The 144,179-nt window shown below is 45.6% G+C and overlaps 1 long non-coding RNA gene across 1 annotated transcript; it reads right to left on the reverse strand.

Moving 5' to 3' along the window:
- Positions 1 to 32,183: 32,183 nt before the first annotated feature.
- On the reverse strand, positions 32,184 to 112,852 carry LOC120980549. Its single transcript, XR_005774544.1, has 3 exons — positions 112,728 to 112,852; positions 44,405 to 44,492; positions 32,184 to 32,918 (listed from the first exon to the last, which is right to left on the reverse strand). It is a non-coding gene; the product is annotated as an uncharacterized LOC120980549 (long non-coding RNA).
- Positions 112,853 to 144,179: the final 31,327 nt, after the last annotated feature.

Consider the following 144,179-nt stretch of genomic DNA (forward strand, 5'->3'; position numbering starts at 1 on the left):
CCCAGTCTTGCCAGAATCTCACCCTTTACTGTCGTGTAATTGGCCGCTTGATCATCTGGTAAATCAAAAAACACCTGCTGGGGTCCGGATGCCAGGAACGGAGCGACGACCTCAGCCCACTGATCTCGGGGTAGTTTCTCCCTCATGGCCACCTTTTTGAACACCGCCAGATAGGTCTCCCACTGCCGCTTGTAAAGCCATCACATGTTGCAATAGCAGCTGGTTGGTTTCCTGCTGCTGCTTATTAGCCTCCCACTGTTGCAAATTAGCCTCCACGAGGGCTTTCACAACAGCTTCCATCTTGTCAAGATGTTTTTTAGAAAGGTACTTTCAAGAAGGCCTGGTCCCTAGGGGCCTCTGTTTACGTTTTAATAATTCATTTAATGATGATTTTGAATTCTGTAAGAATGAGCAGATTAATGAGCAGATTACTTAAAAAACTAAAAAATATCTGTTTAGAACTTGGGGTTAGGATTAATGAGTGTTATGAAAATTTAATCAACCATAGGGAACATGATGCTTACACAAGATTTGACCGTATGGTTATGTCTCGTGTCACTTGTTATAAAAAAGATGTGTTGAATAAAAAAGCTAACAAAGTTTTGGCTCAGGGAAGCTCCTCCCCAAACGAATAAACCAATATTAACACACATGACCTCAGACCATAGGGTGCCCCCAACAAGCACCACTCCCACAGAAACAAAAAAGGGGTACAAAAAAAAGATTTCCACACCACACCCGCACTAGGGGCTCTACCTTTTACAACAGCCATAAACAAAATACAAATTATAATAGACAACAACAGAAGTCCACTCGTCCTCGAGAACCACACTCAGCACATAGGATCACTGGGAATTCTCTTACACAAAACAAACCAATACAGATGGCTCATACATCAAAACCCCCTCTTTGCCCAGTACCCCCAATATGCAGTTTTTTGCCCCACCTGCTTCTTCACAGTACAGTAGACGACTCCCCCTGGCCACCCCCTCTTTCCAATTTGGAAAGGCCGAACAAACATCATCCATTCTTCCTGATCTCTTTGACATCGAGACATTATCAAAATGTGGCCGTTTGGACCTTCCGCCCACCACGTTTTTTCCTTTTTTCCTTCAACATCTAAATCTCCTCCAACCTCACCAGTGCACCCTGAACCATTTGCCCAGCCGGGCACATCGTCTCCATCAACATCAATCGACTTAGACGTAGATTCGCTTATCACCATTCATGCTATTTCACCTACTCAACCATCAGCATTCGTTTTAAAAAATAACATGGATCTCCGGGATCCTCCCACTAGATCGCAGGCGGACACATTGAACAATACCCTTTTGTCCACTACTGGTCCGATTTCTTTTTTATCCATTCCGCCAATTATAACTCCCACCACGGTATATCCAATATTAAAGAGTCCGAACACAGTGACAATGACCAACTATTTCCACCCTCTAGGCCAAAGGCAGACAAAAAGAAATAATCATTCAGAAATAAATGTTATTTGAGCAGCTCTCACCTGCCTGGGATTCCAATTCTGAGGCACGAAACAGCTCCTTCACCTGGATTGAGAGCAAATGAAGATAATTGCGAAAAGGAGAGAAGTTTGTTCAGCCTGTCTTTGTGGTAATCCAAAAGCACTTTATTGAATATTCAATGTTAAAAACATCCAGGTACAAATTGCAAGGTCTACGCGTTTCGGGCAAAAAACAATTCAGCCCTTACTCATGACTGCTCAAAACACACTAAGAAATTTACCTTTATAGGGGGAAGGGGGAACCACACCTGAGGTGATCAAGCATGAAGAGGCCCCTCCCTCCTATAGCGGTGCACAGAGGTAAAAACAAACAAAAAAATACATGTAAAAATCATTCTAGGTAACTTAAAGAAGTAGGGAAATAGATGTTAATATTGCAGGATTAGGTCCAATCTTTTGTTTAGACCTTGAGGCTGGCGGCTTTCCAACTGGAATATCCAATAGGATTCTCTGTTTAAAAGTTTCCTTTTTCTGTCGTCACCTCTCACAGGTTTGTTAACCTTTTCAATGCCTTGCACAGACATATCAGAGGTATCACCACCATGAATAATCGCAAAATGAAGACTTGCCGCAGAAATATTGCGGCTTTCATGGTGTGGCACATCTGATATGTGTTTTCTTATTCGTGTTTTTATGGCATTGGTGGTACATCCTACGTATTGCAACATACATTTAGTGCAAGTTATCAAATAAATAGCATAAGTTGTATTGCAATTCAAAAAGGATTTTATTACAAAACTCTGACCATTAGCACTAGACTCAAAAGTTCGGGAAATTTCCATATATCTGCAGCAGGTGCATATAGAGTGCCCACATCTATAATTTCCCTTTGTTGACAGCCAAGTACCTTGTGATGTCAGAGACTTCCTACTTTGAAAAAGGCTCGGACTCACAATATTGGCTATAGTGGGAGCTTTTCGTGCTGCACATTTGACACCATTTTGTGCTACTGTTGACATAGCATGTAATAATGTATTGCCCGCTGTAGGTTTTCTGTAAATACTTGTGTATATGGAGGCTGTGGCGGAGTCCCCCCCGAGGCGGAGATCCAAGAACTCGATGTTCGAGGTATCATGCTGAACAGTGAATTGGATATTGTTCACGCATGAATTCAGATAGTGAGCAAAGGACGGTATGGCCGCCACATCCCCCGACCAGACAAAGATCAGGTCGTCGATGTAACTACCATACCACCTTATGCTATCTGCGTATGGGTTGGTGTCGATGAGGAGGAAGCTTCTCTCCCACCATGCCATAAAAATGTTGGCTATGGGGGGAGAGAATGATGGGGGCTAAGTTCTCTCCCTCCATAGCCAACATTTTTGGCATGTTTTGAGCAGTCATGAGTAAGGGCTGAATTGTTTTTGCCCGAAACACGTAGACCTTGCAATTTGTACCTGGATGTTTTTGACATTGAATATTCAATAAAGTGCTTTTGGATTACCATAAAGACAGGCTGAACAAACTTCTCTCCTTTTCTCAAAAATAAATAATGTAGAAGAGGATGCAGGGGGGGGGGGGGGGTCAAAGCAAAAACAATAAGAAAAAAATAGACCAACCAAGCAATATTCAATCTATCATCCTACAAACTCACCCCTGAGGAACTCTCTCTCCTTTCTAAGGGCCTATCCTTCTGCCCCTCCAGAGACATTGGAGGTTTTGATCTATTTCTGGATCTCCATAATTTTACTAGAAAATTAACCCTGAGAAGGCATTTCGGTATATTGGAAAAATCTAAAATAAAAGACAGAACATCGGATCCAGCTGGCACTATTGAAAATTTCCATCCCCCATATAAACATGCGGACTTAAAACCACCCTCCAATTAATACCCTGTCCAGCATAAAGGGAATTTTATCGATACCTTTTATAATGTAGTGATGGATGAGTTCCATAAAATACATCAAAAACCCACTCAATTACTCAATACAAGTCAGAGTTCAGAGCCTTAATTGAATCTGCATCCCATATATTGGACAAAAAGGAAAAAGACTTTATCCCTTATAACCCACAATAGCTCTATTTTATCATTTGCCAAAGATACATAAGAACGATAAAAATCCACCAGGCCGACCGATTATCTCGGGCATCTTTTCCCTGACCTGTAATTCATCACAATATGTGGATGTCCTCTTGCAAAAATATGTGGTGACCCTACCATCCTATTTGAGAGACTCTACATCTTTAATACAATCCCTGAAAGAAATAGAGTGGAGAGAGACGTACCGCTGGATCACATTGGACGTCACGGCCTTGTATTCTAACATCCCGCATGAATGGGGTATCGAGTGTATAAAATGGTATCTTGAAAATGATCTTGAGATACCAGATGAACAAATGCTCTTTGTGCTGAACAGCATCAGATTTATCCTTACACACAATGTGTTCACATTCGAGGACACACTGTATATACAGAAGAAGGGCACCGCTATGGGGACGAAATTTGCGCTGAGCCTGGCGAATCTGTTTATGGGGGGTTTCAAGGAGGAATTTATCTATGGATCAAAGTGTTGGACAGAAAATATTATCTTTTACCGAAGATACATCGATGAACTGATATTTATATGGAAGGGCGATGATACGTCCATCACTTCCTTTATTGAAGAGATAAATAAAATGAATTGGGGCATCAAACTATCTAGTACTTATAATACACAAGCAATAGAATATCTTGATCTAGAATTGAGTTCAGTGGGCCAGGAAATAACAACACGGACCTTTTTTTTAAAAGTAGACAGCAACAGCTACTTGGACTATTCTAGAACACACTACAAGAAATGGAAGATAAATATTCTGTTTAGTCAGTTTAAAAGGATTAGGTGTAAATTGCACTTCAGATAGGGACTTTGTATCCCAAAGCAAAATTATTCATAGTAGGTTTCTTTAAAAGGGATACCCCCCGATGGTTATAGAGGCTGCATGTAAGAGAGCCGGCTTCCTATCCCAGTAAGAGTGTTTAAAAAAAAAGAGCAAAAAAAACAACAAAATACCAACAAAGAAAGTTTCAGCACTAATTTTATAACAACATATGGTGATAATCATAATATGATCAGAAATATACTGACCAAACACAGGGGACTTCTTTCCGATCAAAGACCACCTAGACTGCGGATCCCAAAACATCTTTTATTTATTGGAATGCCCCTGTGAATTACAATATGTTGGTCATACCATACAGACACTTAGAAATAGGCTCAACAAACATAGGTCCAATATAAAGAAAAGATACAGTGTCTCTCGTCATGCGGCTGAACACCACGAGGGGAGCTTTGCAGGTTTTAAAGCAATGCCCATTGAAAAAATATCAAACGACTGTCGAAATATTGGCCAAGCCTTAAAAAGACAGGAAATGGGAACACATAATCTATATTTCAAATATAATTGTTGATGCATGTATCAGAATAAATTGCAGTAAAATAAAATAAACAGAAATGTTCTGGATTTTCAAGCTAAACTGCTTGAATCCAAATGGTCTGAATGAAGCCTTCGAAATAAACCTATGAAAATTAAAGCTGGGGCTCCGAAAAAGCCCTATATTACAAATATTGATTCTAGGCTGATGATCTAATTAAAGCCCATAAACGATAAGATCCCCATTTTTTCTATAGCCATATCAAAAGACCTTTCTGGCATAGTGAAAATGGAGATAAGGGCCCATTCTGGGCTCCCTTAAAAAGCACCAGCACTTTATATCCTATAGTTTAGACCAGCGTGCCTCCAGCTCCAAACTCCAAACTGAATGTCAGAATGGGAAAGAAAGGTGATTTAAGCAATTTTGAGCGTGGCATGGTTGTTGGTGCCAGACGGGCCGGTCTGAGTATTTCACAATCTGCTCAGTTACTGGGATTTTCACGCACAATCATTTCTAGGGTTTACAAAGAATGGTGTGAAAAGGTAAAAACATCCAGTATGCGGCAGTCCTGTGGGCAAAAATGCCTTGTGGATGCTAGAGGTCAGAGGAGAATGGGCCGACTGATTCAAGCTGATAGAAGAGCAACGTTGACTGAAATAACCACTCGTTACAACCGAGGTATGCAGCAAAGCATTTGTGAAGCCACAACACGCACAACCTTGAGGCGGATGGGCTACAACAGCAAAAGACCCCACCGGGTACCACTCATCTCCACTACAAATAGGAAAAAGAGGCTACAATTTGCACGAGCTCACCAAAATTGGACTGTTGAAGATTGGAAAAATGTTGCCTGGTCTGATGAGTCTCGATTTCTGTTGAGACATTCAAATGGTAGAGTCCAAATTTGGCGTAAACAGAATGAGAACATGCATCCATCCTCTGATGGCTACTTCCAGCAGGATAATGCACCATGTCACAAAGCTCGAATCATTTCAAATTGGTTTCTTGAACATGACAATGAGTTCACTGTACTAAAATGGCCCCCACAGTCACCAGATCTCAACCCAATAGAGCATCTTTGGGATGTGGTGGAACGGGAGCTTCGTGCCCTGGATGTGCATCCCTCAAATCTCCATCAACTGCAAGATGCTATCCTATCAATATGGGCCAACATTTCTAAAGAATGCTATCAGCACCTTGTTGAATCAATGCCACGTAGAATTAAGGCAGTTCTGAAGGCAAAAGGGGGTCCAACACCGTATTAGTATGGTGTTCCTAATAATTCTTTAGGTGAGTGTATTTACAGTCCCTAAGGAGGTACCGTGAAGCAGACTATTTTATAATAAGGCCCGCACCTCTGGTCCTGATGCCCCTCTATATAATTGGTCTAACTAATAAAAGGAAAAATTCTTATGTATTGTAATATTGGGTTCGAAAATGAAACCCATATTCTGTGCACAATGTTCTTTTATATATGGTAAGATTATACAATCGATAGTTTTGCATAACTATAGATTTATTGCTGTTTACACCTTTTAAAACATTCCATTTTAGTAATGTTATATTTTAGTACTTTTAATTCCCCTAACATTCCCATCCCAATTAGCCTGTAGCGTTCTCATTATGAATTACAATCGTCATCCGCCTGTCCCTGACATCACTGTTGCCCAGCATCTTCCAATCCATGTCTCTGACATGTGATCGGCACACGTGACCGACGCTGCTGGCCATGTGATTCTCCCCCGCCCAGATGCCGAAGAACTCGCTCCTTCCGGCGTCTGGTTGCCTAGGCAGCATTGCGGCAGACACGTGGTTTGCTGGGAGCAGGCGCTCAGTACCTGGGCGTCTGGCTCCCATGGAAATATGGCACATGACCTGCTAGTTGCGGTCATGTGACCTTTGCAGTTCGATGTAATCATGCTATTTAGCATGATTTTCTTTATAAATAAGCACACTTTTACATTATACAAGAGAAGCCTCTGTTTAAATAAGCTCAAGTATTTTTTACTGAGGACGTTTTTTTATGTATCCTTATAGGGATTTCACTATGATCTCCCCTGAACCCAGGGACCACCCCCTTATCCTTCCCCTTTGACCCTTGTTTTAGACTTTTTTTTAATTTGAAATGTATGTATATATATCTGCCCTTATGATGTTATTTTAAGAAACCTTTTTTCACCTGAAGAAGGGGAGTTGTTTCCCCGAAACGCGTTGTGAAGTGATTTTATAATCAATAAACCTAGAAGATTGCTACTAACTCCAACTGGCCGGTCCGTTTTTGCGCCGAAGGATGATCCTCTCTTCCATCTTGTCAAGAGACACGGCTTGTAATCTCGCTGGTTTGATGTAAGACCTAAAACTGTGCCCAGAAAAACTAAAATATTTCGGCCTTCACGCCAGCCTCACTGCACTTTACCGCATCCTCCACCAATTGTGGGGACTCACCCTGGTAGACAGGATTAGCAGATGCAGTATAGAGGCAACAACAAGTTCTTTGGATCAAACAGTTCAGTTTTAATCACACTTTAGGCAAGTGACAAAACAAACAGTCATATTCAAACAAAAAGTCACCTTGCAGTGTTTCTGGCAAATTAACACAGTGCAGCAATTCTGCCTCAAAGAGTCCTTGCTGATAGCAACACCAACCTGTTTTCACACCAAACAGGTAGCAAGCCTTCATCCAGACACAAGGCTCCCAGATCCCAACACAGAGACCTGGCTTCTGAGCCCAGCTGCCTATTTAAGGACAGCCAGGTGCTGCCAAAACCCGGACTGGCATTTAAAATCCGGTCCGGACCAAACCTCTCACTGTGTCACACCCCACACACACTATAATGTCCCATTGTGCCCCTACATATAGTATTATGTTCCCCTGTGGCCCCCACCCTAGTATGATGTCCCCCTGTGGGCCCCACACAGTATAATGTCCCCCTGTAGCCTCCCCACACACAGTTATAGAGACCCCAGTGGTGCCTTCCCCCTATAGAGTATAATGACCCCCAGTGGCCCCTCACATACATTTCATTGCTGGAGCTCTGGTGAGCTGGTGGTCCTTCTCTCCTTCAGGCCTGGTGCAGCAATGACGCACACATCATGATGAAAAAGTAGAAGGCCACAGCAGCATATCCAAAATCCTTCTTTATTTCAGTCGATCACCGCATACACAGCATAAAAATAGCAGAAACGTTTCGGCTAGAGATAGCCTTTGACAAAGGCTATCTCTAGCCGAAACGTTGCTGCTATTTTTATGCTGTGTTATGCGGTGATCGACTGAAATAAAGAAGGATTTTGGATATGCTGCTGTGGCCTTCTACTTTTTCTACATGCCTTTGGATCGCTTTGGATCTGTGATCCCCTGCCCAGCTGCTGCATGATTTCCATTATCGCTCTACACTAGCCGTTTGCTGTGCTGCTCCTGAACACCTTTTTTTCTGCACACATCATGATGTCACCGCTGTGCAGCGCCTGAAGTAGAGAAGGAGTGTGGGGGGCTGAGCAGTCAGTGAGTGAAAGGACCGACCGATCTCCAGCGTTCTAGCAATGAGTGCTTCCATCTGAATTGATGGAATTACTCATAGTCACCGGTACTCCCCTGACAGCTGGCACCCGGGTCGGACCGCACCCTTAGTATGCCACTGTGGACAGACAGTGAAAATAATGACATGAACTGGTCAATTGACTTTAATGTGCCCTTCATAAGAATGGGAGCTGCCTATAAACTCGGACAGCACCCAGATGGGAAAACTGTTTTTGAGAAATTTGCCTAAAATTCTTATTGAGCAGCATCAGCATGAGGAAAGTGCTAGAGTCCACTCAATACACTGCAAAAGCTTGGGAGTCCTAGCTCTCTTGCCCCCAACTTTAACCCTAGCCCATGCCAAAGCGTAGCAGCTTTCTTCCTATACAACGTAAAAGAAGAGCACTGTCAATCATCCACAGGAGGGCACGGGGTAGTCACAGCTCATGAATATCAGGTCTCCACATTGGCATACACTCACCTCAGCTCACCATTAGGGACTACTGGGCCAAAAAAAGGGGGTTACCTGGCACTTTAATCAGAGTCTCTATCATCAGTTTTTTAATGCCTTCAGATAGGACAGTATAAAGCTGCTGTCAGATTCCCTTCAACCCCTTCCCAACCTACACCATCCATGTACAGCAGATGGTCTTTAACCTCCTCAGGACCGCCGTACGCAGGATTGCATCCTGGCGGCGGCCCTCTAATTCCTCCTGGACGCGCCGGCGCGTCCTCTCGCGAGACGCGAGATTTCGGGCAGAGCCGGCCCGCGCATGCGCAGTGCGGGCCGGGAATCGTTGCATCAGAAGTTCATCACCAGCCTGCCAGCCAATGATCGTCACTGGCAGGTTGGTGACTTTTAAAAAATCGAATCAGAAGCCATTTAACACCTTATATTTATAAATATAAGGTGTTAAATGGCTTCTGTGCTCCGGTTGGTCCCAGCAGAGGAGCACACATAACTGTGAGTACACACCAAACACTATACTTAGCCCCAGATCACCCCCCATCACCCCAATTAACCCCTTGATCACCCCTGTCAATCACTAGTGAAAGGGAAAAAAGTGATCAGTGTAAACTGTCACTTTTCCCCCCCACTAGTATTGACTGTTAGGTTTAGGGATAGTTTAGGCCCCTTTGTTAGGTAGTTAGCGTCAGTTAGCGCCCAGCCCACCGCACCGCAGTCACTGATTCGCTGATTAGCGTATCTCTAATCAGCATTGGTACTTTTATAGTATCTGTAAGTGATCAGAACTGATCACAGTCAGATCTATAATAGTATTAGTGTCACTTTAGTTCGCCCTCCACCCAAAACGCAGTGTTTGCCCGATCAGGCCTGATCGGTCGCCCACACGTGCATTCACCCACGCCCGCCCCGCCGTAGTGACAATTTTTTTTTCTTTTTTTATCACTGCACAATCACTTTACAAGCGCTGCGGCGATAAAAAAAATCAGTTTTGATATTTTTTATCAATCGCAGCGGCTTCCAGTACTTCGCTAGCCTCCCATTTGTAAGACAGGCTTGCTTTTTTTCTTGGATAGTCTCAGGGAATACCCCCTAAATTTAGTTGACCAAATGGCAAATAAGGGGTATTCTTCTGAAGAGGCCTACAGGATTCTGACCCAGTCGGATGAGGAATGGGAACCCTCATCTGACGAATCCAGCGGGTCAGAATACGAACCTGTAGAAAGCAGTGGCAGTGTGACCCAAAGTTCGGACGAGGAGGTTGAGGTCCCTGATACCACCAGGCGTACCCGGCCCCGTGTTGCTAGACCACAGGTTGCGCAGGATCCGCTTCAAGGGCAGCAGAGTGGGGCTGGCGCTGTCGGATTACGTGGTGAGGCATACACCAGCAGCGCAGCCCATCCTGGACCTAGTACCAGCACTGCCGTAGAACATGGTGAAGTGGCGAGCACCAGAAGGGCAGTTGAAGCTGGTACGGTGGCACGTGCAGTAGTTTCCCCGTCGCAGCCACCGCACAGACAGGCCCGTAGAGCCCCTAGAGTCCCTGAGGTGCTGGCAAACCCTGATTGGCAGCTCCCAACTTCAGCCGCACCAGTAGTTCCCCCTTTCACCGCCCAGTCTGGAGTTCGGGTTGAGACAGCTCAGATCGGATCGGCACTGGGGTTTTTGACTGCGGAGCTCTTGGACTTTCCAGTGGAAACCCGTCCAAGTTTCCGAATTTAAAACTTTTCTGGGCCTTCTCCTCAACATGGGCCTGACAAAAAAGCATGAATTGCGGTCATATTGGTCCACAAACCCAATTCATCACATGCCCATGTTCTCTGCTGCCATGTCCAGGACACGATTTGAGACCATCCTGCGTTTCCTGCACTTTAGCGACAACAGCACCTCTCGTCCCAGAGGCCATCCAGCTTTTGACCAGCTCCACAAAATTCGGCCCCTCATAGACCACTTTAACACCAAATTTGCAGATTTGTACACCCCTGAGCAAAATATCTGCATAGACGAGTCCCTTATAAATCCCAAGCAAGCGCGCCCGGTATGGGGTCAAATTGTATAAGCTCTGTGAAAGGGCCACAGGCTATACGCACAAATTTCGAGTCTATGAGGGTAAAGATCAGACCCTGGAGCCGGTCGGTTGCCCTGACTACCTGGGGAGCAGTGGGAAGACAGTCTGGGACTTGGTGTCACCCTTATTTGGCAAGGGGTACCATCTTTATGTAGACAATTTTTACACAAGTGTGCCCCTCTTCAGGCATTTGTTTCTAGAACAGATTGGCTGCTGTGGCACCGCGCGACCTAGTTGCCGGGGCTTCCCCCAACGGCTCGTTACCACCCGTCTTGCAAGGGGGGAGAGGGCTGCCTTGTGTAACGAAGAACTGCTCGCGGTGAAATAGAGAGACAAGCGTGACGTTTACATGCTCTCCTCCATTCACGCAGACACGACAATCCAAATAGAACGAGCAACCCGTGTCATTGAAAAGCCCCTCTCGGTCCACGACTATAATTTGCTCATGGGAGGGGTGGACTTCAATGACCAGATGTTGGCTCCTTATTTAATTTCCCGCAGGACCAGACGCTGGTATAAGAAGGTGTCTGTATATTTAATTCAATTGGCGATGTACAATAGTTTTGTTCTCTACAGTAAGGCTGGGAGAACAAGATCCTTCCTCAAATTTCAGGAAAAGATCATCGAGAACCTCCTGTATCCAGGAGGTTCCGTGGCCCCAACCACCAGTGTGGTGAGCCGTCTACACGAGCGACATTTCCCCAGTGTCTTTTCTGGTACCTCAATCCAACCGCTACCCCGAAAAAAATGTTGTGTCTGTAGCAGGAGTGGAATAAGGCGTGACACCCGCTATTTCTGTCCTGACTGCCCTGACCACCCTGCCCTATGCTTAGGGGAGTGTTTCCTGAAGTACCACACACAGGTACACTTAGCATAGGGATTGCGTTTCACCGGACAGGCACACAGGGCTATTAGGGCCCTTTCACTCATAGCTGCTGCAAACCTCTCCTTTCACCTGGGACAAAGTGCATAATGTACTTCGTCACATCTCTGGGCGATTTGCGCTTTGCACATTGTCCCATAGGGAAGGAGAGGTTTGTCCTATAAAAGGTAAAAAATAAAAATAAAATCACAGGTAAGCAAAAAAGTTAATGTTCCAAAAGTTCAAAAAAGTTTTTAAAAGTTAATGTTCTGTTTCAAATGTTATATAAAGTTAATGTTAATAAATTTATTGCGTTGCGGCCTTTTTTTTTTTTTTACCTTCTAGATGGACCAACCAATGAACCAGCTGCAGCACTGATGTGCATTCTGACAGAAGCATTGCGCTGCTGTCAGATTACACAAAAGTCTGTGTATGTGGCGCTGCAAGACGAGATTTCTCCTCTGCAGTAAAAGATACGTTTGCCGAGGCATATGAGCTGAGGTGTTCATATGCTTTGGCAAACACTTTGTATATAAAAAAAATAAAAAATCCCGGCAATAATTTATTCATCCACATCGATTGATGTGAATGGAGAAATCTGGTTTGCCAGGGCATACAGGCTGAGTGGGTTTGGATGTTGGGCGGAGCTCCTATGTCCTGGCAGACGCCTTTCCCCTCCTTTTTTTTTTTTGGCAGAGATTTTTTCATCCACATTGATCGATGCGAATGAAGAAATCTGTGCCGTTCATTTTTTCTTTCAGCCCAGAGGCTGAACGAAAAAAAAAAAAAATCTCATTACCCGTATGCTTAATATAAGGAGAATAGCAGAAACTCCTAATGCTGGCCATACATGTAATGATTGTGGAGACCCTCAAATGCCAGGGCAGTACAAACACCCCACAAATGACCCCATTTTGGAAAGAAGACACCCCAAGGTATTCGCTGAGGGGCATATTGAGTCCATGAAAGATTGAACTTTTTGTCCCAAGTTAGCGGAAAGGGAGACTTTTTGAGAAAAAACTAAAAAAAATCAATTTGCGCTAACTTGTGCAAAAAAAAAATATCTTCTATGAACTCACCATGCCCCTCATGGAATACCTTGGGGTGTCTTCTTTCCAAAATGGGGTCACATGTGGGGTATTTATACTGCCCTGACATTTTAGGGGCCCCAAAGCGTGAGAAGAAGTCTGGTATCCAAATGTCTAAAAAGGCACACCTAAAAGGAATTTGGGCCCCTTTGCGCACCTAGGCTGCAAATAAGTGTCACACATGTGGTATCGCCGTACTCAGGAGAAGTTGGGCAATGTGTTTTGGGGTGTCTTTTTACATATACCCATGCTGGGTGAGAGAAATATCTCAGTCAAATGACAACTTTGTATAAAAAAATAAGAAAAGTTGTCTTTTAGAGAGATATTTCTCTCACCCAGCATGGGTATATGTAAAAAGACATTGCCCTACTTCTCCTGAGTAGGGCGATACCACATGTGTGACACTTTTTTGCAGCCTAGGTGGGCAAAGGGCCTAAATTCTAACGAGCACCTTTAGGATTTCACAGGGCATTTTTTACACATTTGGATTTCAAACTACTTCTCACGCATTCGGGTCCCTAAAATGCCAGGGCAGTATAAATACCCCACAAGTGACCCCATTTTGGAAAGAAGACACCCCAAGGTATTTCGTGATGGGCATAGTGAGTTCATGGAAGTTTTTATTTTTTGTCACAAGTTAGTGGAATATGAGACTTTGTAAGAAAAAAAAAAATCTACATTTTCCGCTAACTTGTGACAAAAAATAAAAACTTCTATGAACTCACTATGCCCATCAGCATTAGGGTGTCAAATTTACGAAATGGGGTCATTTGTGGGGTGTTTTTACTGTCTGGCCATTGTAGAACCTCAGGAAACATGACAGGTGCTCAGAAAGTCAGAGCTGCTTCAAAATGTGGAAATTCACATTTTTGTACCATAGTTTGTAAATGCTATAACTTTTGCGCAAACCAATAAGTGATAAGCAAATGTATATTTGCTGTGTTTGTATGAGGGGAGGCGGGGTTTAGCGTTTATAAGGCTCTGCCTTCCCCCCTCTATCCTCACCAGCGTCAGCTCGTTTGCGGCTGGTGGTGCACGTCTGCGTCACTTCCTGGTATCGGTACATCGTTTCACAAGCAGCAGCAAGTTCGGCGTTCATTGGCATTTTTCTACCCTACTACTTCTGCAAGATAGCGGTAAGATCGGGGCTGTATGGCCAGCGCACAGGGGAGAGAGAACGGAGGTGTTCAGCATGCGATCATACTAACCTTCTGCTGTTTTCATTGTCGGCATCTCTCTGCTCTATCGTGCTCTGCTGGCTAAACTGTACTTGCACCCCATCTACTGGTCAAAGTCAGTAGTGCTACTATACAAATCCTTATAGCATTAGTATTCATGGTTTACTTAAATTGAATGTGTATTTGTACTGTTAGTTAGAATAATTATTATTAGGCAGTCACATGGGGTCAGGCGTATATGTGTAGGTGTGTCTATATATATATATGAATATATATAAAAAAAAAAAAAAGGGGGATATATTTTAGTACTTATAGCACTACTGTGATTTTCCTAGATATACGGTTTGTTATCTGGCGTATAAGGATTTCTGCGATTAGAAGCAGCTGAGTTTATCTGACGCGCAGGCATCCGGGGCATGTAAGCTACGATTTATCTTAGACTAGGGTAGGTTGAGGTTATAGCCAGTAGTAGCTAACACTCTGTTTGTGTATTCAGTCTTATAGCTGTTTTGGCATCCACAAGCAGACAACTTCAGGTATAGTACTATTGTGGTAGTCTGCCACAACTCATGCGTAAAAAAAAAGAAAAAAAAAAGGACACGTGTATATGTAATGTTTTCAGCATATAGCTTTACATAGGACTTGAATATGTCTGATAGGTCCACAATTATGTTATAGCCTGTCACAACTACAGGCAACGATTCGATACGTCTGTCACGACTACAGACTCATTAAGTCCTGTCACGACTACAGGCAACGATTCGATACGTCTGTCACGACTTTAGACTCATTAAGTCCTGTCACGACTACAGGCAATGATTCGATACGTCTGTCACGACTACAGACTCATTAAGTCCTGTCACGACTACAGGCAACGATTCGATACGTCTGTCACGACTACAGACTCATTAAGTCCTGTCACGACTACAGGCAACGATTCGATACGTCTGTCACGACTTCAGACTCATTAAGTCCTGTCACGACTACAGGCAACGATTCGATACGTCTGTCATGACTACAGACTCATTAAGTCCTGTCACGACTACAGGCAACGATGCGATAAGTCTGTCACGACTACAGACTCATTAAGTCCTGTCACGACTACAGGCAACGATTCGATACGCCTGTGACGACTACAGACAGTTTCAGGTCCTGTCCTCACTACAGTTACGAATTGCATGCCTCACGTTACTATCTGGGTCAGCCGATACTCGCTGGGTGCTTCACAATAAGTTCTATGGTATCCACATTCAGGTTCGGCCATCGGGTGGTTGTAGGGTGAATTGTGTGCTGGGTACGAGTCACGTGTGTGGATACGAGGGTTCTTAGCACGTCTTGGCTCAGGTGAATTCAGGTGGTGGATTTCTGTTCTACATTAACCATGTCATGTTTTAGTTAAAGATGTCTCAAGAATCTGTGGTGGGCGACACGTCATCTTCCCATGCAAGCGTGGCATCAGGTTCAGCGAGAGACTCCAGGCAGTCGTTAAGATCATGGACAGTGCCCAAGTTGATGGCAGAGCTGACCAAAAGAGGCATCCCATTCCCAGCCTCCGCAAGGAAGGTGGAACTTTTTCGATTGCTGTCTTCGGATCCGGCGGGCCAGAGTCAGGAGACGGTTTCCATGGCTACGATCCAGACCTCGCTCACCCAGTTGCACGCGGTCATCAACTCTATGGCATCATCTATGTCGGACTTTCAAAATAGATTAGAGTCGGTCGAAGCTGGCAATACAGCTACTCGGTTGATGGCACAGAGTGCGGCGGGATCTTCTAATTCCCGCAATAGTATAACTGGTGGGTCAGGTCTAACACCCTCTATAGCACCTTCTCATTTTATTCCTGCTAACATTAGGCAGGATATAATTGATGGCAAGGATGTTAATTTAGCATCCTTGCTAATAGCAGCACATGAAGCACCGGACAACAAAACCATAGTCTGTGGTGAGGTTTCGGTTGTGCTCAGGTCCAAAGATGTGCGGTTGAGCAGGAAACTCAGCATCCCAGAGTTTGTTTTAGCTTTCAGCTTATATAGGGATGTTGTTTGTTCAACTAATCCTCAGCGCAGGGAGGAGTTAGACCTGTATATGTACAAGGTGGTGGATTTTGCTTATAAGTATGGTGGGTCAGCCTTTTACGACTATCACCGTTCCTTCTCAGCAAAAGCTGCAGCGGCGTTGGCTCAATTCCAACATACGGTAGATTGGTCTAATATTGATACGGAATTATTCTGTAGACACTTTGCCGGTTTCAAAGCCTCAGCCTGCTCCAAATGCAATTCATACTCGCATATGACGGACTGGTGCTCAGTCGGTGATAACCCAGCTCTGTCACAGGCGAGTAGTACTCCTGGCCCGTCAGTCAGTAAGGCTACTTTGGGGGTAGACAAGTTGGGGCGACCCATCAAGTATTTGGGCAGATCCCAAATCTGTAATAATTTCAATTTCGCGGTCTGTCATTTCAACCAATGTAGGCTATTGCATTTATGTGCCATATGTTTTAGAGCCATCCCGGGCATCTTGCCCACAAAGAAACCAGAAACCGGCATGACTAGGCATGGTGAATGTCAGCCTCCTTCAGTCCTTGTTAGGTTCGCATCCAGATACCAACTGGGTGCGTTTCATCATTAAGGGTTTGTCAGCAGGTTTCCATACAGGTTTACTGGCTCTTCCTCAGACCAACTATGAATGTAGGAACCTACTGTCAGCCTCGAAGGATCCCGAAGCAGTTTCTCAGCTCATTCAGGCCGAGCTCAATAAGGGGTATCTTATTGGGCCATTTGATCAACCTCCCTTTGATTGTTGGAGGATTAACCCAGTTGGTGTAGTGACTGGCAAATTTAGCAATAAAAAGAGGCTAATCTATGACCTGTCAGCTCCACATTCTTTACCGGTACCTAGCCTTAACTCATTAATTCCTTCAGAGGAATTTTCTATGAAATATGCATCCATTGATGAAGCTATCCAGGTTATTCTCAGTCTGGGTAGGGGAGCTTGGCTATCTAAGGCCGACATTACTGATGCCTTTAAGTTGCTCCCTGTCCAACCAGAGTTATGGCAATGGTATGGGATTAAGTGGTCAAATAAGTACTACTTCGCTAACAAATTGACCTTTGGTTCTAAATCTAGCCCCTGGATTTTTAACCAGTTTGCCATAGCCCTGCATTGGATACTTCAAGATTTGTTCCGGGTCAATCACGTAATTCACTATCTGGATGACTTTCTGTTAATAGAATCCCCGAACCATGCTCCTCAGGACCTGCAGGTGCTGCAAGCGATGTTTGCAGATCTCAGGGTCCCCGTTGCCCCACACAAGGTGGAAGGTCCTGATACTACCATCACCTTTCTCTGCATTTGCCTAAACACCGTTAATATGGAAGCTAGTCTCCCGCAGGACAAATTGATTAGAGTTAAGGAAGCAGTTCATAGGTTAGCACGCGTCAGGACTGTCACCAAAGCAGATCTCCAGTCACTGCTTGGTATGCTTAACTTCGCTACACGCATTATTCCACAAGGCAGGTCGTTTATCGCTAGACTGTTGAAGCTCTTGAAACATGCTCATGATCAAGATAGCCTGGTAGTCATAGATCAGAATGCGATGGCAGATTTAGTTATGTGGGATGAGTTCCTGTCACAGTGGAACAGCATATCGTTATTTGTTCCGTCAGTTTCAAGTAAATCTCCAGTAGTCCATACGGATGCCTCCTCCCTAGTAGACTTTGCAGCTATTTTCGGTCATAGGTGGATGGCAGATCAATGGCCAGCGGAGGTGGTCAGGTTGGAGGGCTTCACCAGGTGTTCCTCATTATTCGAGATATACCCGCTGGTGGCGGCAGCTCGGGTGTGGGGTCCACTATGGAGGAATCAGTCAGTGCTCTTCCTGACAGATAATGAGGCCTTAGTAGAGATACTCACTAAGGGTAGATCAGCCTCTGCTCAGATTATGTCATTTGTGAGGAGACTCGTTTGGTTATCACTTCAATATAATTTCCATATTATATGTGATCACATTAAGGGGCAAGCTAACGTAGCAGCGGATGCTTTATCTAGGGGTAACCTGTCGCTCTTCTTTCAGGTCTCTCCACAGGCAGACCACTCACCGGCAACCATTCCCGAGTTCAACCAATTGGTGATGGACTAGCGGCTCACCTTGCCACTGCTAGGTCTCTTATGACTAGATCACTGTCCGATAACACCCTGAGGATGTATAAGAAAGCTTGGGCGTCATTCTGTAACTTTAAGAGAACGCACCCGTCAGGTGGAGCAGGATATATATCTTATCTACTGGCATTTGGTGCATTTTGCCACTCACACCTGAAGCTGTCTTACAGTACTATTAAGTCATATCTGGCCGGTATACAACATCATTTGTATTTGAAGCATCCTCATCTACCATCATTGTTTTCTGCGCATCCTATCAGAATGTTACTGAGGGGTATACAGAAAGGCTCTGCTGTCACCCGTCCTTCCCGGCAGCCATTTACGGGGAAGATGTTCAGGTCCTTATCTGATATGTTGCAAGGATATCCTTTTGGTGAATATACTAGCTTACTGATAAAGACAACCATGTATCTGGCCTTCTATGGTTTCCTCAGACCAAGCGAATTCACCTGCGCCGCGAGCTGTAAAAATTATCTGAGGAAGAGTCAGCTCTCTTGGGACGGGTCTTGTTACATTCTTACGCTAACCTCTACAAAGACGACACGCCCAGGACAGCTGACTAAAGTTAAATACTTTACTACTGGTAATAAATGGTGTCCTGTGAAAACCATTCGAGAGTGGTTACAGTTTATTAAAGAAACCCCGGGTGAGGCACCTCTCCTTAGGTTAGGTTCTGCTCCTTTGAGTTGCACAAATTTCCTCAAGTTTATCCGTATTTTGTTGAGGAACATTGGTGTCGACCCCAGCTCGATTACGGGGCATTCTATGCGCATCGGGGCGGCCTCCGCTGCATCTAAGCACAATGTCCCGGTACATGTAATTAAGAAGCTAGGCAGGTGGAAATCGGCTTGTTATGCCCGGTATATACCAAACCCGCAGGTTGAAATGTCTAGTGCCTTCAGTAATCTAGTTTTGTAATTATAAATAAACATATAACATTTAACCTATGTTTGTGATTTTTGGCCCCTTTAGCCTACCCTCCGTACAGCAGTCTCGGCACACCTCTACTGCTTTAGAAGTAGGTAGGTAGGTCTCACACGCATAGACGACCCGAATACAAGTGATAAGCAAATGTATATTTGCTGTGTTTGTATGAGGGGAGGCGGGGTTTAGCGTTTATAAGGCTCTGCCTTCCCCCCTCTATCCTCACCAGCGTCAGCTCGTTTGCCCCACCCTCCCAATCCCATTATTACAACAACTCTTTGGGGGTGGGCCCCTTTAGCCTACCCTCCGTACAGCAGTCTCGGCACACCTCTACTGCTTTAGAAGTAGGTAGGTAGGTCTCACACGCATAGACGACCCGAATACAAATATACACTTATTGCATTTTTTTTTTATCAAAGACATGTAGAACAATAAATTTAGAGAAAAATTTATATAGAAATGTAGTTTTATTTGAAAAATTTTATAACTGAAAGTGAAAAATGTCATTTTTTTGCAAAAAATTCTGTAAATTTCGATTAATAACAAAAAAAAGTTAAATTTGTCAGCAGCAATGAAATACCACAAAATGAAAGCTCTATTAGTGAGAAGAAAAGGAGGTAAAATTCATTTGGGTGGTAAGTTGCATGACCGAGCAATAAACGGTGAAAGTAGTGTAGTGCAGAATTGTAAAAAGTGGTCTGGTCATTAAGGGTGTTTAATGAGGACCTTTCACCGATTATTACTCTATGAACTAACTATACAGACATGTAGAGCGGCGCTCGGGGATCTCACTGCACTTACTATTATCCCAGGGCGCCGCTCCGTTCTCCTGCTATGCCTTCCGGTATCTCCGTTCCCTAAGTTATGGTAGGCGGAGTCTGCCCTTGTTCTTCTGTATCGCTGGCCAATCGCATTGCAGAGCTCACAGCCTGGGAGAAAATAACCTCCCAGGCTGTGAGCTCTGCGCTGCGATTGGCCAGCGCTAGAGCAGAACAAGGGCAGACTCCGCCTACCATAACTTAGTGACTGGAATCGCCGCCTACTATAACTTAGTGAACGGAGATACCGGAGGGCATAGCAGGAGAACGGAGCGGCGCCCGGGGATAATAATAAGTGCCGTGAGATCCCCGGGCGCCGCTCTACATGTCTGTATAGTTAGTTCATAGAGTAATAATCGGTGAAAGGTCCTCTTTAAAGGGTTTCTATCACTTCGTATCACATATTTAAGTGTCAGACACTAGCGATCCGCTAGTGTCTGCTCTAACAAACCATCCTAATATGATAGGTTTTGGGGCAGCCGTTTCGCTAAAATAAGAACTTATATCTATATGCTAATGAGCCTCTAGGTTCTATGGGGGCGTCATTAGCACCTAGAGGCTCCGTCTACCTTCATAAACTGTCGCCGCCCAGCGCGTCCCTCCAGCCCGCCCATCTCCTGCTTAATGCGATCCTCTCCGTGCGCGTCTCTGTTCGGCGCATGCGCAGTGAATGTCTGACCGCTTCCCTGCTCAGACATCTCCACTGCGCCTGCGCCGATGACATCATAGTGCTCCGAGGAACAGGCGCAGTGGAGATGTCTGTGCAGGGAAGCGGCCAGACATTCACTGCGCATGCGCCGAACAGAGACGCGCACGGAGAGGATCGCATTAAGCAGGAGATGGGCGGGCTGGAGGGACGCGCTGGGCGGCGACAGTTTATGAAGGTAGACGGAGCCTCTAGGTGCTAATGACGCCCCCATAGCACCTAGAGGCTCATTAGCATATAGATATAAGTTCTTATTTTAGCGAAACGGCTGCCCCAAAACCTATCATATTAGGATGGTTTGTTAGAGCAGACACTAGCGGATCGCTAGTGTCTGACACCTAAATATGTGATACGAAGTGATAGAAACCCTTTAAGCTAGGGGGGCTGAGGTGGTTAAAGATGGAGTTGGCTTTATGGTGCCATTAGAAAGTACAACTTGTCCCATGAAAAATAGCCTTCTTACATATATGTGCACAAAAAAGTAAAAAGTTCTGGCTCTTGGAAAACAGGGAGTAAAAAACAAAAATGAAAAAAAAAAGGGACAGTGGCTGCATCAGGAAGAAAAGTGCTGTGGCCATTTCTTGCAGTTTGTGTTTTTGCCGATGACATTTGGTCTTATAGTATAAATATGCAGCTTGGAATCCCATGATAGACATAATTCGTCCTTACACTTCTAGTGCACCATCTGTTGTTGGAGAGACCACTGCCCGTTGTAGTCCTCTAAGCAACTTCTAGAAGGAATCTTTCAAAGCAATTCTTGTCTTCAGCTTATGCCATTGATGGGCTGCAGTACAAGCTTATTTCCAGTTGGGGGCGGTATGTGCTTGTGGTTTACCAAGGTTTCTTAATTTAAATTCTATTATAAAAGAAATATATTTGTACATGTTAGTAAAGTGAGAGACAGCAGTTTTAATAAAATCTACCCTGTTGGTTAACATGGAACTAATTGAGGACATGGGTTTTTACATGATTTCTTTTTAAAGCAGACATACTTGGCTTGTGTTTGTTTTCAGGAACTTTTTTTTAACAAGGCTTGGCATAGTTTACAACAGGGGTAGGCAACCTCTGGCCCTCCAGCTGTTGAGAAACTACCAGCATGCTTACGTCCTCTGCTGTTCTCAGAACTCTCATAGAAATGAATAAGGCATACTGGGAATTGTAGTTTCACAGCAGCTGAAGTGCCGAAGGTTGCCGACCCCTGGTCTACAAGATACGTTAACAACAGGAATATATCTGTTTATTCCCAGGCCCATAGGATTCAGTATATCCAGCATGATATCCAGTGCAGAGGGCACGTACCCTGGTACCCAATGGTTTGTGTTTACCAAAAAGTTTAATTGTGTACCCGTATTAGAGATTTTTTTAACACTCCTATCAGATTACTTATTTGATGCTGTTATTTGGATATATATGCTGGTGTTATTTACCTGTATGATGTTAATTGCTGCATATTATGTGTGTACACAATATTTCACAGTGTGCACCCTATTGTAGGATTAGGATGAAAAGTTGGGCACCTTTTAAACAGTTACTCCTATTCCATGTAACAGCAGGCAAAGCTTACTTAAAGGGTTAATCCCATTTTAGCCTTTCATGGCTGAGATCTGAATTACCGTCTTAAAGGGAACCAGTCATCAAATTTATGCTGACCTCACTGAGGGCAGCATAAAATAGTGACAGAAATGCTGATGTCAGCGGTGTGTCACTCATGAGCTAAAAGTAAGTGGTTGCCGAGAACCAGCATCATAATCATTGCAGCCCAGGCCTTGAGAAGAGTCAAATCTACCTGAGAAGAGTCCTGGTTATTCCTAATCTCCTGCTCTCTCACCCATCTGCTGATGGTTGGCAGTTCTCTCCTAGAGAAAAGGAGACAACTAGGTAGAAGACGGTCAGTCATCAGCAGGAGGGCAGGAGAACGGGAATTCATGAATAACCAGGACTCTTCTCAGGTGGCCGGGACTCTTTTCCAGGCCCAGTCTGCAATGATTGTGAGGTTGGTTCTCAGCAACCACTTACTTTTACCTTTTAAATGACAGACCGCTGAAATCAACTCATCTGTCTCTATGTTATACTGCCGTTAGTATGGGCATCATAAAGTTGATGACAGGTTCCCTTTAAGCATCGTCCTGGGGTTGATTCACAAGGAAGATGGCATACAGCAAGACTTTAAGTCCTGACTATAAATGCCTATGAGGAAGATCAGGCACCAGTGGCGTAGGGATCGCCATAGCAGCCAAAGCAATGGCTATGAGGCCCTACGCCACTGGGGGCCCAGGCTGCCGGCTGAGGATAAAAAAAAATAATTCAAGTGGCGGTGCGATCGGTGCGATAGGCCCCCCCACTCTCATCATTGGTGGCAGCGGCAGTTCCGATCGGAGTCCCAGCAGTGTAATGCTGGGGCTCCGATCGGTTACCATGGCAGCCAGGACGCTACTGATTTCCTGGCTGCCATGGTCAGTTACTCTGCAGAATACTTACATGCGCTGTGGCCACCGGGCGCTCCTCCTTCTTGTAACTAGTCACAGGTCTGTGCGGCGCATTGCTATAAGCAATGCGCTGCACAGACCTGTGACGAGTTACAAGAAGAAGGAGCGCCAGGCGGCCACAGCGCATGTAAGTATTCTGCAGAGTAACTGACCAACTGCCGCTGACACCACTGATGGGGGGGCTGGAGGGCACACTGCCCACCAATGATTTTAATACCGGGGGGCACACTGCCCACCAATGAATGATTGTAATACAGGGGAGGGGGGGCACACTGCCCACCAATGAATGATTTTAATACAGGTGAGGGGGGGGGGGCACACTGCCCACCAATGATATTAATACCGGGGGGGGGAGGACGACACACATACATTTTTTTTGCTATGGGGCCCAGTCATTTCTAGCTACGCCCCTGTCAGGCACAGTATAGATTTTACATACTGGGCTTTGGTTTTTCCTCACAGATAACTGTTCATCCCTGGGGGTCCCAGAATGGGTTCACTTTGATACAAGTAGGCATTGTGTTAAGTGGACAACCCCTAGGCCCCATTAGTAAACTGTTTTTCTGAGGGCTCCAGGAGCAGCACTTGGGATGATGAGCTGACTGCCTTGGCTGTGAAGTTTTGAGATCGTTTATCTCTGATGAGACAACACCTTTTATAATGTATATATCAGTGAATTGACTGAATTAAAACTTTCAGAGGTATACTTTAAGAAGTGGAGGACATTTTTATAGAGAAATAGGCACATAATATCTAATGGGCTTGCAGAGCTGGAACTGTAAAGCTGAAATTACTCGGATGAATCATGTTGTACACTGCCTCAAAGAAAACACTGAGGCGCTCGTAACTTTTCTCTGAAAAATTAGAATCTGTTACCACCCTGGTCACTGTAAGTAGCAGTACTTATATCTTGGATGCAAGATGGGATACAGTTGGGCATGGAAGCATACTGGTTCCATATGGTAGTCTGCAGTATTTGCCCACAGATGTTGTAGTGGGCCTGGACACTCGTATTATGCCAAAGCTGGTTCCATAAATGCCTGATTTTGGCAATAAATCTGGCGACCGGGCAGGCCAAGGAAGTCTTGCAATCTGGCAGAGACATTCCTAGGAAACCTTTCCATTTGTGTGAGCATTATCCTGCTGAAAAATGCCAGGTGGAAGCCTTGCCATGAGAGGCAACAAATGTGGCTGCAGACTATCCTGCACATATCATCACTAGAGGGGAATTACTGTCGTATATGATGGCTCCTCAGATCATCACACCGACAGTTGGCGCAGTGTGTCGCTCCACAGCAAAGGCAGGATTGTAGCGCTCACCATCAGGCCTCTATACTGTACTCTATACTGGTTTTATACTAGAACCAGTCCTTAGCAGTCCAGGTTTCTCATTCATGACAACACTGCAAGCAAAGTCGACAGTGGATGGCTGTCAAGTGGCAGGGCGTGCAATGGGCTCCGTGACACTAAATTTCCTTCTGCAAAGCACTAGGAAATGGCCTAGGCAGAGAAAGGGATGTGACACTGCTACAGATGGATCTGGATAGATTGGAGGCTTGAGCAGAGAAGTGGCAGATAGGGTTTAACACTGACAAACTTAAGGTTATGCACATGGGAAGGAATAATGCAAGTGACCAGTACATACTAAATGATAAAACACTCGGTAACACTGACAGAGAAAAGGACATAGGAATTTTAGTTAACAGCAAACTAAGATGTAGAAACCAGTGTCAGGCAGCTGCTGCCAAGGCCAATAAGATAATAGGTTACATCAAAAGGGGCATAGATGCCCATGATGAGAACATAGTCCTGCCACTTTACAAACCACTAGTCAGACCACACATGGAGTGCTGTGTACAGTTCTGGGCTCCTGTGAACAAGGCAGACATAGCAGAGCTGGAGAGGGTTCAGAGGAGGGCAACTAAAGTAATAGCTGGAATAGGGGGACTACAGAAAGATTATCAACATTAGGGTTATTCACTTTAGAAAAAAGACAACACGGGGAGATCTAATAACTATGTATAAATATATCAGGGGTCAGTACAGAGATCTATCCCATCATCTATTTATCCTCAGGACTGTGACTGTTAAGAGGGGACATCCTCTGCGTCTGAAGGAAAGAAGGTTTGTACACAAACATAGAAGAGAATTCTTTACGGTAAGAGCAGTGAGACTATGGAACTCTCTGTCTGAGGAGGTGGTGATGGTGAGTTCACTAAAAGAGTTCAAGAGGGGCCTGGATGTATTTCTGGAGTGTAATAAAGTGTAACAGCTAGGTCGGAATGGTGGGCAATTTGTCAAAACAACCATCGTGCTTCTCTCACTCAAATGATGCACTCTCTTTCACACGGGCATTGTGGGAAAAGGTCCGGGTGCGTTGCAGGAACATGCACGATTTTTCCGCGCCAGTGCAAAACATTGTAATGCGTTTTGCACTCGCGTGAGAAAAATCGCGCATGTTTGGTACCCAAACCCGAACTTCTTCACAGAAGTTCGGGCTTGGGATTGGTGTTCTGTAGATTGTATTATTTTCCCTTATAACATGGTTATAAAGGGAAAATAATAGCATTCTGAATACAGAAGGCATAGTAAAATAGGGCTGGAGGGGTTAAAAAAAATAAAAAAATAATTAAACTCACGTTAGTCCACTTGATCGCTCACCCGGCATCTCTTCTGTCTCCTTCTTTGCTGATTGCAGGAAAAGGACCTGTGGTGACGTCACTCCGGTCATCACATGGTCCATCACATGATCCATCACCATGATAAAAGATCATGTGATGGATCATGTGATGACCGGAGTGATGTCACCACAGGTCCTTTTCCTGCAATCAGCAAAGAAGGAGATAGAAGAGATGCCGGCTGCGCGATCAAGTGGACTAAGGTGAGTTTAATTTTAATTTTTATTTTTTTTAACCCCTCCAGCGCTATTTTACTATGCCTTCTGTATTTAGAATGCTATTATTTTCCCTTATAACCATGTTATAAGGGAAAATAATTATGATTGGGGCTCCATCCCGATCGTCTCCTAGCAACCGTGCGTGAAAATTGCAACGCATCCGCACTTGCTTGCGGATGCTTGCGATTTTCACGCAACCCCATTCATTTATATGGGGCCTGCGTTACGTGGAAAACGCACAAAGAGGAGCATGCTGCGATTTTCACGCAACGCACAAGTGATGCGTGAAAATCACCGCTCATGTGCACAGCCCCATAGAAATGAATGGGTCATGATTCAGTGCGGGTGCAATGCGTTCAACTCACGCATCGCATCCGTGTGAAAGGGGCCTTAGCGTCTGTCAACTGGGCAAAATGTATTTGAGCATACTTCAGTGTGTCATAGAGCCATGTCTAGCAGTCAATGATCTCTCACCAAAAGGTATACTAGGGTTATTCACGTTAGAAAAAAGACGACTGAGGGGAGATCTAATTACTATGTATAAATATATCTCTCCCATCATCTATTTATCCCCAGGACTGTGACTGTGACGAGGGGACATCCTCTGCGTCTGGAGGAAAGAAGGTTTGTACACAAACATAGAAGAGGATTCTTTACGGTAAGAGCAGTGAGACTATGGAACTCTCTGCCTGAGGAGGTGGTGATGGTGAGTACAATAAAGGAATTCAAGAGGGGCCTGGATGTATTTTTGGCGTGTAATAATATTACAGGCTATAGCTACTAGAGAGGGGTCGTTGATCCAGGGAGTTAGTCTGATTGCCTGATTGGAGTCGGGAAGGAATTTTTTATTCCCCTAAAGTGGGGAAAATTGGCTTCTACCTCACAGTTTTTTTTTTGCCTTCCTCTGGATCAACTTGCAGGATAACAGGCCGAACTGGATGGACAAATGTCTATTTTTCGGCCTTACGTACTATGTTACTATGTTACTACCCTAAAGTAGCCTCTGAGAGGCAAGAGCCAGTGTCTAACTAGACCACATTTGTAATCAGTTACATATCTGCCTGAGACATAACAGCATGCATAACTGTTTTGCAGAAATCTGCCATTTCTATCTGAGTGCGCTATTTTTTGTCAATGAGTGTACAGTTGTAGATTTCCAAATTCATTATGTTGAGGAAAACTAAAGACAGATCAAATTGTTGATTCTGTATCCCATACATTTACATGATGGCCTCTATAGATCTCCTGGAAATTCCTCCCTAAGGAATTGTCATCTTTCCTAGTCTTGTTTTGAACAGTACCTTGCTGCTGTAACTTTACTATACACATGGCATTTTCATTGACAATTTCCATTCAACAGTCCTAATCGCATAATTCGAACATTCACTGATAATCACACCTTCAGTGAAAAGTGACCATGCTGTAGTAATCAGGCAGATTTTAGCTTTCTGTTATGCGGGGTACTTCCTTCTTCCCTGCTACAGTCTGTTAGATTTTTTCACAGCCATATCCTCACCAGCAGTGATGGCCAGTTCGCATTGTTCGCCCGCGAACATATGCAGGCTGCCATCTTTTTTCACAAGTCCGGCGAGGCACAGGTAAGCCCTTACCTGCGCCTGTGGGCGAGCAGGTCTGAAAACAAGTGCGGTCAGCGGGAGCAGGCAGTTCCGAGAACAGCCATCGGGGGCCTTCATCGGGCTGTTCTCGGAACTGCCTGCTCCCGGTGACCGCATTTGTTTTCAGACCGGCTCGCAGCACAGGCACAGGTAAGGGCTTACCTGTGCCTCGCCGGACTTGTGAAAAAAGATGGCAGCCCGCATATGTTCGCGGGCAAACAATGCAAACTGGCCATCACTGATTACCAATACCTTAAAGTCCTATTGTATGGATCTCCAGATTCCTACAGTTATTGGCAGAACATGACACTTCATAGTAAATGAAATACGGTTTATGGCTTCTATCCTAATCAGCTTCCTGTAACAGTTAAGTCATATAGAGATTTTATAATGCTTCAGACTATTGTGGTTGTCCTGCTATCAACCGCCCAGGTGTAGTATTGTTCACCACTGGCTTATTTACTATGTGCCTTATAGTCTGAAACAACATTTGTATACATTGTACGGATCCTTTAATTTGATCCGGCCCCACCCTACCTTCTCGTGATTGCTGGTCAAAAGATCTGCTAGTTCCAGCCAAACCACATGCAGGAAGATAAGTGACTCATACTCATGGGTATCATTATCTCTAACGTAGCTACAAAGCATTCCCTTTTTTAATGCTACACATGAATACAAGCATTTCATAGTGTGCAGGACACAGATCCTCTGTTGTTTTCAGCTCTCCTTACATGTTATTCACTATTAAATATTAAAGTAAAAATTGCACTGACTATGCCCACACACTCACATACTGCTCGCTGCATCTGTTATTATTATTTATTAATAAAGCGCTATTCATTCCAGAGCGCTGTACATATGAAAAGGGGTATACATACATAATACAGACAATTGCACTAAGCATGAACAAGACGAGTTACAAACTGGTACAGAAGGAGAGAGGGCCCTGCCCGTGAGGGCTTACAATCTACATGGTATGGGAGAAGGACACAGTAGGTGAGGGTGAAGTTGGTCATGGCGGTATAGAGGCAGCAGGGTCACTAGTTGTAGGCTTGTCTGAATAGGTGGGTTTTTAGGTTCCTTTTGAAGGATTCCACTGTAGGGGAGAGTCGGATATGTTGGGGTAGCGAGTTCCATAGTATGGGGGATGCACGGGAGAAATCTTGGAGGCGATTGTGGAAAGAGGAGAGGAGAGAAAGAGGTCTTGTGAGGATCGGATAGTGCGTGTGGGGGTGTATCGGGAAAGTAGCTCAGAGATGTAGGGAGGGGACAGGTTGTGGACAGCCTTGTATGTATTTGTTAGTATTTTGAACTGAATTCGCTGAGCAATGGGGAGCCAGTAAAGGGATTGGCAGAGGGAAGAGGCAGAGAAGTGATAGGGTGAGAGATGGATTAGTCGGGCAGCAGAGTTGAGGATAGATTGGAGGGGTACGAGAGTGCTAGATGGAAGGCCACAGAGGAGGATGTTGCAGTAGTCTAGGCGGGAGATGATGAGGGAATGTACAAGCATTTTCGCAGACTCAAAGTTGAGGAAAGCGCGGATGCGGGAGATGTTTTTGAGTTGGAGGCGACAGGTGGTGGAAAGGGCTTGGACGTGCGGTCAGAAGGAGAGGGCAGAATCCAAGGTCACTCCAAGGCAGTGGACTTGGTTGACCGGGGAGAGTGTGCAGTCATTGATCGTGATAGATAGGTCTGTTGGGGGGGTTGAGCAAGATGGGGAAAAATTATGAATTCAGTTTTATCCATGTTAAGTGTTAAGTTTTAGAAAGCGAGAGGAGAAGGAGGATATGGAAGATAGGCATTGTGGGATTCTGGATAGTAAGGTGGTGATGTCTGGACCAGAGAGGTAGATTTGTGTGTCGTCAATATAAAAGTGATACTGAAAGCCATGGGACTCTATGAACTGTCCCAGGCTGAAAATGTAGATAGAGAAGAGCAGGGGTCCTAGGACAGAGCCTGGAAAGACTCCAACAGAGAGGGAATGGGATGAGGAGGTGGTGTGAGAGTAGGAGACGCTAAATGTCCGCTCTGTGAGGTATGATGTGATCCAGGAGAGGGCCAGTGATGTCAAGAGATGAGAGAGTTTGCAATAGAAGGGAGTGGTCAATAGTGTTAAAGGCAGAGGACAGCATTGGCGTGCCTAGGGGGGAAGGCAGGGGGTGCGGTCCGCCCGGGTGCCGCTCTCAGGGGGGTGCCAGAAGCAATGAGTGCTTCCATAATTACAGATGGAAGCGCTCATTGCTGGAGCGCTGACGCCCATATATTGCGGCGGGGCATGGGAGCACATAGTTCCCTTCCCCGCCGCCGATCACCACCATAGGCTTCAGGCCTAGTGGTTGTGAAATTCTGCCGCAGGCGTGCGTAATGATGTCATCGCGCGCGCCTGTGCCGGGACGCAGTACAGTGAAGTGTGTGCGCCTACTATCGCACGCCTGGACATAGGTGAGTATTTAGCTTTTAGTGTTTTATTTTTTATTTTTTTATGTGCCAACTTTGGGGGACACACAGGACATGTGAAGAGACAGTACATCAGGGGGAAATTGCAGTATGGGGCAAATTACTATGTGGGGGAAAAATATTATGGTGGGATACTGTGTGGGGGCAAATTATTATGGGAGGGATTACTATGTGGGGGCAAATTATTATAGGAGGGATTACTATGTGAGGGGCAAACTATATGGGGCAATGTGGGGGAAACTACTGTGTGGGGGCAATGTGGGGGAAACTACTGTGTGGGGGCAGTGTGGGGGAAACTACTGTGTGGGGGCAGTGTGGGGGAAATTACTGTGGGTGGGGCAGTATGGGGCAAATTACTATGTGGGGGAAATTACTTTATGGAGGGGCAGTGTAGGGGAAATGAATGTATAGGGGCAATGTGGGGGAAATTACTGTGTGGAGCAAATTACTATATGGGTGCAGTGTGGGGGAAATTACTATAAGGGGGCAGCGTGGGGGCAATTCTATTATTTCTGGGGACACTATACAGGGATTATTACCTGGAGCACAATATAGGGTGTTATTATTACTGGGGGCACTCTAAGGGACATTATAACTGCCACGGACACTATAGTGACATTTGGGGTAATTATCAAACTGTTGTAAAGTAGAACTGGCTTAGTTGCCTATAGCAGCCATTCTGATTCCACCTTTCATTCTTGACAGCTCTTTTGGAAATCCAGTTCTACTTTACACCAGTTTCATAAATGACCCAATTAGGTCTACTGGGGTCACTATATTTTTAGCAGTATAGTACCTGGGGCATTGGGAGGCACAGTATTGGGGGTGGCAGCAGGATGACATTGTTGGGAAACCAGGATGGGGAGGTTGATGGAAAAACTGAGAAATCTAATGTGTTTGTGTTACAAACACTGTAGAGATGAGATACGGCTGAAAGAATTTGTGATGGCGGTCTAACGGAGGATAAGAGGAAAGAGAAGGTCTACATGACAGGAGATGTCCCTGGATGTAGGAGGGATGTGGTCAAGTATTGGGGGAAAGGGGGGGGGTGCCAGAGAAAGGACCCGCCCCTGGTGCCAAATACCCTAGTCCACTTGAGGACAGGTCAAGGGGAAGGAGGACAGAGTAATGTTTTTTGGTTTTGGCTGTTAGTAGGTCATTGGTGACTTTGGTAATGGCAGTCTCAGTTAAGTGGTGGGGTCGGAAGCCAGATTGTAGCCGGTCAAAGAGGGAGCAGGAGGAGAGGTGAGAGGACCGTTCAGAATGGACATGTTGCTCAAGTAGCTTTGAGGCTTATGGAAGAAGTGATATGGGGCGATAACTAGACAAAAAAGATGGGTGAAGTGAAGGCTTTTTGAAGATGGGTGTAATGGTAGCATGTTTAAAACCAGAGAGGAAGGCACCAGAGGTTAGAGATAAGTTAGGGCTGGGATAAACACTGTGGTGAGGTTAGGGATGAGGTGGGATGGGATTGGGTCAAGTGCACAGGTGGTGAGATGTGATCTGGAGAGTAGAGTGGAGAGTTTTTCTACTGTAATGGTGGAGAAGCAGGTTTTGGGAGAAGAGGACTGAGCAGTTGTGTAGAGGGTCTGTGGGGACTGTGCACTGAAGCTTTCTCTGATGTTGACTATCTTTTGTTTGAAGTATGTGGCAAAGTCCTCAGCTGAGATGAGAGGAGAGGGTGGGGTCACTGGGGGACGGAGAAGGGAGTTGTGTTAAAAAAAAAGTTGTTTAGGGCCGTGGGACAGGGAAGATATGAGAGATGAGAAGTAGGCCTGTTTTGCATCAGCGAGTGAGGATTTGAAAATGAGGAGGGATTGCTTGTATGCGGTAAAGTGATCCTTAGAATGAGATTTCTTCCATCGCTGCTCAGCATCCCTGGAAGCTTGTCTGAGTTTTTTGGTCAGGTTGGTGTGTAAGCCGTGTATCGGGGTGGGCTCCCCAGGATACAGCTAAGCCACGAACGAGGAAAGCAACTCTGACACCAGCTTTTGCAAAAACTGAATTCTACTAACACGTGATAATAAACACAACCACAAAAGCTGAGATCAAAAAATAGATTTACATACACCCAGCCCGAAGGCTGAGACCCCTGTGTTGCACAGCACAGCACCCCTTATGGATGCCAGCGGAAGTTTCGCAGTAATTTACCTACTGGCTGGCACACCTAAAACTGCCTCGCCGTACCTATTATTACCCTTAAAGAAACACGAACAATTGGTTGGGTGCTTAGTACAGGCTGGACTGCGGTGCAACACAACTGTTCAAATTCTTACCATGCTCTATATAATTCCCCCTCCCATAACTTGTCTGGCAGCACATGTCTGATTATTACTCCTGAACAAAATGCTGAAGTGGATGGAGTTTGTGGGGGTGTTTATCAGCTCCCAAATGTGCAATGTTCCTTTTAGTAATGGAGTCCTTGTAGCACCAGTAGCAACTTTTACTAACTATCTAACTACAGGCCTGGTCTAAGTCTCTAGGCGCCAACACTGCAGTGTGATGGGTGCACGATCTTACCGACCCAGGTCTGCTCTTTATCCACTGATGTCTCTGAAACGAACAACCAGTCTCTCCAGCAAAAATTAGGTCCCACAGGGTATGCTCTTGTCAGCCTTCCTGGAAACAATCCTCCTTTCCCCGGACAGGATCTGGGTCTTGGACAACGATCAGCTTCACTCAGCTGCAGCTGTGGTCACAAAGGAGGTCCTCTCACTCCTGGATCCATTAGCTTCTCTGCTCACACACAGTTCCTCAGCTCTCTCCTAAGATGGCTGCTCCTTCTTCTCCATGCTCTGAAAAACCACACCTCATATGAATATGGAAATATATATGCAGTCAGTCAGCTGTGTCTAGAAAACAGCAGCATCTTGTGGCCAAAAGGCAGAACGGCAGTCCAGAACATTTAATATAATCCACACACAAACAGTGTTCAAACAATGGGAGCTGGTTGTCAATCTCACAAGTGTGCCAAGGTTGTCTGTTGATTTTTTGGGTTTTGTTGTGTGTGAGGGGGGTAACAATGTCCAGAGCTGTACTTATTGTGGTGTTATATAGGGTGGTGGCAGTATATGGGTCTTGGAGGAAACAAATGGTAGAGAGTGGCAGAAGAGAGTCAGAAAGCAAGCGAGAGTCAAAATGTTTAAGATTCCTGCGGGGGTGTGTTAATGTGTGTACCGGGGGAGCAGCAGAAGAGACGAGTGAAGAGAAGGTGAGTAGGTTGTGGTCGGATAGGGGGAGAGGCGAATTAGAAAGGTTAGATATGAGCAGAGGCGGCTAAAGATAAGATCCAGAGTGTGAGCATCTCTGTGGGTAGGAGCGGAAGACCACTGTGAGAGGCCGAAGGAGGAAGAGAGTGATAGGAGTTTAGACGCAGCTGAGTGTCAGGTGTCAATAGGGATGTTGAAGTCACCCATGATGATAGTGGGGATGCCGGCAGAAAGAAAGTGTAGGAGCCAGGTGTTAAAGTGGTCAAGAAATATAATGGCTGGGCCTGGTGGGAGATAAATGACAGCTACTTGGAGGTTGGAAGGAGAGTAGATGCGAACAGAGTGTACTTCAAATTAAGTGAGTGTAATGGAGGGTGGCAGTGGAGTTGGGCTGTAGGAGCAGGTGTCTGATAGGAGAAGACTAGGGTTGAGCGAACGCAAACTGTAAAGTTCGGGTTCGTACCGAACTTTAGGATTTTTTGACCCCGGATCCAAACCCGAACATTTCAGTAAAAGTTCAGGTTCGAGTTCGGTGTTCGGCGAGTTAATGGCGCTTTTTGAAAGGCTGCAGAGCAGCCAATCAACAAGCGTTTAACTCGTATGCCCTTAGAAGCCATCACAGCCATGCCTACTAATGGCATGGCTGTGATTGAAATAAAACAGTGGAAAACAAAAATCCGTAACCAGTGAAGTGGTAGAAACGACACCGGGAAGGAGAGGGCGAGCGCCAAACTTCTAATCTGTGATGTATATATAAGTGGTATAAATAGTAGATGGATAGATAAATACCCCTCTAGATAAACGAACAAGAAAGACGGATATAGTATTGTTATCGTTGATTCTTAATGGTATTGATACCAAATTACATTCACTATAATTAGATATAATTAAAACTGGACAAAAACCCGAAATCTGGACATTTCCCAATAAAGGAAGTATCCCAAATAGAGATCAAAGGAGAATTAATATATAAAAAACAAATACGTAAAAACAAGTAGTAAGAGCAAAGAACTTTTCCACTCACTTCACAAGGGGGGTTGCCTTCAGGATAAACTCAAGACACCTGGGGTGATTCCCCCCTGATCCGAGATCGTTTGTAGAATGGTAGAGATCCAGGTAAGTGGACCAAATCTGCAGTGAAGATGGAAACAGCAGCCGGATCCTTAACTTCATGAAATCTCTATTTATTGGAAATAAAACAAGCTCAATGCGTTTCGGGGGTCCATATAATATCCCCCTTCCTCAGGAGAAAATATAATACATTTGTAGCCTTTGTTGCATTAGTCACAGTGAAATACAAGCTTGAAATACTGCAATTATATTCAGATTTAAAAAAAACACCCATTTTTTGCAATACCCTACATCTGGTCCCTTTGCTGCATTTGTCACAGTCAAATACTAGCGTTAGATACTGCTGTTATATTCAGATTTTTTTTTTAAATACCCATTTTGGGCAAGATAATACATTTGTGGCCTTTGTTGCATTTGTCACAGTGAAATACAAGCTTGAAATACTGCAATTATATTCTGGTTTAAAAAAACACCAATTTTTTGCAATACCCTACATCTGGTGCCTTTGCTGCATTTGTCACAGTGAAATACAAGATTGAAATACTGCAATTATATTCTGGGTTTTAAAAAAAACACCCATTTTTTGCAATACCCTATATCTGGGGCCTTTGCTGCATTTGTCACAACCAGTCAATACTGCAGTTACATTGTTGTTTGACAAATTAAAAAATTTTGTGACCGTGAAGTAATTGTATAAAATTCCCCTTTCACACTGATGTGCGACCTCAATTTTTTTTTCCTCTTTATGACACCGGCACTGCCTTACTCTCAGTGAACTTAATTGTTGACTATTGGCGGTTACATTGTAGCCTGACATAAACCATCTTTTAGGAGAGCGTCAAATAAGGGATGTGGCCCCGGTCGTGGTGCTGCTGGTGGAGCTCATGTTGCAGGGAGAGGACGTGGTCGATCTGTGCCAGCTACACGCACAAGTAAAACACCTTCGTCAGGTGCGAGTAGGTGACAGAACCTTCAGCGTTATTCGGTAGGGCCGAATGCGGCTCTACGAATGGTGAGACCAGAACAAGTAAAGACGATAGTAGATTGGGTGGCTGACAGTGCCTCCAGTTCCTTCACATTGTCTCCCACCCAGTCTCCTGCTGAAAGATCAGAGTTGGCACCTGCAGCCGATGTCCATCAGTCCTTCACCTCACCCCCTTGCAAATCAGCCAAGCAGTATGAGCCCCAAGTCATGGAGCAGTCTCTTCTGCTTTTTGATGACTCTGCTAGCAGGGTTTCCCAGGGCCATCCACATAGCCCTGCCCCAGAAGTGGAAGAGATTGAGTGCACCGATGCCCAACCACTTATGTTTCAGGATGAGTACATGGGAGGACCACCGCAGCACGTCTCGGATGTTGACGAAACACAGGTGCCAACTGCTATGGCTTTCTGCAATGTGCAGACCAACAAGGAGGGCAGGGGTGAAGACTGGGTGGAAGATGATGTGGAGGCCGATGAGGTCCTCAACCCCACATGGAATCAAGGTCATGCGAGTGACCTGTGTAGTTCGGAGGAAGAGGACGGTGGTCGCACAGAGCCGCCAGCACAGAAGAAGAGTGAGCAGGGTGCAAAAGCGGAGCGGCCGTCCCCTAGACAGTACGCCTGCTACTGCCCACGGCAGCAAGGGACCGAGCTCACCAAAGCTAGCTCTAAGGAGTTCCCTGGTGTGGCAGTTCTTCAGACAATGTGCTGACAACAAGAAGCGAGTGGTTTGCATGCTGTGCAATCAGAGCCTGAAGCGAGGCATAAACGTTCTCAACCTGAGCACAACCTGCATGACCAGGCATTTAAGTGCAAAGCACGAGCTGCAGTGGAGTAGACACCTCAAAAACAAAAAATGGTCTTTGGCTCCTCCTGCTTCCTCTTCTGCTGCAGTCTCGGCCTCTTCATCCACCGCTGGAGTGACAGTGGCACCTGCCACCCCGCAAACAGAGGATCTGCCAGCAACGCCACCACCTGGGTCACCAAGCATCTCCACAATGTCCCATGGAAGCGTTCAACTCTCTATCTCCCAAACACTGGAGCGAAAGAGGAAGTACCCCCCTACCCACCTGCGATCCCTGGTCCTGAATGCCAGCATTTCAAAATTACTGGTCTTTGAAATGCTGTCATTCCATCTGGTGGAGACGGAGAGTTTTAAAAGCCTTATGGCGGTGGCTGTCCCACAGTACGTTGTGCCCAGCCACCACTACTTTTCCAGACGAGCCATCCCTTGCCTGCACAACCAAGTGGGGGACAAAATCAGGTGTGCACTGTGCAACGCCATCTGTGGCAAGGTCCACCTAACTACGGATACGTGGACCAGTAAGCACGGTCAGGGACGTTATATCTCCCTAACAGCACACTGCGTAAATGCAGTGGCGGCTGGGCCTGAGGCAGATAGCAGTTTGGCGCATGTCCTTCCACCACCGAGGATTGCAGGGCGCTTCTCTTTGCCTCCTGTTGCTTCCTCCTCCTACTCTGCCTCCTCATCCTCTACCTCCTGCTCATCCGGTCAGCGTAACACCTTCACCACCAACTTCAGCACAGCCAGGGGTAAACGACAGCAGGCAGTTTTAAAACTTATATGTTTGTGGGACAAACCCCACATCGCGCAGGAGCTGTGGACGGGCATGGAACAACAGACCTATGAGAGGTTGGTGCCAGTGAGCCTCAAGCCCGGCCTTGTGGTGTGCGATAATGGGCGAAATCTTGTAGCAGCTCTGGGACTAGCCGGTTTGACGCACATCCCTTGCCTGGCGCATGTGCCTCTGGGCAGCTTGGCACACATGAGCGATTACACGCTGCAGTGTCTCCGCAACGACCGCCGAGTTGCCCACATTCTAACTTGTGCTGATTACTGGGTGGCCACGCTGCTGGATCCCCATTACAAGGACAACGTACCGTCCTTAATTCCATCACTGGAGTATGATCGTAAGATGCGCGAGTACAAGCGCACGCTGGTAGACGCACTGCTGGTGGCATTACCACCTGACAGCGGGTGCACAGTGGAAGCACAGGGCAAAGGCAGTGGAGGAGGAAGAGGTCGTCAACACAACTGGGGCACCACCAGCACCTCAGAAGGCAGGGTTAGCATGGCCGAAATGTGGAAAAGCTTTGTCAGCACGCCACAACAACCAGCACCACCAGCACCAACGTCTTAGCAGGAGGCAGCATTTCAGCAACATGGTGGAGCAGTATGTGTGCACACGCCTACACGTACTGAATGATGGGTCTGCCCCCTTCAACTTCTGGGTCTCCAAATTGGGCACATGGCCTGAGCTTGCCCTTTATGCCTTGGAGGTGCTGGCATGCCCTGCAGCCAGTGTATTGTCTGAACGTGTGTTTACCACGGCAGGGGGCGTTATCACAGACAAGCGCAGCCGCTTGTCCACAGCCAATGTGGACAAGCTCACGTTCATTAAAATGAACCAGGCATGGAATCCACACCACCGCCACCACCTACACCGCTACGTCCACCGCCTCCTCAACCTCCTACTCCATATGGACCTCCACCTCATAGATCAAGATTATTATTTTAAATTTTTACGTATTTTATTTTATTTTAAGTCATTTCACTAATTTGTCTGATACATTGTTGGGTGACATATCCCAAATTTTTGGCTGTGATATACCCCTGCTCTATATTGTGGGCAGGGAAATACCTTTCAAAAATTTGTCTGTTAGATTGTTAGGTGACATTCCCAAATTTTTGTCTGTGATATACCCCTGCTCTACCTAGTAGACAGGGAAATACATTTCACTAATTTGTCTGTTACATTGTCGGGTGAAATTCACCAATTTTTGGCTGTGATATACCCCTGCTCTACCTAGTAGACAGGGAAATACATTTCACTAATTTGTCTGGTACATTGTCGGGTGAAATTCACCAATTTTTGGCTGTGATATACCCCTGCTCTACCTAGTAGACAGGGAAATACATTTCACAAATTTGTCTGTTACATTGTCGGGTGACAAATGCTCATCTTTTGCACTAGAAAGTACATTTGCGGCCTACACTACATTTAGGACAGTACGAATGGTGAGGCCAGAACAAGTACAGACTATAGTAGATTGGGGGGCAAACAGTACCTACAGTTCCTTTGCATTGTCTCCCACCCAGTCCCCTGCTGAAAGATCAGAGTTGGCATCTACAGCCCATGGCCATCTGTCTTTCAACTCACCCCCTTGCAAATCAGGCAAGCAGTCTGAGCCCCAAGTCATGCAGCAGTCTTTTATGCTTTTTGATGACTCTGCTGGCAGGGTTTCCGTGGGCCATCCACATAGCCCTGCACTAGAAGTGGAAGAGATTGAGTGCACTGATGCCCAACCACCGCAGCACATCTCTGATGATGACAAAACACAGGTGCCAACTGTTGCGTCTTTCTGCAGTCTGCATACTGACAAGGAGGGCAGGGGTAAAGAGTGGGTGGAAGATGATGTCGAGAATGATGAGATACTAGACCCTGCATGGAATCAAGGTCATGCGAGTGACCTGTCTAGTTCAGAGGAAGAGGTGGTGGTCGCACAGAGGCACCAGAACAGCAAAAGAGCGAGCAGGGTGCAAAAGCGTCTGTTACATTCTTGGGTGACATTTTGCCATGAATAAACCCCTGCTCTGCATAGGTGACAGGGAAATAAATTTGTCAGGTGACATTTTACCAATTTTGCCATATACAAACCCCTGCTCTGCAAAGGTGACAGGGACCTAATTTTTGTAAAATCGTCTGTTCAATTGGTGTGTGACATGAACACAGTTTTGCCGTGAATAAACCCCTGCTCTGCATAGTTGACAGGGTCCGTATTTTTCAAAAATCGTCTGTTCCATTGGTGGGTGACATTAACCCATTTTTGCAGATGAAAAACCCCTGCTCTGCATAAGTGACAGGGACTTAAATTTCTAAAATTTGTCTTTGATTGACGCGCGACCCCTCTTTTCATTTGATCCTTCCGCTTTAATAACTTGTCCCACATTTCAGCTCGATCACATTGCAGCCATTGACCTCCCTTGGATGTGGTATCCCTTTCTCACGCTCCCTCTCCGGCGTGGAACCCTGACTCGCCGCTAACCGTGATCAACATGGTAGGCACAGAAAAGAACATCGAAAGTTAATAGAGAAGATATCCAATTGGATCGTGGACGTCATGGGGACTTGCGATCAGGCAGAAGTTATCTAGAGTCAACAAAGCGGCAGCAGGGCCTCTCCTGTCTAACGTTTCCAAATCCAAAATACCCCAGTGACATTCCCTGAAATTTTTTATTAGTCATTCACATAACAGGGCATCTTAAGAGTCCTGTATTGTTACTTATCGTCACTACCTCCCCGAGTCGGGAGTGGGTAATTGCCGCACGCCCCCTCCTTTACTTGGAAGCTTCTGCTTCAATAATTTGTCCCACATTTCCGCTTGATCACATTTAATTTCATCCATTGACCTCCCTTGGATGTGGTATCCCTTTCTCAGGCTACCTCTCCAGCCTGGAACCCTGATTCCCTGCTACCCGAGATCACCATGGTGAAAAGAACATCGAAAGTTGATAGAGAAGATATCCAATTGTATCATGGACGTCACGGGGACGTGCGACATGGTGGAGCAGTATGTGTGCACATGCTTACTTGTACTGACTGATGGGTTTGCCCCCTTCAACTTCTTGGTCTCCAAATTAGGCCCATGGCCTGAGCTTGCCCTTTACACCTTGGAGGTGCTGGCCTGCCCTGCAGCCAGTGTATTATCTGAACGTTTGTTTAGCACGGCTGGAGGGCGTTATCACAGGTTATATTCCCAAATGTTTTGGGGTCTACCCAAATTTGAACAAAAAAAATAAAATATAAAAGAAAACAAAAAAACTGTGTTGGCTACCTCCTCCTCCACCGCCGCTTCCACCTACACGCCTCCTCAACCTCCTACACCATATGGACCTCCTCCTCGAGATCAAGATTATTTTATGTTATTTTAAGTCATTTCCCTATCCACATTTGTTTGCAGAGCACTTGCCATGCTCTTAACCACATTTTGCTGCCATTTGCAGCCCTCTAGCCCTGTCCATGACTTTTTTACAGCCATTCTAGTGCTCCAAAGTTCGGGTCCCCATTGACTTCAATGGGGTTCAGGTTCGGGGTCGAACCCAAACATCCAGGTGTCCGCTCAACTCTAGAGAAGACCAGTTCATCCACAATGTTTGCAACTGGGGCGGGGGGTGTGAGTGAAATGAAATCCGCTATAAGAGAGTGCAGCAGGGGAGGAGGTGTCGACTCAGAGAGTGTCAGCCATGTTTCTGTGAGACCCAGAAAGGAAAGTTTCAGAGAGATGTAGAGGTCATGAATGTATGGCAGTTTGTTACAGACAGAGCGTGCATTCCATAATGCTCCTGCAAGAGGAACCAAAGGAGCAGGGGTCAGAGGAATGATTATTAGGTTTAAGGGGTTGCAGAAATTTGTAGAAGGAGATTTGTAGTAGGAGGTAGAGGTGATAGTGGGGATTTGCTGATGGGGGCCTGGTTTTGGAAAGATATCACCAGCAATAAGAAGAAGCAGAGAAAGTGTTAGGGCTCTTTTACACGAGCTGATGCCGTGCGTGGACTCCGCTGTGTAAAAGACAGCCAAGCCCCATTCCGGACAGTAGAGACATGGAGCATTAACATGATTGATAATGCTCTGTGCCTCTCTGTGATCTTTTTACTACAAAATCACAGTGAGATAAAGTTGTCACCGTGATTTTGTAGCAAAAAGGTCACAGAGAGGCACAGAGCATTATTAATTATGTTAAAGGGTTTCTATCACTTCGTATGACATAATTAGCTCTCAGACACTAGCGATCCGCTAGTGTCTGCTCTGGCCAACCATCCTAATATAACAGCTTTTGGGGCAGCCGTTTTGCTAAAAAAATAACTTTTATAAATATGCTAATGAGCCTCTAGGTGCTATGTGGGCGTCATTAGCACCTAGAGGCTCCGTCTACCTTCATACACAGCCACCGCCCAGCGCGTCCCTCCAGCCTGCCCATCTCCTGCTAAATGCGAGCCTCCGTGTGACGCAACGGCGCATGCGCAGTGAATGTCTGACCGCTTCCCTGCTCAGACATCTCCACTGCGCCTGCGCCGATGACGTCATAGTGCTCCAAGGAACAGGCGCAGTGGAGATGTCTGAGCAGGGAAGCGGTCAGACATTCACTGCACATGCGCCGAATACAGCCGCGCACGGCGCATGCGCGAGAATTCGTCCGTTGCGTCACACGGAGGATCGCATTCAGCAGGAGATGGGCGGGCTGGAGGGACGCGCTGGGCGGTGGCTGTGTATGAAGGTAGACGGAGCCTCTAGGTGCTAATGACGCCCACATAGCACCTAGAGGCTCATTAGCATATTTATAAAAGTTATTTTTTTAGCAAAACGGCTGCCCCAAAAGCTGTTATATTAGGATGGTTGGCCAGAGCAGACACTAGCGGATCGCTAGTGTCTGAGAGCTAATTATGTCATACGAAGTGATAGAAACCCTTTAATAGTCCGTGTCTCTGCTGTCCGGAACGGGGATTGCCTGTCTTTCACACAGCGGAGTCCACACACGGTATCCACACGTGTGAAAGAGCCCTTAGTAGGTGAGAATAAGAGAGGGCATGAGGTATCTGTTTGTGTTTGGGAAGGAAGTGTTTTATGCTGCCAAACAGGTTTGTGCAAGCGGTCAGGTGAGATGGTAAAATGCGATCCTCCGTGTGACGCAACGGACGAATTCTCGCTCATGCGCCGTGCGCGGCTGTATTCGGCGCATGTGCAGTGAATGTCTGACCGCTTCCCTGCTCAGACATCTCCACTGCGCCTGTTCCTTGGAGCACTATGACGTCATCGGCGCAGGCGCAGTGGAGATGTCTGAGCAGGGAAGCGGTCAGACATTCACTGCGCATGCGCCGAATACAGCCGCGCACGGCGTATGCGCGAGAATTCGTCCGTTGCGTCACACGGAGGCTCGCATTTAGCAGGAGATGGGCGGGCTGGAGGGACGCGCTGGGCGGTGGCTGTGTATGAAGGTAGACGGAGCCTCTAGGTGCTAATGACGCCCACATAGCACCTAGAGGCTCATTAGCATATTTATAAAAGTTATTTTTTTAGCAAAACGGCTGCCCCAAAAGCTGTTATATTAGGATGGTTGGCCAGAGCAGACACTAGCGGATCGCTAGTGTCTGAGAGCTAATTATGTCATACGAAGTGATAGAAACCCTTTAATAGTCCGTGTCTCTGCTGTCCGGAACGGGGATTGCCTGTCTTTCACACAGCGGAGTCCACACACGGCATCCACACGTGTGAAAGAGCCCTTAGTAGGTGAGAATAAGAGAGGGCATGAGGTATCTGTTTGTGTTTGGGAAGGAAGTGTTTTATGCTGCCAAACAGGTTTGTGCAAGCGGTCAGGTGAGATGGTAAAATGGAGGGAGAGATGAATAGTTCCTTGCTGGGTGAAAGGATGTGGGGTATTTCAGGAGGTTTTGGAAAAGTGAGAAGAGTAAGATGATAGATTGAAACATTGTTTGCATTAACTATTTCTGTAATTACCTTTGGTCCCCTTTTGGTTCAATTCTGGTATAATTCGGTATGTGCACTTAAAGGGCTTCTGTCACCCCACTAAACTCATTATTTTTTTTGGGGGTACTTATAATCCCTATACTGCGATATATCTATACATTATGTTATTAATCATTTTCGTTCTGTAAATAAGGCAAAAAACATACTTTTATAATATGCTAATTACCTGTCTACCAGCAAGTAGGGCGTCTACTTGCTGGTAGCAGCCGCAAAAAAAAACGCCCCCTCCTCCTGTTGATTGACAGGGCCAGCCGCGATCTCCTCCTCCGGCTGGTCCTGTCTGCATTTCAAAAATTGCGCCCTGTAAGGCTCCATTCAGACGTCCGTATGTTTTTTACAGATCCACGGATACATGGATCGGATCCGCAAAACACATACGGACGTCTGAATGGAGCCTTACAGGGGGGTGATCAATGACAGGGGGGTGATTAATGATAGGGGGGTGATCAGGGAGTCTATATGGTGTGATCACCCCCCTGTCATTGATCACCCCCCTGTAAGGCTCCATTCAGACGTCTGTATGTGTTTTGCGGATCCGATCCATGTATCCGTGGATCCGTAAAAAACATACAGACGTCTGAATGGAGCCTTACAGGGGGGTGATCAATGACAGGGGGGTGATCAATGACAGGGGGGTGATCAGGGAGTCTATATGGTGTGATCACCCCTCTGTCATTGATCACCCCCCTGTAAGGCTCCATTCAGACGTCCGTATGTGTTTTGCGGATCCGATCCATGTATCCGTAAAAAACATACGGACGTCTGAATGGAGCCTTACAAGGGGGTGATCAATGACAGGGGGGTGATCAGGGAGTCTATATGGGGTGATCAGGGGTTAATAAGGGGTTAATAAGTGACAGGGGGGGTGTAGTGTAGTGTGGTGTTTGGTGCTACTTATTACTGAGCTGCCTGTGTCCTCTGGTGGTCGATTCAAGCAAAAGGGACCACCAGACGACCAGGTAGCAGGTATATTAGACGCTGTTATCAAAACAGCGTCTAATATACCTGTTAGGGGTTAAAAAAAACGCATCTACAGCCTGCCAGCGAACGATCGCCGCTTGCAGGCTGGAGATCCACTCGCTTACCTTCCGATCCTGTGAACGCGCGCGCCTGTGTGTGCGCGTTCACAGGAAGTCTCGCGTCTCGCGAGATGACGCATAGATGCGTGACTCTGCCTGGAGCTGCCGCCTCCGGAACGCGATCCTGCGTTAGGCGGTCCGGAGGCGGTAAAAGAATTGCTCTTGAAAGATGTTGCATTGAAAAGACCAAGGTCTGAAAGACCTAAGGACTTAGAGTTATACCACTCAGTGTTCAATCAGGTGTGAACAAGAGGGGCGGGGGCTACATTTGGCCTAATCAAGGGAGGACCAGAGACAGGGGTGAAATAGTCAATGTAAGCAAATAATCAATAAATCCAGCAGGGAAAGAGACATTAAAAGTTCAATGGAGACATACCAGGGGATGAAAAGGAAAGATGAGGGGTGTGGACAATATCAGACTCTGGAAAAGTTGGGTGCAGCAGTTAGGTTCAATGCAGACATACCTGAAAAGGAGAAAGTGGGTGATGGTCAGTAGGCAGTGATGACAAAGTGGATTCCATATTCATAATATTACATTCTGGTATAGTTCACTATGTGCACTTAAAGAGTTGCACTTGAAAGATGTTGCATTGAAAAGACCTCTGTATCCTGCATGATACTGTACAATCAATCTGATGCAATAGTGAAGTGCCAGTCCAGCCAGCCTTAAAGGGGTATTCTGGTTGTTAGAAGATCAGTGGGGGTCCTACCGCTCGGACCCCCACTAATCACGAGAACAGGGGCCCTGTACCCCCTGCATCCCCCCTGAAGTGACTGGAACGGACGCCTGGCATGCATATGGCCACTCCATTCATCTCTATGGGAATTCCAGAGATAACTGAGTACAGCACTCGTCTATCTCTTGGACTCTGTAACGGGGTTCCGAAGGTGCACTCGGTCCCCCATTACCCGCAGACCTGTTGCTTAGCTTTGGGAATGAGGATCTGTGTTTGACCTCATTCCCAGGGCGGCTTTACTAGCTGGGTGGCTCCCTGCTCCTAGTCTGCCTTGAGCGCCGAGCTGATCACTCGGTGCTCGACTGGTGGGTCTGTTGGTCATGTGACGCTGGCCACGTCACATGACCCTCACTCCCCACTATAAATACAGGCAGCCTGCTGGCCACAGGTTGCCTGTTAATTTAGGTTCCACCTGTGATTTGGTCTTTCCTGGCGTACTTACCTCCTGCTGAATTCCTGATGATCCTCTGGCTGCTCCTTGTGTACTTTGCTGCTATCCTGGTATTCTGACCCCGGCCTCCTCCTGACGTTCCTCTGCTGACTCCTTTGGTACTTCACGTCTCTCCTGGTATTTATAACCCCGGCTTCTCCTGACAATTCTCTGCTTGCTCCATTTGTACTTTGTAGCTTTCCTGGTATTGACTCGGTCTGTTCACGTCCTGTTGTTTGTCTGTCTGTCATCCCTGCACTTATTCCAAGTTAGGGATTGCCGTCCAGTTGTCCCCTGTCATTAGGACTCGCGAGGCAAGTAGGCAGGGCCAGGGGTAAGGGTGGAGCGCAGTGGTCACTTCCCTCCCCCCTGTGTGTGTGTGTATGCGACCGTTACAGACTCCCATAGAAATGAATGGAGAGGCCACACGCATGTCCTACCAGATGTTTTGTTAATTTCAAGGAGGCTGCGGGGATATAGGGCCCTCGTTCTTGTGATCATGAGGGTCCCAGCAGTAGGAGTGCTTCCGAAGTGGTACCTTACAACTGAACCCAAGTTCGGGAAATGTTTTTTTCTAGTAGAAATCAATTTATGAAGTAATAACTTCGGCTCATCTGAGCCAATACATTCTAATACTGTACGGAGCGCTCGCTCCGTACAGTATTCAAATGAAGTACTAGGAATAGGCAACCTCTAGCACTCCAGTTGTTGTGAAACTGCAACTCCCAGCATGCATACTTGCTCTGCTCTTCTAAGAACTCTCATAGAAATAAATGGAGCATGCTGGGAATTGTAGTTTCACAACAGCTGGAGTGCCGAAGGTTGCTGATCCCTGCCATATACAATAACATGATTTGCCTGCACAATGAGAGAATTCTTTACACTACTTCACACTACCATTTTGTTGTGGAAAACCATTAATCTGTAACTGCAGCTTAATTTCATTCATTTAACCTATTATATTCTACTGTCCTAGTAGTCTTTCTTTGACTGTCATAAATAGGCCCATTACATCGGCTGGTGCTGGCTGTGTCATACAGCTGACACCCAGTTAAAATGATTGCCATCAGAGATAAGTCCAATCACAGTAATTTAATCCCTTAGATGCAGTAGTAAATAGTCGTATTGTTACATCGAAGAGGTCAGTCAAAGGCAGAGGCTCCCCGTGACCTGTGATCAGCATAACAGCAGTGAAATTGCAGGGTGACATTCAGCTGCTATGGAAACATGAGGCCTTGTGAAGGATCCCAGGCCTGCCATTGTAAAATGCCTATTGAGCCCTGCTGATAGGAAGCCAGCAGAGCCTCCATAGACTGCAGTGGCATACTACTGTAGTCTATGGTATAAGAGATCGAACGATTGAATGCTGAAGTCCCTAAGGGGAATAAATATATAGATGTTTAGAACCGAACAAGGAAAGGGTATAAGTTAAGCTGGGACCAGGAGGTGTAGGCTTCTCCATCTGCAGTAAGGCAGTGGATACTGGAGGCTGTAGCTGGGGAGATTATGGACCATAGCTGAAGAGAGGAGTCGCATGCCAAGAGTGAACAAGCCTCTGAGCAGAGAAAGCTATGTTTGCATTGCCGAATGCGGTCTAAAGAGTGGTTGCAGTGACCTGCATTGATCTGACAGAGGTAGATCATCAGCAATTATGGTGAAAAAAGATAGGAAGGAGCTCATAGGGTAGTAAGTTCGATAAAAAGTGTGTAGAAGTTAGACATCAATGGTTGTGCTCACCTTATGGTGTTGTGCATAGGTAGGCACAACACTCGTGAGGACAGGGGGTCAGTGCAGCCGGTATCTCTCAGTCCTCGTAGGTGGAGTAGCCAATTCTCCAGAGGAATGATATGAAACACAATGGGGAGAGTTTTGTGTACTATAACAGTACACTAATTGATACCTTCTGGATCTTTTATTGATGAGTGACAACGTGTTTCGAAGTCAATATACTCCTTTTTCAAGTCTGTGGGGTCGTGCTGAGGCTTGTAGCGCGGCCTTGCACGCCTGTGAAAAAGCGCGCCTAGAAGAGCAGGAGGGAAGGGGGCGGATTCGGAGATTGACAGCTGTGTGGCTTTCTGTGACATATACAGTACGCCATCCGAAAACTGTTTCTTGAGCGTAAATTTAAATAATCAGGGGCCAGTCCTCATCTACTGTCTCTGTAGTGTGTGCGTGTAATACACATCCGTGATATATACAGTACTCCATATTAAAACTGTTTCTTTAGTGTAAATTCCAATAATCTGGGCCTAATCTACAGTCCATAGTGTGTCTTTCTGTGACATACAGTCAGGTCCATAAATATTGGGACATGGACACAATTCTAAAATTTTTGGCTCTATACACCAACACAATGGATTTGAAATGAAACAAACAAGATGTGCTTTAACTGCAGACTGTCAGCTTTAATTTGAGGGTATTTACATCCAAATCAGGTGAACGGTGTAGGAATTACAACAGTTTGCATATGTGCCTCCCACTTGTTAAGGGACCAAAAGTAATGGGACAGAATAATAATCGTATACGAGTGTATCACTGTACAGCAGCGGCGGCATGAAGCGCACGGCGTCATAGCAACCAATGACGCTGTGCGCTCCTGCTGTGAGAAGGAATCTCGGCCGGGTTACCACGGACCACTCTCGGCCGCGGAACACGGCTGTGTGCATGAGGCCTAAATCAAACTTTCACTTTTTAATACTTGGTTGCAAATCCTTTGCAGTCAATTACAGCCTGAAGTCTGGAACACATAGACATCACCAGACACTGGGTTTCATCCCTGGTGATGCTCTGCCAGGCCTCTACTGCAACTGTCTTCAGTTCCTGCTTGTTCTTGGGGCATTTTCCCTTCAGTTTTGTCTTTAGCAAGTGAAATGCCTGCTCAATCGGATTCAGGTCAGGTGATTGACTTGGCCATTGCATAACATTCCACTTCTTTCTCTTAAAAAACTCTTTGGTTGCTTTTGCAGTATGCTTTGGGTCATTGTCCATCTACACTGTGAAGCGCTGTCCAATGAGAACTGAAGCATTTGGCTGAATAGGAGCAGATAATATTGCCCGAAACACTTCAGAATTCATCCTGCTGCTTTTGTCAGCAGTCACATCATCAATAAATACAAGAGAACCAGTTCCATTGGCAGCCATGCATGCCCACGCCATGACACTACCACCACCATGCTTCACTGATGAGGTGGTATGCTTAGGATCATGAGCAGTTCCTTTCCTTCTCCATACTCTTCTCTTCCTATCACTCTGGTACAAGTTGATCTTCTCATCTGTCCATAGGATGTTGTTCCAGAACTTTGAAGGCTTTTTTAGATGTCGTTTGGCAAACTCTAATGTGGCCTTCCTGTTTTTGAGGCTCACCAATGGTTTACATCTCGTGGTGAACCCTCTGTATTCACTCTGGTGAAGTCTTCTCTTGATTCTTGACTTTGACACACATACACCTACCTCCTGGAGAGTGTTCTTGATCTGACCAACTGTTATGAAGGGTGTTTTCTTCACCAGGTAAAGAATTCCTCGGTCATCCACCACAGTTGTTTTCCATGGTCTTCCGGGTCTTTTGGTGTTGCTGAGCTCACCGATGCGTTCCTTCTTTTTAAGAATGTTCCAAACTGTTGTTTTGGCCACGCCTAATGTTTTTGCTATCTCTCTGATGGGTTTGTTGTGTTTTTTCAGCCTAATGATGGCTTGCTTCACTTCAGTGACAGCTCTTTGGATCTCATCTTGAGAGTTGACAGAAACAGATTCCAAATGCGAATAGCACACTTGAAGTGAACTCTGGACCTTTTATCTGCTCATTGTAGTTGGGATAATGAGGGAATAACACACACCTGGCCATGGTACAGCTGAGAAGCCAATCGTCCCATTACTTTTGGTTCCTTAACAAGTGGGAGGCACATATGCAAACTGTTGTAATTCCTACACCGTTCACCTGATTTGGATGTAAATACTCTCATATTAAAGCTGACAGTCTGCAGCTACAGCACATCTTGTTCGTTTCATTTCAAATCCATTGTGGTGGTGTATAGAGCCAAAAATGTTAGAATTGTGTAGATGTCCCAATATTTATGGACCTGACTGTATACAGTACGCCATCCGAAAACTGTTTCTTTAGGGCAAATTCAACTAATCTGGGCCTAATATAGTGTCCATATTCTGTGGGTTTCTGTGACATATACTGTCCTGCATCCGAAAACGGTGTCTTTAACGGACTATAAAACAATCTGTGCCACATCTAGTGACAAAACCATTAATATGAAGAAGATGAGCACTAAGGGACGGAGAAGTGGGCGTGATGCTGATGGTGCACGCAGAGGCCGTGGCACTGGGCGCAATGAAACTGTGCCTGCTGCCAATGCACCAGAAAAAAAAAACATCCACCGTACCCAGCTTCATGTCCATCTTAGCTGGGCGGCGCAGGATAACACTGTCCAAGTCGGACCAGTGCGAACAGTTGGTCGGTTGGATTGCTGAAGATAATGCTTCCAGTCGGTTAAGCACCACCCTCTCTTCCACCAAGTCCAGTCTCTGTAGTCAAGAGTCTGGTCAGCTAAATCCTCACTCTGATCATCCTTTCTCCCACCATGGAGAGGCTTGCCATATGAGTGATCCCACACTCTGATATTCCGAGGAGCTCTTTCCAGCGCCACTATTACATTTGGCCCTTGCACCCAGCACGCTTGAAGAGGGACCTGAGATATTGTGCTCTGATTCCCAACCTCTTGAGCCTTCACAGTCTCAAGAAGATGACGGTGGTGAATGGCAATCATTCGTTCAGGAGGTGGATGATGATGAGACACAGTTATCAATCACTGAGGTTGTGGTTAGGTAAAGTCAGGAGGATGAGCAGAGTGAGGAAGTGGAAGAGGGGTTGGTTGACGATGAGGTCACTGACCCAACATGGGTAGGTGAAAAGCCGAGTGAGGATAGCAGTACAGAGGGGGAGGGCTCCTCAGCACCGCAACAGGCTGGAAGAGGCAGTGGGGTTGCAAAAGGGAGAAGTCGGCCCATACCAAACAGGTCTGCAACCGTTACACAGAGCACCCCCATGCGTAAATCTACCTTGCAAAGGGGTAGGTGTTCCGCAGTATGGTGCTTTTTTTGAGGAAAGTGCAGACGACAAAAGAGTGGTAGTTTGAAACCTGTGCCATACCAAAAATGAGTCGGGGCGTGAACACTAGCAATCTCACCACTAGCAATCTCACCACCACCAGCATGATCCGCCACATGGCATCCAAGCACCCTAATAAGTGGGCTGAACGACCGGGTTCCACAATCTGGGTCTGCAGGTCACACCACTGCCTCCTCTTCCCCTGTGTTACGCACTGCTGGCCAATCCCCTGTCGAAGGCGCAGGCCTAGATGCCCCTTGCCCTGCACCTGGACCTTTGCATGAACCATCAGCAACAACATCCACTTCCCTGTCCCAGTGCAGTGTCCAAATGTCCATAACACAGTCATTTAAATGCAAGAGCAAATACCCACCTACCCACCCACCAACAGGCAATAGCACTAAATGTGCAACTTTCGAAATTACTAGCCATTGAAATGTTGCCATTTAGGCTTGTGGACACTGAGGCCTTCCACAGCCTGATGTCGGCGGCCGTCCCTCGGTATGCAGTCCCCAGCCGCCACTATTTTTCAAGGTGTGCCATGCCTGCCTTACACCAGCATGTGTCCCAGAACATCACCCGTGCCCTGACCAACGCAGTTACTGGGAAGGTCCACTTAACCATGGACACATGGACAAGTGCTGGTGGCCAGGGACGCTACATTTCCCTGACGGCACACTAGGTGAATGTTGTGGAGGCCGGGAGTGAGTCGTACCCTGGAATGGCACAGCTGTACTCACGCCCAGGATTGCGGGTCCTACGTCCATCAGGGTCTCCGCTAGCAGCTATGTTAATGTCTCCAACCCCAACTTCTCCTCCTCTGCCGCCTGCTCCTCCACTTCCACCACCAGCAGCAGACAGCCATCAGTCGCTAGCTGGAAGCATTGTAGCACTGCTGTGGGTAAGCGTCTACAGGCCGTGCTGAAGTTCATCTGTTTAGGCGACAAACAGCACACCGCCACAGAGCTGTGGCAGGGTATAAGGGACCAAACCGAGCTGTGGCTCTCGCCACTCAACCTACAACCAGGCATGGTTGTGTCTGACAATGGCCGTAACTTGGTGGCGGCTTTGGAGCTCGGCAACCTGACACACATCCCATGCCTAGCCCACGTCTTAAACTTAGTGGTTCAGCGGTTTATCAAAACTTACCCCAATTTGCCAGAGCTACTAGTGAAGGCGAGTTGCCTGTGTGCCCATTTCCGCAAGTCGTCCACAGCTTCAGCTGGTCTGTCAACGCTGCAGCAGCGCTTGTGGCTTCCAGATCACCGACTGTTGTGCGACGTGAGCACGCGCTGGAACTCTACGTTCCACATGTTGGCCAGGCATTGTGAGCAGCAGAGGGCAGTTGTGGAATACCAGCTGCAACATGGTCGTCGCCTTTCGAGTCAACTGCCACTATTCACAAGCAAGGAGTGAGCATTGATGTCATACCTCTGTGAGGTTTTAAAAAATTTGATGAATCCACACAGATGGTTAGTGGCAATAATGCTATTATCAGCGTAACCATCCCACTGCTGTGTCTACTCAAACGCTCGCTGCTCACAATTAATGACGACGCTTTGAATGTGGCAGGCGAGGAAATGGGGGAGAACATTACACAGGGTGATAGCCAGACCACCCACAGTTCGTCTTCTCAGCGCGAATTGGACCATGAAGAGGAGGAGGAGAAGGAGCTGGAGAAAATTGCCTCTGCTACAGAGGGTAGTACCTATGGAACTTTAATTCCATCTGTTCAGCGTGGATGGGCAGAAGAGGAGGAGATAGAGAGTCATCCTGATGTCGACATCGACGTCTTGCCTGTTGGTACTCTGGCACACATGGCTGACTTCATGTTAGGCTGCTTTTCCAGCGACCCTCGCGTTATACGCATTTTAGATAACACGGATTGCTGGGTGTTCACCCTTCTCGACCCCCGCTACAAAGAGAACTTCTCATCTCTCATTCCTTTGGTGGAGAGGACGAGTAAAACGGTGCAATACCAGAAGGTACTTGTTGAGATATTGCTCCAAAATTTTCACCAGCAGGCACTCGCATATAATCTTTTAGAGCGTCAGCAGGTCCTCGCCCCTAATGTTTTAGAGGGTCAGCTCAGCAGCAGGCCCTCGCATATAATGTTTTACAGGGTCAGCTCACCAGCAGGCCCTCGCCCCTAATGTTTTACAGGGTCAGCTCACCTGCAGGCCCTCGCATATGATGTTTTACAGGGTCAGCTAAACTGCAGGCCCTCGCATATAATGTTTTACAGGGCCAGGTCACCTGCAGGCCCTCACCTAAAATCTTTTACAGGGTCAGCTCACCTTCTGATGACGACAGCGAAGTCTTGCCTGTTGGTACTCTGGCACACATGGCTGACTTCATGTTAGGCTGCCTTTTTATATACATTTTAGACAACACGGATTACTGGTTGTTTACCCTTCTCGACCCCCGCTACAAAGAGAACTTCTCATCTCTCATTCATCTGGTGGAGAGGACAAGGAAAACAGTGCTATACCAGAAGGTCCTTGTTGAAAAATTGCTCCAAAGTTGATAGGGCAGACATCCAAATGGATCGTCGCCGTCACAGGGAAGTGTGATCGCATAGAAGTTATCTAGAGTCAACAAAGCGGCAGCAGGCCCTCACCTACAAGTCCAGTCTCAGTAGCCAAGAGTCTGGTCAACACAATCCTTACCATGATGGCACACTGGGTGAAGGTTGTGGAGGCTGGGAGCAAGTTGGCTGCTGGCACCAGACTTGCCCTACAATAGATCCTCGTTAACGGAAAGTGTACTCATTCCAATAATAGGGCCGCTTAGGAGTGCTGTATTGTTATTTATCGTCACTACCTCCCCGAGTTGGGAATAGGTAATTTCCGCGCACCTGCTGCCTTCCTTGCATGCTTCTGCTTTAATAACTTGACCCACCCTCTCTGGGTGGTTCACAATTAGGAAAAAAAATGGGCAAGGCAACAACAACCAATCAGATTTCAGCCATTGACCTCCCTTGGATGTGGTATCCCTTTCTCAAGCTCCCTCTCCGGCATCAAAACCGGATTCCCCGTTACCCATGATCACCATGGTACGCGCAGAAAAGAACGTTGAAAGTTGATAGGGCAGACATCCAAATGGATCGTCGCTGTCACGGGGACGTGCAATTGCCCAGAGGTTATCTAGAGTCACCAATGCGGCGGCAGGCCCCCCGCCTAAGGTTTTAGATGGTTAGATCAGCAGGCCCTTGCTCCAAATGTTTTTGAGAGTCACCAGCAGACCATCAATCATAATTTTTTAAGGGTGTGTATGATGCCCTCCTTTATGTGTAACAAATGGTGTACGGGAGTGCCTGTTCCTTTCCTTTCCTTTTTGGCAGCCCTTTCCCTTAGTGCATAGGCTTTATGAGTGTAGAAGTCCCAGTACCTGAACAATTGCACCACAATGTGAATGAGGCCCTCCTTTATGTGATATACAGGCTGTTTCGGAGTGCCTCTTGCTTGTAATTGTTTGCAGCACTTGCACTTTATATTCAATTGAATATATTGGAAAGAATGTTTCCTAACAATTTTTCCTGTAAAATTCATTTTTGGGGGGGTTTTGTGCGTATGTTTGTCAGTCTGTAAAAGTGGCGTACAACTCGGACAACATGGTTTCCAGCAGCGACCTGGGAGTCAAAGATTCCTCCAGACATTGTCCCCATGCTATTTCCGATCCATTTCGGTGGTGTTTTTGTCACTTTCTGACTTTTTCCAATGGACCAGGCACCCTCCCCTCTTCACAGCAGGGGGTGCCTGGTTGTCTCCCATTGACTTCCATTATACTCGGGTGCTCGGTCGAGCACATGAATATAGCAATGTATTCAGGCCGAACACCCTAACACTTTGGTGCTCGATCATCTAATGCTACTGGTTTTTGTGTGCCACCTCTCATATGGTGATATGTATCATCATCCCAAGTAGTTTGGGGAGAATCTTCAGGGGTTGTGGTATTGATCAGTCCACTACAGGAGCTACTGGTAGGCTGAGCAGCATTGTGCTCAAACCTAGAGGAGGCGGTACTTGGCTCCTGTAGAGGAGCTGAGGGAGATCCCTGTCCTGTTAGGCCTGGGAAGACAGATGCATTGAGGTCTGGTTGCCCTTCAGGCCTAAGATATGGCCTGGTAGCACAGTCCTGAACTAGACTGGACTGAATGGAGTAGACAGTGGAAGGAAGGGGTGACACATGCTGGATTCCTTGACAGTGACGGTGAAAGTGAGAAGGCTGGAGTGAATGATTGTGAAGTGGACCTACGGAGTGGTCTAGGTTTCTCATAGTAAGATTGCTTACTGGACAGTATCCTGGAGGAAACATTTGAGATATAGGGAAACGTGAAAAAAAGAGAGACTTTACAATAAAAGGACTGTGATGGAGAAACAAAGCTTTGAGAGTAGGGCCTGTGAAAGAAATTACACTGAAGTTACTGAAAGTTTGATGTGAGATTATCGTCACACTCCAAGAGCTACAGCTTTTTTCGCCTTTATGTAGCTGTATGATGGCTTGATTTTTTCAGGGGTGAGATATTTTTAATGGCGCGATTTTGGGGAACATATAACATACAAAATGTTGTTAACTCATTGTGGGGGATGGAAAAAAACAGCAATTGTGTAATATATGTTAACCATGCAGCATAAATGTGTTATCATACGGTCACACAAAATAAAGTTAACAATTAGGGATGAGGGGGGCGTGGCCTGAGCATTCAGCCGTGAACACGCACATTTCAGAGCTCCCGGACCCTAGGCCCTTTTATATGCTTCTAAAAGCAGCGATTTGGATGACACTGACCTGAACAGAATGGTCAGACGTTCGGGCCGCCATGGGTCCACATTTATGGCCTCAGAACCCCACATCGCGAGGTATTTCTCTGCCACGCCGGCTCCTGGGCCAGAACCTCCCAAGATGGCGCCGATGGAGGAAGATGCGGCACTGCCGGCCGCCCCCATGAACCAGGTGGTCGGCTGCTCCACTCAAGCACATCGCCGCTCTCTCTATCCTCAGACTGGCCTGCAGTGACTTCAGCTAACATAGGTGACATACCGGGCAAGAAGTCTTATATTCAGGCGGCCTCATGGTCCAAGATGGCGACAGAGGGAACGCAAGAGATGGCTGCTCCCCTCGCTCCTACCTTTCCGGATGGTTCGCAGGACTCTGCTAATCTGACTTCACAGCAGCCGACCCCGATGCCTCTCGCTCCAGCCTACGGTGACCCACATCTGCAACCCTCTGCGTCCGCTCCTGGGTCCATGGACTCCGGCAAGACCCCCACGTTTACCCCGGTGAGTGAGATGCACTGTGATGCCGCACCTAGGCCGAATACCGACAGTTTGCCGGCTTTGACTCATCTTCCCTGCCACTCTGAGTCTCTTGCCCCACAGTCTGGTGGTCGCAAAACTTCACTTGTGTCCCAGCTACACGCACCTAATCAGCAGACCCAAAACGGCGCACAGGCTGCAGTGAGGGATGAACGGCCTTCTCAGATTCTGCCAATGGATCTCCCCTCCACTCCTGCTATTTTCCATCCCTCAGCCGCTTCTGGCTCATCTGGAGCATCATCTGCCTCTTCCTCTCAAGGTAGACGAGCTAAATGTCCTAAGCTGAAGGACATATGGTCACTGCTTAGTACACTCCCAACTAAGTCAGATCTGGAGGTGATTATACAGAGGGTCGAGGCCAAACATGATAAGGCTATAGCTGAAGTCAAGGCTGATCTAACAGTTATTTCCACCAAAGTGACTTCCAAACCCAAATCTCAGCTGAGCTAGATGCCCACCTTACTAGTGTGGAATAGACCATCGCCTCGCAGCAGGCCTTAAACAGACACATACTGTTACAATTGGACGATCAAGAGAATAGGGGCCGGCGAAATATCAAAATTTGCGGGATCCCTGAAGAGGTCAAAGCCACAGATTTAAGGAAAGCGGTGTCCGCCATCTTCAACTCTCTCTTTGACAGACCTGAGGAGTCTGAAATAGAGCTGGACACAGTGCACAGGGTCCTGGGCCCTAGACCAGTGGTGGGCAACCTTTTTTTTCAACTGAGCCAAATCTCGCCAAAACCACGATTGAAATTTATTTTGAGAGCCACATTTTTAAAACCGAAAATACAGTCAGTGACGCCTCCTTTGGCCTGAGCGCCGCACGGCACACATGTAGGCAGGACAGCCGCAGGCTGCCGCCCCCGAGAGGAGGGAGGGCAGCGGGCGCCCGGCACACAGAACAGTGCTCCAGACTAAAAAAAATTCCTAGTAGCCATTGGCTCCTGAACTGAAAGATTTAGGAGCCAAATCAAATTTTTAGTCGCCAAATCGAAACTGAATCAAAATTTTGGTATCGTGACAACGCTACGCCGATCAGATCGGCGTAGGGTTGTTTTGAAACCAAAATTTTGATTCGCTTTCGTCACCATAAAAAAGTATTGTGATACTCAATACCGTGCAAAAAAAAAAAAACACCAAAAAAAGCCACGTGCATTTCGCATTTTATGAAACATTCGGCCCATAATAGAACAGTCCTATCCTATTTTTTGGGGTGACAAGGTGACTAAAAAGGCTATGTAATATGTTTATTTATTTATTGTTTATATATTTTATATGTAAAATTGGGAAAGGGGGGATTTAAACTTAATATTTTAAAGTACTTTCACACTAGCGTTTTTCATTTCCGGCACTGAGTTCCGTCACAGGGGCTCTATACCGGAAAATAACTGATCAGTTTTATCCCCATGCATTCTGAATGGAGAGTAATCCGTTCAGGATGCATCAGGATGTCTTCAGTTCAGTCATTTTGACTGATCAGGCAAAAGATAAAACCGTAACGGTTTTATCTCCGGCGAAAAAAAATGAAGACTTGCCTGAATGCCGGCTCCGGCATTTTTCCCCATAGGAATGTATTAGTGCTGGATCCGGCATTCAAAATACTGGAATGCACCCGCACTAAATCCGGACCCATTCACTTCTATGGGGCTGTGCACATGAGCGGTGATTTTCACACATCACTTGTGCGTTGCGTGAAAATCGCAGCATGCTCTGTTGTGCGTTTTTCGCGCAATGCAGGCCCCATAGAAGTTAATGGGGCTGTGTGAAAATCGCAAGCAAGTGCGATTTTCACGCATGGTTCCTAGGATGAAAGTCTATTCACTGTATTATTTTCCCTTATAACATGGTTATAAGGAAAAATAATAGCATTCTGAATACAGAATGCATAGTAGAAGGTCAATATAATAAACATTGGTGGCGCAGTGCGCCCCCCCCATCACCCCAATATAATAAACATTGGTGGTGCAGTGCGCCCCCCCTCAATATAATAAACATTGGTGGCGCAGTGCGCCCCCCCATCACCCCAATATAATAAACATTGGTGGCGCAGTGCGCCCCCCCATCACCCCAATATAATAAACATTGGTGGCGCAGTGCGCCCCCCCCATCACCCCAATATAATAAACATTGGTGGCGCAGTGTGCCCCCCCTCAATATAATAAACATTGGTGGCGCAGTGCGCCCCCCCATCACCCCAATATAATAAACATTGGTGGCGCAGTGCGCCCCCCTATCACCCCAGTATAATAAACATTGGTGGCGCAGTGCGCCCCCCCATCACCCCAATATAATAAACATTGGTGGCGCAGTGCGGCCCCCCCTCAATATAATAAACATTGGTGGCGCAGTGGGCAGTGCCAATGAGGGTTAAAAAATAAAAAAATAATTAACTCACCTCCTCCAATTGATCGTCTCCTGTTCTTACTTCTTTCTAGTTTCTTCAGGACGCAGGACCTGTGGTGACATCACTGTGCTCATCACATGATCCATCACCATGGTAATGGGCCATGTGATGAGCTCAGTGACGTCACCACAGGTCCTGAAGAAACTAGAAAGAAGTAAGAACAGGAGACCGGCAGCTACCTGATCAACTGGAGGAGGTGAGTTAATTTTCTTTTATTATTTTTAACCCTCATTGGCACTTCTCACTGTGCCACCAACGTTTATTATACTGGGGGGGGGGGGGGGGGGGAACCGCACTGTGCCACCAATGTTTATTATACTGGGGGGGGGGGGCGCACTGTGCCACCAACGTTTATTATACTGGGGGGGGGGGGGCGCACTTATTATACTGGGGGGGGGGGGCGCACTGTGCCACCAACGTTTATTATACTGGGGGGGGGGGGGGGCGCACTGTGCCACCAACGTTTCTTATACAAATACAGGAGGCGGGTGCCGGAATCAAATAGCCGGCACCCGACCTTTGTGACAGGGAGCTGCGATCAGCGGCAGTTAACCCCTCAGGTACCGCACCTGAAGGGTTAACTCAACTGCAGCGGATCGCAGCTCCCTGTCATAGAGGTCGGGTGCCGGCTATTTGATTCCGGCACCCGCCTCCTGTATTTGTATTAACAGGTCAGTTTTCTTCATTGGTGGCGCAGTGGCCACAGCCCCTCCCCTCCTCCTCCCGTCTCTTCTTATTGGCAGCGGCGGGGGCAGCAGCAGCACAGGGGGGAGGGAGAGACTCCTCCTGCGCTGCTGAGAACGATCATCTCCTGTGCCCGCCGCTGTATTGAGCAGAGCTGCGGCGGCGGGTCCAGTCGCAAATGGCATCTGGAGCCCTGCAGAAGAGCCGCATTAAAGTGTGTAAAGAGCCGCATGTGGCTCGCGAGCCGCGGCTTGCCGACCACTGCCCTAGACGTTCGGAAAATTCTGCTCCGCGTGATGTCCTATGTAGAGTTCACTTCTTCAGGGAAAAGGAGGAACTTTTACAAAGAGCCTGAAGACAGGGACCCATATCATTCTGTGGATCACAGATCTAAATCTTACCTGACTTGTCTAGGAGAACCTTGCTCATGAGGCGCTCTCTCACACCCCTTCTGCAAATTGTTACCAACTCTGGGGCCACCTATCGTTGGGGCCACCCATTCCACCTGATAATCCGTAAAAATGGATCTACATTTGCTTTACACTCTCCAGACTCTCTGTCAGTTCCTGGACAGTCCACCCATCTCTCTACCAGACTGGCTTGATGTTCCAGTTTTCTCACCCCCAACAACTGGACCCTCGCCACGCCTGAACAGTGGTCCCCAACGAGTCCGACCTCAGGTTCCACATTCTCCAGGATAGGGGACTGTCTTCTCTACAAGTAGTTTCTGATTCTATGGATTGAGAAAAACCCTTATTATATGACCCACAATACTTGATATTGCGCCAGAAGGGGAGTAGACACGGAGGACAGGGTATAGTTTTAACATTCCAGCGGGTGGGTTGATTTTTGTTTTTATAATTTTTATTCTTTTTCCCCTATATCGCTGGTAGCAGTTTAATTTCAGTTTTTCTCCTGTCCTCGGTGTCTCCTTCCTTAACTATAGTATTGCTGTTAATTTTCTGGGCCGGGGGAAAGGGTAGTTTCATAGTTTGCTCTGCTTAACCCCTACTAGGACCGTGAGTCTTGGCTCGCTCGACGAGGGCTTTCCAAGAGTCGCATAGTGGATTGCACTTTCCACAGTTTTGTTTAAATTGGTTCTATCTGAACTGGGTTAGCCAGTTTTAATATCTCGCCCTTTTGGCGTATTTGTACCTGTTGATTTAAATCGTCTGTGCTGTCTGCCCACCCTTGTCTTTCTTATCCCCCCTCCCTCCCCCTATTGTCTTTTCTTTTATTTTTTGTTTTCTACAGGCCCTGAATATGTCCGAAATTACCTTTGCGTCAATCAATGCCAATGGGTTGAATACTCCTGAGAAACGTTCCTCCATTCTCCGGCTCTTGTGGTGTAAAAAGGTACAGATTGCCTTCATTCAAGAGACCCATTTCCGCAGGGACACTATACAGAAATGTAGTTCTCCCAGATATCCAGATGCCTATCACAGCTGTTACAACATATCTAAATCGAGGGGTGTGAGTATCCTTATTGCTAGATCTACCCCCTGGGAATTTCTGGACTCTAGTTCGGATGACACCGGCAGGTTTATATTTGTCAAGTGTAGATTAGGAGGCCAGGTGTATACCTTGGCTAACATATACCTGCCTAATACAAAACAATTGAGAGACCTAACTGGGATTCTATCTAAATTGAATGTTTTTGCAGAAGGCACTCTATTGGTCGGAGGAGATCTAAATGTCGCACTGGACCCACTTGTAGATGTTTCTAAAGGATCCTCTCATCTAGCCTACTCCTATATCCGCCGCATTAGGAGCCTTCTCCATACTCATCAGTTGGTGGATGTGTGGCGAACAATTAATCCTGAAACTAGAGATTTCACGTTTTACTCGGCCCCTAGAGATGTATACTCCAGATTGGATTATTTGTTGCTTAGACACTCGGCAGTTCCACTCATCGCTTCTTCCTCAATTGACCCTATCACTTTCCCTTTCGTCCTAACCAGCAGCACAAGTGGGGATTTGCCCCTGTGAAGCTGGTCAGGACAGGCGGAATTTTTATTAAACAAAAATCTCTGCCAAGTATCATTAATTAATTAATTGATGCCACCCCTATATAACCCGCCCCCTGTCTGGACGGGGTTGCTTTTTTTCTGTCCTGTTGACTGGAAATGGACAGGCTAAACTCCCTTCAGGAGTTTTCCCCTTGTAGGGTTGAGTGTTTTAGTTTGTTTTACATTGTCGTTTGTTTTACAGGTCTGCTGCCTGCTGCTGCAGACGATGGATCCGGCCAGGATAATGACGACCGTTCGCCTCAGACGTCTTCTCTTTCCCCTTCCCCCTCCGGTGCTTATAGCCTTACCCTGCGCTTTCGGGCGCTAGTGCAGCGTGCGCTCTTACTCTGCCTCCCTCTGCCATTCTCGTAAGACCGGAAGTGCGTCTTTTGCATCACTTCCGGTCTCGGACGCCGTTGTGCGCTCCGATAATAATAAAACAAGAGGCTGAGTCCACTGGGGTTCTTACCCTCAGCGGCGCAGTATATTACACTGGGGGTACCTTTAGTTTGATAAAAATCAAACAGATTATCAGTTACCTCCGAGGGCTGGGGCGGGGGGGGGGGGAGGGGGGCGGAGCTGGCGGGGGCGTGCCCTACCGCCTTATTTAAACCTCCAGGTGCTAGAGGTCAGAGTTGCACTCAGTTTTGTGTGCAACTGACGTGGGGATCGAGTGGTGTTTTTTGTCTCTCTCCAGCATGTCGACCAATCCAGATCCCTCTATGCCCTCTCTTGGTAAGGCGGAGGTTATTTTTTATCTTAAAGCGAGGTGAATTGCACCTATATTAACTGTATTATTATTATTCCTAGGGAAGTCTACGCACAAGCAGAGACATCTGGCTTGTTCTAACTGTAGCACCTCCTTACCTGATGGATATGAGTTCCACCGCTGTCCAGGTTGTCGACCCAGACCTGCGAATCCAGAACCTACTATGGTGGAGATGTTCTCCTGGATGAAAGAATTCATGGACACCTCCATCGCACAGATAAAAGGCGCGGTTTCTAATAAGAGACCTAGAGAGGCCTCTCCGGGGCCAGTCCCCATGTTAGAAGAAGTCGTCTCTTTAGAAGATAATTCTTCCTCTGAAGATGAAGACGCACCATTTCTCTTCCCGGCCGAAAAAACTCAGAGGTTACTTCGCTCCATCAGGTCAAGGGACCAGGATGTTGAGCATGGGGAAGCTCCACAATCAACCTCTAGGGGGCCAAGGGCCTTCAAAGTGGACCAGTCTTTGAAAAAACTGATGGCCTTAGAATGGAAAAACCCGGAAAAAGGTCCGGTCCTGACAAAAAGATTTAAATTAATGTTTCCCCTGCAGGAGGAAGATTCGCAGGGTTGGTTTCCGTCTCCTAAAGTAGATATGGCAATATCTAAGCTCTCCAGGAGAACTTTAGTTCCCTCTGATGATGGAAGTAATTTAAAAGACCCCCTAGACAGACGAGCAGAATGCTCGCTCAGACGTAACTACACTGCTGCTGCCGCCTCTGCCTCTGTGGCTATCGCCGGCAGTGAGGTCTCAAATTTCGTCTGCGCCCGCACACTCAGAATCCAGTCTGATCTGGATTCGGGGGTTGCCAGAGACGATATCCTAGACCAGTTCAAGACCCTTTTGTTAGGGATAGATTTTTTGGCTGACGCATCCCAGCAGCAGCTAAAATTAGCTGCAAAATCGATGGCACTTTCTTCGGCCAGCAGACGGCCCCTTTGGCTGAAGCCATGGGTAGCAGACAACACGTCAAAATTCAACCTCTGCTCCCTTCCCTATGAGCCAGGCAGGCTATTCGGTTCGGAGCTGGATCGCTTAATGGAGGACATTGCTGATAAAAAGGGGAAGTCCCTTTCTCAGCAGTCCTTTCAGGGTCGAGGAAGAGGTAGACCAGCAAGATTCCAGAGGGGAGACAGGACCCAGAGGCGCCCTGAAGGAAATAAAAGAGGTAGAGGCCGCGGTCGTGGAAACCGCAGGGCTGAATCATGACTCTCAGCAGCCCGATGGCTTCCCGTCCCCACCCACTGTTCCAGCCCCAAACCCTCAGTTTATTCCTCCAGTTGGAGGTCGTTTAAGTTTATTTCAGGTTTTTTGGAATCAAAAAATTCCAGACCCATGGGTGTTAGAATTCATAACATCAGGGTACAAGATCGACTTTATTTCCCTACCTCAGGAGAGGTTCATCCTGACGAGGGTTTTGACTCCCACCAGGCAGTCAGTCCTGGAGGATTCGGTACGGCAGTACATACAAAAGGGGGCACTGGAGGAAGTTCCTCCGCGCGAGCAAGGTCGGGGAGTTTATTCTCCCATATTTCTGGTCCCAAAGCCATCAGGGGATTGGCATATGATCATCGACCTACGCTATTTAAACCATTTTAACAGGAGGAAGTGTTTCCGGATGGAAACCATTCGTTCAGTTCTAAACATCCTGAACCCAGGAGATATGATGGTGACAATAGATCTGAAGGATGCTTACCTTCATGTTCCCATCTATCCAGCGCACAAAAAATACCTCAGAGTTGCGGTGACCATAGTCGGTGTAGTGAAGCACTACCAATTTGCTGTGTTGCCCTTCAGCATCTCCTCTGCCCCGCACACCTTTACAAAGGTGGCGGCTCCTGTTGTCGTGCATTTAAGGCTTCTAGGGTTAGAAGTCGTCCCCTATTTAGACAACTGGCTGCTAAAAGCCGCCTCCACTGTCGTCTTGCAGACTCACCTCCAGCAAGCTCTCCACACTCTGCAGACTCTAGGTTGGCTTATAAACTGGGACAAGTCACAGTTGATCCCATCCACCACGAGAACATTCCTAGGGTTTGTGATCGACTCACAGCAGATGATCCTGTCCCTGTCGCCACAGAGGAAAGACAGAGTAATAAAGGCGGCAGAGTTTCTACTTCCACCCAGACGGGTGTCTATCAGGGTTCTCCTGAGGATGTTAGGCCACATGTCAGCATCTGCAGAGGCAGTTCCGTGGGCCTTATGGCATCTACGTCCACTTCAGGAAGAAGTGTTGACGGCTTGGAGTCGCAAGCCAAAGGACTTGGACCGGATGCACTCCCTGTCTGTAAAAGCCTGTTCTTAACTCAGGTGGTGGAGGAACCTAACAGATGGGAGGTCCTTGATCCAACCGCGTTGGATTACGTTGACCACAGACGCCTCCCTTCTAGGTTGGAGAGCCCATCTGGAGGACTATCCAGTACAAGGTACCTGGAGTCCTCAGGAGAGACTCCTCTCTTCCAATTTGAGGGAGTTGAGAGCGGTCAGACTAGCCCTCAATCATTTTGCTCCTCTCATCCGTAGTCAGGCGGTGAGAGTCCGGACCGACAACACAACAGTAGTGGCTTACCTAAACAGACAGGGAGGAACGATATCCCAGACTCTCCTGAGGGAGGTGGGACTAATTCTCGCTTGGGCAGAGACCAACCTATCCCACTTAGTGGCGGTTCATATCAGAGGAGACCTCAATGTAGTGGCAGATCGCCTAAGTCGGGGTCTTCCCGTTCCAGGGGAATGGTCATTGAACGAGAACATATTTTCCAGGATTGTCCAGCGTTGGGGTTCTCCGGAGATCGATCTGATGGCAACTCGATTGAACGCCAAGGTGAACAGGTTCTGCTCCCTTTACAAGGAGGACAACCCTGTAGCGATAGATGCTCTGTCCATAACTTGGAGGTTCAGGCTGGCTTATGTGTTCCCTCCAATTTCCATGATACCAAGGGTATTGATGAAGATCAAGCAAGACCAGACCTCAGCGATAGCCATCATACTATTCTGGCCAAAGAGGTCTTGGTTCACCCAGCTCATGCAGATGAGCCAGGGCACATATTGGAGACTTCCCCTAATACAGGACCTAGTGTATCAGGACACAGGTCCCTGTCTAGATCTGAGGAGGCTCAGTCTGACAGCCTGGAGATTGACAGGTCCCTTCTAGACGCTAGAGGGTTATCTGCGGAGGTCTTGAGAACAATCTCGCACTCCTGGGCGGAGTCCACAAACAGAAAATACTCCAGGATATTTAAGATTTTCATTCTATGGTGTACTGAGAGAGAGGTAGTTCCCTCATATCCTCCTCTCTCTGCGATCCTACAGTTCCTTCAGGATGGTCTAGACAAGGGTCTAAGCCTATCTACGCTCAGAGCTCTTGTCTCTGCTTTGTCGGCATATATTGGTAGGCCGATTTCTCAAGACCACCTAATCAGGAGGTTCCTTAAAGGAGCTCAGAGACTTAAACCTAGCACCCTGAAACCGACCCCTGAGTGGGATCTAGCAATAGTGCTAAAGGGGTTGTGTGTTCCCCCCTTTGAGCCATTAGAGGAGGTAGACTTGAGATTCCTATCTCTCAAAGTCACCTTTCTATTAGCCATTACCTCGGCTAAAAGAATTGGGGAACTTCAAGCTCTAGGAGCGGCAGAGCCATACCTAACTTTCCTCCAGGACAGGGTCCTGTTGAGGTTCCTGCCAACCTTTCTACTGAAGGTGCCTTCATTTGCAAATATTAACCAGACGATAACATTACCGAAGTTTTCTCCTGTTCCAACGTCTCCAGAGGAGGAAAAGTTACTCACCTTAGACATTCTAAGGGTTCTAAAAATATATTTGCACAGAACACTGGACTTCAGAAGATCTGAGAATCTCCTTCTAGCCTACTCAGGGAAAAACAAAGGGCTTAAAGCCTCCAAGCCTACTTTGAGTAGGTGGATCAAGGACACTATCCGTTTGACCTTTCTATCACAAAATCTGTCACCGCCGTCATTTGTATCTGCCCATTCGACCAGGCCAGTATCCACGTCATATGCTGAAAGGAAGTTAATTCCTTTAGACCACCTTTATCTCTCACTACCGGATAGATTCAAGGCGAGCAGAAGGAGCTGCCTTTGGACACTCCGTTCTAAGTGCTGCGCTCCCTTAGACTGATAGAAATTATTGTTGATATATATGTTCACACGTAGATTTTTGCCCTCCCAGATTTGTGTAAAGTCCTTGCTACTTCCCCACTTGTGCTGCTGGTTAGGATGAAAGGGAAGCGTCAATTTTGACGTAAATTTTTTTCCCTTAGTCCTAACAGCAGCACACAAATTTCCCACCCTTTGGGTTGTGTAGATTACTTGTTAAGAAAGCAACCCCGTCCAGACAGGGTTATATAGGGGTGGCATCAATTAATTAATTAATGATACTTGGCAGAGATTTTTGTTCAATAAAAATTCTGCCTGTCCTGACCAGCTTCACAGGGGAAAATCCCCACTTGTGCTGCTGTTAGGACTAAAGGAAAACAAATTTACGTCAAAATTGACGCTTCTCTGACCACGCCATGCTACATGTCTCCTTGAAATCCCCTCTTCCTTCAGCTAGATCTTGGCAGTGGCGCCTTCATGAGTCGTTACTGCAGGATTTGGAAGTTTCGCAAGAAATTAACCTAGCTCTTTCTCACTACTTAACAAAAACCAGGTTAACAACGCCTCCCTCTGACGGTGTGGGCTGCCCACAAATGTGTGATAAGGGGGGAGTTCATTAGACATGGAGCTCGACGTAAGAAAGAGAGGGCATTGGAAATTTCCCAGAACCTAAAAGAAATTTCAGAACTGGAGTAGGTTCATAAACGCTCTCATGCGCAATCGGTTCGCTCAGCTCTTTTACTGGCCAGGTGTAAGCTTAAAGACAAACTAGATACCTGTACGAAATTTCTCTTTTCAAGGGGTAGAAGACATTTCTTTGAATATGGTAATAAGTGCGGTAGACTATTAGCCAGATCATTACGCAAACAAAGAGCTAGGAATTACGTCCCCCGCATTGCACCTCCACGGGGTCATGTTCTGAGTAATCCTGACTCCATAACGGAAGCTTTCGCCCACTTTTATCAGAACCTTTACAATCTCCCACAGTCTAATCAAACGAGTTCGTCCCTAGATTTAGCCATGAGTACATACTTGACCAGATCAGGTCTACCCACACTACCGAGCGAGGCCCTTGAGAGCCTGAGCGGCCCAATTACCACTGATGAGATAGGAGAGGCTCTGAAGTCAATGCAGCCTAGTAAGGCTCCAGGCCCGGATGGCCTTCCAGCCTCGTATTACAAGAGATATCTCCCCCTTCTCCAAACCCCTCTTACTAACGCCCTGAATAAAGTAAGCTCAGGTAACCCCCTCCCTAGGGATATGTCACATGCACACATTACGGTGATCCATAAGGAAGGTAAGGACCCAACCGCCTGCGCTAGTTACCGCCCCATATCGTTACTTAATGTTGACATTAAGTTATTTGCAAAAGTGTTGGCTACACGTTTGACCCCTTTCCTGTCAGATCTTATACATACAGATCAGGTTGTATTTATCCCTTCAAGGGAGGCGAGAGACAATACCACGAAAGTGTTGAACTTGATCCATCATGCCAAGATACAACGCTCTTCCCTCTGTCTCCTATCAACTGATGCCGAAAAGGCATTTGATAAGGTGGGATGGCCTTGGTTACTCGCAATACTAAGCCATGTGGGCATCGAGGGTCCTCTGTTATCATGGATCCATTCTCTCTACTCCTCACCCTCGGCGTCCACAAAGGTTAATGGTGTGCTCTCGCCCCCCTTTGATATCAGGAATGGTACCCGCCAAGGATGCCCTCTATCACCCTTAATTTTTATCCTTACCCTAGAACCTCTTCTGAGGACAATTAGGAAAAACCCTGACATCTCGGGTTTGGTAGTGGGGGGTCAGGAATTTAAAATAGCAGCCTATGCAGATGATGTGATGTTTATGATTACCAGACCTCGGATCACCTTCCCCAACCTAATTGCTGAATTTCAGGAGTTTCACAACTGATCCAACTTGAAAATTAACTTACAAAAATCTGAGGCTCTTAATATATCCATACCAAACTTCCTTGAGGCGGAACTGGTGGGTTCCTTACCTTTCAGATGGACGACGGGTGCCATTAGATACTTGGGCACAATGATCCCCAAAGATCTATGGGAGCTGTTTTCTAGAAACTACATTCCCCTCTTGAGTCGGATTAGGGAAGACCTTAAGAGATGGTCCAAAGGCCTGTATACGTGGTTTGGCAGGTGTGCCATATTTAAAATGAATGTCCTCCCGCGCCTGTTATATCTATTCCAAACTCTCCCCATCCACATACCAGCTAGTTTCTTTAATTCTGCACACTATGATCGCTTCAAATTTATCTGGGCGGGAAGATCCTTGCTACATGTCACAAGGGATAGGGGGGGTCTGGGAATACCTGACTTAAGGAAGTATCATGCTGCCTCCATGTTCCAGCGGGTGGTAGACTGGTGCCGACACATTCCATTCAAACAATGGATTTCCATTGAACAACTCTCATCCCGGACCCCGCTGGCTCTACTACCTTGGACTGATAGGAAGATTCTGTCTACAATCTCCTCCCACCCTATTATAGGCCCTACTCTACTTCAATTCTACAAGTACCAACACATTCCCACGATATCCCCCACACCATCCCCGATGTTCCCTATCCTGGGACACCCAGACTTCCGGGCGAGTAGTTCGGGAGGCCCATTTATTCAATGGAGACTGAGTGGAAGGTGTCCTGCGCCTTTCTTTAGAACCTCGGGTCGCTGGTTCACACACGCTGAACTCTTGGGGCAGTCTGAACCCTGTATTTTCAGACCATGGAGAACTAGGCAATTACACCACTTCCTTTCCTCTATTCCCTCTTCCCCGGGCTTTGATAGAGCTCTTACATCTTTTGAAAAAACTTGCATAGGCTCAGGAGTATACCGCCATTCTCTCTCGGAACTCTATAAAACGTTGGTAACGGCCAAAGTAGATTTCCACCCCTCCTACTCTGACAAGTGGAATCAAGATCTGCAAGTTGATATCTCCTCCGACCAATGGCTCAAAATGTTTCAATTAGCTCATAAATCTTCCATTGCCAGTAAGTATCAGGAGGCCAGTTATAAAATACTGTCAAGATGGTACTATGTCCCGACCCGTCTCCAGAGAATGTTTCCGACAACGTCCCCTTTGTGCTGGCGTTGCGAAACGTCTCAGGGCTCGCTTCTCCATATTTTCTGGCAATGTGACAAAATCAAGCATTTTTGGGACTCCATTCATAAGACCTTGGCATCTATTTTCTCTTTTCCCATACCAAACACGCCAGGATTTTTCTTATTATTTCTCTCGGATTTACCATTGAGTTTATTCCGTCGATCCTGTCTGCGCCACCTAGTCATTGCGGCTAGATCTTGCATCCCTGTGAAATAGAAATCCCCTACTCCACCTTCCACTGAGTTGTGGATTCAAAAAGTGGAAGAGATCCGGAGAATGGAGGAACTAACAGCGTCCTTAAAGAGCAGCCACAAAGCCTTTGTTACTACTTGGACCCTTTGGTTTATCTTTCAGGATTCAACGGAGTACCAATCCTTACTGGCCTGATGGTGTCATCTCTATCATTTTCGTCCGCCTAACCTTCCTCTTTTGCTTTCTTTTACCGTATATGTCCTTCCCTTCCTTTTGTGGGTTTGTCCAATCTTTTCTTCAGCTGTATTTGGTCTTATTATTATTATGTTGAGACTACAATGTGATGTACCACTTTAAGAGTGGTTTATTTTTTAATTTTTAATTTTTTCCTTATCTTTTATGTTACTCATTCATTATCATGGCTATCATATGCTACATATATTCAGATTTTATTGTCCGGATATCAATATGTTACTCATGACTGTTTGTCAGACGGGTTCCGGCTTTATCATTTTGTTATATGTGACTTAACATATTGCAACTTTTATCATATTCTTGAAACTTATAAATAAAGAATTAAGAAAAAAAATTAGGGATGAGCTAATCGAATTCAGATGAAACATCCAAGGTGGAACTGAACCCGAGTTAGGGAAATGTTTTTTTTTACAGTAGAAATTAATTTATGAAGTTATTATGCAAAGTCTTGAGAGACTTCGCAAAGTAATAACTTCGGCTCATAGGAGCCAATACATTCTAATACTGTACGGAGCGCTCGCGCCGTACATTTTTCAAACTAAGTATTATGCAAATCGACTTCGGATGTTTCATCCGAAGTCGATTCGCTCATCCCTATTGACAATTATACAAAATGTATATAGTCATCTGCTTTTGTGTCATCATAACTCTAATTTTTACTTTATGGAGCTGTGCTTGGGCTAGTGTTTTTGGAGGACAACCTGTAGTATTCATTGGTACTATTTTAGAGTACATAGGATTTTTCTTATTGCTTTTTATTCAGTTTTTATGGGAAGCAGAATAGACAAATAAGATCAACATTGACATTGTATTTTAAATAGTTTTATTTAAAGACATTGACTAGGGTTGAATAACATGCTAATTTTATAGAACAGGTTTTTACGGTAGAGGCAATACAAATTTTGTATAGGTTTTTTTTGTATTTATTTCCACATAATAAAAACTCTGGTAGATGACAAGAAGTTATTTTTTTCTCCTATACTAAAACCATTTTTTGTTAGCGTATTTATTAGCCCCACAAGGGTTTTGCTTCTGGCAAAGCCTAATAAGCTTCTGTGCTTGGCAGACCCGGAGACCACTGTGGACCTCAAAGTGTCAAACCAGTCATCTGCATTCCATACTCAGATGCTATTGACCATGGGATCTAAGGGGTTAAATGGCCAGGATTACAGCTATATTTGCCATTATGTAACTGTAAATTTAGGTGCAGGAGGTTAGCCCTCACTTTAACCCCTTCCAGCACCACAACGTAACTGTATGTTAAGTACAATATTGTCTCCCTTCAATTTAAACTCAGACTGCCTTTGTTAATGAATTGCAACTTCTAGGCAGGTGTTTACTTTCCTCTGCAAATATTTGATTCAATGCCAGGAGAGACTTTCATTGTATTAAGCAAGACTTTAGACAATTGCGAGACACTTAAATACAAATATCTTTGTCTTAGAGAGGTTACTGCACACACAGACACAAGCAATTACATAGTAACATAGTTTATAAGGTCAAAAAAAGACATTTGTCCATCCAGTTCGGCCTGTTATCCTGCAAGTTGATCCAGAGGAAGGCAAAAAAAATAATATGTGAGGTAGAAGCCTCCCAACTCCAATCAGGCAATCAGAATAACTCCCTGGATCAATGACCCCCTCTAGTAGCTATAGCCTATAATATTATTACACTCCAGAAATACATCCAGGCCCCTCTTGAATTCCTTTATTGTACTCCCCATCACCACCTCCTCAGGGAGAGAGTTCCATAGTCTCACTGCTCTTACCGTAAAAAATCATTTTCTATGTTTGTGTACAAACCTTCTTTCCTCCAGACGCAGAGGATGTCCCCTCCTCACAGTCACAGTCCTGGGGGAAAAATAGATGATGGGAGAGATCTCTGTACTGACCCCTGATATATTTATACATAGTTATTAGATCTCCCCTCAGTTGTTTTTTTATAAAGTGAATAACCCTAATTTTGATAATCTTTCAGGGTACTGTAGTCCCCCCATTCCAGTTATTACTTTAGTTGCCCTCCTCTGAACCCTGTCCAGCTCTGCTATGTCTGCCTTGTTCACAGGAGCCCAGAACTGTACACAGTACTCCATGTGTGGTCTGACTAGTGGTGGGACTATGTTCTCATCACGGGCATCTATGCCCATTTTGATCAACTCATTATCTTATTGGCCTTGGCAGCAGCTGCCCTGACACTGGTTTGCTGTTCACTAAAATTCCTAGGTCCTCTTCCATGTAAGTGTTACCAAGTGTTTTACCATTTAGTATGTACGGGTGACTTGCATTATTCCTTCCCATGTGCATAACCTTAAATTTTTCAGTGTTAAACCTCATCTTTCACTTCTCTGCCCAAGCCTCTAATCTATCCAGATCCCTCTGTAGCAGTATACTGTCCTCTTCTGTGTTTATTACTTTACACAGTTTAGTGTCATCTGCAAAAATTTATATTTTACTGTTCAAGCCTTCTACAAGATCATTAATAAATATATTGAAGAGAATAGGGCCCAATACTGACTCCTGAGGTACTCCACTAGTGACAGTGACCCAATCTGAGTATGTACCGTTAATAATCACCCTCTGTTTTCTATCATTGAGCCAGTTACTTACCCACATACAGACATTTTCTCCCAGTCCAAGCATTCTCATTTTATATACTAACCTTTTATGTGGTACAGTGTCAAATGCTTTGGAGAAGTCCAGATATACGACATCCATTGATTCGCCACTGTCAAGTCTAGAACTTACCCCCTAATAGAAACTGATTAAATTAGTTTGACATGACAGATCCGTCATGAAGCCATGCTGATATTGCGTTATTTGCTTATTTTCATTGAGGTACTCCAAAATAGCATCTCTTAGAAAACCTTCAAACAGTTTACCCACGACAGATGTTAAACTTACCGGTCTATAGTTTCCAGGCTCTATTTTTGGACCCTTTTTTAATATTGGCACTAAATTTGCTATGCACCAATCCTGTGGAACATTCCCTGTCAGTATAGAGTCTGCAAATATCAGAAATAAGGGTCTGGCTATGACATTACTTAATTCTCTTAGGATACGGGGGTGTATGCCATCCGGTCCTGGCGATTTGTCTATTGTAATCTTTTTAAGACGCCGTTGTACTTCTTCCTGGTTCAGACAGGGCACTTTTAATGGGGAATTTACTTTTTCATTCTGCATTTCATCTGACAGTTTATTTTCCTCAGTGAATACAGTGGAGAAAAAAATATTTAATAGCTTAGCTTTTTCCTCATCGCTCTCTGCAACTCCCCCCTCCTTTCTATGTAAAGGGCCGACACCTTCAGATTTATACTTTTTACCATTTATATAAATGTAAAACATTTTAGGGTTAGTTTTGCTCTCTTTGGCAAATAATCTTTCGGAATCTTTCTTTTTCAGTGCTTCCTCGCTACCCTCCTGTTTTAGTGATTTAAATGCTTTCTCTTTGTCATTTATTGCTTTCTTTACAGTTCTATTTATCCACATTGTTTTTTCTTGTTCCTTAACCTTTTATTCCCATAATGTATGTACCTCTCACAATTAGATTTTAGGATGCTTTTAAAAATATCTCATTTTGTGGCTGTATTTTTTTATTTTTTTTTAGGACTTTGTCCCAGTTAGTTAGGCCTATGGCCTCTCTTAGTTGGCTAAATTTAGCTTTTTTGAAGTTTGGTATTTTTGTTACTCCCTGAAGAAACATTGTTTTAAATGACAATTGGAAGGTTATTTCTTTATGGTCACTATTTCCCAGGTGTCCCCCAACCTGCACATCTGTTGTTCTGTCAGGTCTATTGGTTAATACGAAGTCCAGTGTGGCTGTCCCTCTAGTTGGGTCCTGAACCAGTTGGGAAAGGTAATTGTCTTTGGTTATTGCCAAGTACCTGTTTCCTTTATGAAATATAATTCATCATCTTTCCCCCATCCTGCTCAACCCCCCCAACAGACCTATCTATTACAATCAATGGCTGCACACTCTCCCCGGTTAACCAAATCCACTGCCTTGGAGTGACCTTGGATTCTGCCCTCTCCTTCCGACTACATATCCAAGCCCTTTCCACCACCTGCCGCCTCCAACTCAAAAACATCTTCCGCATCAGCGCTTTCCTCAACTTTGAGTCTTTGAAACTAATTGTACATGCCCTCATCATCTCTCGCCTAGACTACTGCAACATCCTCCTCTGTGGCCTTCCATCTAGCACTCTCACACCCTCCAATCTATCCTCAACTCTGCTGCACGACTGATCTACCTCTCACCCTGTTACTCCTCTGCCTCTCCCCTCTGCCTAGCGAATTCAGTTCAAAATACTAACAAATACATACAAGGCTGTCCACAACCTGTCCCCTCTCTACATCTCTGAGCTACTTTCCCGATACATCCCCACACACAATCTCTGATCCTCACAAGACCTCCTTCTCTCCTCTCCTCTTATCACCTCTGTGACGAGATGTCACGTCCCTGTCCGGATCTTATTAAAAAAATGACTGTCAGTTTAGAAAAATTAACCACATCTAATCTGGAAACAGGACGTCCATATATGGTCGTTCCTGTAGCCCTTTGGAGACCACAGACTCTAATCACCCCCTGCTGAGATCACCTCACACCTTGGAAAGCTTCTAAGGACAGGCCCCAGCCCATGCGTCTCCTGCCCACCTTTGAAACCATGAAAGCTAAACACATGCTAGTTGGCCCTTCCTTGCAGCCTGCTCAATTTACACATCAGAAGCAGAGATAGCTGGGAGGGGGGAGCGCATAGGAGAGACATGTGAACCGTGCTCTGAGAACCCCAAAAAGCATATTGGGGCTATATGGAGTTATGACCCAAAAATGTAGGTACCCTCAAAGTGCACCTCTCACCCAGAGGAACCAGGAGAGTCCAAACTTGGCAGCTCTGGGGTCTTCCCAGACTGGGAAATGGGTTACTAGTCACCTGGAGGGGAGAGAGGTGTGGTGTCACCCATAGAATCGTCCATAAATTCATGGGGGACCCCGCACAAGTGCCCGGTTTTTCATATTTATTACGCCGGCAAAGTTATGGGCCTCTTTTGTAAAATTAGGGAAAAGTGGCCTGGCCGGCAGCAGGGAGGGGCGAACAAGCCCTCCCAAAACCCTCCTGCCGGAACACCCACCGTGCAGCCCTTGGCCAGCGATTGGCTGGGCCAACCCCCCTTACCCTCCCACAGAATGGGGCATAAAGGTCAGTGCGCAAGGGGAGAGGGGAGCTTTTTGCCCTGTGGTCACATCGCCGATAGGCTGTCCGTTGGAACGTAAGTTTGTGCCTGGATTTTGCATAGGCAAAATCCAAGATAGTATTTCTCTTTTTATCCCTGTTTATTTTCCACATGATTCCAGCTTGCTATTGTAATATTTTTCTGTAAATTTTTGTATGCATTGTTTGTGTCACTTCTGTGTTACTTATAGTAAAAGATATTTTCATATCTTTTAAATTGTCTCTCTCTTATTGCTCTAAGCCCCACTGCAACAAAGTACTCGTACGCCCTGAAGAGACCTACCTGTTTTATAGTAGACTGATATTAGAGACATAACTGTTTTATGACTCGATTGGGTTAGCTTGTAGTGTGATAGTGGGCTGATCTGTGAGTGGTCCAAACCCCTATCCCTACAATTATAGAGTCGTTCACTCACGAACGTGGTGGCAGCAGAAAATAAGGGGGGGTGCAGGATTGACTGTTTGGGTAATTCTGAATCTCCCCCCTGTCGCGGTCCACCCTCGGTTGGGCTTTTCTCCACGCTGGGGCGTCCTGGCGGTTAGAAGTCTGATTTAAACGGGGGTGGTCGTGACAGAATTGGTGGCAGCAGTGGGATTGCAGCTTGCTTAGAGCGTCAGTGTGTGGGTTAAGCGATTAGCCTCACACTGAAAAAACCTAACCGTTTTTTAAGAAAGAGACACAGTGCATTTTTTGTTTATACATACATAGCAGCTGGAAGTGTACCCCAACCCCTCTTTGTTTTCCTTTCCTTTCTTTTATTTGGCAACAATGAGTGCACCACAGGGCCCTCAAACCAGAGGTATGCTGAAGTTATTGGATGGAGGAAACTCAGATGCCACTGAGTTGGATAACCCCTCCCAGGCTGAGGGTGACAAACTGGGAAACGGACATCCTGCTGAGTCTTGCAGTTCTCCAGCTGAGCATAGCTCTGTTTCTATGCCATCCCTAAGTGTTATGGACCAGCTACTCCACACTAACCCAGACTTGTATTTTCGGCTGCTGGAGGCGCGTCGGGCGGAACGTGAGGCTGCCCAACGTCATGAACTGGCAATGGCCCAATTACAGCTTCAAAGGCCGGACCGGGCTGCTGCTTCCACAGGACCATCCCTGGTGGTCAAGCCAAAACTGCCTGTGATGGAGTCAGAAAACTGTGAAATTGACATCTTCCTGCATGCTTTTGAGACCTCATGCCATCAGTACCAAGTGCCAGAGCCACAGTGGGCGGGACACCTTATGTCTGCGCTGAAGGGAAAAGCCATAGAGGCCCTTGTTGGACTACCCTTTGCAGAGAGGGCCAGTTACAAGGCCATCAGAAAATGCTATCCTAGCCAAGTACATGCTTACCCCAGAGACTTACCGTTTGAAATTCCGGTCCCTGAAGAGAGGGCCTGAGGATACATTTACGGACTATCTTGGCAAATTGCAGACCATCTTCAAACAGTGGTCTGATCCCCTCACCCAGGACACCAAGCAGTCCCTGGCTGATCTGATGGTCCGGGAACAGTTTGTCGCCAATTGCCCCCCTGATGTGCAAAAGTATGTCTGTGAGCACAAGCCAAAGAGTGCGCGGGAGGCGGCCGAGTTAGCTGATGAATTCCTCGCTATGCCCAGCACTCGGGCCTCCAAGGACGCTTTGTCACATTTGGGAGGAAACCCTTCCCCTGTTTCCTCCTCACGGCCCTTCCAGCGACCCTTCCAGAGGCCTGCTCAGCGACCTGATGGAGCCAAGCCAGCCTCAGCGGAGATCCGGACCTGCTACCGGTGCCAAGAGCCGGGTCACCTCAGCCGCGAATGCCCAGAGCAGAAGGGAAGTCCACAATCATCAACTGGCAGGCCCACCAGCAACCCCACCAGCACATCTGTCCGCAAGCCGCCCGGAGTTTTCCTCGTCGGGAAGGAGATCCAGCGCCCAGCGGACAATATGCAAGTCGTTACCGTGGGTAACCGATGCACCACTGGACTGTTGGACTCGGGAGCCCAGGTAACTTTAGTCCGTCCAGAGATGGTGGACGAAAAGGACCTCATTCCAGGAAGAACCCTCTCGCTCACTGGCGTTGGAGGGCCGCTCCCCAAGGTACCCCTGGCTCGTGTTTATCTGGACTGGGGTGTCGGGAGTGGAATGAGGGAGGTGGGTGTCATGGCTGACATACCCACGAATGTCCTGCTCGGAACTGATCTAGGCAGGATGCAGGCATGCTATGTGCTGCCTGGTACCACACAGGACTCCTCTGGACTTCCGGGACATTCCAGGGTACCTACCCGAGATGTGAGTGAGGGTGAGGTATCCTGGGGGAATGTACGGGCGGGGGAGGCTGACTTGTGTGGGAGGGAATCTCTGGTGGAGGGAGATTCGGAGACATTTGCAGCAGAGGGCTCACAGGTAATCGGGAAAGTATGTATTGATTCAGGGAACCAGGACACTGAATGTGCAATGTATCTGTGGGTAATGTTGGTGAAACTAATGCAAATGTCGTGTGTAATGATGGGTCTGTTGTGGCGATCACCCGCAGCGCTTCGAAAGTGATAGCTGTCCGGCCGTCCAGGTCGGAGCAGGTAGGAGCCATTGCTCCGACCTGTTCTGACCCCATGGACCGGGCAGCTGCAGGCCCCAGACCTCTTTCCACGTTTGCCACGGGACAGTTGTCTGACTCCTGGGGAACCGCTTTTGAACAGGCATTGCGGAGCGACCCCAGCCTGGTACAACTCAGAAGTGCCGCTGAGAGCCACCCTGCGGAGGGGGCTATGCACAGGGTCTTCTGGGAGAATGGTAGGTTGTACCAGGAAGCGGTACTCCCAGGTGGGGGTGGAAGTGATCCGGCCTACAGGCGGATGATTGTCCCTACCCAATACCGAGGACAATTTCTGCGTGTGGTGCACGAGATCCCTTTGGCTGGTCACCTGGGGGTTAAAAGGACCAGGTCCCGTTTGTTGTACAACTTCTACTGGCCTGGTATAAGCTCAGACGTAGCGCGGTACTGTCGGTCTTGTGACACCTGTCAGCGTGTCGGCAAGACGGGCGACGTGTCCCGTGCCCCGCTAAATTCTTTGCCCATAATTGAGGAACCTTTCCGGAGAGTGGCTGTGGACATCATTGGTCCCCTCGCTATCCCGAGTAATACGGGCAAACGATTTATACTGACAGTGGTCGATTATGCCACTCGATACCCCGAGGCTGTGGCATTGTCCTCCACCCGGGCAGACAAAGTTGCGGATGCCCTGCTGGGGATATTCGCACGCGTCGGCTTCCCGGCCGAAATGCTGACCGACCAAGGCCCACAGTTCATGTCTGACCTTATGCAGGGCCTTTGTAGAAAAATGCGGGTGGAGCATATTGTGTCCAGTCCATACCATCCGCAGACCAATGGCCTGTGTGAGCGATTCAACGGGACCCTGAAGCAAATGCTGCGCACATTTGTGGAGTCCCAGGGTAGAGACTGGGAGCGATATCTGCCCCACCTGCTTTTTGCCTACAGGGATGTGCCACAAGAGTCCACGGGTTTCTCACCTTTTGAACTCCTGTACGGGAGACGTGTAAGGGGCCCCCTAGACCTCATTAAGGAGTCCTGGGAAGGCCCAAGTGTCAGCCTTGACCAATCTGTGGTTGACTATGTGCTGCGATTCAGGGCTAAGATGGAGTCCCTGGTCAAACAGGTGGCAGAGAACATGGCACAGGCGCAACGTACCCAAAAACGCTGGTACGATCGCCATGCCAGGGAAAGGACCTACCAGGAGGGGGACCAGGTGTACGTGCTGCTTCCCCTGAGACAAAACAAACTTCAGGCTGCATGGGAGGGCCCTTACCCCATACTTCAGTGGACAGGATCCACTATGTGGTTGACATGAGGGAGAGTGGACACAGAACCTTCCATGTAAACATGCTAAAAAGACACCATGAGCGGCCAGCACATGTCCTGGCAGTATGTAGCATGCCTGAGGGAGAGGAGGTGGACCCTCTAAGGGACCTGCTTGAGGACACTAGGGAGGCCGGGGCTGGGTGGAGTATCAATCCTGATATTTCACCTACTCAGAGCAGCCAGCTCTGGGAGGTTCTGGCGGAATACGCCAGCACCTTCTCCGGCAGGCCAGGGAAAACCCACCTCACGACCCACCACGTGGACACAGGCACACATCCCCCAATCAGACAGTGGTCTTATCGGGTCTCGGACCAGGTAAGAACTGACATGAAAAGGGAGATTGAGGAGATGCTGGGATTGGAAGTTATCCAGAAATCCTGCAGTGCCTGGGCCTCACCGGTGGTTCTGGTCCCTAAGAAAGATAAGACTACCCGATTCTGTGTGGACTACAGGAAACTCAATGCCATCACAGTCTCTGACGCGTACCCCATGCCCAGGATCGATGACTTGCTAGATAGACTGGCCAGCGCCAGCTATCTGACAATTATGGATCTTAGCCGAGGGTACTGGCAGATTCCCCTGACGCCGGAGGCTCGGGAACGTTCGGCCTTCATCACCCCGTTTGGCCTGTATGAATCCACCGTGATGCCATTTGGGATGAAGAACGCCCCTGCCACGTTCCAGAGGCTGGTGAACGGACTCCTAGAGGGACAGGAGGAGTTTGCTGTTGCCTATCTAGATGACATAGCGGTATTCAGCAACACCTGGACGGAGCACCTAGTGCACCTGTCATGTGTGCTGGATAGCCTGCGGAGGGCTGGGCTGACTGTTAAACCGAGCAAGTGTCAGCTGGGAATGACTGAAGTCCAGTACCTGGGACATAGGGTGGGGAGCGGGAAGCTGAGTCCTGACACGGGTAAGATAGAAGCCATCACCCACTGGCCCACCCCCCAAACCAAGAAGCAGGTGCAATATTTTCTGGGCACGGCAGGTTATTACCGCAAGTTTGTCCAGGGTTACAGCACCCTCGCCAAACCTCTGACCGACCTTACCAAAAAGAAATTGCCGAAGTTGGTGGCTTGGACACCAGACTGTGAGCAGGCCTTCCAGGCTCTGAAAAATGCCCTAAGTAGTGCCCCTGTATTGCAGGCCCCCGACTTCAAGCGCAGTTTCGTGGTCCAGACCGACGCCTCAGACTTTGGCCTAGGTGCCGTTCTGAGCCAAGTAGATCAGGCCGGGGAGGAGCATCCTGTCCTATACCTGAGCAGGAAGTTACTACCCCGGGAGGTTGCCTACGCCACCATCGAGAAAGAGTGCCTAGCCATAGTTTGGGCCTTGGGGAAACTCCAGCCGTACCTGTACGGCCGGAAGTTCACTGTGATCACAGATCACAATCGCTTGCACTGGTTGAATCGTGTCTCTGGGGAGAATGGCAAACTGCTGCGTTGGAGTTTAGCTCTCCAGCAACACGATTTCACCATACAGCATCGGAAAGGCTCCTGGCACGCGAACGTGGATGGGCTGTCTCGGCAAGGAGGTGAACCACTCACCTTAGCGGAGGTGGGCGTGGCCGCGACGGGCAGGATCGATTGATCCCACCCTTGCTGCCATCTAAGGGGGGAGGTGTGACGCGATGTCACGTCCCTGTCCGGATCTTATTAAAAAAATGACTGTCAGTTTAGAAAAATTAACCACATCTAATCTGGAAACAGGACGTCCATATATGGTCGTTCCTGTAGCCCTTTGGAGACCACAGACTCTAATCACCCCCTGCTGAGATCACCTCACACCTTGGAAAGCTTCTAAGGACAGGCCCCAGCCCATGCGTCTCCTGCCCACCTTTGAAACCATGAAAGCTAAACACATGCTAGTTGGCCCTTCCTTGCAGCCTGCTCAATTTACACATCAGAAGCAGAGATAGCTGGGAGGGGGGAGCGCATAGGAGAGACATGTGAACCGTGCTCTGAGAACCCCAAAAAGCATATTGGGGCTATATGGAGTTATGACCCAAAAATGTAGGTACCCTCAAAGTGCACCTCTCACCCAGAGGAACCAGGAGAGTCCAAACTTGGCAGCTCTGGGGTCTTCCCAGACTGGGAAATGGGTTACTAGTCACCTGGAGGGGAGAGAGGTGTGGTGTCACCCATAGAATCGTCCATAAATTCATGGGGGACCCCGCACAAGTGCCCGGTTTTTCATATTTATTACGCCGGCAAAGTTATGGGCCTCTTTTGTAAAATTAGGGAAAAGTGGCCTGGCTGGCAGCAGGGAGGGGCGAACAAGCCCTCCCAAAACCCTCCTGCCGGAACACCCACCGTGCAGCCCTTGGCCAGCGATTGGCTGGGCCAACCCCCCTTACCCTCCCACAGAATGGGGCATAAAGGTCAGTGCGCAAGGGGAGAGGGGAGCTTTTTGCCCTGTGGTCACATCGCCGATAGGCTGTCCGTTGGAACGTAAGTTTGTGCCTGGATTTTGCATAGGCAAAATCCAAGATAGTATTTCTCTTTTTATCCCTGTTTATTTTCCACATGATTCCAGCTTGCTATTGTAATATTTTTCTGTAAATTTTTGTATGCATTGTTTGTGTCACTTCTGTGTTACTTATAGTAAAAGATATTTTCATATCTTTTAAATTGTCTCTCTCTTATTGCTCTAAGCCCCACTGCAACAAAGTACTCGTACGCCCTGAAGAGACCTACCTGTTTTATAGTAGACTGATATTAGAGACATAACTGTTTTATGACTCGATTGGGTTAGCTTGTAGCGTGATAGTGGGCTGATCTGTGAGTGGTCCAATCCCCTATCCCTACAATTATAGAGTCGTTCACTCACGAACGTGGTGGCAGCAGAAAATAAGGGGGGTGCAGGATTGACTGTTTGGGTAATTCTGAATCTCCCCCCTGTCGCGGTCCACCCTCGGTTGGGCTTTTCTCCACGCTGGGGCGTCCTGACGGTCAAAAGTCTGATTTAAACGGGGGTGGTCACCCCTTCCTACAATCGCCTTCAAGATTTCTCCCGTGCATCCCCCATTCTCTGGAACTCGCTACCCTAACATATCAGACTATTACCTACATTGGAATCCTTCAAAAGAAACCTAAAAACCCACCTCTTCAGACAAGTCTACAACTAGTGACCCTGCTGCCTCCATACCGCCATGACCAACTTCACCCTAACCTACTGTGTCCTTCTCCCATACCATGTAGATTGTAAGCCCTCACGGGCAGGGCCCTCTCTCCTTCTGTACCAGTTTGTAACTCGTCTTATTCATGCTTAGTACAATTGTCTGTATTATGTATGTATACCCCTTTTCATATGTACAGTGCTATGGAATGAATGGCGCTTTAATAATAATAAATAATAATATACAGGTTTCAGTTTTCCAGTCTTCTACTCATATTCCAGCAGGTCTTCCCTGACTGATTCAGTCTCCTTGGACTTAGACAAACCAATAATTGTCCAGATTATTGGGAATCAGATTTCTGATATTTCTTTTTGCTCCTTCTCCCCTAGGACAGACGAACATAGCCTAAAAAATTAATTCCATCTATGTTTCCCTCCCCCGTTAAATACTTATGCAAGACAGATTTATGGGGAGCATGACATTTACAGAGAATCAACAGGCATCGGAAAGGTTTCCCCTAGTAAAGGGTTTCATATTTTATTTACTGATTCCTAGAAACAAATCGAGATAGATACTCATTAACTGAATTAATTTAGTTACTGGTTAAATGCCTTTAAAATCAATAGCTATTGTTATGAATTGCTATAGGCAATTGATCAAGAATGTATTCTGACATTTGGAGTCAGGAAGGAATTTTCCCTCTCCAAATACAGAATGCCTCAATTAGTATTCCAAGAAAATAATATGTTAAATGTGATGTTTACTGGTGTCTTAATTCTCATAGGTATTTGTACAAACTCTGGTAGATATATACCTCATTCACACGTCAGTGATTCATGTTCTCCACGGACAGCACATGTACCCATTCATTTTAAAGAGTGTTTTTACACATCAGTGTTTTAGCACAGTCTGTGGGTCCATGGTTATAGCACAAAAGCATGCTCTATCGTGTCTGTGTTTATGGATCTATCACGCCCAGTGGCGTACATAGAGAAGTAAGTGCCCCATAGCAAGGATCAAACCATCCCCCCTACACAGGACCAAAGGGTTTCTGCCTAAACGTTGCTAAAAGTTGTTCCTTTACAGGGTAGAGTCCTGACCAAGTTTTCACCCCCAGTAGAAGAGGAGTTAATCCCAACTGGGCCCCCCTTGCATGGTCTGCCACTATGGTAGTTACGCCCCTGATCACACCTATTATAGTCTATGGGTCTGTGAAAAACATGGGACGCAACACAGATGCCATCCGTGTTTCATCTGTGTTTCAGGGACCATTAAGAGGAGATGCTCTGAAAATGAATTTTGTCTGTGGAACATGGAACAAACACGGATTATTCACAGAAATCTTCACGGATGAATCATTGAACATCTTATCACGAATTTGATCACAGATATGGACATTAGTGAGGCCTTAGTTGTACATAAAAAGAAGAAAGGACACAGCTGCAAAAAACACAAAACATTAAAAATGTCTGCTAAAACACATGCAGACAGAATTCTGCCAAAACAATTGACCTGTTACTGTGCCTGAGCAACACTTTCCAGTCAAATGATGGAAACATCAACTTTGATTACTAACATCTGAAAACCACACATTTTAAGAGAGAAGAGTTTAGACTTCCTAAGATCCCCACGGTTATAACCTTAAACCCATAAGGTATGAGAACGAAAAGTCTTCCCGCTCCCCATATGATGGTCAGACTGAAAAAAATATTCAGAGAAGTATTTTATGTATTTTGATGACCATTTTGCCAATAAATCTAAGCCTTTTTTTGCGGTGATCAACAGTTTGCGGTACGACTACATGGCGATGTCTCGTGCAACAAGAAAGATATCATATAATGTATATGAATGGTGTTGCAATGAGTCATGCTCTAACACAACAGTCACAAAAAATCCATCCAAGTCAGATTTTTTTGCGACTGTTGCGTCGCAGGCACAGGATGTTATCAGATGCCGAAACTAAAGTGCAGGATTTGTGGCTGCAAAGGTATGCATCCAGTTGCACTTCTTTGAGGGTGTGGCAGGTCCTCTTCTGGGCTTATACACAGTTTTGTCATCAAAAAGGCCATAAAACTGCATATGTTTTTTCTTCTTGTCACATGCATTTATAGCATAGCTTTTTTTGTAGTGCTTTATTGTTTACGTGTGAAATGTGTTCTTTTTTCCTGTAGAGAAGGGTATGGAAAAATGGGAAAAAAAACTCCATAGCTACAACATGCTGCGATTAAAAAGAAAAAAAACAAACAAACAAAAAAAAACCCACCATGGACAAAAACAAAATGCATTCAATTGAAGCAAATGCACCTATAAAAAAATGCATGTGTGTAATGCATTTCATACTTCCCATAGACCTACAGCAACCACACCAAAGACGCATGCCAAAAAACATGGCTGTGTGAATCCAGCCGTAAAGGAGTTGTCTGACAAGCATTTATGCCACTTATCTGACATAGACATAGAAGTCAGATAAAGTAGGTGATGTAGAGGATGACTTTTTCGTTTTATTACAATTTTGTAATTCAAAATTTCTTCCATTTATTACAAAAATCTTAAATTCAATTCATCAGAAATCTCAAGAGTTGCACTTTGCATTCTGTATTGTCTGGGAGTGCACGCATATACTGGGAAACTGGGTGGGCCTGGGAGCCCATACCAAGTTTTGCTATGGGGCCCTATGAGACAGCAGCAGTGATGTCCCTGTAGACTGCACCCATAACCACTGCAGCCAATCAGTGGACTCAGTGCTCTTGTGCTGTTTAACGCTGTGGCCAGTGATGGATGACATTATGTTATGGCTGTAATGACAGGAAGGAGAGGATCAGATTTGGAGGAACACGGGGATAGAAGCTGGTAAATATAGTTTTGCACCTTAAAGTCAGTGTAGTAATTGAAATTGTATTAGGTATCTTTAAAAAAAAGTATTCGGTGGAGTTCATTATTAAAGGATAACTGTCACATTTAGACCCTAATTTCAATTTTCATATATGTAGTTACTAACATGATATTCCAGAATTTACTATTAGACTGACTTACCCCATATTTAATAAGATTCAGCCCTTAGCAACCAGTCTGCATAAAACTGCAATTTCACGATTCAGTTAAGATGGCCGCCACTGCCCTCACCCTGAGGCTAATCCCGCCTGGCCTCACTACCCACAATGCATTGAGCTCCTCACATGCACTAGCCAGTACCAATAGCCCCCCAAAAGTGTCAGTAACCAGAGCCCTCCCCCCTAAAGGGTTAACCTCCTGCAGCACAAAGGGGTCCTCTTACCACATGTTGCTTTCATTTATACACTGAGCAGATGGCAGATCTCCCTTCCCTGGTCGGCGCTGCTTCAACTCTGCATCCTCCAGCTCTGCTGAGTGAGGGAGCGTCTGCCAAGCGCAGGGACAGGGAGAAGTGCACACAGCCCAATGTCACGGATGATGTTGCAGATAGCTGAAACTTATGAATAAACGTCCGACTGGCTTGATCCCAAACTAAGGAGCATATAGGTGAGCCCTATAAAACCCTAAGAACTCTCCCTGACTGCTATGCCTATGCAAGGGTCTCAATGGTAGACGATTGCATGCCCACGTACCTAAGACTGTGTGACACCTGAAAACCCTATAATAGTGAAGGGACACGACCACCGTCTCCCTGCACTTAATACGGATGGAGTCAAGGTCACCTAGAATCAAGCCAGCAAGGAAACACAATACATGAAAAGACTTATCTGAGTAAACCGCAAAGTGAGGCAATATGGGAGGGAATATAAAGGGAGACGATTAGTCTAAATAGGTGACACCTGAAAGAAGGAAAAGAGATGACAAAGTGAAACCAAAACAAAGAACATCATGCAAGAGGTAGAGAAGGACGTCTGCCAGACCTTCTCACAGAACTGGCGGTGACACCCGGGCACTGTTATCAGCTGCTGGGGAGGACCTGGCTTTAATCATTTACTTACAGTCCCTGGCTGTCAGTAATGTGACCCTGCACGCTGCGTGCTCCGTCTATCAACAGATAGACGGACCATGCCTAGCAACCCTATTTTAAGCACAAGTAAAAGTAGGCAGGACAGGGAACAAAAATGTGGAATTAAGGGGTAATTGAATACACGGTGAAAAGTTGAAATAGGGCCACCAAGGAGATATTAATCACCACAATCCAATACTCAAAACAAAAAAAAAATGACAGATATCCTTTAAGTCTAGCTACATCCAGAAAATAAAATGGATCCTCGAGAGCCATCTCATTACATGTCAGGTTTCTTGGCTCCTTCTATATTTTTGACTGTGCGGCACAGTTCTGTGCTGTGCACCCTGGATATTGTCATATGATATGCTGACACTGGCATTTTTAACAATGGGTGGCGGCCCAGTAACGTGATCTTTGCACAGGGCTTGCCATATAGCAAGCCCTGACTAACATAACCTGTCTCTTGTGCGTAGCTCCTTTTTATTTTTCACATACTAGTATACATACATAAAAGCACTTTCTTATCATTCTTAGATTAAATTAGTTTATTTTAGTATTCTACGCCAACAAATCCTGTGCTAACAGTCAAATATAACACATACAGGAAACAGAATGACTCACATATGGGTATAATTACTGGCGCTTGGCAACCCCTTCCTATTTCAGTATTATACTCCAAACACTACAAAACAACAACACACTCATCCAGTGTGCAGCAAACACCTATACCCTTACTGCAAGCCTCCCTCCCCCTCCGCGTTCAGCACTCCAGGTCGGAATGTGTGAGGCACATTCCACAAAGCGTCAGAATTCCATCCTGAGGATTCACTTCCCAAGCAGTCCCCTAGGCTCCACTCCTGCCCGATTACCTGCCAGTGTCCTCGCAGTCGCAAGGAATGATAACATGCACATTTGTCAAGGCGAGGCTATCTCTTTCTGACTCTGAAACCTGCATTTTTAAGAATAAGGGCCCTTTTACACTGGCCATTGATCTGGTCAGTTATCAGGGACAAATATTCACTCCCATTGTTTTGTCCATGTTAAGGTGCCGCTGATCACAAAAAAAGAGCAAAACATTATTTTGCCAAGTGATTACATCTTCCATACCGCACCTAAAATGGTAATTTGTTGGTGGCATATCGCCGTGTGAAAACAAAGGATGTGCTCCCAACAATGTGCAAACTGAATGGGGTGAACTAAATATTGTTTGTTCTTCGTTCACTTTCCATAGACCTGTGTGAAAGGAACTTTGAATGAGCATCCAGTGGCATAGCTTGGGTTGCCAGCACCCGGGGCAAGCCAAAAATTGTGCGGATCACAGCCCCCTGTAAGAGATCGGGTGCTGCCAGGCAGCAGGGGGCAGTTATGTACACAGTTCTTAGTATATTCTAACTTGAAGCGTCCCCATCACTATGGGAACGCATCTGTGTTAGAATATACCATCGGATCTAAGTTTTCACGATCTAACTCAAATCCGATGGTATATTCTAACATAGAGGCGTTCCCATGGTGATTGGGACGCTTCAAGTTAAAATATACCATCGGATTGGAGAAAACTTCGATCCGATGGTATATTAATAGGGACTCCTGACTTTACATTGAAAGTCAATGGGGGACGGATCCGTTTACAATTGCACCAATATTGTGTCAATGTAAACGGATCCGTCCCCATTAAATTACATTGTAAGTCAGGACGGATCCGTTCGGCTCCGCACCGCCAGGCGGACACCAAAACGCTGCAAGCAGCGTTTTGGTGTCCGCCTCCAGAGCGGAATGGAGGCGGAACGGAGCCAAACTGATGCATTCTGAATGGATCCGCATCCATTCAGAATGCATTGGGGCTAAACTGATCCGTTTGGGGCCGCTTGTGAGAGCCTTGAAACGGATCTCACAGGAGGACCCTGAAACGCCAGTGTGAAAGTAGCCTTAAGTTACTTTCCTTTAATTAACACATAGTGACACAGCAAACTTCATGGTTTTCATATTCACAAGAAGTGCAAAGTGCAAAATTTTAAAGGGGTTCTCTAGGATTTACATATTGATGACCTGTCCTGAGCACCCCCGCCGATCAGCTGTTTGAGGAGGCCGCAGTGCTCCTCGCAGCTTACCAAGCACAGCAGCATACATTTTATAGTGGTTGAGCTCTCTATTGGATTCCCTTGAATGGAGCTGAGTTGCTCCTAGGCCATTTGACTGATGAATGTGATGTCTCATGGCCCAGGGAGGCCTAAGCAGTCATGGTGAACCATGGCCTCTTCGTACAGCTAACCGGCTCCCCAGAGGATAGGCAATCAAAATGTAAATTCCAGAGAACCCTTTTATTTTAATGGATGCAATATATACAAGGTGCTGCTGACGCTTAAAGTGAATGTGTCTGAAACTGACCTATTGTTTAAATCATGTTTTCATGTTTAACATATTTTTAAAGAATTTTTGTTGATGTTATTTTTAAAGAGGACCTTTCACTACAATAAAAAAAATCTAAACTAAGCATACAGACATGGAGAGTGGCGCCCAGGGATCTCCCTGCACTTATTATCCCTGGGCACCGCTCTGTTCTCCCGGTATCTTCAGATTTTCGGCTCAACTGGGAGGAGCCTGCTGGTGTCTCCTTCTCCCAGGCTGGAGTGCTGGCCAATCGTAGCTCTCAGCTCATAGCCTGAGAGTTTTTTTTTCTCTCAGGCTATGAGTTGAGCGCTGCGATTGGCCAGCGCTACAGCCTGGGAGAAGGAGACGCCGGCAGGCTCCTCCCAGTTGAGCCGAAAATCTGAAGCTACCGGAGCCTATACCGGGAGAACGGAGCGGCGCCCAGGGATAATAGTAAGTGCAGGGAGATCCCTGGGCGCCGCTCTCCATGTCTGTATGCTTAGTTTAGATTTTTTATTGTAGTGAAAGGTCCTCTTTAATTTCCCATGTCACTATATATATTTAAACAAAAAACATAAAATCCTACAGTTTTTGCACTGGCCACGAAGCCTAATAATAGGCTCCACTTCTTGGTCTGTACAGATCACTTTACTGCAGTTATATTATTCTAAACCTGCCTGTAATGATAAGGAGATATCACCTGGCAGCCTGCGAGCATCTTTCCCTCACCGCGCCTGCACTGAATACTGAACGGCGCGAGATTTCACCAGAGCACAGGGCTGGCAAACAGATGCGAGCGCTGCCTGGCCCTGTCAATCAGGACTTGGAGGGAGGCGACAAAGATGGGAGAACAGAGCCTCTATGAGCAGGAACAACGCCCCCCCCCCTGCTCCTAGAGGCTAATTAGCATATTATAAAAGTTAGATTTCTGGCGTAACGGGGGCATAGATAAAAGTAGGAATAGGATAGTAAGGTTTAGCTGACATTAGCACATCGCTAATATCAGCTAGCTTAATAGGGTTAAATCTGGTGACAGAATCCCTTTAAGAGCAGCGCAGGCAAGATGGCAGCCCCCATAGTCATGTTCAGGGAAAATAATAAAAAAAATCTGCAGTCAGAAAATAAAATCAGATTAGATAAAAATGATGTGTGTCACTATCTGGGTTTAAGTGGCAGATAACATTTTTGGTGACACATTTCCTTTAATGTTCTTGAACACAAACTAAACAGAATATAACTACACACGTCACTCTATAACTTGAGTCACTGTTAAGTCCACTAGAGCCCCACTCTGAGACTATTTTATTACACCAATTCTTCTACATACACTTGCACATAGTTTTAGAAGGAACTCAGCAGGAAGGTTGTTGCAAACATTTTGGAGAACTAACCACAGATTGTATTGCATGATGGATAACCATCTGCCTGTCAAGCTGTTTTGAAAAAGCACAAAAAACTCGGGCAACATTTAGGATCGTAGACACAGTGGTCAGCCATAGAAACAGTACAGCAGATGAAAGACGTTTATTTCCCATTGAAATCGGAAGATGCCCAGAAGTGCCATCAACAGACGATTGGCAGAACCCATCTTCTGATTGACGAAGTCTAGCTACAAGTTGTCTTTAGATAAGAATGGCCACCCCTTCAACGTGGAAACAAGCAAACCGATTAAACTATGCACAAAATCATAGGAATTGGGGTGCATAGAAATGTCAGCAAGTGCTCTGGACTGATAAGTCAAAATTTGATATATATTTGACTATAACAGCAGGCAGTTTATTTGCCGAAGGGCTGGAGAATGGTACGATAATGAGTGTCTGCAGGCAACAGTGAAGCATGGTGGAGGTACCTTGCAAGTTTGGGGGTGCATTTCAGCAAATGGAGTTGGGGATTTGGCCAGCATAAATGGGGTCCTAATGCTAAGAAACATAGGCAGATACTTATCCATCATGCAATACCATCAGGAAGGAGTCTGATTGGCTCCAAGTTTATTCTGCAGCAGGACAACTACCCCAAACATACAGCCACTATCATTAAGAACTATCTTCAGTGTAATGAAGAACAAGGAGTCCTGGAAGTGATGATATGGCTGATGATCTTAATATTAAAACTCTTAATATCAAGTCTGTCTTGATTGTGTCTGAGACTACACAAAGAGACTGAAGGATTTGAGCAAGCCTACATTTACAGAAGATCTGTGGTTAGTTCTCCAATATGTTTGGAACAACCTTGATGCAGAGTTCCTTCAAAAACTGTGTGCAAGTGTACCTAGAAGAATTGATGCTTTTTGAAGGTAAAGTGTGGTCACACACAGTTTTGATTGATTTGATTTAGATTTCTCTTTTATTCACTTTGGATTTTTCTAACTGAATATGTCTCTATTAACACTTTTATTTTTTACAGTATTCTTACTTTGCGTATTTTTTCCACACATGCCTAACACTTTTGCACAGTACTCATGCCATATGGTCTGCACTAACCCATGCCTTGCTCTCTTGAGCATTACCACACCACTTCTTTAACAATTTCATTAACTCTGTAGCACCTTAGGACTTTACAGACCAGGCCACAACTCCTATGGCTATCCAGGTCTCTGCTACAACTGCTTACTTGTTCCTACTGAGATGGTTTCTCTCACAACCCTCAACTGGACACAGCTTCAGCCGCTATCGGGTATGAAGTAAGAACTGACTCTCTCCAGACTGATGTTCCAAGGCCAATGATGTCACATTCATTGGTCCCACATGCCTATTTGCAAGACAATGGGCCTGGGCTGCAATACTAAGCACTACCGCTATGCAATTTATGATGCTGTGCTTGGTAAGCTGTGAGGAGGCTGTGCAGTACGCAGCCCTGCAGGGTATTGCGATGGTGAGGTCACGGTTAATAGGCAAAACGAGGGTTGCTCTTGGTTACTCAAAGTTTATAGAAGACCCTGGGCAGGAGTACAGCAATGATGGAGAGGCTGGCACAGAAGTCCTCTGGGGCACTCTCTGTAAATAGGGACCAGGCCAGGTGGTAGGTCAGGTGCCCTAGGTGTTGTAGGTTTAATGTGCCTGTGGCAAGATCCCTTAAAGTTCGTGACGCCAATGCCGGTAACGGTGGCACACCGATTTGTTGCAGTAATAATGGAGGAACACAAGTTGCAGTGAACCAAAACTTCCTTTTACTGAAACAGTTAACTATTTACAGTCCTTTGTTCAGTTCCACAAGTAAGAGGCAGTAACATGCAGGCTTGACATAAATTGGCAGGTACAATGTTCTTGCAAGATACTCAGAGGGTTAAACACTTACAGATCATGCTGCACTTTTCCTCAGAATCCTGTCTGTCTTTATCCCAAGGCCCGTATGCCCTATTGCTGGCTTTATCCTTGGTTAGGGAAACTTCCTCAGGTATATGACTCCTTGCTTTGCAGATATATCCTTCTGCCCTTCAGCTCTCTGTTTAGCTGGAATTATGGCTCTGCACTGTACTCTTGTGGGAACTGGGTTTCTCAGGAGGCAGGCTCTTCTCCTGGTGGCAAGCTAAAAGCCTGGGCTATCTAGCTGCATGTCAGAAGCTACACCTCAGCTACTGTCTGGCTAAGGTGACTCTTGACTTCTGTACATACTGACCTGACTGACTCTCTCTGGTCTGGACCTGGCTATTTATACTAGGGGGTTCCCTAGCTCCCTCTACAGTCTAGGAGGAGAAATTACACCCCTAATAGGCCTGGTACTCAGGAGATACATTAATAAAATGACAATCATACATTAAAATAGCATATAAAATACAATAACCATGTTCCACAGGAGGTGGAGAACAATGTGACCCAATTGACCCTTGTGTAGTGCCCACTCTTACGTAGTGGGACACTACAGCTGCAACATTCACTGGAGTGTTACATCTTCTTCAAGCAGCTGATTGGCAAAGGTGCTAGGTGTCGGACCCCCATCAATCAAATATTGATGACCTATCCTGAGGATACATCATCAATATCAAACTCCTGAAAAGGATCTTTAAATGATCTTTGAAATCACATCAGGTGAAAACAGTGTTCAACTCTATTTCCGTTCTGAAGCGTACTGCCTGCTGCTGACTTATTCTGGACTCATGAAGATATGAAGGAACATACTTTAAAGTATAAATAATAGTAGTAATAATAATAATTATACTACACGTACATGTACAACTCAAAATTGACATCATAGGATTACAGCCTAATATACAATTAAAACACACGGAGTGTGGGCCCTGCTCTTAAGAGCTTACAATCAGGGGAGGGCTGGCAGCCTTAGTCCTGGGGGGCAAATCCAGTCAAGTGGCCCATTTTTATTTTGCAGACTTTTATTTTCTTTTATACAGGAACACATTGCATTTACTGCCCCCCAAGGTGGCACATGTAGCCAATTCTTTTGCCCTCCCATTTTTTAAAGCCCCCTTCCTATTTAAAAATGTGGCACACATAGAGTGCTGTGCCAATTCTAAAAGCCCGGTAGGAATGGAAAAACGTGGCGCATAGTGTGCCGCGCAAAATGTTTAGCCCCACCCATTATTAAAAGCCCCTCCTATATATAATAGGCCACTCCCAACAAACACTGTACAGCTGAGATTCTATTGTTGAGGCCTGTTTCTACACATCATACGGAGAGGGGAGGGCCTGTCCTGGCTGCACTGCCTGCTTCACATTATACAATAGACAACAGCAGGCTACAGGCAGGAAGCTCCTCCGCTCTCCTCCCTCCCCAGATCCTGCTTAAGACCTGTGGTTCCCCCCACCATCTGCCACCCACCCGTGGCCTGCTGCCCCTTTGGCCGTCCTCACCCACCTCTGATTCCTCCTTCTGCAAATGGCAGGGGGAGGAGCCGGATCATCTCCTCTCCCACATAGCGCCACATACCTCTTACATCCAGTGATGTCACCTTTGTTGTAGATGTTCTCTTTTCTCATCTTCTCCATTCAGACCAGACCGCCATGATGATTTTTTAGCCATCTCCCGTCCCTGCAGAGATTGACATCTTTCCCACATTTCCATCATTTTCTGAACACCCTTTTCTGCCACCCCCAATACTATACTGCAGAAACAGAAATACTACTACCACATAGATAGTGCCCCCTTCAACAATTATTGGCACACAGTGCTCTAAAAAATAACTGCGCCAAGACACCAATAGTATAAAGATAATGTCCCTCAAAAATAATTGTGCTAAGCTGATACTATGCCAGGGTGCCTCCCAAAAGTAACAGTGCTCCCCAAAATCCCACCAATAGAAATAATTATCTGCCAGAGCACACTTAGTAGTAATAAGGCCCCTAAAGTGCCCATACTAGTAATCATGTTCCTCATAGCCCCCCAGTAGTAGTAAAGCTCCCCATAATACCCCCTAGTAGTAATAATTCTCCCTATAATATGACAGTACATGAAATACCCCCTCTTAGTGCCCGCAGTTGAGCTAATGTCTCCATAATGTCTGCAGTATAAAATACCCCTATATAGTGCCCCTCATAGTGCTCCTGTCCCTCTTCCCCATAGTGTCCCCCATAATATTCTAGTAAAAAAAATGTCCCTTCTTAGCTCCTATAGTGCTCCTCTCCCCCATAATGTGCCAGTAAAAATGCCCCTTCTTAGTGCCCCCAAATAATGCCCCATAGGGCCGCTCTCCCCTATAGTGCCTCCCATAATGTGCCAGTAAAAAATGCCCCCTTAGTGCCACCAGATGTCATAGTGCCCCCCATAATGTGCCAATAAAAAAAGGCCTCTTTAGAGCCCCATAGTGCCCCCAAATAATGCCCCTATAGTGCCAACAGATGCCCCATAGTGCCGCGCTCCCCTATAGTGCCCCCCATAGTGTGCCAATAAAAAAAAGCCCCTTTAGAGCCCCCAGATGCCCCCATAGTGCTCCTCTCCCCCATAGTGCCCCCCAGTAATGTGCCAGTAAGAAATGCCCCCATAGTTCCCCCCCAAAATGGGCAAGAAATAAATGCCCCCAGAGTGCCACCCCAAAAAATGGGTCTGTAAGAAATGCCAGATGCCCCCATAGTGCCAGCTCCCCCCACAAAAAACAAACAAAAAACCCCCCACTAACATTTACCTCCATCAGCAGTGATGTGACGCAGGCCTCTTCCGGCCTGTGTCCCTGCTGTGTGCTGCCCGGCTCAGGCGGCGCGATGATAATGATGTCATCGCCGCGCCTGAGCTGGCCTCTGATAGGCCGCAGGCATTAGTGCCTGCAGCCTATCAAAACAGCCTATCAGAGACTCCTCCCCTGCCCTGCCGCAGCACAGGCATCTATATCTACTGCCCCCCCCCCCCCCCCCCCACCGCCGCCGGCAACTAGAACTAGGGCCGCACCGCCTGTAGTAATTGGCGGTGCGGCCCTGAGGAATAAAAAAATAATAATATTATTTGTTAAAGACTGCCCAGCAATTGCCTCCCAGCCCGCCCCTGCTTACAATCTATGAGAAAATAGGGGTGACACAAAAGATAAAATTGTTTTTTTTATGAAGTGGTCCAGCCATCTTTGTACTAAATGAAATGACTGTGGGGATTACTCTCAGAAGATGGAGTTAGGTTCTGAAGAATTAGGGGTGGGGGAGTAAACATGGAAGAGTCAGTTTAGGGAACATGATAAACCTGCCTGATAAGAAGGAAGTTGGCAGTTAACCTTATTTTTCAGGGCAGTGCAATCCAGACAGCTGGTGCAGCTGAAGAAAAGTCTTCAAAACAGGAGTGAAAGGTTCGAATTATGGAGAGTGGTAATCTTGGATCATTGCCAGCGCGAGGTGTAGCACTGTGGAGTGTTTTATTGGTGAAGGTGGGAAGTTTGAACTGTATTCTGTGGTGGATGGGCAACCAGTCAAGTGACTGGCATAGGCTAGAGGCATCAGTTTAGCCAGAGGAAAGATAGATTAGGCCTCTTTCACACTTGCGTTGTCCGGATCCGGCGTGTACTCCACTTGCCGGAATTACACTCCGGATCCGGAAAAACGCAAGTGTACTGAAAGCATTTGAAGACGGAACCGTCTTCCAAATGCGTTCAGTGTTACTATGGCACCCAGGACGCTATTAAAGTCCTGGTTGCCATAGTAGTAGTGGGGAGCGGGGGAGCAGTATACTTACAGTCCGTGCGGCTCCCCGGGCGCTCCAGAATGACGTCAGAGCGCCCCATGCGCATGGATGACGTGATCCATGTGATCACATGATCCATGAGCTTGGGGCGCCCTGACGTCACTCTGGAGCGCCCGGGGAGCCGCACGGACGGTAAGTACACTGCTCCCCGCTCCCCACTACACTTTACCATGGCTGCCAGGACTTTAGCGTCCCGGCAGCCATGGTAACCACTCTGAAAAAGCTAAATGTCGGATGCGGCAATGCGCCGAAACGACGTTTAGCTTAAGGCCGGATCCGGATCAATGCCTTTCAATGGGCATTAATTCCGGATCCGGCCTTGCGGCAAGTGTTCCGGATTTTTGGCCGGAGCAAAAAGCGCAGCATGCTGCGGTATTTTCTCCGGCCAAAAAACATTCCGTTCCGGAACTGAAGACATCCTGATGCATCCTGAACGGATTTCTCTCCATTCAGAATGCATTAGGATAATCCTGATCAGGATTCTTCCGGCATAGAGCCCCGACGACGGAACTCTATGCCGGAAGACAACAACGCAGGTGTGAAAGAGCCCTTACTTTGCTGCTGCATTTTGTACAGACTAAATGTAGGAGAGATTAGTGAGGGGAAGGCTGATTAGTAATGAGTTACAGTAGTCAAGACAAGAATGAATCAAAGCAACAATAGTTATGCTGTTTCCACTGTGATAAATGGACAGAGATGTCCTTGAGGCGCAATTGACAAGAGCGTGTAAGTGACTGAATATCGGAAACAAAGGAAAGATATGAGTCAAATATAACTCTAAGACAGTGGGTGTGCTGCCTAGGAGTTATGGTAGTACCACTGACTGAAATTGAGATATCAGTTTTAGGTAGATTAGTAAATGGAGGAAAGACGAGTTTTTGAGAGATTCAATTTCAGGTAGAAAGAGGACATGATTTTGTAGCATTGTTGAGTGATGTCATGGGATGAAGTATATAGTTTGGTGTCATCACCAGAGGTATGGTACTGAAAACAAAAAAACTGTGTAGAGAGAAAAGAATAGAGGACCTAGAACTGAACCCTAAGGAATCCCCAACATCAACAGGAAAAGGAGAGGAAGTAGAACTAGCGAATGATGCAATGAAAGTGTGGCCAGAGAGATAGGTAGAAAACCAAGAGAAAGCAGTGTCCATAAGGCCAATAGAGTGGAGCAAGGTGAGGAGGAGTTTGTACTCTACCATATCAAATGTTGTAGAGAGATCCAGAAGAATCAGTAGAGAATAGCTGCAGTTCCTTTTCAGGAGATTGTTAGACACTTTGGTGAGAGCAGTTTCCGTAGGGTGTAGAATTGCTAAAACTGAAAGCAAAGCGGAACATTTTAACCCCTTCCCAACCTATGACGTACTACTACGTCATGGGAACCACTGCGTTCCCGCAATTTGACGTAATAGTACGTCATAGTGATCGCGCGGGCACCGGAGCGGTGCGCACGTGATCACTACAGGGGCCCGGCAGTCTGTGGTAGCCGGGCCCCTGCTGTATCCACCGGCATCACTGTAAAAGCCGATCCCTGTCCGATAAACACCATAAAAAAAATACAAAATAAAAACGGTGCAACACCAAGCAATCAAAAAGGCGTATGTCCCACAAAATGGTATTAATAAAACCGTCACCTCATCCCACAAAAAATTAGCCCCTACCTACCTAAAAAATAAAAAAAAACGATAACTCTCGGAACATGGAGATACTAAAACATCATTTTTTGGTTTTAAAACTGCTATTATTGTGCTAAAGTGAAATACATAAAAAAAAAATACATATTAGGTATCGCCACATCCATAACAACCAGCTCTATAAAAAATATCACATGATCTAACCACTCAGATGAGCACTGTAAAAAAAAATGAAAACGGTGTAAAGAAAAGCCATTTTTGTCACATTATATCACAAAAATTGCAACAGCAAGTGATCAAAAAGGCGTATGCCCCCCAAAATAGTACCAATCAGACTGTCACCTCATCCCGCAAAAAATGAGACCCTACCTAAGAGAATCGGTCAAAAAATTTAAAAGCTATGGCTCAAAAATGCTATGATTGTGTAAAACTTAAATAAATAAGAAAAAGTAGACATATCAGGTATTGCCACGTGCGTAACGATCTGCTCTATAAAAAAGACACATGACCTAATCCCTCAGGTAAACGCTGTAAAAATAAAAAATAAAAACGGTGCCAAAACATAAATTTTTTGGTGACCTTGCCTCACAAAAAACGTAATATAGAGCAATTAAAAATCATATGTACCCCAAAATAGTACCAATAAAATTAGCACCTTATCCCGTAGTTTCCAAAATGTGGTCACATATGGCGTTCCTTTCCTACTGCGCCCTGCCGTGTGCCCGTACAGCAGTTTACGATCATATGTGGGGTGTTTCTGTAAACCGCAGAATCAGGGTAATAAATATTGAGTTTTATTTGGCTGTTAACCCTTGCTTTGCTACTGGAAAAAATGGATTAAAATGTAAAATCTTCCAAAAATTGGAAATTCTGAAATTTCATCTCCATTTTCCATTAATTCTTGTGGAAAACCTAAAGGGTTAACAAAGTTTGTAAAATCAGTTTTGCATACGTTGAAGGATGTAGTTTCTAAAATAGGGTCAATTTTGGGTGGTTTCTATTATGTAAGCCTCACAAAGTGACTTCAGACCTGAACTAGTCCTTAAAAAGTGGATTTTGGAAATTTTCCAAAAAATTTCAAGATTTGCTTCCAAACTTTTAAGCCTTCTAACGTCCCCAAAAAATGTAATGTAATTTTCAAAATGATCCAAACATAAAGTAGACATATGGGTAATGTAAAGTAATTACTATTTTTGGAGGTATTACTATCTATTATAAAAGTAGAGAAATTGACATTTGGAAATTGGTAAATTTGGTATTTTTTTTATGAATAAAAATGTTGTTTTTTTTACTCATTTTTACCACTGTCATGAAGTGTCACGGGGCGCCAAAGGCGCACTTGGTCTCCCATCAGCCGCAGACCTGCTGCTCAGTTTCGGGAGCGAGGATCTGTGTTTGGCCTCGTTCCCAGGGCGGCTTTGCTAGCTGGGATGCTCCCTGCTCCTAGGTCTGCCTCGAACGCCGAGCTGATCACTCGGTGCTCAACTTGTCTGTCTATCGGTCATGTGACGCTGGCCACGTCACATGACCCTCAGACCCCACTATAAATACAGGTAGCCTGCTGGCCACAGGTTGCCTGTTAATTCTAGGTTCCTGGCTATTTGTTGGACTACTGAATACTCACCTGATCCTGTTCCCTGACAATCCTTTGCCTGCTCCTCCTGTACTGCACATCCCTCCTGGTATTGTGACCTCTGCTCCCACCTGACTACTCTTTGCGGACTCCTCTGGTACTTCTTTACTCTCCTGGTATTTGACCCCGGCTTCTCCTGACCATTCTTTGCTTAACCCTTTGTACTGCGTAGCTCTCTTGGTTCTGACCCGTTCCGTTCACGTTCCGTATTTTGTCTTGTCTGTCTTCCCTGCACATATCCTAAGTAAGGGACTGTCGTCCAGTTGTCCCCTGTCATCAGGACTCGTGAGGCAAGTAGGCAGGGCCAGGGGTGAGGGTGGAGCGCAGTGGTCACTATCCTTCCCCCTGTGTGTGTGTGGATGTGACTGTTACAGATTAACAGGCCCAATAACCACTGTATCATGAATCCTCTTGTGACCCTGACTGACAATGTCTCTAACCTGACACAGATGGTGTAGGATCTAGGAGAGAAACTCCGTTCTTTTGAGTTAGGGCAAGGTTCTTCCACTCCTCAGCCCTCCAGTCCACATTTTGAGCCCCAGATCAAGCTCCCAGAAGCCTTTTCTGGAAACCGGAAGAGGTTTCTCTCCTTTAAGGAGAGTTGCAAACTCTACTTCCGTTTGCGCCCCGTGTCCTCCGGTTTCGAGAGCCAACGCGTGGGTATTATCATTTCTCTACTACAGGGTGATCCCCAGGACTGGGCATTCTCGTTACCTCCTGGGGCCAGTTGTCTAACTTCTGTGGAGGTTTTTTTTCAGGCCCTGGGTACCCTCTATGACGAACCAGACAGGGCCCTGGTAGCCGAGACGGCTCTTAGGGCACTGGTTCAGGGCCATCTCCCTGCAGAGGTGTATTGCACCCAATTCAGACGGTGGTGTGTCCCCTCAGGATTGAATGAACCAGCCCTGAAGAGTCAGTTTAGGTCTGGTCTGTCTGATAATTTAAAAGATCTATTAGTCAGTTATCAAATTCCAGAGACCTTAGAGGAGATGATGACCCTAGTTGTCCGACTTGACCGACGAGTTAGAGAGAGACGACAAGAACGACAGTTCTGTTCTCAGATGGTGGTCCAGCCAGAGGCCTTTTCCAGGGACAACACTGAGGTCTCCACCGAGGAACCCATGCAGGTTGGCATGACCCGGGGTAATCTTCGTCTCAGACGCGGAGAGTGCTTCTACTGTGGAGGTCCTGGCTATTGGATCAACAAGTGTCCAAAGAGGGTCCTCTCTGACAAGTCTCCTAAGGCAAGACAACCTAAAGACCAGGTACACCCTGATTTTTCTAAAAGCTTTTGGTACCCATAACAATTTCTCTGGGGGTCAATAAGTGACCGGGTAAGGCCTTTATTGATTCCGGTTCAGCGGCCAGCTTTATTGACTTTGAATATGCTAGCAAATTGGGTATTCCAATGTTTGCTTTACCCACACCTATCCATGTCATGGCTATTGATGCTACTTCCCTGATTGGTGGTACGGTGAGGTCATGTACCTCTGAAATTTCTCTAACCGTGGGTGTGTGCCACTCTGAGAGATGTTCTCTTTTAGTCCTGGAGAACCTACCGGTGAGGTGGTACTAGGGTTGCCTTGGCTCCGTTTACATAACCCCACAATAGATTGGTCCAAAAGAGAGTTGGTGAAATTGGGACTTAAGTGTGACTCATGCTTGTCCGTGGTCCAGGCTGGGGTTTCAGTAAGGTCTAATACATTACCCTCAGCTATTAAGGAATATTCTAATGTATTCTCATCCCCTACTCCAGAGGTTCTACCCCCCATAGACCTTATGATTGCACCATAGAGCTAATAGAGGGTGCCAAATTTCCTAAAGGGCGAATTTATAATCTTTCTAAGCCCGAACGCAAAGCTATGGAAGATTTTATTAAGGAGAGCCTTGCTAAAGGGCATATTAGACCTTCAGTCTCTCCTATGGGAGCAGGGTTTTTCTTTGTTAAGAAGAAGGATGTTGGTCTTAGGCCTTGTATTGATTACCGGAGATTAAATAAAATCACTGTCCAAAATAGATACTCTCTCCCATTGATTCCAGGTTTATTTAACCAGGTTCTGGGGGCAACCTGGTTTTCCAAGATTGACCTGAAAGGGGCATACAATCTAATCCGAATCAAGGAGGGAGACGAATGGAAGACAGCGTTCAATACTCCGATAGGACACTTTGAATATCAGGTGATGCCTTTTGGACTCAGCAATGCCCCAGCTGTGTTCCAAAACTTAATGAACGATATTCTTAGGGAGTTCGCTTGATGACATTTTGATATTCTCTCCTGATTTCGAATCTCATGTGTCTCATGTCAAACAAGTATTAGAGGTGTTGAGGGAGAACTAGCTATCCGCTAAGCAAGAGAAATGTGTCTTTGGTGTACAGGAGATACTGTTTCTAGGGCACGTTCTGACTCCTCACGCCTTTAAGATGGATCCTGGTAAGGTTTTGGCAATTAGGGAATGGGTAAGGCCTTCATCCTTAAAGGCCTTATAACGTTTTTTGGGTTTTGCTAATTACTATCGTAAATTTATCATAAATTTTTCTGTAATTGCTAAACCATTGACCAACCTTACTAAGAAAGGGGCGGATTTAGAGAATCGGTCTACCAAGGCCATTTCTTCATTTGAAACATTAAAAAAGGCATTTAGTAGCGCTCCCATTCTGATCCAGCCTGATCAGGAGAGACCCTTTATTGTACAGGGGGATGCATCCGAGGATGGCGCAGGAGCAGTCCTTTCACAAGGTCCTGCTAGCCTCACTAACCTGAGACCGTGTGCCTTCTTCTCCAGGAAATTCTCTCCCACGGATAGAAACTACGACATAGGGAATAGGGAGCTGCTGGCTATTAAATGGGCATTTAAGGAGTGGAGGCATTTTTTGGAGGGGGCAATGCATCGGGTAACTGTTGTCACTGACCATAAAAACCTAATGTTTCTCGAGTCTGCTAAGAGGTTGAATCCCCAGCAAGCCCGATGGGCTCTGTTTTTTACCCATTTTGATTTCTCCATAACGTTCAGGTTGGGAAGTAAAAATGTGAAGGCAGACGCATTATCTCGGAGCTTCCATGCTTTTCAACCCACTGAGGCACCGACTGAATCCATCCCACCAGCGAACATCTTCTTAGCTGCTCTAACCCAGGATATCTCGGCTCGCATTAAGGCTGAACAACATCTGGCACCGGCATCCACCCCAACAGATAAGTTGTTTGTTCCCGTACAATTTCGTCTCCAGTTGTTGGGGGAGTGTCACGATTCTGCCTTTTGTGGACATCCGGGTTTTGAGGGCACTAAGGATCTGGTTTCTAGATCTTATTGGTGGCCCACTCTGACCAGGGATGTCAAGTCCTACGTGTCAGCCTGTGAGGTTTGTGCCAGGTCTAAGACACCTAGGACTCGCCCTGCTGGTAACCTACGACCCCTACCCATTCCCAGTAGACCCTGGTCCCATATCTCGATGGACTTCATAACTGACCTACCGCTGGCGGAGGGTAAAACTGTGGTTTGGGTAGTGGTCGATAGATTTAGCAAGATGGTTCATTTCATTCCCCTGTCTAAACTTCCGAATGCAAAAACCCTGGCGTCTATTTTTGTGAGAGAGATTGTTCGTTTACATGGCATCCCGGAAAATATTGTTTCTGACAGGGGTGTGCAGTTTGTGTCCAAATTCTGGAGGGCCTTCTGTCAAAGATGTAAAATTTCATTGTCATTTTCTTCCGCCTACCATCCTGAGAGTAATGGGCAGACTGAACGCCTTAATCAGTCTGTGGAACAATTCTTGAGGTTGTATGTTGCTGATGACCAGCAATTATGGGTCAAATTCCTTCCGTTGGCTGAATTTGCTTTGAATAACCGTGTCAATTCTTCTGCTGGGGTCTCCCCTTTCTTTTGAAACCATGGTTTTCATCCCCGTTTTCATTCTGGTTCGTCCGTCTCCCCCTTTAACCCTGAAGCGGATAAACTCTCCTCCGAACTGTGCACAGTTTGGGCCCGGGTTCAATCGAACCTAGAAAAGGCTCAAAGTTCTCAAAAACTCAAGACCGATAGGAGACGTTAAAGGGGGGTGAACTTTCAGGATGGGGATAAAGTATGGTTGTCCTCCAAGAATCTATCTCTCAAGGTAGCTTCTAGAAAATTTGCTCCTCGTTTTATTGGACCGTATAAGATCACGGAGGTGATTAATCCGGTATCGTTTAAGTTGAGGCTGCCCGAGTCATTCCACATTCATAATGTATTTCATAAATCTCTACTTAAAAGGTATTTGGAACCTGTTGTACCGTTAATAGCCTCGCCTCCGCGGGTTCTTGTTAGTGATGCTGTCGAGTATGTGGTGTCTAAGATAGTGGATGTCAGGAGAGTGCGTAATTCCTCACAGTACCTGATTCACTGGAAGGGGTATGGACCCGAAAAGAGATCTTGGGTACCCGCCAGGGAGGTTCATGCTCCTAGACTTGTTCGAAAATTTCATTTAGAACACCCGGAAAGGCCATCGCCTGAAGTCTTGGGTCCGGTGGCCCCTCGTAAAAGGGGTGGTACTGTCACGGGGCGCCAAAGGCGCACTCGGTCTCCCATCAGCCGCAGACCTTTGTACTGCGTAGCTCTCTTCGTTCTGACCCGTTCCGTTCACGTTCCGTATTTTGTCTTGTCTGTCTTCCCTGCACATATCCTAAGTAAGGGACTGTTGTCCCCTATCATCAGGACTCGTGAGGCAAGTAGGCAGGGCCAGGGGTGAGGGTGGAGCGCAGTGGTTACTATCCTTCCCCCTGTGTGTGTGTGTGGACGTGACCGTTACATGAAGTGCGATATGTGACGAGAAAACAATCTCAGAATGGCCTGTATAAGTAAAAGCATTTTAAAGTTATCACCCCATAAAGTGACACATGTCAGATTTGCAAAAAATGGCCTGGGCAGGAAGGTGAAAACAGGCCCGGGGTTGAAGGGGTTAAAGATATTCCATTTTGATCTGTCCTCATGCAGACAGGACCTTTTTTCCATCCAAAGTAACAGAAACCTGATGAAATGCTGCTTTCCGTTTTCATTTTCTATTGAACTCTATGAGGACGGATCAAACCGGAATGCATTTAAAGTGTTCAGTTTTGCTTTCCATTTTAGTAATTCTGTTATTTTCTGTTTTACTCACATTTGAACGGATTGCTAAAATGGAAAGTGAAATGCTGATGTGAACTGCCCCTATCACTGCTGTAATATTTTTGTCTTTTTTTAAGGCAAAAGTATTTAATATCACATGGTGATAGCTAACTAGGTACCATGCTATTTTTGCTTTAGATCATTTCTGCTTGTTAAAAACTACATGATCACATGAGGGTGAGTTCACAAAGCTCCAAATCAGTTTTTTTCCAGACCTATGTCTCATAAATTGCACTGCAAAGAGTTGAAACATATTTTTGCATTATTTCTATGCTGTGTTGTCACTATGTGCAGTATAACCTTTATTGTGTCATCACTATGTGCATTATAATTGAGCTCTTTGCCACTTTGTACATAATGTTTTTAGGATTTATTTACTAGCGTATACACCCAGCATTGCATGGGTGTATATCTATCTATAAATATTTTCTAATGATATTTTCATTACTAGAAATACTCATTGTTGTCTTTGGCCCAATTAGAGAGGCAAAGAAAACAGCCAACATTTTTTCAATCATTCTGTTCTCTTTAACACTTAACAGTCGAATTTTTCAAGCTTTGCTTTAAATGTATGTAATAACTTTCATTCTTCTTGCAAACCTCTGGAACATGCAATGTACTTGTTTTTCTGGCCTATTCTGCTCTATTGAGGGCCACCCTGGCAGGAGGTTAATTGTAAAAGATTTTGGGTTTCTCCACCTGGCATATAAAGCAATGATTTAGGGAGCCTACTCTTGAACACGCTACATATAACTTGCTTGTAGGAAAAACACAGTGACTGTAAGTTAATACATCAGCACAGCCTAGCACGTGCCTTGTTGATGGTGATACTGAATGCCAGCTGTACTGGGAACTGTTTATCTTTTTCAGTTTGGACCAGATTCTTTTCGGGGTCTCTGTGGCTCTTGATGCACAGACTCTTCCCTCTATTTTTGATTTCAGGAAAGATGCTATTCTAGGGTCTTTGCCACCCCTGATGCACTGACTTTTTCCATCTCTTTTTGAATTTGCACATAATGCTGTTCCGAGATCTTTGCAGATCTTGGTGCATTAACTCTTTTCCTCTCTTATTGAATTTGGGCCTCATGCTGCTCTGTGGTCTCTGCAGCTCTTGATGCAGAGCTTGGGCTCTTTCCCATTATACTTTTTGTTGGGCCTTGATGTCCTGGATCTTTACCATTCCTTCTTTTTTAAAACAAACTAATTCTTTATTTAAGATTTTCAAATGTTAAAAAGAACAAAATTTACATCAGTGACTTAACAAAAGCTCAGTCAAACAATCAGGGATACAAAGTTTGGGCATCCAGATTGGTTTATCATGCTACCTATGCAAGAATGCCTATTTTCTTATTGTATATAAAAAGTAAATGAGAAAACCGAACCCGGTGACCAGGAGATTGAGAGAGAAAGACATTGGGGATCATTTACTATTAGATATACTTTTCTGGCATATCTGTTACAGATTGCAGCGCAAAGGTTATTTGCACCACAATCTGTGACTTTTCCCCACTCACGCCAGGTCTATAAAAGGGGCGTGGCGTGTGCATGCCGCCAGGCTTATCTCATCTATCAATTTCGACGCTTGTTTTAGGCATAATGTTCTAAATTTACGCCAGCAAGGAAACTGGTGTAGATTTAGAATGGCGGTGGATGCACTGAAGTTATGTAGAGGCCAACTCCTCTACAGAACTTCGTAAAGGAGTCCCAAAGTTGAAGTGAGAAAGAGAAAGGAAATAAAAGGAAGAAGAAGAAGAGAAAAACAAAGAAAAGGGGGAAAGGGATAGTGGAGGCTGAGGAGAAATAGAGAGACATGGCCTCTATGAGGGCAGCAGAGACCTGTATTCAGGAGAACCTTGGAAAATGATCCAATGATGCCAAGATTTGTGAAACTTGGCATGTGTACCGCTAGTCGATGAAGTAAGGTCCATTCTCATGACCTCCTGTATCTTGCCAAACCAAAGAGCTACAGAAGGTAGGGACGTCTGTGTCTACAAGGATGGAAGACATGCCCTTGCGGCGTTTACCAAATGATGCACTATGGACCTCCTGTATGTAGTAAAGGGATCTCACTATGTTGAAGCAAAAAAAAGGCAGGAGTTTTACGAATTATGTGATTTAGGAACTTAGAAGGTATATGCCAAACCTCTGACCAAATGCTGGCTAACACAGGATGCTCCCAAAAGATGTCAAGAATAGTACCCTGGTCTCTTTAGCATCTCTAACATAGAAGGTTATGATACTTGGTATAAAAAAAATTAATTTAGAAGGCACCCTGTACCATCTAGAGTGGACCTTGAACTCAGCTTCCTGGATTCTACTAGCAATAGAAAATTTGTGTGTCAGTGTAAAAAGTCGGTCTTTTTGTTCTGATGCAAAAGTAAGGCCCAAATATTAGTCCCAGTTTAGTAAATATGAAGGGGAGAGTTGGTTGGTAGGGAAATATAGTAGGCGTTATAATTGCAGGAGAGCATGGCGTAATACAACAATTATAAATTCAAAGGCCGCTTTGTCTTATAGTGTAATCTGAAGCTTGGGGAAGTGTCAGAATTGTTGAACTTGCCAAACCGAAAGGGTTGAAGGTTCCGAAATATCAATTTGGGACTGCGATGAAAGCCATTTACCACAAGATGGGAAATGATGTGCTCTAAACTTGTTAGCCTCAACCCATCTCTTGAAAGGACCCGGCTCCATACCGGAAGGGAACATGGAGTTTTCCAAGATGGGGAACATCGGAGATGGGGGAGGGGAGATGCAGGGCATTATTGCTCATTCTTAAAGAGGCACTCCCACAAAACAAGTATTCTCTGGTCCATTACAAAGGCACACGATGCCAACAGCAGTGAAGTAAATTTTCTTAAGTATTTGTGAATTATCCACTCGCTCCAGGTTCTCAGCTGTGTCACGTGACCAACACTCTGACAACTGACACAGGGTCTTATGTATGGACAGGAAGTTTCACTGTTCATTTCAAAGAGACTGACAAAGGAATGAATAGAGAAACTTACTTACTGGCCCCACAGAACACACTGTGTCAGTTGGAGAGTCAAAGTACTGGTCACATGAAACAGCAGTGGATAACAAACAGGTACAGTCACCGATAAGAAAATGTACTTAATATCTATCTATATCATGTACCTTTCTAAGGGGCCAGAGAATAATGCTTTGATGGAAATGCTTTTTTAAATATTCGGTCATATTGTTTAGTTGTCTCAGTCACTCATAGTAATTTTACTTTCTTTGTATTTGCCTGGACTTGTCCAATGGGTTTCTGTTTTTGTCCAGATCAATCAGATGTCTCAGTTATTTATCACGCAGAATCACAAAAGCAACGTATTTTCTGACAACATGAAGAGAGATGAGAGGCAGACTGAGAAGAGCTGTAGTAAAATGAAAGCTTTGCTATGGGCAAAAATGAAAGCTGTGCTGTGATTGGTTGCTATGGGCACCAAACAGTCTGTCTTTTAGACAGCAAATGCAGGGAGATGAGAGGCAGCCCGAAATTTATGGGAGATGAGAGGCAGAGTGAGAAGCAGTACCTCAGCAGTTAGAGGCAATCTAGTGTATAAACTGTACGCTGCATCAAAAACAAATTACTTTACTAGAACCTTCCATAACCCTGTCGGCTTGTCTTGACAACCCCTCAGTATTTTAAGTTGGATCACGAAAAGTATATGTACCAAGTTTTGTTGAGATCTATTAAGGCACATATACTGTATATAAATATAGCGCCAACATATTCCGCAGAGCTTTTACAAACGTCATCACTCATTGTCCCCAGTAGGGCTCACAATCAAAATCTACATATTAATTGTAAAGCCCATTGTTATTTATACTGTGACATCACTGGGTGTATTCTTCCTGTAATGTGCAGTAAACATATGCATTGTTCTGCTACCGTAAAATCATGAGTAGAAGTGTGTGATAGTAGTGGTCACTTTGAGACAAGGTCTGATATGATTGAGAAGAAGGGGATTCTATATATAAAGAAGTTGTGGCGTGATCAGGTTTCTTCTTGTGGCTTGTTTGTCCTGCTCCTTTATGATGTGAGTGAATTTTCACTTAAACATAGCAATTAATGTAAGATTAATATACAGCACTATGAAAAGTACACCCTTCTCCTCTTTCTTGGTCCTGTGATCCACCGCAATGATTGGCTGGGTTCTGGCAACCAGTTCCAGGAGGCTCAGCTGCCTCTATATATTTTAGTACAGGCATGGAGTGAATAGCTGAGTGCTGGATAGATTCCAGAAGGTTTTGCTTGCTCTGCTTGTGTTAATTGGTCATCACTACACATAAGAACATAAAGTGCTTAAAAAACTATTTAACATATTTTATTGAGTTGCTACACAACTTGATTAGACACATGCTATTTAAAGGGCTCCTACGCCTTAAACTAACCCAACATTAAAAGATGGTTTGCACCAGAAATACAAGGTCCACATTAAAGAGGTTGCCCAGGCTTTTTCTATTGATGACCTATCCTCAGGATAGGTCATCAATATCAGATCAGCGGGGGTCTGACACCTATACATGTCTATGGAACAGCAGCAGACAGGAAGAGAGAAGGGAGATGGAACGTGTGCACTGAACGCGCCGTCTCCTCAAACAGCTGATCAGCAGGGGTGCTGGGTGTCGGACCCCCACCGATCTGAGGATAGGTCATCAATAGAAAAAGCCCGGACAACCTCTTTAATGTTTCTTTTTGGACGTGCAGAAGTGACTATGAAAGACAAGGGTGAAGCTTTTTAACTGCATCATTATCCTTGCATTTCAGGTTTCAGCAATGTCTATACATTCTAAAATGTCAGCTTAACAGTCCATTTGCACAAGATGATAGAATTTAAGATATGTATGTGAACATTCCCTCATTTACAATAATTATGTTATTACCCTGTAACAGTATATCCAATGAGCTCTTCCATAATCTTTAATCCCTTATCCCAAATGACAGAATGTGTCTGTCACTTTTTTTTTGTAATGTGTAGAGCAGGCATGCTCAACCTGCGGCCCTCCAACTGTTGCAAAATTACAACTCCCAGCATGCCCTAATAGCTGTAGGCTGTCCAGGCATGCTGGGAGATGTAGTTTTTCAACAGCTGGAGGGCCGCAGGTTGGGCTTTCCTGGTGTAGAGGCAGTGATATATATATATATATATATATATATTGGAGAGAGGCAGTGAGGGCACCAGCAGTCAGTGTGGAGCGCGTCTCCACATTTAAGTAAACAGAAGACAGGGAGCTATGCTAAGGCAGAAAATGGGGCACTTTAGGGCTATTTTTGTAATGGAAATGTATGATTTCAGTAATGCAAGTAAATTACAACAAATGTTCATTATCACTGCCCCCACACAGTATATATTTATATACAGTACAGACCAAAAGTTTGGACACACCTTCTCATTCAAAGAGTTTTCTTTATTTTCATGACTATAAAGGCATCAAAACTATGAATTAACACATGTGGAATTATATACATAACAAACAAGTGTGAAACAACTGAAAATATGTCATATTCTAGGTTCTTCAAAGTAGCCACCTTTTGCTTTGATTAATGCTTTGCACACTCTTGGCATTCTCTTGATGAGCTTCAAGAGGTAGTCCCCTGAAATGGTCTTCCAACAGTCTTGAAGGAGTTCCCAGAGATGCTTAGCACTTGTTGGCCCTTTTGCCTTCACTCTGCGGTCCAGCTCACCCCAAACCATTTCGATTGGGTTCAGGTCCGGTGACTGTGGAGGCCAGGTCATCTGGCGCAGCACCCCATCACTCTCCTTCATGGTCAAATAGCCCTTACTTTCAAAGTTTTCCCAATTTTTCGTCTGACTGACTGACCTTCATTTCTTAAAGGGTTTCTACCACCTCGTTTTGAGAAATTTAGCTGTCAGACACTAGCGATCCGCTAGTGTCTGCTCTACCAAACAATGCTATTATAATAGCTTTTTGTGCAGCCGTTTCCATAAAAAACTAACTTTTATCGATATGCTAATGAGCCTCTAGGTGCTATGCGGGCGTCTTTTCAGCACCTAGAGGCTCGGTCTACCTTCACAAAATGCCACCCAGCGCGTCCCTCCAGCCCGCCCATCTCCTCTAGAATGCGATCCTCCCTCTGAGTCAGCGGACGAATTCTCGCGCATGCGCCGTGCGCGTCTGTCTTCGGCGCAGGCGCAGTTAATGTCTGACCGCTTTCTGCACAGACATCTCCACGGTCAGACATTAACTGTGCCTGCGTCGAAGACAGACGCGCATGCGTGAGAATTCGTCCGCTGACTCAGAGGGAGGATCGCATTCCAGAGGAGATGGCCGGGCTGGAGGGACGCGCTGGGCGGTATTTTGTGAAGGTAGACTGAGCCTCTAGGTGCTGAAAAGACGCCCGCATAGCACCTAGAGGCTCATTAGCATATTGATAAAAGTTTGTTTTATATGGAAAATAAAGAAAACTCTTTGAATGAGAAGGTGTGTCCAAACTTTTGGTCTGTACTGTATATACACTGCTCAAAAAAATAAAGGGAACACTTAAACAACACAATGTAACTCCAAGTCAATCACACTTCTGTGAAATCAAACTGTCCACTTAGGAAGCAACACTGAGTGACAATCAATTTCACATGCTGTTGTGCAAATGGGATAGACAACAGGTGGAAATTATAGGCAATTAGCAAGACACCCCCAATAAAGGAGTGGTTCTGCAGGTGGTGACCACAGACCGCTTCTCAGTTCCTATGCTTCCTGGCTGATGTTTTGGTCACTTTTGAATGCTGGCGGTGCTTTCACTCTAGTGGTGACAGACGTGACAGAGTCTGGAGTCTGGAGACGCCGTGGAGAACGTTCTGCTGCCTGCAACATCCTCCAGCATGACCGGTTTGGCATTGGGTCAGTAATGGTGTGGGGTGGCATTTCTTTGGAGGGCCGCACAGCCCTCCATGTGCTCGCCAGAGGTAGCCTGACTGCCATTAGGTACCGAGATGAGATCCTCAGACCCCTTGTGAGACCATATGCTGGTGCGGTTGGCCCTGGGTTCCTCCTAATGCAAGACAATGCTAGACCTCATGTGGCTGGAGTGTGTCAGCAGTTCCTGCAAGACGAAGGCATTGATGCTATGGACTGGCCCGCCCCTTCCCCAGACCTGAATCCAATTGAGCACATCTGGGACATCATGTCTCGCTCTATCCACCAACGTCACGTTGCACCACAGACTGTCCAGGAGTTGGCAGATGCTTTAGTCTAGGTCTGGGAGGAGATCCCTCAGGAGACCGTCCGCCACCTCATCAGGAGCATGCACAGACGTTGTAGGGAGGTCATACAGGCACGTGGAGGCCACACACACTACTGAGCCTCATTTTGACTTGTTTTAAGGACATTACATCAAAGTTGGATCAGCCTGTAGTGTGTTTTTCCACTTTAATTTTGAGTGTGACTCCAAATCCAGACCTCCATGGGTTAAAAAATTTGATTTCCATTATTTTTTTTGTGTGATTTTGTTGTCAGCACATTCAACTATGTTAAGAACAAAGTATTTAAGAAGAATACTTAATTAATTCAGATCTAGGATGTGTTATTTTTGTGTTCCCTTTATTTTTTTGAGCAGTGTATATATATTTATATATATATATATATATATATATATATATAAAAATTGCTTACACAATACACAATAGCCATACACAATAGATGTTGGGTGATGGTTAAACATCTATTGAACAAACAATGATCTGGGGAACAATCTTTTCACAGACAGAACACACATTTTAGTCCATATTGGTCATTACAGTTTTTTCAAACTGGCCATACATGTCTAATGAAGTCAGGCGATGAATGAAAGATCTGTCACGGCCTATAGTGTACGCCGTGACGCTGTTTTGGCATGTTGTGGCAGTGTCACAGGTTTTGCTGTGTGCGCCGTGACACTGTTGCCACGCAGACTGTTGCCGTTTGCTTGTGTGTGCTATTCCCCTTTAGTTGCTTCTTCCTTGTGTTTGGTTTACTTGGAGTTAATGTGTGTTCTTGGTGTGGGTGTGGTCGCCTTGGGCTATTTAGCTTCTGCTGGGTGCCTGTAGCTCAGTGTTCCTCCAGACTTGGTGTGTGCCGGTGGTTCACTGCTCCTGGCTTTACCATCTGTCCAGTGAGGGCCACCCTTGTGGTCATCAAGGTTTTCCCAGTGTCTCCTTCCCATCCTACCCTTTGTTGATTGGTGTGAGTTTTGTCCAGAGTGTATTTATGTCTAGTGTGTTGTGACTGTCTTGATATTCCCCTGTTGTATGTTGTACCTCCGTGAGGGGGCTGGCTTCCCAGAGGGGTGAACCATAAGCCTGTATGCAGCGCTGCCTGAGGATGCCATGCACCTTGCTGCATGGGGGTCCAGGCAGTAACTGGTATGCTGGTTTCCTGTATGCGTTGTTTGTGTTGTGACCTGTTTGGTGTGTGGGCTTCGGTTCGTATGCACGGATTCCAGTCGTGGTGGCAGCTGCAGGTAAGTGAGTTTTCCGGTGTTCTTACCTGCCGATCCAGTTGCTGCATATGGTATTTTCCTTTCCACCTGTTACTAGCCAGCTGGAGACTCCGGTTCATCTGTGTCCCTGAGGAACTGATTGTCTCCTATTCCTGACCCCTATGCCAGGGACCATCAGGGTCAGCAGGATCCAGGTTCCAGTGCATGAGCCCTTCCACCTTCAGGGTTCGCTCATGTGGTCAGGAGATCAGGGTCAGGATTAGGGCGGCTATAGGTTGTGGCCTGTGGTCTGGCCTAGTAACAGTTCCCACTTTACGGTGGGGAGTTTCCCCCACTCCCCACCGTGACAAGATCTTTCTGGGAATGTGCTTTCAAAGAAAGATGTTTTGACCATGAATAATCTTTCTTTGAACAAAAGATCTCTCTATCAACTATCGGATAAAAATTAAAAACCCTGCCGACTTCTCTTCAGACAATGATAGTCTCAGCTAAAGGGATCGTTCATTGATAAATTTCAGCTGAAGAACCACCTTTAGCGGAATTGTTCACTTCACACACATTCCACTCTGCAGGTCAAATTCTGGTATTTTAATCCGTACATTTGTTTTTTTTTAAAGGTTATTCTACCTGTGATGCTGATATTCACTCACTTAGATCACAATGACTAGTGAAAGTCTCTGCTCATTGTTGTTCCCTTCTCCTGGCATAAATTCAGTACATGCTATGCCTTGTTGCCTAGCACATCATACACTGCTATGTCAGACCATACCCTGGCATCCAAGAAAATTAAAACAACACAATCTCTTGTAATGTTTTATATTGCCAGTCTTGTTCCATAAGTTCTTATCAGACATTTATCCACTATAAACAAATATCTGCTATGTTTAGTATTAATATTTCATTTTTGGATATAGACTGAACGTAGGGTCACTTAGATATAACATGGGAGCGGCGTTTACAACTAGTCCATTTTTGAAACAGCAAGTCACTTTATTCTATAAAATAGTGTTACCCAGGCAGATACAACTAATAATGCAGGATGTCGACTGTTGACTACAAGCGGAACTTACCCCAATCACTATTGGAAGTAGCAGTCTGATCAGCTTCAGCCTTGCTGGCTTCTGGAGGTGTACCTCGATCCTTTCTTATCAGTCAGCCACACTATCTAGTCTTGGCATGCAAGCTCACATCTTGTGTGTTTCTTCCAGGGCTGATGCAAGGATTTTTGCCGCCCTAGGCAAGATAAAAATTGCCGCCCCCCCTTATCAGATGATCTGCCCACATCATGACATCACATATGTTCCACCCCTTTCTCAGCATTTAAATTAAAAGAGAGTTATATGTTGCAATAAAGCCCCCTATTAAGAATGGCAGAGAATAACTACCATAACTTAAGCCATAGCTAAAGAAACAAGCCTGGGGCGAAAAACAATAAGCCCCCCCACCCCATGACACTTGATGACTTTTACAGAAGAAACTGTATATTGTGGGGCATGGTGTATGCTATATGTGTATAACATAAACATATTTCATATGAAAACTTACAGTTACTTTGCTTGACCCTTGGGGATCTCGGACACCACTTCAACACTTTGGCTGGGGGGCTCGGCGGAGCTGATGTTGTGTTTTATCCTAATGAGAAAGATTTCATAATAAGGATTTGGAGAAGGGGCAGAGGGATAGCAGAGCAGGGAGAGGTTGGTGCTGCTACTAGGGCGTCATACCATGGGGGAGTAATAAAGCCCACCATAATGCCCCCCCCCCAGTTGAAATAATTCTCCTTAGGCCTCATGCACACGCGTGTTTTTTCACTGTCAGTGATTTGGCTTCAGTGGTCCGTGTCTGATTTTGCTTCAGTTGTTTCCTTGTGTCTTCCTTTTTTTTTTGTCTGCCAGGGGAAAAAAAAGGAAGGTTAATGAAAAGTGTAATTTTATTGCACCAAGGTCTTGTAGAAAAAAACAGACGCGGACACGGATGACATACCAGTTGTGTATCCGTTTTTTTTGACGGACCCATTGACTTGAATGGGTCCGTCCTCCGTTTTTCACTGACAAGAATAGGACAGGTTATATTTTATTGACGGACTGGAATCACGGATCACGGACGCGGAGAAAAACGGAGGACTATCAGTTTTTTTTCACAGCTCCATAGAAATGAATGGACCTCCGCTAAACTGTGAAAAATTACGGAACGGACGCGGATGCACACAACGGTCGTGTGCATGAGGCCTTATAATGTGACAGTGCAAAAAATACCCCCTTGTAATGCCCCCAGTTGAGCTAATGTCCCCATAGTGCCCCCATAATGTGCCAGTATAAAATACCCCTATATAGTGCCCCAGTAAATGCCCCCATAGTGCTCCTCTCCCCCCTCCCTCCTAGTGCCCCCCATAATGTACCAGTATAAAATGCCCCATATATAGTGCCCCAGTAGATGCCCTCAGTGTCCCCCATAATTTGTAAGTATAAAATACCCCTTCTCAGTGCCCCCGTAGATGACCCCATAGTAGTCCTCTCCCCCCTTCCCCATAGTACCCACCACAATGTGTCCCAGTATAAAATGCCCCTATACAGAGCCCCCATATAAAATAGCCGTTCTTTGTGGCCTCAGTAGATGCCCCTATAGTGCCCACCAATAATGTGCCATGAAGAAGTGCCCCCAATGTGCCAGTAATAAGTGCCCCCATAGATGTCCCCCAATAATGTGCCAGTAAAATGTGCCCTCATAGATGCCCCCCAATCATGTGCCAGTAATAAGAGCCCCCCCACCATGATGTGTCAGTAACAAGAGCCCCCCATATCATGTGCCAGTAGCCAGAGCCCCCCCTATATCATGTGCCAGTAGCCAGAGCCCCCCCTATATCATGTGCCAGTAGCCAGAGCCCCCCCTATATCATGTGCCAGTAGCCAGAGCCCCCCTATATCATGTGCCAGTAGCCAGAGCCCCCCCTATATCATGTGCCAGTAGCCAGAGCCCCCCCTATATCATGTGCCAGTAGCCAGAGCCCCCCCATCAACATGTGCCAGTAGTCATAGGGCCCCCCTATCATGTGCCAGTAGCCATAGGGCCCCCCTATCACTTATACTTGCCTCTTCCGGCCTGTGTCCCGCGCTGTGCGGCTCAGGCGGCGCGATCAGAGGAAGGGGAAGGGACACACCTCTCCCTCCCCTGCCCTGCTGCACAGCCATCTGTATCGCTATCCTGTGGACGGTGATACAGATGACTGGAGATGAGCGCTTCCACAATGGAAGCGCTCATCTCCGTGTGACACGTGTCCTGCCTATAGTTAGTTGTGGGCCGGCGCGGGGGGCCCCTAAGGACTCTATGGAAGCGCCGGTGCTGCTTACTAGAGCGGCGGCGCAGCATGAGGGGCGCCGCCGGCCACTTAACCAAGTTATTTTTTTTTAAAACCGCACGGTTCCGGCGCCCCCAGCTAAATTGCGCTCTAGAGAAAAAAGGAGACAGAACGCATAGGAGCGTTTTCACTTTGTCAGGCCTCATACGAACAGCAGTCTCAGACGATGCGCTCCTAATTTGAGCGCATCGGCTTCTGGACAATAATAGCTCATCTTCCATTTATTAATTTAGGCCCAACACTGTGTTCTACGGTGAGATACACATCAGGAAAACTTTTGCGTTCCATGGTGGAACGCAAGACATGACCACTTCCGGTTCCATTTTTCTTCAGTTTTTAGGTATGGCTACATAAGTATTCTTTATTTACAAATCCACTGGACACTTTGGATAAAGAGTGAACATAAGATTATTGAATGTATTGATTTTATCATTATGTCTAATGGATACAACAATGGACAGGAAATGACATCATTCTTTGGCCTTTGCTCCCCTCCCCTAAGGATGATGACCCCCATATCATGTGTTTGTATTTCCCTATATAAGTTCGTCCTTTTCTGTTATATGTATATGCTCTTGAAAAAGGGATTTATTCCCGAAACGCGTCGAGCTGAACTAATAAAAGACTTCCTGCATATATTGGAGCCCCGGTGTCATCCTTTTGGGGACCAGGAAGCTATCATCACATCTTGTGAAGCGATCTCGGCGGGGGAGGTTGAGGTATAGGTGTCTTGAGCTTTATCCTATGCCATCCTTGATGTATCACACGCGCATATCATACGTAAGAGAGGTAGATATCTGTAAAGAAAAAGGAGGATATCCATATGTATATATGCGTAAGTATGCACCCCAACATCAAATTCAAAAGTGTCAGGGACCACCACCAACATGAGTTATATTGAGAGGAATCTTTCTCTAGACTCAATGTGGTCAATCCAAATGGTCTGTCTCTCTTTAGTTGACAGCAGGTACATTAAAAACTAACCACCCAATGGCGGAAAACATCCCTTTTTATCAGGCAAGTCAGCAACTCCACTTAGTCACATGTACTTAATGAAGAACTGGGATCCCATACATATCAGCATTACAAAGCACATTTGGTTAAAGGTACAGCCACAAAGTAACAAAATACAGTTTCGACACACAAACTGTTTACATTAACCCTTTCCCACTTTTTTTTAAGAAAAAGCAATGCAATTACATAAAGTGCTTGGGTGATTGTAATTAACTTAAAGGGGAATTCTGGTAAAGTACATTTGAGAAACTGCATTAAGGCAAGCTGTGATCCAACCAGAACCCATACCTATACATATAACCAGAGTTTCAATTTACCCTGCAGTGTCATGGTGCCTGATCTTTCCTCACAAAACTTCAAAGGCTAGTTTCACACTAGCGGCAAGGGACTCCGGCAGGCTGTTCCAGTGGGTGAACAGCCTGTCGGATCCGTCCTGCCACTGGTGCCCGAGCGGTAGTCCGGGGGCACGTGTGCACTAGCGGCAGGACGGATCCGACATGCTATTCACCCGCCGGAACAGCCTGCCGGAGGTCCGTGCCGCTAGTGTGAAAGTACCCAAAGACTACAATCCCTAGCAGGGGCGTAACTAGAAGTGACTGGGCCCCACAGCAAATATTTGTAAGGGCCCCCCCAGCGCGCTTCGCACCTCCCTCCTCCTGTGTAAACCTCACTCCTTTGGCACAGTGTAGCGGTATACTGTATATTGTGTGGCACAGTGTAGGCTATATGTGTATAACATAAACATATTTCATATGAAAACTTACAGTTACTTGGCCCTTGGGGATCTCGGACACCACTTCAACACTTTGGCCGGGGGCTCGGCGGAGCTGATGTTGTGCTTTATCCTAATGAGAAAGATTTCATAATAAGGATTTGGAGAAGGGGCAGAGGGATAGCAGAGCAGGGGGAGGCTGGTGCTGCTACTAGGGGGTCATACCATGGGGGAGTAATAAAGCCCACTATAATGCCCCCCCCCCCCCCGTAGTAATAATTCTCCTTATATTGCGACAGTGCAAAAATACCCCCTTGTAATGCCTCTAGTTGAGCTAATGTCCCCATAGTGCCCCCATAATGTCCCAGTATAAAATACCCCTATATAGTGCCCCCAGCAAATTCCCCCATAGTGCTCCTCTCCCCCCTTCCTGCTAGTGAGCCCCATAATGTACCAGTATAAAATGCCCCATATATAGTGCCCCAGTAGATGCCCCTCAGTGTCCGGCCTCTGATAGGCTGCCGGCCTAGTGTCCCCCATAATGCCCCCCAATAATGTGCCAGTAAGTGTCCCCATAGATGCCCCCCCCCATCATGTGCCAGTATCAGGTGCCTTCCCCCCCCCAGGTGCCAGTATCAGGTGCCAACCCCCCTCCCCCCCCAGGTGCCAGTATCAGGTGCCTCTCCCCCCCCCCCCATGTGCCAGTATCAGGTGCCAACTCCCCCTCCCCCCCAGGTGTCAGTATCAAGTGCCTCTCTCCTCCCCCCCATGTCCCAGTATCATAGTGCCATCTCCCCCCCCCCAGGTGTCAGTATCAAGTGCCTCTCCCCCCCCATGTCCCAGTATCATAGTGCCATCTCCCCCCCCACAAAAAAAGTGCCAGTATCAAGTGCCTCTCTCCCTCCCCCCCCAGGTGCCAGTATCAGGTGCCAACCCCCCTCCCCCCCAGGTGCCAGAATCAATGATGGGGGGGTGATTTTAATTAGGGGGGAGAGGGGAGGCCGCACTGGCCACCAATGATGGGCGGGGGTGATTTTAATTAGGGGGGGGGAAGAGGGGAGGCCGCACTAGCCACCAATGAGTTAAATACAGGGGAGGGAGGGGGGCCGCACTGGCCACCAATGAGTTAAATACAGGGGAGGGGGGTCTGCCCCCTCCTGCCTGGCAGCACCTGTTCTCTTACAGGGGGCTATGATACGCACAATTAACCCCTCAGGTGTGGCAGGCATGTACACAGTTCTTAGTATATTCTAAGAACTTGAAGCGTCCCCACCACTATGGGAACGCCTCTGTGTTAGAATATACTGTCGGATCTGAGTTTCACGATCTAACTCAAATCCGGTGGTATATTCTAACAGAGGCGTTCCCATGGTGATGGGGACGCTTCAAGTTAAAATATACCATCGGATTGGAGAAAACTCTGATCCGATGGTATATTAATAGGGACTCCTGACTTTACATTGAAAGTCAATGGGGGACGGATCCGTTTGCAATTGCACCATATTGTGTCAAAGTCAAACGGATCCGTCCCCATTGACTTGCATTGTAAGTCAGGACGGATCCGTTTGGCTCCACACGGCCAGGCGGACACCAAAACGACTTTTTCCTTCATGTCCGTGGATCCTAAAAAAATCAAGGAAGACCCACGGAAGAAAAAACGGACAAGGATCACGGACCTACGGACCCCATTTTTGCGGACTGCAAAAACAAACGGTCGTGTGCATGAGGCCTAAATTGGGGAAAATTGGCTTCTACCTCACAGTTTTTTTTTTTTTACTTCCTCTGGATCAACTTGCAGGATAACATGCCGAACTGGATGGACAAATGTCTGTTTTCAGCCTTATATACTATGTAATTGATGATGAATTAGTCTAAAACATAAATTATATTTATGGTAACCATAATACCCCTTTAAGGGCCCTTTACATGGACTGAGAATCTTAAAGATAATCGCTAAAGAGTGTTCATAAGAATGCTCGTTATCAATTATCTGGTGGTGTAAATGAACCGCCGATTATCCAACGAATGAGCGAAAAGCTTGTTCATCAGGTAATCCAATCATTTGTGAGTACAAAAATATTGACATTTGCTGACAGCAGATCGTGCTGTGTAAACAGAATCTGCAGTTGGCAAACAACTAGTCTGTATGGGGAAGAGCGATGGCATTAGGGATGGAGGAGATCACCAGGGGCGGATTAAGTGCATGATAGGCCCGGGGCTGTCTACCCAACTTGGGCTCCTCCCTCCATTTTAGTTTTTTTTTTTTTGTATGAAGAGGCTGCGGTGCTTCGTGAGCGCCACAGTCTCTTCCTAGGCCATATGACATCTTCAGACTAAAAAAAACTCCCCAAATTGGGTCCTAAACTGAAAAATTTTGTCGCCAAATTTAAAATACATATAATTATAATAAAAAAGACATGGAGGAGAATACAGCAGAACATATCTCTTACATCCAGGGACATCTCCAGCCTTTGGCTGTGCGGGCATGCTGGGAGTTGTAGTTTTGCAACAGCTGAGGGTCCATTTGCAGACCAGACCAGGAAACAATGTATCCCAGGAAGGGTAAGGTGGACTGCTCAAAGACACATTTTTTGAGCTTAGCGTACAGACCATTTTCCCTTAATCGCTGCAAAAACAGGCGTACTTGCTTCCTGTGAGTGGTCAAGTCGGGGGAATAGATGAGAATATCATCGAGATACACCACTACACAGTTGTATAACAGGTCCCAGAAGATATCGTTCACAAATTCTTGAAAAACTGCAGGAGCGTTGCATAGGCCGAACGGCATGACCAGGTACTCATAGTGGCCATCACGGGTATTGAACGCCGTCTTCCACTCGTTGCCTTCATGGATTCGGATCAGGTTATATGCACCATGCAGATCCAACTTAGAAAATATCTGGGCGCTTGGACACAGTCGAACAGTTCAGAAATCAGAGGCAGAGGGTACTTGTTCTTGACCATGATCTTCTTCAGCCAACGATAATCTATGCACGGACGGAGTGACCCGCCTTTCTTGGCCACGAAGAAGAAACCGGCTCCCGTCGGACAGGTAGACTTTCGAGACTTTCGAGAAACCTCTGGAGGTTTTCCTTAACATACTATAGCCTGAGTTTCGGGCAGAGATAATGGATAAACCCTTCGCCGAGGTGGAGAAGTCCCAGGTAGAAGATCGATCGGGCAGTGATATGACCGATGAGGTGGTAAAGTCTCAGCCCTCTTCTTACAGAAAAGTCCTCATATGCCACATATTGCGGAGGCAGACCAGACAGTTTCATAAGGACCAGACGAGGAGACGTTGGGCGAACCACCGACAGACAGGAAGAATGGCACTGAGGAGCCCAGCGGAGAATATCCCCCATACGGCAGTCTAAGACGGGAGAATGCTGCTGTAGCCAGGGCAATCCCAGAAGCACTGGGTCCGTGGAATCCGGCAGGACATAGAAAGATATTTCTTCAGAATGTAGCACCCCGACTTGGAGTTTAACAGGAGCAGTGATAAACTGAATAGGTCTGGGCAGGGGTTGTCCATTTACAATAGTTGCCACCAGAGGCTTCGCCAGATGAGTAGTGAATAACTGGCACTGGGTCACCAGGGCTTGATTAACAAAATTTCCGGCTGCGCCGGAATCCAGGAAGGCAGGTACAGATATACTGGTTTTCCTAGAGGACAAGACAACAGGAACAAGAAGTTTGGGAGAATTGTCTCTTTCACCTAGGGTCACTTCTCCCATAGAGCCTAGGCGCAGAAGTTTTCCGCCTTCTGGGGACAGGTACGAACAACGTGACCCTTTTCGCCACAGTAGAGGCACAAGCCTTCTGCTCGTCGCCGCTGGCGCTCCTGGTCAGAGAGCTTCAGGCATTCCACCTGCATAGGCTCTTCAGGCGGGACCGCAGCAAGAGTCTGAACAGTCCTCTGGAAGACAGGTGAGAGTCTAGATGCCCTTGCGGCTTGAGAGAAACGTTCTTGAAAATCGCACGTCAATACGTGTGGCCAATGTGACCAAAGCGGCCAGAGAGACAGGAAGATCCCTTCCCGCAAGTTCATCTTTAATACGGTCACTAAGACCCTCCCAGAATATGGCTTGTTGGGCTTCATCATTCCAGGACAGTTCTGCGGACAGAGCACAGAACTGAATTGCGTATTGTCCCACTGTCATTGCGCCTTGACGCAGACAAAGGAGCGCAGAGGCTGCAGACGAGGTACGACCTGGTTCCTCAAACACCGTACGGAAAATAGTTAGGAAGGTCTGGAGGTCTCAGGTCCGCTTCGCTCCCATATAGGATTAGCCCAGGCTAGAGCTTCTCCACAGAGCAGAGAGACTATGAAAGCTACTTTCGCTCGGTCAGACTGGAACTTGTCTCCATGTAGCTCAAACCCTCTGCAGGCTTTCGGATCACCACTGTAGCGTGGAGGCAAACGTAGCTGGACAGCATTTATGCCATGGTGTGAATATGATGCAACAGGATTTGCAGGAGTTGCTGGGACTTGTCCAGACAGGCGGATATTGTGTTCAGACACTGCAGCAGGACAGGCTCTGGCGTTGTAGCTCTTGGTATAAATTTTGCCAGCAGGATCCATGGCGTGAGCAAACTGTAACGCTCCAACGGGTGTGCAAGCACTGGGGATACAGGCAGGTGGAGCAAGCTGTCGCTGGATGGAAGAAGCGCAGTAGCAGAGTCAGATGAAGCAGAGCTGAGTTAGTGATTAAGCAGAGCTGGTGCTGTTAGAACAGCAGAACTAAATAGTTCAGGTGCACTAGGTGTAACAAGCTGAACAGCAGACAGAGGCGTGGTCGACAATCCAAATCATAGAGCACTTTAGCACTTTAGAGCAGCGAGGTACAGGAGGATCAGGCAGAGACAAGGTCAGGATGCAAGCTAAGGTCGGAAGCAGGATAACAACACAGGAACTATGAGCTGGAACCTTCGCTGTAGAAAACTACAATATTGCTCAGGCATCACAGGAAGGAGGGAAGCACCCTTATAAAGGTGGTGCCTGGCCGGGATTGGAGAGAAGGCCGAAGCAGAGGCGTGCACGAACGAGGCAGCACCTTGTAGGAGCCTCACGCGTAAAGAAACAGGACGCGTGAGGCTCCTACAAGGTGCAACTGAAGCTGTCACCGCCTGCGACAGTGCAGGAAAGCGGGTCCGGAGCCTGCAGCGGAGAGGAGGAGCCTTTTGTGCAGTTCGACTGAGGTACATAGCAGGATGCGCTGCACGCTGGCGGCTGCCAACTGCCATTGTTACACAGAGTTTGTAATACAGACACTTTAGATTACTCAATTGTTCCATCAACCCCTCCCCCCCCCCATCCTGGTGTCCCGACAATGTCATCCTGCTTCTACTCCCAATACTGTGGTTGTTCTGCTCCCCAATGTGCTAGGTACTATACTGCTGAAAAAATATTGAATTAGTTACAGAATTGGTTTAGCTCATCGAATCCTCTAAAATGGAGCACAGTCTGCTCCCTACTACCAGAGCGTCTGACAAAGTTTACAGCATTAAATAAGATATGACTGGCTCACATAAAATTATACATTTATTAGCTAGACATACTGCACACAATTCAACATCTCATATATATTCCAATGGTCTGTATAAAAATATAGCTATATTCCCCACATACAGTATTCACTAGAAATGCAGTAACACACAACAATGATGCCAAAAAATATAAAATATAAAAAATACATATAGATGGGTCTTGGTCCCACTTCTTCTACAGATAGGTCTAGAAGAAGTGGGACCAAGACCTATGTATATATATTTTAAATATTTTATATTTTTTGGCATCATTGTTGTGTGTTATTGCATTTCTAGTGAATATGTGGGGAATATAGCTATATTCTTATACAGACCATTGGAATATATATGATACTAGCAGAAGGACCCGGCTTCACACGGGTATATTTAATCTATTTCGTTTCATGTTATCGTGTGTCGTAAAAAGATATCAACAGTATCCCCCATAACAGTGACCTCTACAGTGACGCCCCTTTAACAGTAAACGCCAGTGCCTGCCCCTTTAACAGTGATCTCCATGGTGTCCGCTTCTTTATCAGTGATCTAAACAGTGGCTGCCCCTTCAACAGTGACTGCCCCTTTAACAGTGACTTCTACAGTGCCCGTCCCTTTAACATTGACTTTCACAGTGCCTGCCCCTTTAACAGTGACCTCCACAGTGCCCGCCCCTTTAACATTGACCTCCACAGTGCCTGCCCCTTTAACAGTGACCTCCATAGTGTATGCCCCTTTAACAGTGACCTGCCCATTGTTCGTCCCTTTAACAGTGACGACCACAGTGCCCACCCCTTTAACAGTGACCTCCACAGTGCCCACCCCTTTAACAGTGCCCGCCCCTTTAACAGTGACCTCCACAGTGCCCACCCCTTTAACAGTGCCCGCCCCTTTAACAGTGACCTCCACAGTGCTCGCCCCTTTAACATTGACCACACCTTTAACAGTGACCTTGATAGTAGCTGCCCCTTTAACAGTGACCTTCACAGTGCACGACCATTTAACATTGAGTTCCACAGTGCTCGCCCCTTTAACAGTGAGGTCACTATTATTAAATGCTGAAAAAATACTGACCCTAATAGACATAATTGAGGTCATTTATCAAACTGGTGTAAAGTAGAACTGGATTTTCAAAGAAGCTGTCAAAAATGAATGGTGGAACCTGATTGGCTGCTATGAGCAACTAAGCCAGTTCTACTTTACACCAGTTTGATAAATTACCCCAAGTGTCCACAGCAGCTATAATGTCCCCTAGAGTGCCCCCAGTAATAATAACACCCTATATTGTACTCCAGGTAATAAATCCTGTATAGTGTCCCCAAAAATAATAAAATTGCCTCTACAGTGTTTCCTCAATAGCAATGCCCCATATAGTAATTTCCCCCACACTGCCCACACATAGTAATCACCCCATAGTAATTTGCCCCACACAGTAATTTCCCCCACACTTCCCCCATATAGTAATTTCCCCTACAATGCCCAATATAGTAATTTGCCCACACATAGTCATTTCCCCTACACTGCCCCTATATAGTAATTTCTCCAACATAGCAATTTTTCCCACACAGTAGTTTCCCCCACACTGCCCTACATAGTAATTTCCCCCCACACTGCCCTACATAGTAATTTCCTCCACACTGCTCCCACACAGTAATTTCCCACACACTGCCCCCACAGAGTAATTTCCCCCACACTGCCCCCACATAGTAATTTCCCCCACACTGCCCCATATAGTGATTTCCCCCAAACTGCCCCCACACAGTAATTTTCCCCACACGGCCCCCACACAGTAATTTCCCCCACACTGCCTCCACATAGTAATTTCCCCCACACTGCCCCATATAGTAATTTCCCCCACACTGCCCCATATAGTAACTTCTCCCACACTGCCCCATATAGTAATTTGCCCACACATAGTAATTTCCCCTACACTTCCCCTATATAGTATTTTCTCCCACATAGTAATTTACCCCACACAGTAGTTTCCCCCACACTGCCCCACATAGTAATTTCTCCCCACACTGCCCCCACACAGTAGTTTCCCCCACACTGCCCCACATAGTAATTTCTCCCCACACTGCCCCCACACAGTAATTTCCCCCACACTGCCCCCACATAGTAATTTCTCCCCACACTGCCCCACACAGTAATTTCCCCCACATTGCCCCACACAGCAATTTCCCCCACACTGCCCCCACACAGTAATTTCCCCCACACTGCCCCCACACAGTAAATTCTCCCACACTGTCCCACACAGTAATTTCCCCCACATAGTAATTTCCCCCACACTGCCCCACACAGTAATTTCCCTCACACTGCCCCCACACAGTAATTTCCCCCACACTGCCCCACACAGTAATTTCCCCCACACTGCCCCCACATAGTAATTTCCCCCACACTGTCCCCACATAGTAATTTCCCCCACACTGCCCCACACAGTAATTTCCCCAACACTGCCCCCACACAGTAATTTCCCCCACACTGCCCCCACATAGTAATTTCCCCAACACTGCCCCCACACAGTAATTTCCCCAACACTGCCCCCACACAGTAATTTCCCCAACACTGCCCCCACACAGTAATTTCCCCAACACTGCCCCCACACAGTAATTTCCCCAACACTGCCCCCACACAGTCATTTCCCCAACACTGCCCCCACACAGTCATTTCCCCAACACTGCCCCCACACAGTAATTTCCCCCACATGTACTCGATGTCTCTTAATAGGTCCTCCTGTATGCTCCCACCCCACATGTCCCCCAAAGTAGGCACATGAAATAAAAAAATAAATAAATTGAAAGCTAAATACTCACCTATGTCCAGGGCCAGGTGAAGGAGAGGAAGGCGTGATGAGGCAGGCGCGCACACTTCACAGTGCTGCGTCCTGGCACAGGCGCACAATGACGTCATCACGCCCACCTGCGTCGAGATTTGACTACCGCATAGGCCTCAGGCCTACTAGGCCTGAATCCTATGACGGTGACCGGCGGACGGCGACGGGGCAGGGAAATATGCGCTCCCGTGTCCCGTCGCAGTATGTGGGCATTCAGGTCGGCGTTGGGCCCCCCAGAGGTGCTGGGCCCGGGGCTGCTGACCTGAACGTACCTATTGTAATCCGCCACTGGCATCCACCAGAAAGCAGCAGATTGTCAGAGAGGAACGCTTCTTTCACGATAATCTGCTGCTCTGTCGTCCCTTTATTGTTTTTGTAATATAGTTTTAAATGTTTTTTTTGTGATTTCTTCATTGACACAATTATTCAACCCCTTAAAGACTACCACTCTTAAAAACAGAGGTTCATTCAAGTGTTTTCGATCAGGTATTGAAAACACCTGTGGATGTCAAGGAGCAGCAATCAAGCATAATAAGCACCAATTAGGCAGATTTAAAAGGACTGTGATACTCAGCTCCTTCTAGACATTTACTGGTGTGTTTACAAACATGGTGAAGTCAAGAGAATGGTCCAGGAAGACAAGAGAAGAGGTGATTTCTCTTCACAGGAAGGGCAATGGCTATAAGAAGATTGCAAAGATGTTAAACATACCAAGAGACACCATAGGAAGCATCATTCGCAAATTCAAGGCAAAGGGCACTGTTGAAACGCTACCTGGTCATGGCAGAAAGAAGATGCTGACTTCGACTGCTGTGCGCTACCTGAAGCACAAAGTGGAGAAAAATCCCCGTGTGACTGCTAAGGAACTGAAAAAAGATTTGTCAGATGTGGGTACTGAAGTTTCAGCTCAGACAATAAGGTGCACACTGCGTAATGAAGGCCTCCATGCCAGAACTCCCAGGCGCACCCCCTTGCTGTCTCCAAAGAATAAGAAGAGTCGACTGCAGTTTAAAGGCTGGAACATTTTGAAGTGGCCATCGCAGTCACCAGACTTAAATCCGATTGAGAACCTCTGGTGGGACTTAAAGAAAGCAGTTGCAGGGTGCAAGCCTAAGAATGTGACTGAACTGGAGGCTTTTGCCCATGAAGAATGGGCAAAGATACCCGTAGATCGCTGCAAGACACTTGTGTCAAGCTATGCTTCACGTTTAAAAGCTGTTATAACTGGAAAAGGATGTTGTACTAAGTACTAACATTGAATGTCACTTGGGGGTTGAATAAAACTGATAATGATGTGAGCTAAGAAAAGACATTTGTGGTTATTTCATTATAAATGTTATGTTATATTTGTCTGACTTACAAGTGCCTCTTTGATTTAATTGTAAACAAGATGACTGAAATGATCAAAATCAATGTCAAACTGGCCAAAACACTCAATTTCATTGGGGGTTGAATAATTTTGAAAACAACTGTAAATAGATTAGTGCTATGAATGTTGTATGGGTGCAAGACAGGAGATGTAATGTGGCTGGCGTATGGGGCTGGAGTCATTAATGAGACCAGTTGTAGAAAGGGCAGAATGGGAGTCGTAGTACATTCAATGGTATCAAAAGTTCCAAACAATTCGCAGAACAAATCTTTCCAGATAGCAATGTATGGATACAGGCCAGGATGGGGATTATATGACTCCTTCCCTTTATCTCTCCCAAATCTCTCGGCAGAATCAAAAGCCAGCAATATTATTCTTGCAATGGTGGCTGTAATTCCCAGCAGAGGGTTACAGGATTAACATACAGTGGCCAAGACCGTGTACGAGTGTGAAAGGTGTCCCTGCAATGTCCCTCTCACTGCCGTAAATTCTCTATCAGCATTAAAGAGGACCTTTCACCATTCCTGTTTTAATAGCTTCATGTATCCCCCATGTAATAACAATTCTGGAGCATCTATTCTTATGGCTCTATGTTGTTCCCTTCCTTTATTATTTCTAATAGAAGTTATGAATGAATTGCTAGCAGTCTGCAGTAAGGGTACAGAGGGGTGGTAACCATTTGGGGGGGGGGGGGGGGGGAAGGTGTACCTGCACAGACTCACTCTATCCAATCAGTGCTGAAATTTTTAGACTGTGCAGGTACACCCCCCCCCAACTGGTTACTACCCCTGTGTACCCTTACTGCAGACTGCTAGCAATTCATTCATAACTTCTAGTAGAAATAATAAAGAAATGGCACAACATAGAGCCGCACGGCAGCGGCACTCGGCCTTCTCACGGCTTTCCCTAGGCCAGTGACAACATGTTCATCAGTCACATGGCCTAGGCGCGAATGAGATACCAAGCATAGCCACTATACAATGTACAGCGCTGTGCTCAGTGAATACAGATAAGGCTGCGGTGCTCACTGGAGCGCCGATGCCTTCTCAAACAGCTGATCGGCGGGATTTGTGTACATGAGCCCTTCTCCCGAGTATAGGTCATCAATATCAGGAGCCTGAAAAACCCATTTAATAAACATTAATATAGAAATATATAATGCTAACTGTATCTTCTACAATACCAGTACTATATATGATGTAATATCTTAAAGGCTGATGCATGGCCATTTTATAGAATACTATTTAAAATGCATGAAATGTTGTAAGCAGCCTGTAGTTCCATAAACTAAGCTTGAATACCCTGTAAAACAGAGACGACAGAGCACATTGTTTGGACCTGAAATGTCTTTGCAGCTTGGGATCTATTTGTTCACAGGGTCACAAGCCCAATGTTTTGTTTACAAGATACGTTTGGCAAAGATCTGATGCCTGTGAGGTTTCATATGAGAAAATGAATTGATGAAAAAACTACTTAGTTGTACTATTCAAGTTTAAATTCAAATAACTTGACAAAGAAGGAAGACACAATAGCAAAAAGGCAATGACTAGACGGTCATAGGTAAAAGTAGGATCTGGAGTCTACAAGTGATATTAAACACCATAACATATCATCTAAATAGTGTGAGTATAGATGTCAGCTGATCTCTGTAATGACTACATGAATGTACCATGCATCATGAGATTCAGGGAAACCACAGGTCGTTGTGCTATATGCACCAGTCAGAATTGCTATGTTTTCCTATATACAATTACATTGATATCTAAGTAAGGAAAGCTTGTGAGGCACGGAAGGCACACCAAGAAGAGAAGACCACCTCACATTGCTCATCACAGAGCTACTATGTGGTGATTTTGCTCCAGTGAAAAATACCAGTTATGTGAACAGGTATCTTATATGAAACCCTGCCCAAAAGCTGAAAACCAAGGTACTGTATCTCTAAACCATCACATAAATGTGAGAAGGGTTGTTGAGTAATAGAGGGGAACTTTCTCTCCAATCTATTACCTAAACATGCCCAAAAGTGAAAGAGGATGAGCTACTATACTAGACACAACACTGGACAAAAACAGTGCTCTTGTTAAAAAATAGACGCTTTTTATCTCAGACAACCACTTGAGCATAGTCATTGAGATCTCCTATTCAACATGGCCATCTAACTATTCAGTCTGTACGACTTTCTTGGATGTTGCTACATAGGATACCAGTAGTCAAGCGCTAGAGCAAAGGAATGAACTCCCTGTACCCTATCCTTGCATGCTGTCAAAAGCACAATCATAGAAGTTAAAAGCATAAAAGCTAAACGGGTTATGGCTCGCTGAATGCAGCAATGCAAAAAACACAATTCCACCAATTACGCACAGTAATGCAGAAATCCAAACTGTCTAGTACTAAAGCGGTTAATCTAAATATCTAATAATTTTTACAGTAAGTCAAATGATTGAAATTGACCATATCCAATATTTTTTTTAATTTATTTAGCTTTTTTATACAGTGTCAACATATTTCATAGCTCTTTAACCCCTTAAGGGTTGGGCCTATTTCCGTTTTTTGCATTTTTATTTTTTTCTCCACACATTCCAAGACCCCCCCCAACTTAAAATAAAACCTTTGAAGAAACAAATGTATCTTTGTATCGCCAGGTCAGGAGGGGCATTCTTTAATATGAGGCAGGGGCCAGGGCACCAACCTGTTGAATTTGAATGAAAGAAGCAGTGGCATGTCTAAGGTGTTTGTCACCCAGGGCAGGTCATTTCTCTAGCACCCCATGCCCACAGTTGTTATGCCTTCAATTGCCCCCCTCAAAGTAGTTATACCCACATTGTGCCCCTCACAGTAGTTATGCCCTCTGTGTGCCCCCTTCACAGTAGTAATGCCCTCTCTGTGCCCACTCAGTTTTAATAAAAAACTTTCTGATGACATATTCCCTTTAAATTTATTTTCTTGGGATTTTATGTGACAGACCAACACAAAGTAGCAAGTATGTGTGAAGTGAAAAGAAAATGATAAATAAAAGTGTGGCCTGCATTTGTATTCAGCTTCTTGTACTCTAATACCTCTAAATAAAATACAGTTTGACCAATTGTCGCCTAATTTGTAAATATAGTCCACCTATGTGTAATTTAGTCTCAGTATAACTACAGCTGTTCTGTGAAGGCCTCAGAGGTATTTTAGAGATCAGAAAGCATCATCAAAACCAAAGAACACAGCAGAAAGGTCAAGGATAAAGTTATGGAGAAGTGTGAAGCAGGATTTGGTTTTAAGAAAAATGGAAGGAGAATTGCACAACTGCAAACGTAGTCATATAGTTTATAAGGCTGAAAACAGACGTCCGTCCATGCATTTAAGCCTGTTCTCCTGCAAGCTGATCCAGAGGAAGGCAAAAAAAAAAACATGAGGTGGAAGCCACTTTTCCTCATTGTAGGTGAAAAATGCTTTCCGACTTCAATCGGGCAATCAAAATAACTCCATGGATTAATTATCTCTCCAGTAATCTTAGTAACTATAACTAATTATTACACTCCAGAAATACATCCAGGCCCCTCTTGAACTCTTTTAGTGAACTTACCATCACCACCTCCTCAGGCAGAGAGTTCCATAGTCTCACTGCTCTTACCGTAAAGAATCCTCTTCTATGTTTGTGTACAAACCTTCTTTCCTCCAGACGCAGAGGATGTCCCCTCGTCACAGTCCTGGGGATAAATAGATGATGGGAGAGATCTCTGTACTGACCCCTGATATATTTATACATAGTTATTAGATCTCCTCTCAGTTGTCTTTGTTCTAAACGGAATAACCTTAATTTTGACAATCTTTGAGGGTACTGTAGTCCACCCATTCCAGTAATTACTTTAGTTGCCCTCCTCTGAACCCTCTCCAGCTCTGCTATGTCTGCCTTGTTCAGAGGAGTCCAGAATTGTACACAATACTCCAGACACTGGTTTCTACAGTTGCGGAACGGGTGCAGACCCATTAATTTTTAATCGGGCTGGAAAAGATGCGGACAGCACACAGTGTGCTGTCCGCATCCGCACTTCCGTTCTGCAAAAAAATAGAACATGTCCTATTCTTGTCCACAGACACGGACAAGAAAATACATTTCTATTTAAAGTGCCTGGCATGTGCGGTCCCCCAGTGTCTGTGTTTTGCGGATCTGCAATTTGCGGACCGCAAAATACTTGCGGACGTGTGCATGGACCCTTAGTTTGCTGTCCACTAAAATTGCTAAGTACTTTTCCATGTCAGTGTTACCCTGTTTTTCACTATTTAGTATTTACTAGTGACATGTATTTTTCCTTTTCTTCCCTACCAAGACATGGCCGTCCACCTACAGGGAGTGGAGAATTATTAGGCAAGTTGTTTTTTTGAGGATTAATTTTATTATTGAACAACAACCATGTTCTCAATGAACCCAAAAAACTCATTAATATCAAAGCTGAATATTTTTGGAAGTAGTTTTTAGTTTGTTTTTACTTTTAGCTATTTTAGGGGGATATCTGTGTGTGCAGGTGACTATTACTGTGCATAATTATTAGGCAACTTAACAAAAAACAAATATATACCCATTTCAATTATTTATTTTTACCAGTGAAACCAATATAACATCTCAACATTCACAAATATACATTTCTGACATTCAAAAACAAAACAAAAACAAATCCGTGACCAATATAGCCACCTTTCTTTGCAAGGACACTCAAAAGCCTGCCATCCATGGATTCTGTCAGTGTTTTGATCTGTTCACCATCAACATTGCGTGCAGCAGCAACCACAGCCTCCCAGACACTGTTCAGAGAGGTGTACTGTTTTCCCTCCTTGTAAATCTCACATTTGATGATGGACCACAGGTTCTCAATGGGGTTCAGATCAGGTGAACAAGGAGGCCATGTCATTAGATTTTCTTCTTTTATACCCTTTCTTGCCAGCCACGCTGTGGAGTACTTGGACGCGTGTGATGGAGCATTGTCCTGCATGAAAATCATGTTTTTCTTGAAGGATGCAGACTTCTTCCTGTACCACTGCTTGAAGAAGGTGTCTTCCAGAAACTGGCAGTAGGACTGGGAGTTGAGCTTGACTCCATCCTCAACCCGAAAAGGCCCCACAAGCTCATCTTTGATGATACCAGCCCAAACCAGTACTCCACCTCCACCTTGCTGGCGTCTAAGTCGGACTGGAGCTCTTTGCCCTTTACCAATCCAGCCACGGGCCCATCCATCTGGCCCATCAAGACTCACTCTCATTTCATCAGTCCATAAAACCTTAGAAAAATCAGTCTTGAGATATTTCTTGGCCCAGTCTTGACGTTTCAGCTTATGTGTCTTGTTCAGTGGTGGTCGTCTTTCAGCCTTTCTTACCTTGGCCATGTCTCTGAGTATTGCACACCTTGTGCTTTTGGGCACTCCAGTGATGTTGCAGCTCTGAAATATGGCCAAACTGGTGGCAAGTGGCATCTTGGCAGCTGCACGCTTGACTTTTCTCAGTTCATGGGCAGTTATTTTGCGCCTTGGTTTTTCCACACACTTCTTGCGACCCTGTTGACTATTTTGAATGAAACGCTTGATTGTTCGATGATCACGCTTCAGAAGCTTTGCAATTTTAAGAGTGCTGCATCCCTCTGCAAGATATATCACTATTTTTGACTTTTCTGAGCCTGTCAAGTCCTTCTTTTGACCCATTTTGCCAAAGGAAAGGAAGTTGCCTAATAATTATGTACACCTAATATAGGGTGTTGATGTCATTAGACCACACCCCTTCTCATTACAGAGATGCACATCACCTAATATGCTTAATTGGTAGTAGGCTTTCGAGCCTATACAGCTTGGAGTAAGACAACATGCATAAAGAGGATGATGTGGTCAAAATACTCATTTGCCTAATAATTCTGCACTTCCTGTAAACTAACAGCCCAGGCAAGGAGAGCACTAATTAGAGAAGCAGCCAAGAGGCCCATGATCACTCTGGAGGAGCTGCAGAGAGCCACAGCTCAGGTGGGAGAATCTGTCCACAGGACAACTATTAGTCTTAGGGCTCATGCACATAGCTGTTGCCCGGCCATGGCCGTATTGCAGCCCGCATACGGCGGGTCCGCAATACACGGGCACCGGCCGTGTGCATCCCACCTCACGGATCGCAGACCCATTCACTTGAATGGGTCCACAATCTGGGAGATGCGGAAGGAGGCACGGATCGTTGGTTGCGGACCCCATTCAAGTGAATGGGTCTGCGATCTGCATGTGGCTGCCCCACTGTCGGTGCCCGTGCATTGCCCTTATTCTCCACAAATCTGGCCTTTATGGAAGAGTGGCAAGAAGCCATTTGTGAAAGAAACCCATAAGAAGTCCTGTTTTTACCACAAGCCATGTAGGGGACACAGCAAACGTGAAAGAAGTTGCTCGGATCAGATGAAACTAAAGTTGAACTTTCTGTCCTAAGTGCAAAACGCTATGTGTGGCGGAAAACTAACACTGCACATCACCCTGAACACCCCATCACCACCATGAAACATGGTGGTGGCAGCATCATGCTGTGGGGATGCTTTTCTACAGAAGGGACAGGGAAGCTCATAAAAATTGATGGGAAGATGTATGGAACTAAATACAGGTCAATCCTGGAGGAAAACGTGGTAGAGGCCGCAAAAGACTTGAGAGTGGGGTTCACCTTCCAGCAGGATAACCACAATAAACATACAGCCAGAGCTACCATGGAATGATTTAGATCAAAGTATATTCATGTGTTAGAATGAGCCAGTCACAGATTCTCAAATCCTATTGAGAATCTGTGGCAAGACTTGAAAATTGCTGTTCATGGACCCTCTCCATCCAATCTGACTGAGCTTCAGGTATTTCGCAACGAAGAATGGGTAAACACTTCAGCCCTTAGATGTGCAAAGTTGGTAGAGACATACCCCAAAAGACTTACAGACTTAAAATAAAAATGTTCCCTATCATTCTGCACTCACTATCCCATAATGACAATGTGAAAACTGAATTTTAGAAATGTTTTCAAATGTATTAAAAAGAAAAAAAGTCGAATTTTGCATGGAGGTATTCAGACCCTTTACCAATTATAGCCTCCAGTCTTCTTGGCTATGATGCCATTAGGTTTGCACACCCTTCTTTTCAAATCCTCTCAAGCTTTGTCAGGTTTGATGGGGTCTGTTGCAGCCAGCCAGTAGCGCAGGGGCAACACGTGAGGTGCACGGTGGACCGATGAGGGGCCAAATAATAACACACAGTTCATCAGTTTACTCACGGTTAGCAGAAAGCCTCCCTGGGCTGGCAGCACAGTGTTGAGGTGGACAGCACGAAATCCTCCGGGGCACGCTCTGTGGTAGGGAAGCATCAGCCAAGATGGTGGTTGAGGTGCCCTTGATGTTAGGGGTGCTTAGGGTGCTTGTTGCGGCTGAGTCCCTTGATGGTTTTTGTCGTGACGCCAGTACCGTTAATGGTGGTACAACCAATAGTGGTAATAATGAGGTAGACAGTGGTAAGATGCAACTCACAACTTTTACTGATTTTGACTTTGGTTGCAGCAGTACAAAATACAGTTTCTGGTTGGTATTAGAGTTAATTCTGCAGATTCACTGTTTATAGGCTTTCTTAGGCTTGATTTGAGCTGTGGTTGGGGAGTACCTTATTCCTGTTGATGTGCTCAGTCCTATACCTCGTCCTTTCCCTCCAAGCTAAATATTGGGACAGGTAGCTACTCTGTCTCCCAGAAGTATGGTGTGGCTGCCAGAAGCTAGAAGTCCTCCACCATGCACAAAGGTGTGTGTAGCCCTCAATAATGGCTGTTATCACCGATGAATCTTTAGAAAGCTTGTTTCTATTCCAGGGAGGCAAACTCTCTCCTACTGGTCAGGGATGCAAGTGTATAGTCCGGCCACAGAAGGAAAACGCTCTTCTGCGCCTCACACCTTGGTACTACCTCATAGCGAAGTTGGCTCCACTAACTAATCTGTGGTGTGGAGTCTTCACTCTGCATTCTCTCCCACTAATCTAATCTGATCTACTCAGATCTGCTCTAAACTGTGATCCATTCTCAGCCCTGATCTCCACTCTGATCTGAACTGCCTCACTAGGCCTGACCTAGGTATATATAATAGCTAAGTTTTATCCCATCTAGTGGTGGGATGTATAAATTACACCTAATCTGCCTGGTAACAGGGATTGTGCAGATAAATTAGTACAAAGTCATATAATACAGCATAGTACAATTTTTAGAGTAAAAAGTGCTTTTAAGCAGTGCCCACACACACGTAGTGGGACGCTGAACTGTTGGTGGACAACCATTTTTAGGTCTCCCCAGAGATATTCGATTGAGTTCAGTTCAGGGCTCTGGTTGGGCAATTCAATGACAATCACAGAGTTGTCCCTAAGCCACTCCTGTGTTGTCTTGGCTGTGTGGTTAGGGTCATGGTCTTGTTGGAAGATGATGAACCTTCAGCCCTATCTGAGGTCCAGAGCACTTTGGATTAGATTTTCATTCAGAATATCTCTGTAGTTTCTGTTCCTGTGTGCTGTGTCTGACTAATAGAGCACCGAGTCATGACCTATCAGGTTCTGATCATGGGACTCAGTGCTCTAGTTAAACCCCTTCCTGGCCAGGTACCATTGCCAGGGATAGGTTTTCACTCCCTAGCTGTGCTCCCAGTTCTGTTCTGTGTGCGTTTGTATTACTTATTGGATTGACCTCAGCTAGTCTTTGACCACTTTCTGTTTCGTGATTTGGTACTGTGTTTCCCTGTGGGATCTGGCAGGCTGCTCTCTGCCGGAACAGTCTGGATGTGAAAGGGGCCTTACTGGGGTTTCCCCGACAGTTCATATGCTCTATTTATTAGGGCATATAGATCTCATAGGGACATCTCCTATAGAGTAGCCAGAGTGGTGACCCAATGCAAAAAGTAGTTTATGCTGTGGAGGAATTTGCATGATCATATATTTGGGGACTGCTGTGTATGAATATTTGTGTTTGTTTACATGGCTCATAGCAATGTCAGGCAAAGCTGTAAGCATGCTTTCCTGCACCTGGTTCATCAGGTAGTGGGCGGCAGTATTACACTGCCAGATGATTGCTAACAAGTGTTCATGCGAAAGCTCATTAGTAATTATCTACCAAAAAATAGGGCAGTGTAATACAGGCTTTACCTGTAGTCCTATGTAACATCACAGATAACACAGTGATAGCTCTCTGAATAAAGATAATGTAGTAGATGTCACCTGCAGTCATATCTAACACCACATATAACATAGTGATAACTCTATAAGTAAAAGCAATGTAGTAAGTCACCTATAGTCAGGGTAGAACTTGGGGTCCTTGGGCCCACCAGAGGAAAGTATTCTCGAAGCCCTCCATGTCATCAATAAAGTCTAATAGGTTTTTATTTCAAGTAATAGACCCTAGTGGCAAGTTAGTGGCTCCAAAGGCAGCTCTAAATGTTGCTTTTCTCCTGGACTTTTGGGGCACACTATGGTATCAAAGACTGGGCCCACCAAAAGAACTTCTGGTACTGTGGTGGGCAAGTCCAACTCTTCCTGTTACCTGCAGTCCAGTCTTAAGTAACACCACAGTGATTACTCTCTGAGTACAGATAATGTTGAAGGTCTGCTTCTGTTTGACCATACTGAAATCCCGGCACCTGGTTCTGCACAGATCCAGAATATGGTCGTGCAGCGGGGATGCTCCCTTTATCTGTGCAGCATCAATGTGCATGCACACATAGGAAGTGCACAGGTCAGGAGGCAGGGCCTACAGAGCAGCCTGACGGTGCTGCCACAGTGATACCCGGTGTGGGGGCCTGGGGTCGGGGGGCAAGTGATGAGATAAAAGTCATATCAAGATCATCTTGCCACTTACTGCAAATGCTGTGCTGCTGATGTACATTATATAGACAAGCAACCTCTTGCCAGTGGCCCTACTGTAGTGGGCCCTGTAGTAAACAATCCTGCTGCCCTTGCTAGTGCGGGCCCTGTAGCAACTGCTACATCTGCTAAGATGGTAGTTACTCCCCCGCTTACAACTATACACACAGGGGTACACCTAGTCTTTCTGCTGCCTGAGATTAAATGGCCCCCCACATGCTAAATTCAAAAACTAACCCCTTCCCCCCAGTCCTACTGTTAAAGACATACCTGGAAAACTTTACATACAGCACTACAAAACATATAGGGTAATACAGTACTACATACTTCTTACATCCAGTGATGTCTTCTCTGATGTAGACATTCTTTTTCCTCATCTGACCAGACCGCCATGATTTCTTTCAGCCATCTTTTGTCCCTGCACACAGATATCTTAGTTTCCTAATTTTCCATCATCCTGCCCCTTTCAATAATTATTAGCACACAGCGCACTTAGTGTTAACAGTGCCAAATGTGTGCCAGAACAACAATGTACACTTGTAACATGTGTCAGTACAGAAAATACCCCCTTTTAGTGTCCCCAGTGGAACCAATGCCCCCGTAATGCCTCCTATAATGTGTACCAGTATAAAAAAAGCCCCCTTCCATTTGCCAGTACAAAAATGCCCCCTTATAATGTGTGCTAGTACAAAAAATGCCTCCTTATGTGTACAAAACTGTCCCTTTTTAGTGTGCCATGTAGAACCAATGTCCTCATAGTGCTCCCCCCAGTTATAATAATGCCCATAATGGCCCAGCAGCATGCTGCCAAAGAAAAATAACAAACCCAAATACTTACCACCATGCGGCTGTCAGTATGTGGTGCAGGACACAGGCCTCTTCTGTACTATGCCCTGAGCTGTATGCTGCCCATCTCAAAAGGCACGATGATGATGATGTCATCACGGTAACTGCATTGGCCTCTGATAGGCTACAGGCACTAGGCCTGAGAGAACGGACAGGTAAATATGTCTACCGTGCCCTGCCACAGCATTTATTTGTATTGCAGTTTTGAGGATGTCGATACAGTGGAATAGTGAGAGATAAACGCTTCCACAACAGAAGCGCTCATTGCCCATGCATGGCCCTTCTGCCACCCCCCCCCACCCCCACTTGTCACTAGGTGGTGCCTCCTGCAGCAATCGCCTCACCTCGCCTCATTGGCGGTGTGCCTCTGTATACAGGCACAGCATTGCTATGTGCATGAGGCTTTATTCAGAGCTTTAGCTTGAGTGGGTATTACCTAGGTACCCTAGCAAATGTGCATTCAGCTTGGGACTGTAGGGCTTTCAGATCTGTAAGGATCACCAAAAACATTGCATGTCAATGGTCAACTGAAAATTGGTAAAATGGCAATACATAAACATTATAAGCTCCCATCTCTAAATCACAGGGCTATAGTAAATGCAGCCTTCTTTCCTTATTCCCTATTACTCTTTGTTCTTCTCTCCCCTCCTACATACAATTCTTTAACATCTTTGTGGTCGTCATGGTTATGGCACTGTTTCCACTTTGTGGTTACAAACTACATTCTTTAGATATGTTCAAAGATAAGATGTTATATACTGTGGCTATGTATATGTGCTCTTGTAGGCTTCATAAACAGTGAAAGGTAATCATCATAGAATTCATAATATTCAGAACCTATAAAGCAAATATAACTGTCAGACAGGGTAATGACTAAGGCTACTTTCACACTTGCATTTTTCTTTTCCGGCATAGAGTTCCGTCACAGGGGCTCTATACCGGAAAAGAACTGATCAGGCATATCCCCATGCATTCTGAATGGAGAGTAAGCCGTTCAGTTTGCATCAGGATGTCTTCAGTTCAGTCGTTTTGACTGATCAGGCAAAAGAGAAAACCGCAGCATGCTACGGTTTTCTCTCCGGCAAAAAAAAACTGAAGACTTGCCTGAATGCCGGATCCGGCATTTTTTCCCATAGGAATGTATTAACGCCGGATCCGGCATTCAGAATACCGGAATGCCGGATCCGTCCTTCCGGCCTGCGCATGCGCAGACTGATAAAAATGTGAAAAAATGTACAAGACGGATCCGTCTGTCCGCATGACAAGCGGTGAGACGGATCCGTCCTTGCAATGCATTTGTGAGACGGATCCGCATCCGGATCCGTCTCACAAATGCTTTCAGTCAGCGGCAGATCGGCGGATCCGGCGGGCAGTTCCGACGACGGAACTGCCCGCCGGATCACACTGCCGCAAGTGTGAAAGTAGCCTAAATCCACATCATATAAACTTTTTTTTTAGAATTGCACAAATATTATTAATTATTAATATTATTAGTAATAGTAAGATGTTAATTTGACCTATATCTTACTTTATTTAGAAAATCTGTGCATATATGAAAAGAAAATATACCATGTTCCAAATTATTGTGCCAATTAGATTTAATTGTCATAAAGATGTATTTTTTTTTGTTTTTCAATTAAACCCATGGATGGTATTGTGTCTCCGGGCTCTTTGGATAACTGAAATCAGTCTCAAACAACTGTGATAATTAGTTTGCCAGGTGAGTCCAATTAAAGGAAAACTACTTAAGAAGGACGGTCCACATTATTAAGCAGACCACAGGTTTCAAGCAATATGGGAAAGAAAAAGAATCTCTCTGCTGCTGAAAAGCGTCATATAGTGCAATGCTTTGGAGAAGGTATTAAAACCTTTGGAGCATCCTCAAGCAAAAGATCTATGAGGGTGGGAGGCAGTTCACATCAAAACAGCAGCTCTGGGAGGCTATTCTGACATCCTGCAAAGAAATTCAACTAGAAACTCACCAAAAGGTGATTTGATTTAAATAGCTTTTGATTATATTAAGAGTGACCTCTTAAAGGGCTTATCCCTTGACTAATGTAAAAAATGAAAATCAGACATCATATAGTACAAACATGATAATTTCTTTCAAACACAGCTAGAATCAGCCCTGTACCTCACATGGATCCAGAGATCTCCACAATCATTGCTCTGCTAGATTTATAACAAGATGACATCTCCAAAAGAGAGTGGGCCAGATTTATCATTAGCTCAGGTCAGAATAATGGAGTGAAAAAGTCCCAAAAAAGTCCCAAACGCTAAAACTGCGCACAAATTTGCGACTTTTTTCTGCTCTGCACTATGCTCGCCAGTTTTCTGAAAGTGGGCGTGTTTTCTTATGTAAATGAATCTCTAGACAGATTTACTATTGGGACTATTTAAAAAAGTCGCAAAAAAGTCGCAAAAAAGTCCCAATTTCACTCCAGTGAGGACCATGCTTATCTTATGAGACTTTTTAATAGAACATGCGACTTTTTCATAAAAACGTGCGACTTTTTCGTAAAGATGTGCGACTTTTGTAAAGCTGCTTACTGACGGATAAACTGCTACCGTCAAACCACATTTATTACAGTCTTAAAGGGCCGATCATAAATCTGACTTGGCTAAAACTGACTTTAGCCATATGTGAAAGTGGAGTGAGCTGTCAGAGTAATGATAAATCTGGCCCAGTGTCTTTTCTGCTGCAGCTAAGGGGCCGTGTCCATGTTCTATCTATCGCAACTCAGGAGGCAGTTAAAGGATGAAACTGAGCATGTGCGGCAGGACAAAGAAATAAAAAATAAAAAAAATAGCAGGAGGCGCTATACAGATACATTTTATTGAATAACTCAGTGGTTATGCAAATTTTTTTATTAAATGCAATTACAAAAGAATTCATATCCAGATGCTGGTTTTCAAACTGTAGAATTTCTTTCGTGGGACAACCCCTTTAATGCTGCAAATTCAACAAATGACCATTTTTAGTTCTTTACAACCTCTAAAATGTTTGGAAACTCTGTTGTGCATAATAATTCAGAACAGTGAATTTTGACTTTTTTGATTTGTGAAAAAAAATACTGTTATCATTGGGATAATATTTGATTTATACTCTAACGTTTGATGTCTTGAAAATTATACTGATTTTCATTTGCATCAACCATTTAGGAAAATCAGAAAAAAAAGTATCTATAGTAAATATTTGTATCTAATATGTTCGCTTCAAATATTGCAAAGGAATAGATAAATAGTTCAAAAGTGGCCCTATGTTGTAGGCATGCCCAAACCGAAGGCAGGGCAACACAATTAGACAGCAATACCATACTGTGGCACAAAATACGGTCCTGGCAGAACCAAATACTACAGTGCAACACAGAATGCACAAACACAAACTGGAAAACCATAATTATTGATATATCTGAACATACTAATAAAATCCCATTACCAGTATTAACTTGGAACTGTAAAATAATAGTAATTACACCAAAGTAACTTGCTCAAGTAACCCCACCCTAATAAAAATCACAGACTCATCTATCTTTTTATACGGACTTAAGAAAAAAGTCCCCTACTTTTGTGGACTATTCAGACATTTGTGGACAGTTGCAACCTTGCAGTGAATCCAGATTTTTTTTTTAAATAAACTATTACTGACAGAATAGCTGTTTTCCTTCATGTCACAAAAAAGCAATCAAAAGCAGTTAAATAAAAAGCAATCAAATTGTTAGATGCATCTCAAAATAGTACCAATAAAAGCTATAGCCTATGAAGCAAAAAAACAAATTCTCACATAGCTCCATTGACAAAAAAATTCAACAGTTATGGCTCTTAGAAAATCATTTCAGCAAAATCCATGATGCAAAATCCAAACGGCCCTTTTTCAGTTTTGAGCCCTGTTGTGTGCCCAAAGAGCTGCTTATGACCATGTACGGGGTACGTGTCGTTTCTAAATTTATCAATAACATAAAATATGTATCATGAAAAATCTCAGAATCGTATGAACAGGTAAAGGCATTCTGAAGATATTACCGCATGAACTGGCTCAAGTCAGGCTTGAAAAATTGGGCTGTGTAATTATGGCCAAAACTAGCTGTGACATTAACCGTTTACTGCTCGTCCGTTGACTATATACATCTGGGCTGTCTACACATATCTCTGCACGGACATTTCTAAACGTCCTTGCAGAGATCGCAGATGCATGCTAATCGTGCAGCTTCGGGAGACAGTAGGGCTCCCCATAGAGAAGACAGGGATAAAATAAAAAAAGAATTACTTAATAATTACTCTGCCGGATATCAATATCGGAGAAAAACGCTTCCATTTTGTCCCAATTAATTGTCAATGGGGACAAAACTGAACTGAACAGAACGGAGTGCTCCAAAATGCATTTCGTTCTATTTGGTTGCGTTCCCATACCGGGATGCGGAATGCATGGGATGCCGAGCAAAACTGCATGACACACAATGCAAGTCAATAGTACCGGATCCATTTTCTCGGACACAATAGAAAACAGATCTGTCCCCCATTGACTTTCAATGGTGTTCATGCTGGATCCGTCATTGCTATTTTAAAGATAATACAACCGGATCCGTTCATAACGGATGCAGATGGTTGTATTATCAGGAACTGAAGCGTTTTTGCTGATCCCTGCCGGATCAGGCAAAAACGCAAGCGTGAAAGTAGCCTAACATGGGAGATACAAGTAAAACATGTCATCAGGTGAGGTTCCAAGTCCTCTTTATGGGTTTAAACAGACATTTCCCTGCTCCCCAACCCCCCAGCTGTCCATTCTTTATCAGGAAGGAACGCAGAAACTTGTTTAAACATTTTAACCTTTTAAAAATATGGCAGGCCATAATATTTGTGGTATCTACACACAATGTGGATGCATGCTTTTTTTTTATATATGTTGAAATAAAATCCACATGTCAGTTGTTTGTTCAGTTGATGTACTGCGGTTTTCTCCATAGACTTCAATGAGGTTGTTAACATACATAGAAAATGGGCACCAAAACCACACAAAAACTGAGATAAATAGTGTGGATAGTGTTTTTTTAAATGCTTTTCAACCAATTTTCAAGTGGATTTTTTGCATACAAATCTGCACCTTGTGCAGGTACCCTAATAGGTTTTTCCCATGATTAATTTAAAAAATTAAAATCACCAGAGGAAATTCTCAGGACCAAATCCCTATATCATCACTAAAGTCTAATAGGTTTGCATTCAATTAAATAGACCCTAGTGGTAAGTTATTGGCTCCAAATCTTTTTTTTCTCCTGTACCTTTGACCTTGTGGCACTCCGCTTGGTGTGCTTGGAATAGGGTTCCCACCCCGTTAGTGTAAAGTAGAAGAAACTCCAGCACAAAAAGAACTTGTGTAGTACTATTGGTGTTTATTAATCAGCGGATGTGTATATTGGGACATTTCGGCCTACGAGGCCATTGTCAAACTGCTGCTGCTTGTAGATGCAAATGCACATCTGGTCAGTAAGTGTGCATCAGCACTAGAGAGAATGCACCATGGAAGCATGGTGTGGCATCAGGGGTGCACCACCAATGAGGCCAGGTGAGGCCGTCTCAGGCAGCACCAGGTAGGGGCAGAGGGGTGCAGCGGAAAGGCCAAGGGCAATGAGCACTTTCATTGTGGCAAATGGGTTAGGTTAAGAAATTGGCACGGGGGGATGGTTTTAGTTTTTGCCTTAGGCATCAGAAAGGCTAAGTACGCCCCTGTGTAGCATCCTATTTAAAGCCAGCGCCAAGTTCCCTAAGGGACTGCGCATGCGCCGTGGTAATTTGCGTGCCATGACTCACTGTGGAATGGTATGAGTGCTCTTGCGCATATGTTAGATGTCCGCACTGAGCTCTGTCTCCATGCAGGGAAAGGGCGGGAGAACCCAGGGCAGGGGAGTAGGCATGTTTACTATGGCAGGCTCAGGTGCTGTCACAGGGAGAGTTGAGGCAGAGGAATGGGCGTGTCTGCTGTGGCCTGCGTCGGGTGCTGTCACAGTGCAGGAAGGGTCAGGAGCGGGGTTGCCAACCGTCCAGGAGTGTCTGTGAAAATAGATGTTTCTGTGATTTTTTGAGGCTGGTGGTTCTTGACTATGCTATTTTGGTGGTAATTATTATTTTTTTAGCTCACAGTAAATGCTGGTTAATGACGTCTTATTGTTATACTGAGCTATAGACAGGTAAGTTATAATCTTTGTAATAGAGTAATGAGCGAGCACTCATACACTTGGCAACCAAATTGACATGTGCAGAAAATATTTATTATATCCCCATAAAATACAAGTAATAAAATTTATAAGAACAATGTAGCAATAATATACAACATTACAGTCACATATTGTAGTAGATATGATCAACACTATATTCATATGACTCAATAGTGTCGATAAATTCAATAATATATATCACACCAAAAAACTTCAAGTATATGCTGTTATTTGGGAAAGAGGGGGTATTGTCTTCTAGCGCTCTATCCCAATTTGGGAAACTGAATGTCACTGAAAATGTTGTAGGTGTATTCACTGGGAGCGCAATATGTTCATAAAGTGTCCACAGGAATCCTGATAATGTGAAAAGTCTCTTATAGCATATCCTTTTAAGGTCGATATGAGCTTTGAATCGAAGAAAACTGAGGAAGGGAGAGTGAATCTACCCGTAACGCGTATGGTGAAACAAGTGATGTACCTGCATTGAAAAGCCTCCGATAATACTGTATGGCCATACAGAAGAAAATCTCTACAGTAAAGGATTAACTATTCTTATCGTCGAAAGCTGCACCAAAGGAAATTGCGGAACAGAGTGGCAACTCCCGCGATCTTTGGAACTCCCGCAAAATTTAAACCAGCTTGCTGTATGGAGCGACTGAATAAGCCGGCAAATATTTAAAGCTCCATTGAAGCAATAGGGAGACAACAGACGCTAGACGGTAAGCCAAACATCGATTTAAAGTTTTCTTCGATTCAAAGCTCATATCGACCTTAAAAGGATATGCTATAAGAGACTTTTCACAT

This window comes from Bufo bufo, chromosome 10 (genome assembly GCF_905171765.1).
Source record: "Bufo bufo chromosome 10, aBufBuf1.1, whole genome shotgun sequence".
NCBI classification, from domain to species: Eukaryota; Metazoa; Chordata; class Amphibia; order Anura; family Bufonidae; genus Bufo; species Bufo bufo.